Source organism: Neodiprion lecontei, chromosome 1 (genome assembly GCF_021901455.1).
Source record: "Neodiprion lecontei isolate iyNeoLeco1 chromosome 1, iyNeoLeco1.1, whole genome shotgun sequence".
Lineage (NCBI taxonomy): Eukaryota > Metazoa > Arthropoda > Insecta > Hymenoptera > Diprionidae > Neodiprion > Neodiprion lecontei.
Genome location: NC_060260.1, coordinates 15,543,898 through 15,676,912, shown reverse-complemented (window position 1 = coordinate 15,676,912; position 133,015 = coordinate 15,543,898). Strand labels below are relative to the sequence as shown.

The following is a 133,015-nucleotide window of genomic DNA, read 5'->3' as shown; positions in this document are numbered from 1 at the left end:
GCTTACACTGAGATATGTTATTATTTGACATGGTAACGTAGCCTTACATTGGTCTTTAAAAAGAATAGGATTACCAAATAAAATAGAACAGAAGTACGCAATTATGTTAGTATCGAAGTATACAGGATAATTAATTGTAAATTTTTTATTCCACTTACTATTACTTACAAAAATTTGCAAGAAATGTTTACAAAAATAGTTCAACACAATTATCATATATCATCAGAGTGGTCCTTAGAAAGCTTGTCTGAAAAAGATTTGAAGATTGGCTACAAAAAAAAAATTAGAAAATTCTTCGAATATTGGAGATGAACAGAAACACTCGATGACGATGATCGATCGCTAACTTCAAGTAAAGAATAATGAGTGCGAATTGGGAATAATGACTGATTGATTTGCAGTTGAATTATAAATGATTCATCTTTTTTTATCTTCAATATTCCAAGAATTTTTTTGCCATGGTTTGAATTGTTTCAGGAGTGTCAACGTACACAGCCATGATTTTTTCCTAATTTCCGCGCTACAATGGAAATACTAATCAATCATCCATGATTACCTTCTTTCGCCTATCAGCAAGTTGTAAAAATAAGGTTTCTGTTTGTCAATAGAAAGAATTCAATTAAACCGTCCTGAGGGTGACCCGAAATTAGGGTCAAAACGTTCGTGCAAACCATATCGTTGTTTCGATGACCTACATATTCAAGATCCTTCTTACATAAAATTTTCAGATCAAGACTACTTCTACATTATACAGAAAACCTTCAGCATGCCAACTAAGTTGTGAAGTCGCTTTGAAGATCCTGTTGTAGAATCCTAGCTCAATCACAACCGACATAATTTTTTCTGTCGCATTTCGGAATACTACTTCGCAAATATCGATTTGATCAATAATATTCATAAAATTAAAGTTTCTGATTAGATTTATAAACTATGACTGCAGTAACCTTGACCAGTGTTTCTTCCACTAGGTAACATATTTCACGATTCAAACTTTGTTTTCGTAATATTGGAGTTAAAATATGTAACATTCCATCTCAAGTCGAAAGCAGAATAAGGAATAATGTACCCGCCACTCGCGTTGGTTGTAACGATTGTTACCGGCTGGATCGTATTAGTCGGTAAGAAGGGAGCCTAGTATACGTAAACGTTGAGAAGAGGCGCTTATGTTGCGAAAAAGATAAGATGGCGATACCGCGTCAAGAGAGTGCACGCTGTATTGTAACTCTTCGTAAAAATGTATAAGTAAACAGTATTCAAAAACGGCTCAAGTGGTTTTACTTCTGTTCAACCGGACTAAACAAATGGTCCTTCGAGCTGGATACATGAAATCAAGTAGAGTTAAATGAACGTTTCAAAAAAGCAGAAAATTTATTAGCGGAATTCGACGCAGTTCAAGAAAAAAAACTTCATATTCTGCTTCTAATTCTTCAGTATGTGTTTCGTTTACATCGAGAACGCGTATTTTTTCTTGAACTGCGTCGAATTCCGCTAGTAAATTTTCTGCTTTTTTGAAACGTTTCTTTAACTCTACTTGATTTCCTGTATCCGGATTAAAGGCAGTTAGAAATGTATTGAATCTCATCAATTTTGTTTTTACGCTTGCTCGACTGCGTTTCAACGATGCCATGTCCGTCATTTTTTACTATTCTATGTTACTTAAGCCTACTAAATGAAATGGAACGTGTCTGAATTCCCAAAGGCGAACGAAAATGTGTGAGAAAAGGATGGACTTACAAATAAATATTCGTCGATTTATTTGTCTCGAATATCCTCGAAGAAACGTAGCGTTAATTTTCGGACGTCAAAAATATGCTGCCGGCGAGAATCCTTACTGCTGCTGAGACTCTGCGCTGCCGTTGAAAACTCCGTCGAGTTTGTTTACATTTTCCGTTAGAGAACGCTGAGGATCCAAGTCGTTGGGAAACGTCGATTCGATGCTTCGAGAGCGTCTGATGCCGTTCTACGTTGTAGCTATAGCAATGCTATGCCGTGAGTCGAGCCGCCGAATATTAATCCGGTCAATTTAGACATAAAAATAGTGATCGAAACACAATAATTCCGACAGAGCTGAATTTTGGTACAGACCTTGGGTTTACCATTATAAAGAAAAAGAAAAAAGTCCCCATCGATACCATGTGTGCTAAAAAAGTTGTTCAAGGTCAAAGGTCAAAATTTTCGGTTTTTTCGATTTTTCTCGTTAACTGTTAATTTTATCATAAAAATAGCTAAGACCAAAATTGTAGACCATAAAATTATCCACAAAAATGGTTTCCATATTTTTTTTCCTAAGAATTATCATTTCTGAGATATCGCGATTCTAAAAGTCGAACGAGTTACATTCTTACATTACATTCAATATGCACGCATATTATATATGTCACGGATATACATAGTATATGTATAGTATATATAGATAGTGTATATATAGTATATATTATAGTATATATTATAGTATATATTACAGTATATATATAGTATATATACTGACATACATAGTATATATACTGATATACATAGTATATATGTCGCATCACAATATTGTGTCATTGTTACATTTTGATCACCGGTTGCATGACGTTGATGGATCTTCGAGTATCTAACATACACGTATACAGGGTGTCCCAATTTAAAGCACGCATTACGTTTTCAGCCGAACTAACTCTTCAATTGGAAAATGTGTCCTACAAAAGTTGTTCGGTTCAGAGGGGGACACATGAAGATTTTTTTTTTTTTTTGGTCCAGCATCGTAATTGGTGATACTGTGGAGGATGCACCAGTTTTTTTAAATGGAATCATGCATTTTTCTCTCAACTAAAATATTCTTTATTTAAAAATCTACAATCTTCTAAGAACATGTTTGTTTTCTAAATGAATAGTTCGTGAGATAAAACAGAAAAAAAAATATTTTATTACTCCAAACTTTCTCTGTGATATATGTGATATGTCGGAGCATCAGTAGGGTGACTACAGATGTTCAAAAATACCACCATCAAGAGCAATACATGCTCTCACTTGCTTTTCGAAGCTCTGCACCGTTTTCAAAAGGATTGCCCTTGGAATGACTCGGCACGCATTAGTAATTCTATTCATCATGTCAACCCTAGTCGTTGGAGGCTCCCGGTAAACAACATCTTTAAGGAATCCCCACAGGAAAAAAACAGGCGATGTGAGATCCGGCGATCTTGGTGGCCACTCAACTGGACCTCCTCGACCGATCCAATTACCACCGTAGGTAGCCTGCAGATAATTCCTCACAATTCGGTGATAATGAGGAGGTGCTCCATCTTGTTGGAACCACATTCGTGCTCTTGTATCCACGTCAACTTCTTCCAAAAGCTCTGATAATGCGTTCTGCAAAAAGTCGAGATATCTTTGCCCGTTCACCGGTCCGTCGAAGTAATATGGCCCTACAAGATGTCCGTTGACGATCCCACACCAAACATTCAATTTCCACTGATGCTGGTGATTAATCTCTCTCATTCAATGTGGATTATCAACAGACCAATATCGAGAATTCCAATGGTTAAGGTGACCATCGCTCTGAAATGTCGCCTCGTCACTCATCAGGAGGTAGCGGGAAAATTGCGGGTTTCGCCCGATTCGCCCAGTTCCTCACCGACAAAATGCAACGCGACGCACATGGTCTTGATCGGAAAGTTGTTGGTGCAAGGAAATTCGGTAAGGTCGAAGATGCGACGCTTTCAAGATTCTTTGCGCCGTGCTCTTTGATACCCCTAAATGTGTTTGGACTTTTCGGAAACTCAAATGAGGATTCATAGCAAACATCGTCAAAACAGCGATATTTACGGCAGCTGCGCGACCCTCGGCTTCGGGATTCAAATTTCGGACGATTCTTTGGCGTTTTAAGCGTCCTTGTCGAGCCTGGCGTTCCAGTTTTGCAATAGCCTTATCATTTGGAAATCGATGTCGGAGATGACCGTATCGATCTCCATACATTCTAGCTGCTCGTCGGTAGTTCCCTCGACATTCTCCTAAGACGAGAAGAATATCAGCGACTTCAGGAGGAGTGTAATCAAGCATTTTAAATTGCTGCGAAATATTGTGAAAGTAGCGAGCTGTCGAGACCGTATCGTGTCGTACTTGTACGTATTCTTGCCTGTTATAAGAAAGCAAGCACGATACATTGTAAGTCGAGTTATGAAAAGGTAAGATCCAGCACATTCTATTTGTATCATGTTATTAGAAGGTCAGATACGACACAATATGGTAATACTCTTGAAAACGGCCCAGAACTTCGAAAAGCGAGTGAGAGCATGTCTTGCTGTTGATAGTGGTATTTTGTTTTTTTTTTGCTCTATCTCATGAACTATTGATTTTGAAAAAAAAATGTTCTGAGAAAATTGTAGATTTTTGAATAAAGAATATTTTAGTTGAAAGAAAAATGCATGTTTTCATTTAAAAAAACTGGTGCATCCTCCACAGAATCATCAATTATGGTGCTGGACCAAAAAAAAAAAAAATCTTCATGTGTCCCCTCTGAACCGAACAACTTTTGTAGGACACATTTTCGAATTGAAACGTTAGTTCGGCTAAAAACGTAATGCGTACTTTAAATTGGGACACCCTGTATAGTATGTATTGGACTGCCTCAAAAAAAAAACTATTTTTTTTTTCGATCTCCAGCTTCATGAAATCACAATTTATAACATAATATTAGACCTCGTGGGAGGAAATTGCCGTGCGATTTTTTTAAGAGGTGCCGCATTGAGATTTTGTGATTCCCATTTGATTAACACATAAGAAATATAATTCTGACCGTTGGAGGGGGATATTAATTTTTCTATGCAACAAACGGAACTCTATATAGTAGCGCTTGACAGTTTATATATTTTCTTTGAATCACCGTGTCGGAGAAATTTTTTAATCGCACGATATTCGAGTGATTCAACATTGCGTAAAACGTGGTTTTTCGCCTCTTCGAAAAATGGGTACCTAGGATAAACTTCCAGCTTCCTCGACTGGGTCATATTACAATGTTGAATAATATCCGTCAAATATATTCGAAGAAAACATATAAACTGTCAAGCGCTACTATATGTATAGAGTTCCGTTCGTTGCATAGAAGAATTATTATCTCCCTCCAACCGTCAGAATTGGATTTCTTACGTGTTAATCACATGGGAATTACAAAATCTCGATGCGGCACCTCTTAAAAAAATCGCGCGGCGATTTCCTTTCACTAGGTTCAATACTATGTTATAATATGTGATTTCCTGAAGCTGGAGATCGAAAAAAAAATAGTTGGTTTTTTTGAGGCAGTCTAATATATACTATATAATATATATATATATGTTAAATACTCGAAGATCCATCAAAGTCATACAACCGGTGATCAAAATGTAACAATGACACAATATGGTGATGCGACATATATACTATGTATATACTCGTACTACACTTCTCGCAAAAATTAAGGGAACAACAAAATTTTCGAAATTTTTAGGTGATTTTCAACAGGCTGTATTTCAGTGAAAAATGGTCGTACAAGAAATAAAAAAACAAAGCTTTTGAAGCTTGAAGACTCTAGTTTTTGAATTTTTTGGTTAAAAATTTTTCCAAGAACTATTAGCCATGCAATCCTTGGATAAAGCACGAAGAAAAAATTTTCAAAATTTTTTACATTTTTTTTTTCGCTCTACGGGCATGGAAAAATTTTTCCGAGCTAAACCAATGCATACGTCGCATAGCCTGTTTATTCAGCTTCAAGATGCTTTTTTTTAAACCTCGATACGACCATTTGTCTTCGAGATATCGAATTTTGAATGCCAAAGGATCCTTTTTCACTCAACTGCCGATATCTCTAGAACTACTGGTCGCACAGCGAGCCGAAGGGCAGTTTCTTTTTTTGCAGAAAATTTCCTACGAAAATCTGTCAAGGTTGATGTCAAAAAAAATTTTTTTCCACCTGTAGCGTTAACGTGAAAAAAGAGCAAAAAAATGCCATTTTGCCTTTTTTTGGATAATAGACTGTATCTTCGTCAATATTGGGGGGAAAGCTTAGGTTAGAAGAAAATTTTACAGCCTAATGTACCCCAAAGGTCCCCCTAAATCGGTAGATCGATCGGTTCAGCGGTTTTCCTGGACCGATTGATTGAAATTTTGAAAAAATTAAGAGAACAAGGTCCCTTAAGAAACAAAAACCTTGTTCCCTTGATTTTTTCAAAATTTCAATCAATCGGTCCAGGAAAACCGCTGAACCGATCGATCTACCGATTAAGGAAGACCTTTGGGGTACATTGGGCTGTGAAATTTTCTTCTAACCTAAGCTTTCCCCCCAATGTTGACGAAGATACAGTCGATTATCCAAAAATTCCTTAAGAAACAAAAACCTTGTTCCCTTAATTTTTTCAAAATTTCAATCAATCGGTCCAGGAAAACCGCTGAACCGATCGATCTACCGATTTAGGGGGACCTTTGGGGTACATTAGGCTGTAAAATTTTCTTCTAACCTAAGCTTTCCCCCCAATATTGACGAAGATACAGTCGATTATCCAAAAAAAGGCAAAATGGCAATTTTTTTGCTCTTTTTTCACGTTAACGCTACAGGTGGAAAAATTTTTTTTTTGACATCAACCTTGACAGATTTTCGTAGGAAATTTTCTGCAAAAAAAGAAACTGCCCTTCAGCTCGCTGTGCGACCAGTAGTTCTAGAGATATCGGCAGTTGAGTGAAAAAGGATCCTTTGGCATTCAAAATTCGATATCTCGAAGACAAATGGTCGTATCGAGGTTTAAAAAAAAGCATCTTGAAGCTGAATAAACAGGCTATGCGACGTATGCATTGGTTTAGCTCGGAAAAAATTTTCCATGCCCGTAGAGCGAAAAAAAAAATGTAAAAAATTTTGAAAATTTTTTCTTCGTGCTTTATCCAAGGATTGCATGGCTAATAGTTCTTTGAAAAATTTTTAACCAAAAAATTCAAAAACTAGAGTCTTCAAGCTTCAAAAGCTTTGTTTTTTTATTTCTTGTACGACCATTTTTCACTGAAATACAGCCTGTTGAAAATCACCAAAAAATTTCGAAAATTTTGTTGTTCCCTTAATTTTTGCGAGAAGTATATATACATACTATAATTAATATTATACATGCAATATGTATACATATATACTATACATATACTATGTACATCCGTGACATATAGAATATGCGTGCATATTATATAGAATTTAACTTGTTCGACTTTTAGAATCGCGATATCTCAGAAATGATAATTCTTAGGAAAACAAGTATAGGAACCATTTTTGTGGATAATTTTATGATCTACAATTTTGGTCTTAGCTATTTTTATGATAAAATTAACAGTTAACGAGAAAAATCGAAAAAACCGAAAATTTTGACCTTTGACCTTGAACAACTTTTTTAGCACACATGGTATCGATGGGGACTTTTTTCTTTTTCTTTATAATGGTAAACTCAAGGTCTGTACCAAAATTCAGCTCTGTCGGAATTATTGTGTTTCGAAATGTCTGAATTGACCAGACTACATCTACTTTTTCGGGCTTTGTTTCTGCTGCTCATCGATTTTTCCACGAGGCACGATGAATTTTTCGATTTTTATGCAATGTAACGAATCAGTTGTCACTGGTCACTGATGAATATTGTTACCAGAGGTTTGTGAACCAGTCTTCGTGAATCTCGAACTTGATTGACCGCACGCACAAAATTTTTTTTTTTTCGATGTGGGCTCTCTTCTTACCGACTAATATGATCCAGCCGGTAACAATCGTTACAACCGACGCGAGTGGCGCGTACAAATAATGTACTTCAGAATAATTTGTCAATGGATCTCATTGTCGCTATTCAATTATATGTCGGTGGAGATTTACATCAGAGGTAAGCAATGATAAGTTTTAGGTTATACGCGCAAATTACGTATCGTTATCCTCACGAGTTATTCAAAATTGTATTGCACTTCACATGGCCACTACGACGATTTGGCAAATCTATCTATCTAATAAAAAAGTTCTGAACAAATAAAGAGGTGAAAAAGATTATAATAACAATAGTATAAAAAATATTATAATAACAATAGTATTAAGAAGATTATAATAACAATAGTATACGCATGAAGTTGCCGGTAGGGTGAGATGCCGAAAACAAAACAAAAAGCATCTAGCAAACAAAACTTCCTTTGACAGCTGTCACCGGCTGTTTATGACAGTCTTTGACAAACATCTTTATAGGTATCTGTTTCTGATACACAAAAAATGAACATGCAAACAAAAATTATCAAGATGATTCCCGACGGGAATTGTCTTTTTCGCGCGCTGGCGTATTGTGTGTACGGCACTCAAGATCGACACGCAGAGGTGAGACTGAGTATCGTTTCAAATATAGTGGATAATTGGTTTACATTTATGAGTTTTATTACAGGTAATGAGTCAAACGGTGCTGTGATTAGGTCACCTGGTGATTACAAATCGCATACTTATGAATAAAAATGGAATATACGGTGGAGAAGCAGAATTAGCTGCAGCTGCAGACATTTTTAAGATATGTTTAATCATGTATCGCGGAGAACATATTCAACCATACCGAATCGGATCCCAAGATGAAAGACAATTCTCGCTACTCTTCACCGGCGACGGTGACAGTGGACACTTTGATGTCTTGCAGAACCAAAATAGAATTCAGATAGTGAGTAATAAGTATCAAAAGTAACAAGCAAATGATAGTAAATCTAAATATATCACCAAACAGTCAAAAGGACAGCCAGGATTTACGATGGCAATGGAGAAAGGAGAAGTTTCAAACAGCAGACAAGGCGATGAAGATGGTGGATGGTCGGAAGTATCACAAAAGAAAAAGGAAAATAAAATTGTAATTGCGAAGAACCAAATAAGCCATAGAATAATATCCAACAAATATTCGTATATCCAGGCAAGAGGACCGAAACCCGATTTCGTCCAAGCGTCACCCCACCTCGAACCTACAAAATGGAGACCAGCTGCACAAAATAATGATTGTAGGAAAGCAAATTTTGAAACATAATTTCATGTAATCTTTGTGTTATTCCAATAAAGAAAATCTATTTTACTTTTTTTTGTCTTTCACTTAATTAAGTTTATTCCTTCATAAAGCAAGTATAGCTCAACATCCGCATGTCAAGGAAGTACAAAAATCTTTAAAAACTTGATCAGCCGTAGCTTCTGCATTGATAACCAAGATGGGAGCTGATAAAGAAGAAAAGGTTTGTTTTATCAACCAATCCTCATGAACCTCATGAATAGTTCTGAGGAGCTCTAAAGAAATGTTCGATTCTTCCTCACGAGAACGGGAATTGACTCCGGCGAAAGAAGTTTATGAGGAAACTCGCAAATAGACAATTAAATCTACTCTAAGCTCAGACGAGCGAGGGAGAAGATCGAAATTTTTCATCAATCAATAAGATTCGAAGTCAACTTCGAACTAAATTTAAAGTGAAAAATGTAAAATAAATTTATTTGAAAAAAAAAGAATTGATATCAATTATTTGTACTTAGAAACCAGACGCAGTAGATTCTATATCTTTATATGTAGATATACGTAAAAAAATCTGAAAATAATAACTGTAGCAAAATAAGTCGCCGAATGCAATTGGAGTTGCATGGCAGCGGGAGTTTTGCACATGTGAGTGGATTCGTTCACTACAAAAATCTGAGCAGACCTGCATAGGGAGCCAATAGCAATGTCGGGTTGATCGAAAACAACCGATCAACAGTTGCAGATCTGTCATCAAATCAGCATAAATGAATTCACGTGTCTAATAGACAATGTATAAGGAAATAGTGAGGTGCGCAGCGCCGAGACCTCGGCAGCGAGCGAAGCGAGCGCCGAAGTGGGGTTGGCGCGCTAAGCGCGCAGGCCGCATGCTGCCGAAAAATGTTGATGGTAAAATCATTTGGTTCCCAAGTCTTGTTCGATCTGACGTATTCGCTTTGCTATTTGATATGTGATCAGTCATTCCCTTGTAACATTCTACACGCAGTTGCTTCTGATTATTTCTTGAAAACAATAAACGCTGCTTCGTGTTTCATATTTGCAATCACATAGTGTTGTGTTAATCGTCCGCTCCGCAACAACTGATTCTGTGCTTCACCTGGACGTAAGGCCAATCGATGTCCATAGTATTGAACAGGAGAGATTTTCTTGTTTGTTCCTACGTGTTTCATGTTATAGCTCCAACCTAAATCACCACACGGAAATAGTAATGGAAAAATCATTGGATCAACGTGATGCGAATATTTCGGCACATATCCAACTGCACGGTCTTGTTTTGGAAATACTTGTACTTCTATATTTTCAGATACTGCCCCGTCATCTGAAACGATCAAAGCTGCTAGCTCACCACAGGTTGGCGCATTGTACCGCCGTCTATCGTCTTCCTTGAGTGCAATAAAGTTTAATCTCTAAGTTTTAAAATTTGCTGCATAAGGATTGATATCTATTATCAGTCTACCAATAATTTCTGACAGATTTACTCTTCTTGCGTCATTTTCTCTCAGCGCTAGCTGAGTTTGTGCATCGTAGATGTAAATTTGTCCATATCTCGGTCGGTTATTGTTTGCGGTATCTAAATTTGTAGATATTTTGTAACTCACATCCCACTGATATATATAATTATACACTGGATTGGATTAAGCGTGGTGCCGTCACGCCAATTGAACGGTAGCCATTTTGTACAGATTCTTGTCACTTCAGATATACGAGTACATATATATATATATTAGGGTGCTCCTTATTTGGGGTGTTGATGAATTTCGACAAGTGCGCCCCCTAGACACGTTCGAAATAAATGAACAAAAAATGTGTGCGAAAACGGAGCGCTGTAGTCCAATTAGAAGACGTGCCTCTAAGCTCGTTTTGTTTTTCGTTTGAATAACATGGGATTTTTAGACTACTTCAATCATTATGTTTTAAAAAATTCTCTTTTCACATAAATCTGTTGTTCATGGGTACAACTACGCGTATATTTTTCCACAAGTCGTTATCACAACCTTTACGCCCCCCATCCCCCTGATATTATACACGACGGCAAATTGATCAACGTGAGAATACTTCTTTTTAGCCGCTTGGTGCTTGACAGTATTTCACCAATTAAAAGGCAGTCTTATTTACGTCATAAGTTTGTAAAAAAAAATAATTGTACCTGTGGGAAAAAATATGTATTTCAATTAGTGTATTTAAAAACACATCGTTTATACTTTATACTTTTTTAAAAAGTAATAATTAAAATTAAAATGTTTTGATCGCCGTCTGTTTTTCTGGATCGGGAAAGATTTTACGATATTCCGAGATCCATGAACAACAGATTTATGTGAAAAAAGAATTTTTTGCGTTCATGGGGACAACTCAAAAACATAATGACTGAAGTAGTCTGAAAATCCCATGTTATTCAAATGAAAAACAAAACGAGCTTATAGGCACGTCTTCTAATTGGACTACAGCGCTCCGTTTTCGCACACATTTTTTTAAATTTATTTCAAACGTGTCTAGGGGGCGCACTTATCGGAATTCGTCAACACCCCAAATAAGGACCACCCTAATATATATATATATACGTGATATATGTATGTGTATATAATCGATTGCGATGGAAAATTACAGTAACAATTATTGAGGTAACAATGAGTACCTGCGTTTTTTGCAAAACAAAGCAATCAAAATATTGTGGGCGATCATTTCACAAGTGAGTATACAACGCTGAAGCGTTCTGCAAATGATAACTTGCAGAGGTTATGTCAGCATACAAAGTATTTATCAATTATATTTAACGAGTATCATAACGTACGAATCGTGTCAGTAAAAATTCACAATATTTGAATTATGAACCGATCTTATTATAATTGAAATTAAAAACTCGGGTATTATTGACTCAGGGATTAAATTATAATTCAATATGTAGATTTCCCGTGAAAGATGTGTTGCGCCTTCAGCAGTGGTTAAAAGAAATGAAGAGGAAGGACTGGAAGCCAAACCGAAATAGCACATTGTGTTCAGCTCATTTTACAAATGACTGCTTTGATAGGACAGGATTCCTAATTACATTGAAAAAGAACAGTGTACCAACTATATTCGACAACCCAAAATCAGAGTGTTCATCTTGTCACCGATTAAGGGAATATGGACGTGGCTATTCATTCTTCAAGTAAGTACCGTTACTCAGTGCAACATAACGTGCGAATTAATAAATTTAAACTTTGCTTGTTATGTAAGTTCCCATTGGATGAACCTGATATTATGAAGCAGTGGATCGCAAATATAAACATTGGACCGTGGTCTCCATCAAGTGATAGCTTTCTGTGTTCCGACCACTTTGAACCCTGTTGCTTCCAGAAGAAAAGTCAAAAATTATATAACTTTACAAAAAGGCAGTATCCCAACGTTATTTGGTAAGATCTGAAACTATTAATCCCTTTTAGGTCAGAGAAAACTCAGTGTGCATAAAGACACGTTAATGTGATGCACTATTGCGTCAATGCCATCGAAGCGGTTAATTACCTACAGATTATAAAGTGCTCTGTAACAGAAAAATCGTGTGTGACACATTTCTGTGTATTTCCGTTGTCGTTATTTATTAGTAACTTATCTGTAGGTGAAAACTTGCAGCAGACCGAATTTCAGGATGAATCCGATTGGCCCACCACAGTGAATGTAACCAAATTACATGATCACCTACACATTTGTACCTGATTTGCATGCTCAGATATGTACATCTTTTTTATTTTCTTTTGATTGTGCTTGTAACTTTTTCTTCATGTGAATGGATTGTGGATTGATACTACTAATTGTATTACGGTTGTGGTTTATCGCACGCAACTCTAAAAAAATGCCTTAACGTTTGCAAAGAATGTTTTATTCTCCATATTTTTGAATACAGTTTTTACTCACCCAATTCGATATAATTTAATTCAAAACTTTTTTTACATGTCTTAAGCTCCACTTTGATGATCAATGGATGGTAAATGGATTCCCTAACGGTTGAATTAGTATTATACAAATTTTTGAATAATCCGCATGGAATTCAGCCCACCATAGAATAAAGGATAATGGACGAAAACTTCTCAGAATTGAGGACTTCTTTTGAACATAAAGAAAAATCACGCTTAAATACAAGTTTTTCGTCATATTATTTAATGATCTTTTACATCATATAATTGTAAATAATAATATACTTTCGAAAAAATAATTTGTTCTTCATTTAATGTATCAAACATTATTTTACTCGTCAAAAACTTTTTTGTGTGACGAATATATCGTTAGATCTAAATAGCATATATTACGCAGTTCAAATCTAGCGCGCATATTGTGACAACTTTCTGTACAAGATGGCGGAAATTCAATTGTTCAATTGGACGCACGAGCTTACACGTAGAGTATACGGTAATATCCAATCCAGTGTATATATATATCAGTGTCACATCCCCGATTATTTTCATCACATATGGTCCTGGATTCCCCAGATCTGCCACGGTACAATTGAATGACGCAAACGCAAACGCGTCATTATATCATCGTATATGTTGTCTGAAGTGTCTTGATACTTCATCATTCCCTTCTCGCAGACGTTGAAGTACATCAGGATATTCCGTTAATGGTGGTAATGTTATTTTTCCTCCATGACAGCAATTATTTGCCGCCCTTCCTGTTTCATATTTGAACCTTTCTGCATTGCAATGTTTACATTTTACGTTCGTTTCACCCATGTCTAGTTGCTCCACAGTTTTGAAAATGCCTTTTTCAATATCCCCGTTGTAACGATGCTCAGCAATGATTGATTCACTATTCATTGCTTCCACTCGTTCTCTGTTTTTGTCTAATTCCAACCTGTCTCTGCTATCTTCTATTGTTTGGCTGAATACAGACAGTTCCTTCTCCATCGATGTCAACGTATCACTGTCACTCAATATTTCATCACAAACATGAATTTCAGATACGTTATTCTTGCTCATAAGTCGTTGATACAATTCTTTTTCGTCTGTCGTTTCATCTACTCGTTGTCTCTTGCCGTCCAGTTCAATTCCTTCTGTGCTTACTTTTCTTTTTTTCATCAATCTAAGCTTCTGTTCGTTGGTTGAAAATTGGTGTTCCTTCTCCATTGATATCGATCTATCTCCTTAACTTGCTGAATTATTTTTGCTGCCGCTCTACCTGTTATCCTCCAAAATCACCTTCTTTATATTATTTTTTTCTCTATATTTGGGTTGCTGTTCACTCCGCAAAACACCTCTTTCTCTTGTGGTCAACATAGATCGTGGTCGTCCTCTTGCCTGGTTATAGGAATATTTGTTTGACATTATTCTATGGCTTATTTGGTTATTCGCACTTAGAATTTTATTTTCCTTTTTCTTTTGTGATACGTCCGACCATCCACCGTCTCCATCGCCTTGTCTGTGGTTGAAACTCCTCCTTTCTGTTCGTTGGTTGAAAAGCCAGTATGATATTTTTTGTTCGCTTCCCTATATTTTCGCTGCTGTTCTCGTCGTCTCATTTTTCGCTCTTCTATGTCCATCATATTGGTTGGTCGTCCTCTTGATTTATTTTCCAAATCAATAATCACAATCGATTCTTCTAATTCTTCGACACCCTTCGTTGAATTATTTTTACTATCGCTCTGCCGGTTATTCTCCAAAATCACCTTCTATATATTATTTTTTTCTTTATATTTGCGTAGCTGTTCACTCCGCAAAACACCTCTTTCTCTTGTGGTCAATATCGATCCTGGTCGTCCTCTTGCCTGGTTATACGAATATTTGTTGGATATTATTCTATGGCTTATTTAGTTCTTCGCACTTACAATTTTATTTTCCTCTTTCTTTTGTGATACTTCCGACCATCCACCATCTTCATCGCCTTGTCTGCTGCTTGAAACTTCTCCTTTCTCCATTACTTTCGTAAATCCTGGCTGTCCTTTTGACTGTTTGGTGATATATTTAGATTTACTATCATTTGCTTGTTACATTTGATACTTATTACTTACTATCTGAATTCTATTTCGGCTTGCTCTTTTTACAGATTTTTCATCGCGAATCAATTTTAGAAAGAAAAAAAAATGCCATCTCATTCAAGTGATGATGACGATGAGTGGTCGATCGTTGATTGGGGCGAGGATGAGGAGGCTGAGGAAGAGATAATTATAGGCTTTTCCGAAGCAACACGTGAGTTTTCGTTGGAGGAGCTTCGGGATCTCGTTGAGGATGCGCGAGCTGCTCGAGTGAGACCAAACAGCCGACATTATATAAATTACGGTGATATATGTATGGAAATAATTGTAGAAAAATGGGCGAATGAAACTATCGTAATAATTATAGATGTCAAAAATAGCGATGATGATGATGATGATGATAATGTTAGCAAACAGGATAACGATAATGATTTTATGGATTATTTTGAGGAATAAACCACGCTAAATTCGTAATTATTGATTATATATTTTTCACAAGTAAAAATTCATAACATTTACATTTTGTATGACGAGAATGGGTGAAAGTTATAAATATATATATTTGTAATGTATCCTATTTCTAGATTATAATTTTATCGAATAGTAAATTTTTTTAATTCTATTTAAAAGCTATGATATAATTGAGATGATTTCTATTGAATATTCTACATATAAACCCGAATATAATTGTATATATTGTAATAAATTCTATTGTTATTTTGGTAAATATTGTCCATATTATCTATACACACGATTGCAACCTAGACAGTCTTTAATTAGAGGATTCGGTCCATCCACGATATCGCCATCGGGTCCTGGTGTGTAATGTACGCTACATCTGCGGAAACTTGCGATGACGTAGTCCATTTTCATATTCTCTGGTAGTTTATCCCACGCATCATTGATGGAGTTTGATGCGAACGTGCGAATAAATTCTTCTGGTAAAAAAGCTATATCCTCCGACATCATTCCCCTTAAACCGTCCAATTCTTTTTACAGACGGAAGGATTTCTCGAGGGAGCTGGTACACTCCTTCGAATACCAACTCCTCAGTCACTGCACATTTTCAAAGGCGCAATTGTATGCCGGGATGTATTCAGAGTTGTCATCATACCAAATTGAGCCTGGCGCTGCTGCTTGCTGGAGGTTATTCGCTGGAGAGTATCTATGGTTCACGTCATGCCACGGTGCCGCTTCCATATACCTCAATTTTTCCATTGCAGGGGGTATGATATGCAAATCTTCCATGTTAATAACCCTTGTTGTACCATCGATGATCTCCGACAGCCATGCTTTTTTCTCCGCCCCTTTGACGTATACGTAACACGCATTTCCAACCATTTTTCTCACAATCTTCGTCACATCCTCGTGAGATTTGTTTCCCGCATTCCATGATATTCCGTGGTGATTGCGTGTCAACCATACATTGGTAGCTCTACATTCAAGTGGTAAGCTTGCCAAATCATAGGGCGGCTTAAAATGATGTAATCCAGACCCGACCCGTTTACATTCATGACTGCGACTTCCTTGGGTACAAACTTCATGTGATGACCGATAAAACATTGCATGTCTGGGATCATCGCCATGTTGAGGAGTGGGAATGTTGCGCTCGATTATATACTGACGGATGGTATGTGGAAGGCTGACGAGTCTGCATCGGATGCGTTGAGCTTATATAGGCCAATAGATCGCAAGAATTTGGGAACGGTGCGCACTGCGTTCTGCGCATATCGGAGGGAAAAATGACGTCAGAGATGCGGTGCGCACTGCGTTCTGCGCATCTCGGAGGGAAAAATGGCGTCAGAGACGAGTGGGCCCAGCCTTTACCCATCCCCCCATCCCCAAATTTTTGGGTTTGATTGCTCGTTTGAAGTGACCCGCTTCCGCAGCTGCATCTTGCCTAAAAGCGTGTTGGAGCAGGTTTTCACCCTCTCCCCCTCACCTTCTCCACGAACCCAACGCCGCCTACGATGGACGCCCACCTAAGTATAAAAATCTGCGCAAATGCTGTGAGTAAAGTAGCAATGTATAGTTTCCCAAGCATGTAATGGAAATCGGTCAACAAAAAGCAGGTAGTGGCCGGTGCAGGTATAAAAAATCGGGGCCCACAGCCCTTGCCCCGAATACCTACGTTTATGACGTTCGGCAGAAAACAAGCCTCGACAGGAATTATTTTGTGTGTGTGTGTGTGTGTGTGTGTGTCAAATCCCTTGAAAATAGCCATCTTGCGGCTAACCGCGAAAAATGATCAGCAGGGGGGGGGTACCGCCGCGGGTTGGCGGGGGCCGCCGCGGATGGGGGGGGGCGGCTAGGGGGGAACGGGGGGGGTACCGCCGCGGATTGGGCGGTCGGGCTAGGGGGGAACTGGGGGGGGTACCACCGCGGACGGGGGGTGGGGGGAAGGGGGGAGGGGAGCGTTGTCCAGAACCGGCGTATATACACTACTCCCATGGAGCAATCATCGAGGGGAAAAAACATAAATTTCGAGTTGAGGCGATAATCTGTGATTCACCAGCTCGATCATGGATAAGATGCTCCAAAAGTCACGGTGGGTTTCATGCCTGTGAACGGTGCACGGTAGAATGTCTCAACATCAATAAAAGAAGAGTCTACCCTGAGCTTGATTGTGCAAAAAGAACTCAGCGCTCATTCCGCCTGAAAGAAGATCCTAATCATCATTTGCCTGGTTTGTGTTCTCCACTGCTTTTACTGCCAAGATTTAACATTATTAAATCTATGCCACTAGACTCCATGCATCTTTTATATTTGAGCATCATGAAATTACTTCTTGATAAGTGGATTCGTCGAAGTAGCCCTTACCGGATAAGAAAATCACAACTGCATCGTCTTAAAGATTTGATGGCTTCGCTTGAGAAAAATATCCCTTCAGAATTTCAGCGTAAAGTATATAATACAGACGAAGTGGCGCGGTGGAAAGCTACGCAGTATCGTTGCTGCCTTTTGTACTGTGGAGCTGTAGTTTTTTCGAATATTCTCCCAGAAAACCAGTACAATCATTTTCTTCTTCTGGTGGTCTTATGCAGAATACTCTGTAACGAAGAATGTGCTGTCAAATTTGCAGACTACGTAAACACGCTTCTACAACAATTTACACAATTCATGCCCACACTGTATGGCATTGACTCTCAGATTATGAATATTCATAATCTGATTCATATAGCAGAGGATGTAAAGAATTTCAAATCACCCCTCACCGATATTTCAGCTTTCTGGGCAGAAAACTACTTGGGAAGGCTGAAAAAACTTGTTCGCACCCCCAAGAATCCCTTGGCACAAGTTGTCAACAGACTGGCAGAAATAGATTCGCTGGAAAAAGTACATCCTCATTCAAAAAAAATCGTAAACAAAGTTGTAAAAAAACGTGACCAGATTAAAGCAATACATGGACGAAATTGGATAATTACCTGTTCGTCACCCGATAATGTTTTCCTCCTCAGTAATGGCGAAATCATTTTTATAAATGTTTTACACGCTCACAACGATGAATACTTTGCCACCGGTTATTTGACCAAAGAAACGGGAGATTTCTTTGAGGAGCCCGATTTATCTAGAAAGTTTGGATTATTCCAAATTATCGAGGTGCAGAAGGATACTTTGACAAAGTATTTTTTTCAAAGTTCGCGGTAACGATTACGCAGTAACCTTTCTGCACGCCGGCGAAGCATAGTTGTGCACCCACCGGTGATGTCCAGTACTACACATGCGTGAGTCGTTCCAGTTGCATGTGTGTACCGGTAAACGCGAAGAGTCCGCGTCAATTTTGCGAAAGACAGTGCCGGAAGTTTCCGACAAGAATAAAACGCGTGCGAGAGCGAAAAAAATAATAACTAATAAAAAATATAAACAATCTTAAGAACAATAAGTGTACGCGCGTAATGATAAATATTCCATAATCACCACGCCGGCGTGCCGGGAGGTAATTTGAGGTTCTACACGGACGCGAAGAGCCCGCGCGAATTCCCAAACACGTGCAAATTCGTCACAGGGCGAGAAATAATTACATTTTTTCAATAAAATCCATAAAAAATCGAAAGTAAATAATAACTAATAAAAAATAAAAAGAATCTTGAAAATAATAAGTGTACGCGCGTAATATAATCATTCCATAATCACCACGCCGCGCCGCCAGAAACAGAGTTTGACAGCTGAAACTCGGAGTGGCCAGCCTTACCCGAGGAGCCGATAAAACTCGCGCATGCGCATTGTATGTTTAGTTCCAAGAGATTGTCCCGGTATGTATGTATTACCTGCTCCTGCGAACGCCGTAAGCAGAATGTTATAATATGTGTATTTCGGACGGATACACCATTCCGTAAAAATGCGACAGAATGAACTTACCGGAACGCCGATTCTGGTGACTTTTCCGTCTAATCTGTTCCGCTATTACAGATATCGGCGATCCGACCTTACATGAGACTGCATCATGAGGCTTCGGTATTCATTTGGGAAATAATAGTCTGAAGGTTGGAAATATTATCTAGTCATCGATATAAAACGGCGTTAGAACTTGCGATCGAAAGTAGCTGCTAGTGACAATCGATACACTAGTTCAACTTGTGAGGAATATATTATCTTTCAGAAAAATATGGCCAAAGACTTGAAAACTAACGTTAAATCGGAAATGTTCTTCCAGACTGATTACAAATTACATGTATGTGGAAAAAATCATCTTGAGGTCGTGCCCATAACAGAATGAAAAATATCGGTTTTTAATTTTTTTTACGATGACACGCTTTTAGGAAAAATCTGAAACAATTTCAGAGAATTACAAAAAACCAGGCGTTCAAACTGTCGAAAAGAGAAAGTGGCCACTTGCTAGAACCCACTGGAAAACAGCAATCTAAATGATCAAGAATTTTTAGACGCTCGAGTTTGCTATCGAAAAATCTGAAAAAAATCCTTGACATCTGTACAAATGTCTGCTAGATTTGTGATGTTTTTCATAACTTTCGGAGTTAAAATAACGAATTTAACGCGAAAAGACTGAAAATCGCGTTTTCTTGCGATAACTTTGAGGAAAATGGAGTAGAAGGCTAGATTGGGATGGGTCAATCATTCATCAATAGCAAGCAGGTCACTTGCAGAATCCATTCCGAGCAGGGGGATTTTTGGCATGCTTATTCGGCTATGCCCTTTCCGACAACTTTTAGACTAGATGTTCTTAATTTGCCATTATGTGAGGAAGTGTCTTATTTTTCGGAAGTGCGATTTTAATTGAGTGTCGAGAGTATAAATCTTGGCGTTGTGATTAGATAAGAAAAACCTCGAGAAAACAAGATAGAGTCATAGTCGTTTAGTGTGTTAAGACCGCGTAATTTTAAATGTCAGAATATAGATGGCTAAAGATGTGTACATCAGTACGTTTTTTACACGCAATGTCAATGTTTTTAGAAATATGAACCATTTCTTTCCAGATTCTCTTATGCCAGTTTTTTTCACAAGTTAAAACGGAAGCATTGTCACAATCAAAAATGTGGCCTTTTGTTAAGCTATGCTGAGCCAATGCACATTTGTCAGGACCTCTTAATTTACTGTTTGATTTGTGACCTCGGATTCTGTTTTTGAGGTGTTGTGACGATTTTCCGACGTATATTTGTTGGCAATCGTTGCAGTTTATTTTGTATATGGTATTAATTTGATCCATAGTTGCAGTTTTTGTTTTAATTTTTGAGAAAAGGCTCCTAGAGTCATTGGTGATTTTATAAGCTACGTTTATACCTTCTCGTGCCAATGTTTTCTTAATTTGATGTGATAAATCTTGCACATGAGGAATGGAAGTTATAATTTTGTTCTGTTGTTGTTGACCTCAGGTTTACTTTCTGTATTGTTGTGGAATTTACGTATTCTATCACTTTCGAAATTTTGGATTAAGGTTAGAGGATAACCATTATTAATGAGTGTGTCGTCTACAACTTTTAAATTATTTTTCCTGTTAATGGGATCAGAAATTTTTATGCATCTATCATAAAGGCCTATAGCTACGGATCTTCTATATACTATTGGGTCTCGAGAATCGAAATTAAGGTAACGTCCAGACCAGGTGCTTTGTCTGTACCAGTCTAGCTTTATTCTATCGTTAACATTTATGACTATGGTGTCCAAGAAACAAATTTTGTTATCTTTCTCCACTTCACACGTGAATTGGATGCGTGGATGGAAGTTGTTGAATTTGTCCAACAAGAACTGTAATTGGTCTCTGTGTATACAAGGAATAATGTCGACCACGTATCTGTAGTAAAAGCGAATTTTGAAAGCTAATTAACTGATGACTTTTTGTTTAATGTATTCTAAAACAATATTGGCGAGTATGGGACTGATAGGACAGCACATTGCTTAAAGATAAACACTACAGCCAAAATCCAAATCTTATAGAAGATAGATCTGGCCTGGCATACAGGATTCCGTGCTCGTGTGGGAAATGGTACGTTGGACAGACCAGGCAAAAATTAAAAGCCAGAGTGAGACAACACAAACTTGACTGCAGACCTGAGAAGTCCATAAAAAACAACAAAACAGCATTAGCGGAACATCACTTTGTTGAGGATGGTCATAACTTTCAGTTCGAGGATGTTGAGATTTTAGATCTGGAGAAAAATTACATGAAGAGAAACCTAAGTGAAATGATTTTTATTAAGGCGATGAATTGTGTCAATTTTAGATCCGACACGCAAAACCTCAGTACAATTTACAGTGACCTGATAAATGATGTTAAGGATTTAGTGAAGTCATAGTAATTATTTTTATTTTACTCAGAGGTTGAACTTTCGCGCACAACATGAATAGTACTAGTCATGGACAACAGAGTCATGTTGACAATACAGATAATGCGACCTCCACACGTACTATCACACTGTGTGAGAGTAGTACAGTCTGTGATTTAAGAGTCACTACGTTTGACATGTGTATTTGCCCATCATTATATTTGTCCATTTTATTTTATTTAAATTGATTTATTGGCACAATGAATTTATAATTTTATTAAAAAAAAATGTATATATCTGTCTAGTCTTATTTAAACATATTTTTGACTTGATGTTATGGACCAGAGGATTTTAACGATGATTTAACCTCAAAAGTAAATATTTTGTAATTTTGTTTAGTTTATTATTTCTGAATTTGTAACTTACATGTATCATGTCTATTGTTTTATGCAACTTAATTTTAAAGTTTATGTACATCTGTTACAGCTTGCCTGATGAAGTTGGAAAATAAATGAAACCAACGAAACGTTGCAAATTTTGATAAGTTGAATCTGATCAATTCTGTCCAAGTTCCCAAGAAAATTTAGTATTTACTACAGCCAAATTTTTGGTTGTAATTAAAACATCATATAATTTATTATTAGGAACCGCACCACCTTATTTCGGTTTCTGACAAACAAGCTCAGTATAAGGGAGAAATTATGCACTGCTATTTTTCTTTTTTTGCTTCTTTTCAATTCTGTAGCCTGACGACAGCCAGCCGTACCCGGCAGAAATGTCGTGATAAATAAATATTCAACCATTGACTATCTACGACGAAATTCATTTATTCAAAAATATATAATGATCCTGGTAAGTTTAAGGGGTTAGGTGGGTTTCAAAATTTCAAAAAACCGAATTTTTTTTTTTTCTTATCTTATAATTGAATATGTTGAAAATATTCCTTTAAAATTTTAAAACGATCCGAGTCATATTCTAAAAGATAAAGCCTTTGGATGTTTCACCCATCAGGCTATAACCGAGCGTGACGCAGGTATATAGAGGCAGATATATCGAGGCAGCTGCTTAGCTATTGTTCGTTTATTTTTGTGACGCGAATACTAGGCTTAGGACTTGCCGGATGTAAAAAATTCTGTGGTTTGATGGATATAAGTTCCTCATTCTTGAATGCATCAACGTACAATTTTTATGTTCATAAAATACATGAGTGCGTCATAACTGTTGCCGAATCAATTTTGTTGTCTGTTGCAAATCAAGAAAAAAAATTAACGTGTGATGAAAATGATGTTGAAGATACGACAGATGTTACCGTGTCAGGTGATGGCACGTGGAAAAAACATGGGTTTGCATCATTATACGGTGTAAGTACGATTATTTACATGTTATTTGAATGTAAATCTTCAATCGCGTTTTTCTCGAAACTACATTTTTGAAATCGGTAGTCACGATTTCTCGAAAGTTATGAACCGATCTCTTTCAAATTTTGCACACTTCTTTAAAATAACATTATCTCGTACTTGAACGAAAGAATTTTTTTTTTTTATTCCAAGTAATTTTTCAAGGCCATGAAGGGTGCAAATTTTACTCAAAATAAGGGTTTTTTGTTTTCAACGCCGCCAAAAATGTAATTTTTGTTTTTTTTTTTTCCTTCGTCCAAGTACGAGTTTTAAACATCTACTAACAGAAAATTTTTGGTTTTTGCATTTCAGATGAATCTGTCATGAGTTATCCTGACTACGCCGAGAGAACTTTTTTTTGAAGGGTCATAGCAGACGACGTGTCCACGCCTTAATTTTCAATATTTTTCAATGAAAATTTCACAAACTACTTATAAAATATGTATCTTTTATGTGTTAAATTGATGGAATGAAATATTCTGTTGATTAAGTGAAAAAAAATTCATAAAAATGTACCTATTTTGAGCTTTTGAAACCCACCTAACCCCTTAAACAGTAGCGTGGAAAGACGGAAACTTGTATAAAATGAAATGCGAATTAAAAAACATTGAGTCTAAAGCAAAATGCAACTCAAAGTATTAGTATGAGTCAAAAGCAGAAATGGCATCGTATCTCAGGAAATATAAATTTCAACTACCTACACAAATTGAGTAAAGATAAACTAGTAGATGGTATTCCAAACGATTTGAGATCAGAGGTTATAAAATGCAAAATATGTATTCAAAATAAAATGCATAATATACTGTTTGAAAACAATAGAGATCGAGCAAGAGAAGTCTTAGAGATTATTCATACAGATATATAGTTGTGGCAGTTTCATATAGCTGGGTTAAAAGTGGAAAGATACTTTGTATCTTTTATAGATGACTATAGCAAAATAGCGAAAGTATATTCAATTACATCCATAGCAGAAGGTTTTGACTGTTCAGTAGAATTCCTGAACGAATGTGAAAATTTAACGGGAAAAAGAATCAAGATATAAAGATGCGATGACTGAAAGGAGTACTTGCGTAATAAAACGTACAATTTTACAAAAGAAAGAGGTATAATTATCAACACGTGTCCAACTTATGTACACGAACTGAATGCGACAGCGGAACGATTCAATAGAAGTATCATGAATATGGCTGAATGCCTATCGAACGAAGCGAAGATAAATAAAAAATATTGGCCAGAAATAATTTGCGCAGTTACCTATCTAAAAAATCGTAGCTTGGCAAACACGATTGAAAAAATAACACCGTATGAAATATTCTCCGATAAAAAGCCAAATGTAAAATACCTACGCTTGTATGGAAGTAAAGTGTTCGTAAGAATTCCGGAACAGAAAAGAAAGTCCAAATGGGACAAAAAGGCAGAACTAGGAGTCTTACTTGGTTACAGCGAAGTAGGGTATAGGATACTGATAAATAATAAAATCATTATCGCAAGACATGTAGATATCGTAGAAGAAGGTACAAAATGAAGAAGGTTCAGATGAAAATAAGCCTAGTGGTGCTAGGAACACTGGTGGGGGAGAAGGTGAATCTTTTGAAGAAAGAACAGTAAAGTCAAGCTTGAATATAAAATCGACGAAAACCATAAATGTATGTAGAGAAGATCAAAGTATAGGAGAAGAAAGCGAATCTGAAATCGAATTGAGGAGGTTTAAACGCGAATGGAAAATAGTATTACAATGAATATCAAGAATATAGTAACTGTATGTATGCAACCTATTGTAGTGCTGAAACTCTCAATACGTTTGAGGAGGCGATTGGAAGCAGTGACAGGCTAAAATAGAAACAAGCAATGGATAGGTAAATAAAAAGTTTGGAGAAACACGAGACCTGGACTTTAGTCAACAAAATATCAGAGATAAAGGTAATAAATGTAAAATGGGTGTAAACATCGAAATCCACTGGAATTCACAACGCTAGGTCAGTGATTAGAGGATTCCAAGAGACTAAAAAAATCGAGGATATATACTCGCCAGTAGCGAGAATGCGAACCTCAAAAATTCTGTTAGCATACTGTTGTCAAGCAAGTTTAATTATTAAACAAATGGAAACAAATGGAAACAGCATTCTTAAATGGTAAAGTTAGCTCAAAATTTTATGTAAATCAGACAAAAGGGTACGAAGATGGAACAAATAAAGTATGCCGACTAAATAAGGCCTTATATAGACTGAAAGAAAGTCATAGAAAGTGGTACAAGCGTTTTGATGACATTATGACAAAGATAGGATTTAAGATTAGCATTATTGAAAAGCTGTTATTTTTACACGATTTGGAAAAGAAAAGATTTGTTTAAAGTTAATTAAGGGGGGGGGGGAGGGCGGTGTTACGCCCCGACGTACCGCCTTGGCGTACCTTTTTCAAAATTCCATTTCATTTCATTTCTTTAAATTCTTCACTGCACAGATATCATTTTATCAAAATCTCATATTCTAATAACGGCGAGTTCCACCCCTCCTGGCAAAAGTCACGTAGAGACCAACAATGATCCCTAGTATAAGGTTCAACTTTCTTCTATTTAACTGGTACCAAGAACTGAGATAGGAGACGGCTGAATTAGCATCAGTAGCGCTCAGCCGGGAAATATCCCTCTTTTTAAGTTAAAACTATAATCAATAACTAGAATAAACCACTACCTTTAGAACCACCAAATTAAAATAGATTACTTATTGGAATGTATGAATGAATGTGTGAACATTGCATGCAAATATCTTTTGTTCATATTTTCAATGTGTCACCGACGAGATTGAGAATCGTCGGAACACCGTCGAAGAGCGAGAAGTAACGCTGACCATGTGGATTTGGGAGCCAGGAGGTCGCCCTCGCACCTCATTGGCTAATTACCGTTGTAACTTATTACAACTGCAGCTCCTTGGACCCTCGGGCCCAAGAAGCCGCGTCTTTCGTCTGTCAAGTCGCGAAGTGCGTGGACGTCAACCCGGATTAGCCCTCTCGAGCAAGAGTAGCGTTTGGAAAATCTTAGTTGTGACCGAACTAAAGTCTCGCGCTAATTCGTCAAATTCGAGCATTCAGTTATTCTGTTAGCTGCAAGAGACTCACTATCTTCTACGTTTCCATCTTTTCTGTGCTTTACTAAATCTCATCATTTCGCGAATAGACATTTTTATGCCATTCCATTTTCCATAATCAAATTGAGTTCGGCCCTGATTCAACCGAATCAGGTAATTTTAAGCGATAATAATAATAATTATACTATAGTTTTTAATAAATAATCGTTCCAATCATTTTTAACTTACATCAAAATCAGAAAATAGACACTTTCAAGTTTTCGATAAAAAGACTAAGCGACCGACGTTCAACATCGTTCGATTGATCAACTCTTCCAAACTTGAGGTGACGCCCTGGTCCAGAATTCTACCGACGCAGACCGACACGATCCGACGGCTCTCAATCTCGTCAACCGATTCACCTAAAGCTAAGTCAATCCGAGTGTTAATCTACGAAATTGAACGAATTCTTGTTTCACCTTTATAATCAAAATCTACTTCAGTAATTTTCATTCAAAAGCAAGTCTAGAATTGGTGGCTAGCTTCACTACCCCCAATTAAATCATACTTATTGTTTCCAAGAATTAATCAATAAGACTTAACAATAGAATATAAAATTGATTTAAGATAATCTAAAAAGAGAGATACAATACAATAATCACGACCAGCTAGTTATAACCATCGTTCAGAGTAGATGTTCCTGGTACCAAATAATAATATCCTTTAGAATAGAACAACACACGATTTTTATAAACTTGAACACTTTATAAATTGTTACTTTTGGCTCTTATATCATTATCACCATTGATTGTTACCAGACATTTCAATCACCAAATCGAAACAGAATATACTTCATCTTTTACCAGTTAAATCATATTGAACCATTTATTTTGAATGACCTTTTTCCCACTTTCTTTATTATAAAATTGCCTCAACAATTTAAACAAACCTCACAGACCTGTACAGGACTATAGCAACACGGTCCTACAAATTACCGGCTTATCGAAAGGTAGGTCTTTTCTTAGTTTTAATAATTATTCATTGTCGTTACGTGGCAGCTTGATTATTCAATTAATCATTAACTACCACCGCTCAGTACACCCTCACCCCCACGTAACAGGGGGAGATAGTTTTTTTTTCTAGAATTATTGCAGCTGCTCTTTTAAACATAGAGAGCTAAAATTTGGGTACAGTATAAAAAAAGACTCTTACTAGCCAGCATAAAATTTTCGAAGAATTTACTCGTGAATGGACTGTTCATTTTTGCGGTCAATTCACGGCCAAGATTTGAGGCTGCGTATGGCGACGGAGTGGGGGAAATCCATCTCAGTCTGGGAGGCGTGCGCGCTGAAAGTGGATTCGCGGGTTCAAATTCGACGATCTTGGAATATCTCTCGAAGAAATGAACGTATCGAGATGTTTTTTTTTATCTTGGCTAAATTTTTCCGCTGATCGTGGATTTGCTATCATCATTTCAAAAAAAAAAAAAATATTGTTTAAGCTCGTAATTTGTTTATTAATTTTTTTTTTACTCATATTTACTCAATTTTCGGATTAAGTGTGAATTTCCTTTCATCGCTGTGAAGTTCCTCAATGACTTTAGAGAAAAACATCGGCTCAATGAAAAATAGATTGTTTCCGGAGCACGGGTCATTACGTTTTGAGGACAAATCGGAAAATAAGGGATAGAACTTCTGGAATACATACGAAACGTATTTACGTTTGAACATAGCATATTTATTACAACAAGCGGTTATAAAAAATACCGAAGCAAGAAATACAACCGTAAAATGAAATAGTTAACTCAAGATTTCGATTTAAAAATATCTTCCGTACTCTTGGTTGTACTGGACATCGTGTAGTCAGTTGATAGTGAAATTTGCAAAATTGTGTTGTGTTTGAAGTTTCTAGTATGATAAAAATGATTTTTGTTGAGTACAACTAAGAGTACGGAAAATATTTTGAAATCGAAAACTTAAGTCAACTATTTCTTTTTACGTTTGTATTTTTTGTTTCGGTATTTTTTATAATCGTTTGTTGTAATAAATATGCTATATGCAAACGTTAATACGTTTCGTATGTATTCCAGATGATCTGTCCCTTATTTTCCGATTTTTCCTAAAAACGTAATGACCCGTGCTCCGGAAACAATCTATTTTTCATTGGGCCGATTTTTTTCTCTAAATTCATTGAGGAACTTCACAACAATGAAAGGTAATTCACATTAAATCCGAAAATTGAGTAAATATAAGTAAAAAAAAAAAATCAATAGACAAATTACGAGCTTAAAAAATATTTCTTTTGAGATGTTGATAGCAAATTCACGATCAGCGGAAAAAGTTAGCCAAGATTGACAAAAAACAACATCTCGTTACGCTCATTTCTTCAAAATATCTTGCAAGATCGTGGAATTTGAACCCGCGAATCCACTTTCAGCGCGAGTACCCCCCAGGCGGAGATGGATTTCCCCCGCTCCGTCGCTATATGCGGCCTCACATCTTGTCCCCGAATTGACTGCACAAATGAACAGTCCATTCATGAGTAATGTCTTCGAAAATTTTATGCCGGTTAGTAAGAGTCTTTGTCTATACTGTCCCCAAATTTTAGCTCTCTATGTTTAAAAAAGGAGCTGCAATAATTGTTGGGAAAAAAAATGATCTCCTTCCCACATTAGCTTTGAAGAAATTTTTTTTTTATGAATTCGTGTAAAAATAACAACTTTTTAATAATGCTAATCCTGATTCTGTAACATGAAAATTGGCGGAATAATTGCATTTGTTTGCGAGTAAAAAATGTACTCCCTTTTTGGAGTTATTTTACAACCACTAAATTATAAGAAATCGTTTTGCTTCATAGTGTTCATGATAGTGGGACTCTTCGGGATTAATATGTTTCCAGTTTTGTTGGTCTTCAATAATATTCCAGCCCAGAAATTCCGTGCAAAAAAAGTCGCTTTTTCAATAACAAATAGCTTTTCTCAAAAAGTGTTAATCTGATCGAGCCCCGGTTTTGCATACTTTTTCAGGATACTGTAACAGTTGAATTTAGCCGCCAAAGCAGTGACTACGGGACTCAGTAATAGGTAGGTCCGTAGGGAGGGGGGCTTTCACCTAAGCGGTTATAGAACATATGTATTAGCAATCGATCGAGAAGTGTAAGCGACAGACGACGGATGAGCGGTCGATCGTCAACAGAGTGCGCTCTAAAATAAAGAAATCATAACGAACGAATAATACAACCGACGAAAAATGAAGTAAAACGCATACGGATTCTATTGCGAGAACGAAGGACTCGTAGCAGCGGCCCATCTTTTACGGATTCCCGATCAAGGAAAAACCACCTAGATATGACGGACGAGGGGATTCAAATTGGCCGGGCACGGAATTAGCGAGCGCAACTGAGGAAATGGAAACTGGGATTTGAAGAATATCCCCAAAGACACGCTTATGATAAGTTTTATATTCTGACCTGTACTATTTTATCTGTAATTTTACGAGTATGCCGTTTATGGAATTGTTATTGTCCTAGATGTCCGCCGTGCCCATTTTATTTATACAATTTATTTATTATTTTCTCTCATATTTATACTTTTCTTTTATTCGGTTTCCGTATAGATTCATGTCATTCGGTCATACCGACATCCGAAATTCCGTTTTAAATAAAAACAATAAAAAACAATAAAAAGTAAATTGATAGCGGATGATTTTCGTTAATTGCGAGAGGCTCCGCAGTTGGAGTTAATCCTGGTCGAAGCAAACCGCGAAAATGAAAAGTCCGTTACAATACCAAGAGACATGTATTACGAGACTTTCAAATATGTACATGCATTATTCGATAAATTATTCGTCATTGTAGAAATGGCCGTTTTACCAGGTTTTTATTATTTTGCAAAAGTACAAATTAATTAATTTCAATTTGCGACCGGCCAAATTGTTTGTCTTTTTGGTACCTATAAATTCTTACCAGTCATTTTTTCCTCTCAGATCAATTGTTTCCTCGCTATCGCTCAAAAACATCGTTTCACCAACTTTGAACGCTCCGCATTTGTTTTTGCCAACAAAACTGTGGTTGGAAACACATAAGCCTTCATCACGGGTATCAGCTCTATCAGAATATATTGTAACGATTTAGGCGTTACGTTAATAAAATATGGATCCGCGAGTTTACCCATTATCAAATCAAAGGCGTGAACAAAAATATCGTGATAAATGCTTTTAATGCAATATACGTGTTTCTTGTTTAAAGTCTGAAACAAGACTGTTTTTACAATAATGTTGGTTGACGCAGCAACCTTATTCTTTTTAAAGACATAAGAGGTTTATAAACGTCTTTTATCTATGCCGACTACTAGATCATTAAAGAGGGGCAAAGGGGTGATTTCACCCTTTGTAACACTACTCCCCCCCGAGGAAAAGAGTCGTCCCGACTCGGGAAAGATAAAACAATTATAAAAGTATTCTAGTAGTCAGTGCTCAAAGGTGAGTTTGAGCTGTGGCTCTAAAAATTTAAGAACTCCCTTTTTTACTATCTGGCATTTGCCCACAGTCTCAAGGTAAACCACAGAAAACCTTGAGCAGATAGTTGAGCGTTAAATAATCTCAAAAATTTATGTGCCATGTTTTATAAAAGTTAGTGTTATTAAGTGTTATGTGGCTTCATGAATACAAAGTTTTCCGCAACGGCCCAGATTGACGTCGGGAAGAAATTCGATTTTCTTCATGAAGGATCCCTCCGAAACAGGTTCGGATGAAAACACCGAAACGGGAACCGACAACTCCAGGTCCAAATAAGACGAAAACAGACTTCTCTTCATATAAAATAAGGAAATCGTGGGGTGACTTCTTTAGAAATAGTTCACCCTAGAGTTTTGGAAGGACAAATGTGAGTGATGGTATAACAATTCAAATTCACTAAGTGAATTTGGGAGAATACTTGAATAAAATAAATTGAATATGTATTCAAAAGAAAAGAAACGATCTTATCTGAATTATTTCTGCGTCCTTCTTCAAAATAAAACCACCAGTCATCCTCAGGAATCGGGGAAGATTGGAAGGAAAGGGCTGTGTCAAATAACCTGAAAAAGTGCTCACAAAAACTGACACTTAAGGTTAATAAAATGTGAAAATCAAGCAATCGCTCATCGACCTCGAAAAATAATCGTGGCTCATTTCACATTATTCCTTAAACCAAAGCCTATCCGACACAAAACTCGATTCCAGAGAAGAAGTTTCTAGAAAGAAACAACCGAAGAAAACAAATTTCAAATTGATTAGCAACGCAGAAATAACAAATCATTACAAGAAAAATCTTCGTCGAAGACAGACTCAACTAGTTCCTCCTTTTCAAAAAAAAAAAAAAAAAATGTCAATCATAAAAACTCCGCCCGTTTCCGCCCTCATCAATGCGGGCGTAATTACTTCCAGTTTTCCGTGGGAGGACATAAAAAAATGTCACAAGAGGAATTTAAGATCTATTTTGAAAATCAGTGGAAGACCCTGAAATGTGGTCGGGGTGAGACCGTAAGGGAAAAACTTAAGATGGGACTAATATGCCTAAACTGCTGGATTACTCGGTAAGTTCTCATGCAAATTTTAATCAAAAAAAAAAAAAAAAATATATAAGTTCCCCGTGTCTGATTTATTTCAGCGCGGACATAAAGAACTTCTACGAGCTCAAGGAAACCCATCTTACCTTCGCGGGAGAGGGCAAAACTTGTCGCGAATGTCGGAAGAATTTACTCGCAACAAACTCCACCGAAGACTGCAACGACTGTGCAGAGGTCAAGTCCGCCTTAAAGATTATGGCGGAACAAATTTTTGAAACTTAATTTTTTTTTTTTTTTTTTTTTTTTAAATATGTAACCTCTTATTGCACCATTCGTTTTTTTTTTTTTTTATCTTGTTTTAATAAAGAAAATTAAACTTTATTTTTTCGTTTTTCTCTTAATTAAGAATACTTCTTCATTATTCATATCTGAATTAACCCCCGCACATCATAGACGTACAAAAATCTTTAAAAAACTTGATCGGCTGTAGCTTCTGCATTGATAACTAAAACAGGAGCCGATAAAGAAGAAAAGGTTTGTTTTATTAGCCAATCTTCATGAACCTCATGAATAGTTCTGAGTAGCTCTAAAGAAATACTCGATTCTTCCTCACGAGAACGGGAACTAACTCGAGCAAAAGAAGTTTCTGGGGAAACTCGCAAATGAACAATCAAATCTACTCTGAGCTCAGACGAGCGAATGAGAAGATCAAAATATTTTGTCAATAAATGAGATTCGAAGTCGCGAAAATTACCTAACCTTCGACGAGCTTCTACAAAACAATTGCTACCGAATATCGATTTTTCCATCACCTTTACAGGCAATGAAGTCGTCTGCAGATGTCTATATAACATAACCATTTGAGCGAAATGCTGAAAATAATAGCAATAACGATCTGGGTTCTGATACATCAAATCTAAAAGATTAATTCCAGCTACATTTCGATATTCTTCAAGAGGTTCTAAAAGTGTACAGACCTGGCGATCTGCTAAAAACCTCTTGGTGAAAGTTGTTTTTCCGCATCCGATATTTCCTTCAATAATAATCGTAAGCGGTCGAGTTTTACTTAAACGAATTCCAAAAGGTAAATTCTTCTCCCAATCGATGACCGACTGTAAAGAAGGTCAAGTCGATCACAGTCGTCAAGGGTGTTCGTTTGAAGATCTAACCTCGAAGGATGTTCCTGGTCTTGGAGAGACTGTTCCAGGTTGATCCTCTTCAAAAGGAGCAAGACGATCCAAGTGAACCACTTTTTGACGCGAATGAGATCTTCGGATTCTATAAACAACATCATTTATCCGGTTAACCACTAAGTAAGGGCCTTCCCAATTTCTTTGTAGCTTTGGACATCGTCCTTTCTGTCTTCGTGGTTGAAAAAGCCAAACAGAATCTCCAGGATTAAATTTTCAATCTCTGGCTCGAATATCATAGCGAGTTTTTAATTTATCTGAAGCCATAGAAATTCTATTCCTAGCAAAGTGATGAATTTCTTCTAAACGTTGTTGTAATAAAAAGGCATAATCTGTTTGATGCTGTCTTTGCACAGGAACAGGGCCTTTCTCTAAATCTGACGGAAGTCGAAGATTTCTTCCAGTAAGCATGAGGGCTGGCGTCTGCTTCGTCGTCTCATGAATCGCAGATCTGTAAGATAAAAGGAAGAAAGGGATCCAGGAGTCCCAGTCTCTCTAATTCTGTTCTACAAAGGACGACAAATATTGTAGCAAAGTCCGATTCAGACGCTCTATCATGCCGTCAGACTGCAGATGCAAAGGAGTTGTACGAGTTTTTCTAACCCCTAAAATCTGAATAACCTCTTTCATTAAGGTTGACTCAAAATTTCGGCCTTGATCAGTATGAAGTTCTAGAGGAACTCCGTGTCTACAAATAAATTCTTTAACGAATGCCTGTGCTACAGTAGAGGCTTCTTGATCAGCGAGAGGAACCACTTCTGGCCACTTAGTAAAATAATCAGCAATAACCAAAGCATATTTATTTCCAGAATGGGTTATCGGAAGAGGTCCAAGAATATCCATCGCTATTCTTTCAAGTGGAGCTCCCACGTTGTAAATTTGAAGAGAGCTTTGTCCCTTCGCTCGAGGTCCTTTCTTTGCCGTGCAGATTCGACATCTTCGACACCAATCTTCAATGTCCATCCGGCAACGGGGCCAAAAGTAGAAGTTGCGAATTCTGCCTAGAGTTTTATTTGAAGCGAAGTGTCCGCCTGCAGGAGAATCATGATAAAGAGCAAGAATCTCCGGAACTCGTGACCTGGGAACCAAAAGTTGCCACCTGATTTCTTTCAAGTCTGCAGATTCCCATTTTCGGTATAAAATTCCATCAATTAAAAGGATAGAGTCCCATTGAGCCCAATAAATTTTCAAATCTGGCTCGGCTAAAGATATATCCTGCCAGTCTGGGCGAGTTTCTGCTTCTTTCCAAGACTTCACTTGATTCAAAGTGTCGTCCTCTTGTTGCGATTTTCTCCATTCCTCCTGGTTATTTTCGAAAGAAATCTTCCGTATTATAAGAGAGGGGTCACGATTTTTCTCTAATCGTGCACACTGTTTACACTCTGGCATTTCCTCGCAGGGTCTTCGAGAGAGAGCATCGGCGTTTCCATGATGAATTCCTGCTCGATGACGAATATCAAAATCGTACTGACCGAGCCTTTCTAACCATCTAGCTACCTGACCTTCGGGAGATTTAAATGAAAGTAGCCACCTGAGAGAAGCATGATCTGTACGTATCAAAAATCTCCTGCCGTACAAATAATGGTGAAAATGTACTACGGTCTTAACAACAGCTAAAAGCTCTCTACGAGTGACACAATAATTCCTCTCGGTTTTTCTCAAAACTCTGCTGAAATAGCTTATCACTCTCTCTTGACCTCCCTGAATTTGTGACAGAACCCCGCCTATTCCTGAAAGAGATGCATCCGTATCTAAAATAAAAGGAATTTCGACCTCTGGATAAGCTAAAATCGGCGAAGAAATAAGATTTTTCTTTAATTTCTTGAAAGCCTCTTCGCATTCCGGGGTCCAGTCAAAAAGAATCTTGATTCCGGTCAAATGATGGAGAGGTTTAGCTATACTAGCGAAACCTTTTACAAATCTTCTGTAATACGTACAAAGGCCTAAAAAGCTTTGAACTTGTTCTTTATTCTTAGGTGTCGGCCAAGAAGAAACCTTCTCTATTTTGGATGGGTCTGTCTTCACACCTTGTGCTGAAACGATATGTCCGAGGAAGCCTACTTCTTTCTGGAACAGATGACATTTTTTCGGGCTCATTTTCAGACCTGCTTGCTTCAGCATAGCGAAAACTTGTCTGAGATTTTGAACTTCTTCTTCAAAGTTCTTGCCAAAAACGATTATATCGTCTAAATAAACGAGGCATATTTTGCCCGTGAGCCCATGGAGAACAGCCTCCATCATTCGTTCAAAGGTAGCCGGGGCATTACTCAAACCAAACGGCATAACCTTGAACTGCCATAATCCTCCTAAACCCGTAACAAAAGCTGTTTTTTCTTTATCTAGAGGATCCATTTCGACCTGCCAGTATCCGCTCTGAAGATCTATGGTGCTGAACCAAGTTGCACCAGCTATCAGGTCGAGTGTCTCGTCGATTCTGGGTAGAGGGTAAGAATCTTTCTTCGTTATATCGTTCAGCTTCCTGTAATCGATACAAAATCGTTTGGATCCGTCCTTTTTGTTAACAAGGACGATTGGTGAGGCCCAGGGACTAGACGATGGTTCAATAACATCGTTCTTTAACATGTCTTCCACCAGCTTCTTCACCTCTTCTCGGGCGTTGAGAGCGAGTCTTCGAGGAGCTTGTTTAATTGGCGAACTCTCTCCGACATCGATCTTGTGCTTGACAGAAGTACATCGGCCCTTATCACTACTATCTTTCGCAAAAGAATCTTTAAATTCTAGTAAAAGAGATTTAAACGATTCTTCCTGAGCTAAATTTAACGAAATCGAAGATTTCTCAACAAGGCTCCGTAAATGAAGAGGAAAATGTTGTTGCAAATCATCTTCCGACAGTTCTATTTCTCGAATTCTAGGAGGAGTCCAATAAATTCCATTCCTATTTGTACAAAGAGTTATTTCGCGATTGTTTGAAGCTAGTGAATTTCTCTTAGTCGAGATAACACAGTTATGAGCTGTAAGAAAGTCTATTCCCAAAATACCTTCATCCTCTATATCTGCTATAAAAACCTTATGTGGAGAGTCGATACACCCAAAAAGGTTATTTTGGACAGTAGCCTGTCTCAAAACCGGGGTCGTCTCTCCAGTGGCTGTTCGCAGAGAAAAAGAGGGAACAATCCGGTCATCGGATTTAAAGAGATCCGATCGAACTACGGTTACTTCTGCGCCCGTGTCTATTACCCACAGACAATCGACGCCATTCACAGTACCGCGCGCGTAAAGACCAGACTGTCGTAGACTTCTAATTAAAAACTGTTCTCTAAGAGGGCTTTCACTATTAACAATCTGCGATGATTTTCGCCCTGACAAATCATCTGAAACTAGTTTTTTGAGTGAGTTCCTGTTGAAGAACTCGATTGAGGATCTGCTTCCCCTTTTTCTATATTTTTCTTACGCCAATTATAAGAATTTGGATTCGAGCCTTGCATCGGCTTTCCACTAATTTTTTTAATTAAAAAACAATGATTGGCGTCGTGGCCTGTTTTTTTACAAAATATACAAGTCAAGCTAGTTTGACTTGTCACGACCACGTTTTTATTTATACGCTCGTTTCGACGGTTTTGAAAAGAACCTCGATTTCTTGATTTAAAATTGTTACCGTTATTTCTATTTTTATAATTTTGAGGTTTTGGCTCCTCCGAGTATTCAAAACTCTGTCTTCCTGAGGTGTTTTCAGACACCTCAATCCGACGAAGTTTGCTTAACCCAAAATATTGCTTTCTCATTGCCTCCACCTCGAGGGCTTTGGCGGTTGCCTCCCGCAGAGAAGTGAGGCCCGACGTTCCAACGGCCATTTTAATTTCCGGATCATTAATCGCATTCAAAAAAGCTTGCGTTGCTAATAAGTTTCGAGACGGTTCGTGGTCTGGCAAAGCTATACGAGAAAGCCGTTCAATGTCCTGACTAAGAGACGCGAGGTCTTCGTCTCGTCCTTGTCTTCTTGTCTGTAATTGTGCTGTGTACAGTTTTGTTAAGTGGTCATTTCCGTACCTCAACTTTAATGCAGAACTAAGTTTTTCATAATCAGAGATTTCTTCCTCAGACAACGCCGTTAAAACGTTCAAAGCCGGCGTTCGAAGACAGGAGGCAAGACTGTGGGCCCTCATGGCGGAGTCCCACTGATTATGTTTAGCAATTGTATTAAACTGGCGTTCGTAATCTGCCCATGGAACTTTTCCGTCAAAAATTGGCGGTTTTAAAGGATAAAGAGGCTTCTCATTAATCTGAGAAGCAACCTCAGGAAATCCTGAATTATTTAATTGATTAAAATGAGAATATTGAGGTCGAACTTGAGGCAAAGACTCGGAAAAACCAACCTCATTATTTACTCTCCTTCTACTAATTGGAGATTCAACTACTTCCCTAGTAAAAGGCACAGACCTTGAATCTCGAACATCCTGGATTCGTCCTGGATGTCGGACCTGTCGAACAGCGGAAACGGGAACAGGAGAAGGAACAGGAGAGAGAAGCGGCGTAACGACTCCGGAACCTCGTGGAGTGACAGCCGGTTCTCCTGAGCCATTCACCTGATGAACAGCCTGAAGAGCTGCCACAGTCGTCCGGAACAGTTCGTGTAGACTAGTTTCGGATCGTTCTTGTGCTTCTCTATCAAGCCTGCGCTGTTCCAGCTGTTGTTCCTGTTCTCTTCTTCGCTGTTCCAACTGTTGTTCTTGTTCTCTTTTTCGCTGTTCCAACTGTTGTTCTTGTTCTCTTTTTCGCTGCTCTTGTTGATCAAGAAGCAGCTGAAGAAGTTGCTGTTGTTGGCGCTCAGCAGCCTCTTGCTGTTGAGACATGATCTTCAGCAGATCAATTTGAGAGATTGTCGAAGGAATTGGAAGAGGGTCCACTGAAGGCGATGGAATTGTTTCAGGGACCCGCGGATTCTCCATAACAAAAGGTTCTTCTCCGCTACTTTCTCTTCTTCGTGAGCGCGTCAAACGACTGCTACTCATAATTAAAGTTCGCGCACTGAGTTGATTCAATTAATAAGAACTCAAGATCCCGCTTCTGACACCAATTGTAACGATTTAGGCGTTACGTTAATAAAATATGGATCCGCGAGTTTACCCATTATCAAATCAAAGGCGTGAACAAAAATATCGTGATAAATGCTTTTAATGCAATATACGTGTTTCTTGTTTAAAGTCTGAAACAAGACTGTTTTTACAATAATGTTGGTTGACGCAGCAACCTTATTCTTTTTAAAGACATAAGAGGTTTATAAACGTCTTTTATCTATGCCGACTACTAGATCATTAAAGAGGGGCAAAGGGGTGATTTCACCCTTTGTAACAATATTATAGGTCTCATTCGTCCTAAATTTTTGTCATAAAAAGACCTTTTTTCGGCTTCATTTCCTGGACTACTACTGTCAAAAAGGTTTATAATGAAGGATCTGGAAGACGTCAAAAAATATTGAGGAATACCGATTGACTATGATCACTGTAAACAGGAAATGAAACTAACTAACTCAAAAGAATCATATCGAGTCATGAGCGAGAACGTATGATTTACAAAATAGTAAGCTCTATAATATACCTATGGTAACGAATTTAAAACTAGAAAAAGCGGATGAGTGTGTAGAAAATATTGAGTACAGCAATCTAATTGGTGCACTACTGTATATAAGCTCAGGCACAAAGCCCGACATAAGCTTTACCGTAAACTACTTACGTAGATACTAAAACGACTATAATGAGACTTATTTCAAATATGCGATGCGAGTATTGAAATACTTATATTCAACAAAAAATTTGAGCTTAAATTATAAGAAAGGCGAAAACTGTCCAGTACAGATTGCCATGTAGATACAGACTGGGCAGGAGACAACTTAGGTAGGAAATCAACGTCAGGGTATACTATCAGATTTTGGAAATATAGTCAGATGGAAATCCAGAAAATAAAAAAGCGTAACCAAAGCATCCACATTCGCAGAATACATAGCACTGTCTGAGGCTGTGAGTGAAGTGAAATTCATAATGGAAGTTATAATAACGTTTGAGGTGAAACTAGTAGATAGCCAATAAGTATCATCTCAGGTGCAATAGATATAGCAAATTATAGAAATTTAACTAAAAACTTTAAACATATAGAAGTTCACTATCACTACGTAAATGAATTTTTAAAACAAGGTATTGTTAAAGTAATTAAGGTAAGCACCAGACAAAGTAGAGCTTACATTTTTACAAAGCCGTTATGTAAGCAAACATTCGAGAAATTTAGATCTATGATGAATATTAAATAAAACTATGTAAAATCTAAGGTGGCACACAATATACATGTAAGGAGGTGTGCTGTGTGAGTGCTACAATTATATTCTATACCGCAGCGTACCGTAGTGTAGCAACGCCAACTAGTGCTTATTGTGATTAGAGTCCGTGAGGACAACCTTCTGTATTTATGTAAGACTAGTACCTTTCCATGCGTCCACCATGTGAGATTAAACCTAATATATGTTATGTGCAGACGATGATCTGAAGGATCTCTTCCAACGGGATCTAAGAGAATATGTACATAATGTATTCTCGAGCGGTTAGAAATAGATTACTCTGGGTTTCGCTTGTATAAAGTGTAAACACACTTGCTGCGATAAAAGTAAAGTATTCTGGGTGACAGGATCTCAGTGGTATAGACAGGACGGATAGATGGAACTCGTATTGTCCACAATGGTTCATATTTTGTATACTAAAATATATTAAGTACACAATTGCAAATGACAAAGAGAGATTTAGGACGGGTAGGGTAATCAATTAGACTATTAAATATGAAAAAACAGAATTAGGACAACTAAGTCCTACGTTACGGTTGAGGAACAGGTGAGCCGAGGAATGGGCCACCTTAAGTAGCGCGAGGGTGACTCTTAGGACACACCAGCGATTCACCGACCCGTTCCGTTAAGAAAGCCTGAGTCTCCACGTTGCCTTTCTGCCTGATGGAAGGTCCTTTCCAGAGGCTGGTTCGATCGATGGGTTGCAGCACTCACTTATATCCAGGCTAAGATCTCGTTGATCTCAGACTCCTCAATTTCGACTGATTGAAAGGTGTCGATGGGTTAAAAATTACGGCTCGGTTTCGTCGGTGGTGGAGCGTATAAGTGGCGAGATGGAATTTAAATATTCGCGGCCTTATTAGGCCACTAAAATGTCATATGTGAGCAGACAGGTGAAGTGGCGCCCAGTGGCGCTAATTGCCGATACAGTCGCGGTACTCGCTCGGCCAGCGAAGGGGGGAAGATCTTCGGTGACAATAGGATCTCGCTCTCTTTCTCTCCGGGGACGTTGAATAGACCAGTTGGGTGATCATCCATAACAACCTGAGAAGCAGGAAGGAAGGGAAACGTGGACTGTATACCTTCGGCATATCCCGATCGATTCGACCACCTGACGAGTCCAAAAATTTAATTCTCCGCCAACTCACCACCCGAGAGTCCCCGGAATTAAAGGTAAAGAGCCAACAATCAACAACGCACGTCGGATGAGACCGAGAAGATATTGTTACAAATGGTGAAATCACCCGTTTTGCCCCCATTTTAATGATCAAGTAGTCATCATAGATGAAAGACCTTTATAAACCTCTTATGTCTTTCAAAAGAATAAGGTTGCTGCGTCAACCAACATTATTGTAAAAACAGTCTTGTTTCAGACTTAAAACCAGAAACACGTATCCTGCAATTGAACCTTTTTCACGACATTTATTTACGCCTTTGATTTTGGCTTGATAATCAAACTCACGAATCCATATTTATTTCCGTAACGTCTAAGAACGTTACAATATTATTCATATATTTTATTAAAGGAAAAATTAGACGTCGGTTGATTGGATCCATATCCACAAAATTGAATATCTTTTTAGTTTGTATAATCTCTTAAGCGCTATTCTGCAGAGTAGCCATTGCGCCAATTTTTCGGTGTTAATGCACTCCCTGACTCATCCAGTTGTGTGCGGGAAAGCGACCCTCGCAGAAATGCGCTGGGCCAGCAGTTTCACGTTTAGCGTGTGTTGCGTGTTTCAAAAGGGCCGTTCGTAACATATAGTATAAATGGAGATGTTCATTTAAAGTAACTTTTTACTGGTCAATCGTCAAACCGCAACCTCTTCACATTTGCTGATTTTCACGATTGCGTAATACTTTCTCCACAAGGTAGCCGTCGGGGTATTTTCCTTCCTTCTGGTAATCTTGATAATCTGTAAGTTTGTATTACGGTAGATAGGTATTTTTCACCTTACTCACGGTGAATATTTCTGTCGTCCAATTGGGTGAATAGCCCTTTTCGAATACATTCTTGTATTTGCTGATTCGAACTCGATCGTCGACATTGAATTTCCGCTTCTGCTTACTTCGTTTGATTCACTGAAGCCTGCAAATGCTTCGATACAATTGTTTTCCGTTGACCGTGCTGACAACCACGGGTTTTATCTTAATGATGCGATGCTTGATGTTTTTGTAGGACTTTATTAAATCTTACAAAATATTAATCGACTTGTGAAATCCTTGGAGAGTAAACCGCTTCCACATTTTATTTTTCAATGTTCGATTAAAACGCTTGAATATCGATGCCTTTGAATTGCTGAATATCGAAGTTGACCTAATATGCGGCTAGATCGTGAAAATTTGGGGGTGAGGGAGTGGGGGTAAAAGTTCTGTGCCATCTCCCAACGAGGAATAAAAATAAATAAATGTATGGCAAACAGATATGAGCCAGCACGCCCCCAACCGTAATAAGCGTGGGACATGTAATGGGAAAAATTGGCTAATGAAAAGCAAGTAGCGGGCGATGTCTGATAGGAGAAAAAAATCTAGTCTTTCCGACTCTTGGCCGCGTGATTTGTGTTTATGACGTTTCAGGAAAGGTCACACTCGCATAATCTGGAGTCAAAAACTAGTCATTTGGGTAAACTCGAACCCTTGAACACTTGCTAATGTTTACAATAGTTTATGGCATTTGGGGGCAAACGAAGCAATGGTGGTTGTCAGGATGTTGCGTCTGATGGGAAAAATACCCTCTCGGGAAAAATTTTCTCTGGTTACACTGTTCCCGCGTTTTATTGTGGTCGCATTTTATGTAATGTACCACCTCATCGCTGATTGGCTGGTTGGTTTGCACATGGGGGGTAGACGTAGCGTCATGTCTCATTCCGTCTAATTTCGAATAGCAGTTTAGATCTTCTCTGCCATTTGAAAAATCGCTGGTGCAGGAAAAGTGTTTGACGAAGTGCCTAGTGAAAAGTGACTTCAAAGAGTTTACTTTTGTAAGTACTTTATTGAATATATATAAATATACATACAGCGATACACCAATCATCTTACGATAATGCAAATGCTAATTTAAATCCACGATGATTATCACATTTGATCAGCACGCTAACAAAGTTTTTTCCGACTTGTTCTAGCTTTTTTGTATTCACCATCGCCGTATTAATAAAAAAATGAGCCATCACGGGACGCCTGGCAGATGTGAAACATCGACATTATTTTGTAAAGTTAAAATTAATTATAATTAATAATCAATTCAAAAAAATTAAAATTAATTAAAATTAATAATCCATTAAAATAAAAATCAGTATAATTTTACATTTACTGGCGTTAAAACACACCAAATATACGCGTGCTTAATGCACAGATAAATGCACACTTTAATTATAAAAATATAATTAACTTACTGATGACTTGATAGTGTGTCATCGGGTGATTTTGCTTTTTTTGCAGGAGGCTGATCACTTTCACTCTCTAAATTATTACTGTCAGACATTTTATTATCAGAATAATTTGTTTTCAAGTTAAACACAGGTTATGTGTACTGTAGTAAACAAAAACAAAACACGCGCGGCGACGCGTCGCCACGGCTTGGGTCGCCACGCCTGAAATCTGTTTTACGTGCGGCTATAGATGTTTCACATCAAAATTCGGGAAAAAATTTAGAAATATTTTCAAAGTATAAATGGATTGAAAAGAGGACCGTCAGACTCCCCGCCTTCTTCACTGCAATTGGAATCTACATTCAAATGGTTGCACGTGGAGGAGGACTATATGGGTGATAAGGAGGAGGAGGAGGGGATCGATAGCGACGCTAATACGTTGATTATCGATCACGAACAATGTTTTCACGATAGGGAGGACGCAGTGACGAGGATGCAGTTATTATTAATCTTGAGATTGAAAATAATATGGCTCGCTAGTATCTCCTCGAATTCTCATCGTCGGATAAGGACAATGCTGAGAATGATGCTGATGGGGGATGGGTGGAGGAGGATGTTGCGGGAGCGGAGGAGAATACGGACGATGAAACGGGTTTTGATGACTACGAAGCCGCCTACAGGCGCGTTGCCATGTTCCTCAACGATGTTAACCGCATCCGCCAACAGTTGGCAAACATCGGCAGAGCTAATGATGAGGGATATTTTTCAAAGCAGGATTGGTGTGTGGCACTACATTAAAAAAAAAATCTAGTTTCTTTCTCACTTTCACTGTATCCATCATTTGAATTGGTGAAAACTTTTTTTCTGGTTACAGATTTATCAAGTATATAAATGCTGGCTGTAACAGCATCATCTTTTTTTCTATTTCAGTTTGATCTTTTTACAGATTTTTTACCGCTGACATAGCAACATGTTTATACAAATTTTGAAAAATGCCATCAAATTCTCTCCGAAACTTTGGATTTTTCTCAGCTCCAATTGAGGACGATGGTTGGTCCACCGATAATTGTGGTGAGGACAAGGAGATGGAGGAGGAAATAATTATTGGATTTTCCGAAGCGACATCTGAGTTCTCGCTGGAGGAGCTTCGGGAACTCGTTGAGGACGCGCGGGTGGCTTGAGTGAGGCCAAACAGCCTATATTACATAAATTGTAATCATATGTGTATAGAAATTATTTTCGAAAAATAGGAGAATGAGACTGTAGTAATAATGTTGGATATTGAAAATAATAAAGTTGATGATGATGATGATGTTGACAAAAGTGATCAAGATAATAAAGATTTTATGTATTATTTTAAGAAACGAAACTATAAAATTCACAATTATTCATCACGTATTTTACTGCAAACAAAATTCATGATATTTTTACATTTTCCCCCCAAATAAATTTATTTTACAAAATCCTCCTATTTTAAAGAATAAAACTATGAATTCTTAGGTCTACAAATTAATTCGGTGCCTTTTTTTTGTCGAATTTCAAAGTTTAATATAAAACGAATGAATCAGTATTCAATCGTCGACGTAATCGCCGTCGCTTTCGACACCTTTCTGCCATTTCTGAGGTAGTATGCGAATTCCTTCACGGTAAAATGATGGTGGTTTTGATTGGATGAAATCTGCGATGCTTTCTTCGAATTCCTCCACTGACTTAAAGCGCGTATCCGAAAGGTGATGTTGAAGGTACGGGAACGTGTGGTAGTGTGTAGGAGCTATGTCTGGCGAATAAGCCGGATGAGGGAAAACTTCCCAGCGCAGCGCAATAAATTTATAGCGTCTTTGTTCGATCTTGCGGTGTGTGGCTTTGAATTGTCATGCAACTGCTGCGCCGCTGCACTTTTGTTGTACCACGAACTGTTTTGTGAAATGAATAATTATGAATTTAATAATGATTTTAAAGCTATGCTCCCTCGTCTCTAAAGCGATATTAATAGTCATTGAAATGGTTATAATGATTTATTCGGGTATGAATATGCGGCGTTTGTGACACAGTCTCAAATGCTACTTGACGGATGCCATTGTTTTCACTACTGCTGTTTGAGGTCTAGTTCACAGGGCCGCCACCTTTCATAGTATGTTTCACAGATTAAGGTTTGCTCTTTAAAACTACCTCAGGGCAAGGAGAAAATTCAAATTCAAACCAGAGATACAAGTTACCAAAGTAAAGGCACCGAATTAATTTGTAGACCTAATACATAAAATTCATATTTATTGATCATATATTTTACCGCAAATCAAACTTGTAGTATATTTACATATTCCCTCAAGTAAATTAATATTACAAATACTGATAAAAGTTACGAAGATAGATGTATAATTGTATCAAATTCTATTTCTTCTACATATGTGAATAATTTCATTAAATACTTCATCTTCAATTTCATGTATAAGCTGGGATATATTTGTAATAAATACTGTTTTTTAGATAAGTAGACAATTTTATTCAATATTTCATTCTAATTCTACGTATAAGTCAGGATATAAATGTACTAAATTCTATTTTCTAGATAGGTGAATAAATTCTATTTTCTGGAAAAGTAAATAATTTTATTGAATATTATATTGTAATTGTATGTATGAACTAAAATATAATTTTAATAATTCTCATGAATTCTATTTGTATTTTTGTACATATTGCCGTTATTTTGTGGGTAAACGGTTGCACCCAGACAGTCCGTCACTATACGATTTGGTCCATCCGCTATATCACCACCGGGTCGTGGTATATAATGCAGAAGGCATCTGCGGTAACTGGCAATATTGTCGTCCACTGTTATACTCTCTGGCAGTTTATCTCATACCTCACTGACGGTATTTGATACGAATCTGTAGATAAATTCTTTTACCAAAAAAGCGATATCCTCAGACCTCATTGCCTTTAAACCATCCAATTCTTTGTACAGACGAAACGATTTCTCAAGAGAGTCGGTACACTCCTTCAAATACCAACTCCTCAGCCTCTGCACGTTTTCAAAGGCGCAGTTGTATGTTGGGACGTATTCAGGGTTGTCATCATACCAAAATAATCCTTCCTCCGCATGCTTCCAGATATTATCCGATAGGAAGTATTTACGCTTAAAGTCATCCCGGGGTGCTGCTTCCATAAATTTCAACTTTTCCAGTGCAGGGGGTGTGATGTGCAAATCTTCCTTATGAATAACTCCCATTGTACCATCGAAGATCTCCGTCAGCCATGCTTTCTTCTCCTTCCTTTTGACGTGTACGTAACAAGCATTTCTTACTTTTTTTCTCGCAATTTTCAGTACATCCTCGTGAGATTTGTTCCCAGCATACCATAGTATTCCCTGATAATTGCGTGTTAAGGAAGCATAAGTAACTCTACATTCAAGTAGTAAGCTAGCCAAATCACAGGATTGGTAAAGATGTAATCCAGGCCTGGTCCGTTTACGGTAATGACTGCAACTTCCTTGGGTACAAACATCATGTTATGGCCTATAAAACATTGCACGTCTAGGATCATCGCCACGTTGAGGAGTAGGAATGTTGCGCTCGATTTTACCATCAGATAGCAGGTAGAAGACTGACTATTCTATCTCCAGCACACCTGCTTTTATCGCCTCGCGGATGAATTTTGTAGAAGTAGAGGGGATCGCACAGTTTATTTACGGCACATAACTGTATGAAAATTCACACTTGTTGAATTCTTCGCCACGATATTTCAATTGCAGAAGATTTTCCCCAACCATGTTACACATTTCGGCCAGCTGATCAGAATTTTCTTGTAAAACCATCGCGATTCTCAGTGGTAAGAAGACGTTGTATTTTCTCTCGATCGTCGTCAGAACACGAACTTTAAATTTCGTTTCGACCAGTCTTAGCCCAGTGACTTTCTTCGAGTTTCGACATCTTTTTGGTCGGTAGATTTTCCTGGCGGCTGACGTAGTTGACTAATGTCAGATCCATTGTGTTTCGATAAAAGATGCTTCTTTCACAACTTAGAACAGTTCACGATGAGAAGAGACGATGAGAACAGAAAGACTATTGTAACAAGCTCACGTTTTATACATCACCCACCTCCGCTACAATTTTCTACCAGACAAGTCACGACATGCATTGACTCTCTAGAAAAGTGATCGGTAAAATAGCGACTGGTGGCGCCATCTATGTTAATGCTCTTATTAGTAACACTTCCGTCAGTAAAATTTCTGCCATCTAATGGCGAAAATTAGAAATGTCCGCTGATCTGACGACAAAAATTCGAAAATGGTTTCTCATCTGACCGCACAGAAATCTTGTTATCGAACTGTCTGTTGATACAATCGAGCAAAAATACAGGTGGTGCCATCCACGATGACGCTTCTGTCGATAACACTACCGTAGATAAGGTTTACGATCGCGGGGTGACATACCGACTGTCGGTAAAGCAGGAATCGCGGTTGACTCTGCCAGTAGGCCGCCATTGTATCCAAGAACTCTCTTATTATATCTCATCTACGAGAAGAATGTTGTCAATTACATCTTCGAAATTTGTGTCGAGCGAAGAAGAATAAAGCGCCGCTGATTCAGACCAGGAATTTGTCACTTCGCGTCTTGTTATAAGAATTCATAAGTGAGTCAAAATACACAATCACAAAAATCGTTATAATTTGTCGTCTGTAATGACATACAGCCGTTGCCCTCACAATTCTGATTTTTACTCAATTTTACAACAAAAAACAAAATAAGAATGTTACTCCTACCTTGTTATGAACATCATTTAAGGATACTGGATCGACAAGCCCCAGTTTTTTCCAGACCGGTTTCTCGACGTCACCTTCGCTGCTACTGCAATTCAAACTCTCACTTTCATCCAGAGTAGATTTATCACAGCCATCACCGACTGCCAATTCCCGAAAACTTTGATTTTTATGAAGTACAATATTTGGGGCATAGACATTATTTTCACTTTTTTTGTTACAAGCAGAACTAGTCGATGTTGCGTCAACGTCTCTTAGCAACTGACCAAAATTTCTTTCGGAACTCTTCTTTGCCGCGAAAGGTATTACTGATTTTTCACTATGTAAATCCTGCGAACTTCTGGATGTGATATTGCGTGACTCTGACCAATTCACATGTAAGCCTGCGGATCTCTGATTTGTGCCTGTCTGTGCGCTATCAATCCTATGATTTAGAAACTGATCAAGAGCTAGGATTTCTGTTCGCGGTGTTGAAATATTCATGCCAAATAACGCGTCGGTTACGACCTGAGTAAATCGCGAGAAATCAGCACTCGACTCGTTCGTCGAGGCATTTTTTTCAACGTCAGTTTTTCGTTCCGAACTTGAGAGCTCCATTAATATGTAATTTCTCTCCTGCTTCGGAAATACGTCAAAGTTGATACGGCTGGATGGCTGGCATGGACACTTTGAAGATTTCCGAGGCGTACTTGCTCGTATTGATATTTGACCCGATTGCAATATGCCACGTGCATCCCGACTTTTCACACCAAAATTGTTATTAATCAGGCCTTGTTTTTGACTGCAACTAACACTTTGCACGATTTTCTTCATTTCCTTTTTCTCGTCGTTAGAGTGATATGTCTGCTCTTCGTTCTTGCTCATTACTTTTCCACCATTTTCCACAATACTTACACTCTGTTTCGGGACTTCACCATCCTTGATCTGCTCCGAATGTATTAGATTTATTTGAATATCATCAGCAGCTGAGGATGTCTTATCGTGGTAATCCCATTTGTGTTCTTTCCTTGGTTCCACTGGCTGAACAACGTAGAGCGGGCTGTTTGCTTTCATCAGGATGCTTTTTTGCGGTCTCAGGAGTGCATTATGTGTGTAGACTTTTCTTTTTGAACTGCTCGAAGGCGACCGTTTCCTTGGGTGTTTAAAGCGATTAGGACTAATGTCACTGGAGTGAGACCGCCGGCGATCCAAGGGCATTTTGGTAGCTGGATGCACCGGAACAGGTATCCTCGTCTTGGGCACTTCTGGTGTACGACCTATGATTTCATCGTCGGTATCCGGTGTTCGGAGCTTGACGACTTCTCCGCCGAAATGCACCCGCCTCCGAATATTCCGCTTCTCGGGAATAATGTCTTCTAGGATTTGAACTATTCCCACGTCTTCATCGCTGAAATTACTTTCACTTACAGAATCAGACTCGGTGTCCGCCTCGTTTTTCTTATTCTTTTCTTCCTCTAATATTGTCATTGAGATCGCCGTTTCCGAGTAAAATTTTATCTCAGTTTCTACAACAACGCGAGCCGGTGGAATTAATTCAACAAGGACATCATTGTGTTCGTCGTATTGGTTACGACCATCGTTTGTTGCACCGCAAGTATCACTATCACTACCCCACTTCTCCATCAGTGGTACGATTTCTTCAACTTCCTCATACTTTTGATGGTCATTCAACCCCACATTCTTATCTTTGGAAATCTTTACGTTATGGACTTCGCAAAGAACTTCAAAGTCACGTTTCAAGTTTGCATTATAATCCAACAGGTTGGAATCGAAATCGCCAGTTCCAATCTTCTCGCGTATTTGCGCCAGAGATCTCAACACAGCTTCCTGGTGAGTAACTTGAACCATACGTGAAGCCAGTGCGTTTATAGTGAACTTCAACATTTCTTTTGAGGGTTTCAAGTTACCAGCCGATGAGAAGAGCAGTGAAGGAATGCCGACGATCACCCCCACGCCGATGTTACTTTGAAGATTATCCAGAGCATCGGGACGGTTGAAACCGTTGTCTAATATCTAGATAGAATTGACTGAAATTAGATTTTGAGCGCACTAAAGAAATAATGAACAAACCATAATGAAGTTCGTACCTTTTGAAACATCTTCATCGTGTCTTGGCTGCAGCAAAGATAAACTTGGAGAGTATCCAGTGCGCCTTTTCTCACAGCTGGTGCTGGATGGCCTAAATTTGTCACTAGTTCTGGGAACACTGGGACCATCAACTTGTCGACAGAGTTCTGTTCGACAGCAGGCAGAGCATCGACGAGGACGCGGAGAGCATGCTGACGAACTTCCCACTCAGGATCTCGTAGTCTTTGCGATATTTCATGAAAAGTATATTCCGGGTCGATAGTAGGTGGAAATTGCCTGGTGCGGACCTGAGAATTGAAATAAGTAATATAACGTGCGACAAAAATTTATTGAGTCTATGAATCTACTTATGAAATAGGAGCTTACATTTGTTATATTTTATAATCTTGTGGTGCTTAACTTTAGAACGCATGGGAGAATTTACAGCAGCCTTTGTGAAGAACGTGCGACGACGAGGTTGCGTCAGAGTAGACGGCCAAAGAAATGGATGAATTTCAGTAATTTTTGTACAAATTACTAACTCTGTGGTGAATTTTTTTTCCATGTAACGTTGGATTTACTGAGATACATTAAACAAATTTTGCATAAACATTTATTTACATGAAGTGTTGTTATTTCAGTTAACGTTGACTGTGACTCTCTCTGTGACATTTTACAAGCATCAATTCGAACGTAAATATCCGCGCAGCACACAATATTGCATAAACATTGCAACAACATTGCTATATTGCAATTACGGTTGCCAGTATTCAGACAAATTGTAGCAATACTACAATTTGCAGCATCTGTATGAAATATTGCTGATAGGCTGCTGCAATATTGTAATTCCCGCAACCTGCGCATCATAATTGCTCTAAGATTGCAGCAACATGAAACTGATATATTGTAACGTGTGCGGTTTTCTCGAAGCTGGTGGTTTATGAGAAGACCCCGTTAGTATAAGTGTATTTGCTTTTTAACAGAGAGTATGGTGAAAATGATAAAATTGAAGGACTTCCTCTTGGATGTGGAAAAGTAAAATCGCTCTAATTTCGGTGCACAGACTTGGGTTGTTAGCTAGAACCTCGTTGTCGAAGACATGGGTTTTTGAACCGATGCTTCCTTCTAACGTCCCGGATTCGGTTGTTAATCCAGGCAGCTGTTCTCGTGAGACTAGCGTAAGAACCGTAGCTGATAGTGTCTATCTTAATTTGATTACGACAGCTGAAAATACAGACCAGGGTGATTAATCGTGGCTGTCTGTCAAGCTAAAAGATGTCAAAGTATCGTATCGTTCCTGGATACAGAATACACAGTGCCGTATAACTACAAGGTTTCACTCATCGCTGTCTGTAAACTTACCGATACCGATGGAAAGATTGACAATATCGATCAAGAAAACAGATGCGCTGAATAATAAAGATTTTAATAAAGGAAATCGAAATACAAAGAAGGTATTAATAAAAAAAAATTATGTGGATTCAACATACAAATCATATAACGGAAATAATTGAACAGAACATCAGTTCTGCTCCTATTGTTGAATAAATATAATTCAAACTTTTCAAATTTCTAATCCATGCTTTATAGATGCCTCTTTTTATTCTACGTCTCATGAGTCTATCATCTAGTGCGTTACGCAAATGAAATTCTAATACATTATTCGACAGATTTATAGAATTTCTCTGAGTTTAGAAAGATCGAAGCACTTTTAGTCCAGTCGGAATATCCATGAATTTAGACGACTTCTATTCAACAGCCGTGCCCAACCGCCAATTTTTTTTTAAGTAGTTTGAACCTAAAAGAATACAGTGTAAAATTTGCGGGATCACAAAATGACGACTTTTGGCCGAAAATATTATTTAAATAAACAAGTGTTACTATTTTGATGTTATTATATTTAGAATGAGATTTATCGAAAAATGTTTTTTACGAAAAATGTACGCCGTAATGAAATCTACAAAATGAGTCCTATGCAAAAATCACGTAGAACTATTAGCTTGGCGGTTGAACACTGTTGAACAACAATTTTTCAGAAAATTTATTATTGTGTTTAAGAGAGACTTGACCAATTTCCAGAAAGTCCCCATATAACACTTCCCGAGAAGACGCCTAGGCGATGAGTCGCAATCGATAAATACCTCGTGGCAATGTGCCTTGTTTTAATTTTTCAAATTCAATTTACGTACTAAGATTAAATTATCGTTGTCGATGTGACCACGAATTACTTAACTGAGAAACAAATCTTCATATAACATCTGCGAAGTCGGTAGACACACCAAATATCAACGACGACAATAGAAAATCTACGGAACCTGTGGCCAATCATCGAGGATCTCCATCTGCCTCTTACGAACGGTAGTCGTACTGTGCCACCGTTCGTAATAATTATCAGCGTTTTGACGTTAAGTAAACCATTGTGAAATAACTTGACATTTCATTTTAATATACTGGAAACTTCTGTAAGTTTCGCTTCACACCTTTTGTTTAATTCAGAATCATTTCAACAGAGTTTCCACCTAGTAGTTTTTTTCGAGTCACCTATTTCATACCATTTATGTTAAACAACACGAGCGACGTAATCAACTTGGGAGCCTTTTGGCGTATTTTAACGTGTTTGTATGAATGGATGAGTGAATGAGTGTTTAAGATAGGTATCCGGCATTGTTAAGAGATCCTCTTTTTGGATCGTGAAACATGATCAAAATAAAGAAAATTGTGACACTCGGTAAAATGTGCCTGGTATTCTTTTTGTTAAAATAAATTGCATCTTCACTTGTAGTGTAAATTTCCAGTTATTCGCTATTCAATTATTAAAATATTAACATGGCCACTTGGCACTAACGAAACCGTTACAATACTAGCCACGCCTGCTATCTTTGGTCGATTGTCCTTGATCCATGTGAGCCGTCCAGATGACCATTAGAGTATATTATATGCTTCACAAGACTTAATGTTTTAATTATGTGTAGGTGATAGAATGGTATTCGGAAATAGGGGGCTGGGTGAACCGAGACGGGATAAGTTAATCTTATGGTGGATTTCAAAATGTTCAGTATGTCTGACAAAAAACTGTTTACATCATCAAAATAAAGTCGTTCAAGTAAATTTTGTACCTTTCTACAAAATTTTAAAACGCCGTAAAAAAATGCTGTAGTTTATTTATAGTTATTTTAGCACGTATTATACGATACTATTGATTGGAGAAAAATTACAAATGCTGATTTGCTTGCTGGCAAGGCTCAAAAATTACCGCTATTTGCACTTCGTGTTTGCTTTCACCTCACGCGTCACACTGGTATTTTCGCAAGCTCCCTGATGTTACCACGGCTGCATCCATGTAGACCCAAATAATTCGCATTAACGGGATGACGATCGCGAGGTTGAAAGAGTTAGAGTTAACAGGTAAGTATTTAAAAATTTCCATACCTATGTATAAATATCTGCTTTTATCATTTTGAATCATCTGAATTCGCATCTACATTTACCTTGCTTACAATTTGTGGTCTTTGATTTATATTAAATCACTATCAATTATTTCAATTTTATCGATGCACCGTCTTGTACTTCGAATAATGAAGGATTGATATTCTCGACCTCGTATGTAATGTATTGGTGAATCTTGGTGAACGGTCAATGAAAGTGAACCTATATTTTCGTTAACGTTTTTTGATACGTGATACCATGATTTCAAAAAAAAACAACCCGAACATTTATAAAAGCGGATAAAGGTAATACGTCAGTGGCTATGCACAGAGAGATTTACAATAACAAAATGCGACAATAGCTTTCGGACACTAATACCTATAGAATTGCAAGATATGACCTCAGCAACACTCTACAGTCTAGGGTCAACAAACTCTCCTTTGGTTGGTTTAATTCTAAATTAATCAACAAAAGCATACATAGAAGTATCACTACCTATAACAGTGTACCCCCACGCGCATATGGCCTCCCTAAAATTTATAAAGAAGGGATTCCAGTACGAATCATGTCACGTCTCCTTTGTTGATAGCCCGACTTACGCCGTATCTAAATTAATTAATTCAAGGTTCACCACAAATATCACCCCCCTGCCTCCAGAGTCAAAGACAGTTTTACATTGGTGGAAAAAATAAGTAAACCGATTATTCCTGACAATTACATTTCAATATCACTAGATGTAATATCGTTATTCACCTATGCACCTATAGACCTCGCTATGCTCGCTGTGAAGAACCGTTGGGCCTTTCTGGATAAAAAGATTCCAATCCCACTTACTGAACTTGTTAATGCCTTAAACATCTGTTTTGATTCGGCAATCTTCAAATTTAACAAGGACACATACGCACGGCAGTTTGGGTTGCCCATGGGATCCCCACTCTCTCCAATCTTGTCAGACCTTGTAATAGAGGACCTTGAGTTGTCATGCATCAGCAAACTTGATTTTGATATACCCTTCTATGTGAGATATGTTGACGATATTTTAACTGCTGTCCCTAAAGAAAAAATAGACTACATAGTGAACATTTTCAACCAATATCATCCCCGATTACAATTCACTATTGAAATAGACGTTAATAATACTATCAATTTCCTGGATTTATTGCTGATAAACAACAACTCTAATATCCAAACAGATTGGTTCCACAAAAAAACTTGGTCTCATAGATACCTGAATATTAATTCCCAATACCCGATGTCCTACAAGATAGGTACCCTCTTTAATCTTGTTGACCGAGTATCAAGTACCGAATTCTATGGAAAAAATCTATCACTTATATACGATATTTTAAGATGGAATGATTATGCACACGGTCTTTTGCACAAATATATAGATAAGAGACTCATCCATATCAATAACAACAATATTGACACTGCTTCCGCAGACGACAACAACAGACGAGCGACTACATTCATCCCCATCCCATATGTGTCAGGTCTCTTTGAGTCACTGAATAGCTTATTTACTAAACACAATGTCAGGTTTGTAGGAAAAAACTCAAAAGATTTACAAATGGTCTTTGATAAAGGAAAAGATGGGATTCCTATGGGCAAACGATCTAATGTTGTTTATAAAATACCTTGCAATGACTGCAATCAAGTTTACATTGGACAAACCGGCTGCCATCTAGATACTAGACTCAAAGAACACCAACGTAATGTACAAGAGAATGATGATCGACATACTGTACTAACTAAACATGTGATCAACGAAGAACATTCCTTCAACTACGATAAGGCAAACATCCTTTATGAAGAACCCAATTATAACAAACGTCTACTATTGGAAATGTGCAATATTGTAGGGCATCCAAATTCAGTTAACCTTAGACAAGACGTCGAACAACTTAGCAATACATACAAACCGCTGATCACCGCCCACATACCACACCTTGTTTAACCTTAACTATAAGTTGTACATAATTTTGATTTCCCTATGATGCCTGTTTTCACATTTGTTTATACTTACTAGGGGCTTCGCCCCTGCGCGCTTCGCGCGCCAACCCCATCTCGGCGCTACGCGCCTCACTATTTCCTTACGCATTGTCTAGTAGACAGGCGAATTCCTTCATGTTGATTTAATGACAGGTCCTGCACTTGCTGTCCACTTCAATTCCTTCTGTGCTTACTTTTCTTTTTTTCATCAATCTAAGCTTCCATTCGTTGGTTGAAAATTGGTGTTCCTTCTCTATTGATATCTATCTATCTCCTTGACTTGCTGAATTATTTTTGCTACCGCTCTGCCCGTTATTCTCCAAAATCACCTTCTTTACATTATTTTTTTCTCTATATTTATATTGCTGTTCACTCCGTAAAACACCTCTTTCTCTTGTGGTCAACATCGATCATGGTCGTCCTCTTGCCTGGTTATAGGAATATTTGTTTATTATTATTCTCCGGCTTATTTGGTTCTTCGCACTTGAAATTTTATTTTCCTTTTTCCTTTGTGATACTTCCGACCATCTACCATCTTCATCGCCTTGTCTGCTGGTTGAAACTCCTCCTTTCTGTTCGTTGGTTGAAAAGCCAGTATGATATTTTTTGTTCGCTTCCCTATATTTTCGCTGCTGTTCCCGTCGTCTATTTTTTCGCTCTTCTATGTACATCACATTGGTTGGTCGTCCTCTCGATTTATTTTCCGAATCAATCATCGCAATCGATTCTTCTAATTCTTCGACACCCTTCGTTGAATTATTTTTACTGCCGCTCTGCCGGTTATTCTCCAAAATCACCTTCTTTATATTATTTTTTTCTCTATATTTGCGTTGATGTTCATTCCGCAAAACACCTCTTTCTCTTGTGGTCAACATCGATCCTGGTCGCCCTCTTTCCTGGTTATACGAATATTTGATGGATATTATTCTATGGCTCATTTGGTTCTTCGCACTTACAATTTTATTTTCCTCTTTCTTTTGTGATACTTCCGACCATCCACCATCTTCATCGCCTTGTCTGCTGCTTGAAACTCCTCCTTTCTCCATTGTCATCGTAAATCCTGGCTGTCCTTTTGACTGTTTGGTGATATATTTGGATTTACTATTATTTGATTGTTACTTTTCATACTTATTACTCACTATCTGAATTTTATTTTGGTTCTGCAAGACATCAAAGTGTCCACTGTCTCCGTCGCCGGTGAAGAGTAGTGAGAATTGTGTTCCATTTTGTGATCCGATCCGGTGTGGATGAATTTGTTCTTCGCGATACACGATTAAACATATCTTAAAAATATCCGCAGCTGCATATATTGCATTTTTATTCATATGTGATTTGTAATCACCAGGTCACCTAATCACAGCACCGTTTGACTCATTACCTGTAATAAAACCCGCAAATGTAGACCAATTATCCACTATATTTGAAACGATACTCAGTCTCACCTCTGCGTGTCGATCTTGAGTGCCGTATACACAATACGCCAACGCGCGAATAAACTTGATAATTTTCGTTTGCATGTTCATTTTTTGCGCGTCAGAAACAGATACCTATAAAGATATTTGTCAAAGACTGTCATAAACAGCCGATGACAGCTGTCAAAGGGTTTGCTAGATGCTTTTTGTTCTGTTTTCGGGATCTCACCCCACCGCCAACTTCATGCGTATACTATTGTTATTATAATCTTTTTTTACTATTGTTATTATAATCTTTTTCTACGTTCATTTGTTTGAAACTTTTTTATTAGATAGAGAGATTCGCCTTCACTCTGGGTCACAATTGTTTCTCCTAACAGTCGTTGTTTACTAGTTGGTTCAAACGCTCCAATAATATTGTTCAGACATGGACAATAGGGAGATAATGACACCATTATCATTGTGTCGACATCGTTTTAACTATTTTAACTATACTAAACCCTTTCTTAAACCTTCTTCATCTCTTGACTTGTGCATAGTGAATATATACAGTTTTTTATTTATGAACTTTCAAATCTTTTACACCCAACCTTTCTAATAATTGGAGAAGACGCCAATGTCTATTGTCATCCAATTGAAGAACCATCGCTCTCCATTTTGTATTTTATGATTATGACCAGTGTCTTAATCTCCCTTCTTATACAAAGTAAACTACTCCTTAATTTCGATAATCTTTCTAATCATAATAGATATACGATATGTTCGCTCTAATCTACAATAGATAATAACTTTCAATATTATTATATCCATAGAAGTTTATGTCTTACTGAGAAAATTTATGTTCTTGACAGTCAAATAAAAAATTGATCGTTCTGAGGAGGGCCCCTATCCGGGCCGAAACGTTAACGAAAATTCACGTTTACTTTCATTCATCGTTCACCAAGATTTACCAATATATTTCGAATAATGTTCATTTTCCTCCTCAGTGAAGAAATTTAACGTAAGATATGACACCATTCTCATATTTGCATGTATGATTACCTTCCAAATAGCGATCTTTACAAATAGTAATTAAAGGTTAGTACTAAAACATGTTTCTTAAATAACATTGTAGATAGGATATTTATAGAGCGTTTCCAAACTATTCATAAATCAAACAAACTATTTAATACGGGAAGTGACATATTGCAAAGAAAAACGTTGGAAACAAGAATAAATAAATAAATAAGTACATAACTTACCACTGAAAATGATCTGCTCGTTGATGGGTCGCATTTACGCATAGTTCCTGGGCGGGACTAAGGATAATTTTTTGAAATCGTCACTCGAATTGATATAAAAAAATCTCTGATTAAGTTTTTAGATCATGGTGTTATATGTCTTGAAATAAACTTTAAACCCATTGCTGTAAAAGTGTACGCGCAAAGAATTATTGGTCGTGGTAAGCAGAATATTCTTTGAAAGGTTTCTTGAGTATACATTTTGAACACAAGGAGTCAAAATTGTCTTTCAATGCATGTAATATCATGACTAAAAAATAAGTAAAATTTTTCTACACAACTATTCTTCATTGTATCAAAATTAAAGAAACAATTTTTTCAATCATTTCGCCGAAGTTTTTAAGGAAAGATCGGTTGTCGAATAATTGTTTCGGCAAGGTAGCGACGCATAAGTTGAAACAAAAGTATGTCGCAATCATCACATATGTACTCACACTCGCGTGCAATGTTTACCCGTCCGTCCCTGCTTCAAATCTAGCCGCTTGCCCGTGTCGCGACTCAAAACAAATCTGCTTTGCATCTATGTCCTATTCTCTATACTGTCGCGAAATCATATCTATATATCATCTATGTGTATTCTCGCTTGTAAATCGTCAGTTATCGTTCTCTTCTCTCGCTATACACATCGCATCACCTGTGTATCTTTCTCAAATAAAGAATCTGTACTGAACAATCAATTATTACAAGCATCCCGCTTCTTCGCTATAGCCATCTATCAATAATTCACGGATACCACGTCAACGATCCAGTATCTATTGTCATCTCTCCAAACACTAATTTATATGAAATAATAAATATGAAATAATACAAGTTGAACTGTGCATTATTCTATTTAAAAAACATTCAGTGTATCAATAACAGAATATTAGTGAAATGTGAGATTGAGCGATTGCAGGAATCTTGCACTGCAATAAAGTTGCAGGACGTTTCAACATTGTTGCAATATATCTGCAACATCGCTAGCAATATTACAAATGTTGCATGCTGCATTGCTACGATGATGCTGCAATATTAAGTGCTGTGTAGGTATCCACTCTTCGAAGGCCTGTCGAACCATTAGGCTTACCACATATTGCCATAGCGGTGTTAGCTGCATTGGCTGTCCAAATTGTGGTCCAAGTATAAATTGTCCTCGTTTGGAGTGCTGCTCGGTTTCACAATTCGCTGTCACATTTTCCATGACTGTGGCTGCTAGGAAGTGGCGAGCCCCGTCGTATTCACTGCCGAACTTGAGCTGCCAGACATGATAAGCTACATCGTGTTGTTCAGTACCTTCAATTTTTTCATCCTTCAAGAATTGTATTATAGTTTTCAAAAATAGTCCAAGATCTCCAAAAACTTTGACGAATTCGGACACTAGAACAATAATTAACCATATCATAGAATAATATACCCATATAAAATAATCATGACATTGATTGTACATAAGATCAATATTTTGATGGTTTCCGTAATAATTTGGGTTAATAGTTAATGGTTCATGGTTTATTTCATCCTTCCCATGACAATATTGGGAAACAATCATACAAAAGTAAAAATAAACAAAGTCTTAAGTCCAAAACCTTAGCCTAGTTCTATATTTCTATTTAATTGAAGATGAAATTAGTCGAAAATTCCGGTCAGGAGAAGAAGTTTAATTATTTGGAAAACGTAAACATAATAATCGACGTTTCGGCCGGACCCTGCCGACCATCCTCAGGAAAATTTCTATAATAATTAACAAAAAAAGAATGCTTCAAAACACAATTCTGAATTGAAAGCATGGAGATACGTTCATAAGAATGTTTGTTGTTGTAAAAATAAGTGATAAATTAAACAATTGTACACATGTTTGAGTGACAGTTTGAGGTTAAGCGTAAAAAATTTTTACGGATGGCGAAAGAGAGGAAAAATACGTTTATAAGAGTTAAATTTTGGCGACTCGAGTACTTAATAAGAATGTGGAATTTGAAATGAAAAAGAGATCAACTAAATTTGGACAGATTACTCACAAAATTTGATGACCAGTTCATGCTTAGGTGTTGCTAGTTCAGCATTTTGGACGGAAGTGAAGGTTAGCGGAAATCGATCCGTAAATCTATGGTAATGAAGTGTGATATTGATCTATGTTCGAATATCATAGATTTCAAGGCAGATGACCAATCGGAGCAAAGGGCGCCAATATTTGAATGCTAGAGAATGTTTGAGTATAAATGGCTGAGATGTTGGATATCAGTACGTTTGTTAACGGAGTTCCTTTTGTTTTTAAAGATATGAATCATTTCCTTAATGATACGTTTATACCAGTTCGGTTCTGTAGTTAGGGTTATAGAGTTGTTGAAGTCAAAATTGTGTCCAAGACTTAAGGAGTGTTCTGCTAAAGCGCATCTATCAGTATCATGGCATTTAATATTAGAGCGATGGCCAGAAATTCTATTTTTTAGATGTTGTAACGTTTGTCCAATATAACTCTTGCTACAGTCTCGACATGGTATTTTGTATACACAATTAATTTTATCTAAATTAGGAGTTACAGATTTAAGATGAGAAAACAGAGGAAGTTTGGTAGTATTAGAGATTCTAAAAGTAATTTCAATACCCTCGTCATTCAAAATTTTTTTGATTTGGCTGGACAGATTTTCAATGTAGGGTATAGAGATGGAGTTTTTAAATTTGTCCTTAACATTAGTTTGATTGTTGGAGTCTGAATTCCAATCAATCGAGTTGTACATTTTATCCACTCTATACTTTTTGATATCTTCAATGAATTTTAAAGGGTAGCCATTAGAGATGAGAGTTGTTTCGACAAGTTTTAAATTTTTTTTAAGAAATTGAGGGTTTGAAATTTTAAGGCAGCGATCGAATAAGGCTATGGCGACAGATTTTTTATGTTTTATGGGATGATTAGAATTAAAGTGAATGTATCTCCCAGACCAGGTTGGTTTGTGATGCCAATCTAAAATTATAGTATCATTATGGTTAATCACCATAGTGTCAAAAAAACTGATTTTACCATCTTTTTCCAACTCAAAGGTGAACTGTATACGTGGGTGAAAATTGTTAAACTTATTCAGAAGGAATTGTAGGTTTTCATTCTTTACACAAGTTATAATATCGTCTACGTAACGATAGTAGAAGGGGAGACTAAAAGGAGGATGTGAAATTATTTTTTTTTTCAAAATGTTCAAGTACTAAATTCGCTACTACTGGGCTAATTGGTGAGCCCATTGCTACGCCAAAAATTTGTTGGTAGAATTTATCTTTGTAGGCGAAATAGCATGAATCTAGACAAAGTTTGGTGGCTGCGAGGAATTCTTTTTTATTTATGTTAGTGTGAGATTTTAAGTTGGGCCAGTTTTTACTGATAATAGATATTGCTAAATTGGTTGGAATGTTGGTAAACAGTGATTTGACATCTAAGGACACCAACAGGTGTTCAAGAGGGATTGGTGTATTCCTGATTTTGTTTACAAAAGACCAAGTGTCCTTGATGTGATAGTTGGATGTACCTGTTATGTTAGAGAGTACACTAGAAAAAAATCTTGAAATTTTGTAAGTAGGAGAATTGATGTTACAAACAATTGGTCTGAGAGGTACATTGTCCTTATGAATTTTAGGTAGAAAATATATTTTAGGAGGAATTCTCTAACATAACAGGTACATCCAACTATCACATCAAGGACACTTGGTCTTTTGTAAACAAAATCAGGAATACACCAATCCCTCTTGAACACCTGTTGGTGTCCTTAGATGTCAAATCACTGTTTACCAACATTCCAACCAATTTAGCAATATCTATTATCAGTAAAAACTGGCCCAACTTAAAATCTCACACTAACATAAATAAAAAAGAATTCCTCGCAGCCACCAAACTTTGTCTAGATTCATGCTATTTCGCCTACAAAGATAAATTCTACCAACAAATTTTTGGCGTAGCAATGGGCTCACCAATTAGCCCAGTAGTAGCGAATTTAGTACTTGAACATTTTGAAAAAAAAAATAATTTCACATCCTCCTTTTAGTCTCCCCTTCTACTATCGTTACGTAGACGATATTATAACTTGTGTAAAGAATGAAAACCTACAATTCCTTCTGAATAAGTTTAACAATTTTCACCCACGTATACAGTTCACCTTTGAGTTGGAAAAAGATGGTAAAATCAGTTTTTTTGACACTATGGTGATTAACCATAATGATACTATAATTTTAGATTGGCATCACAAACCAACCTGGTCTGGGAGATACATTCACTTTAATTCTAATCATCCCATAAAACATAAAAAATCTGTCGCCATAGCCTTATTCGATCGCTGCCTTAAAATTTCAAACCCTCAATTTCTTAAAAAAAATTTAAAACTTGTCGAAACAACTCTCATCTCTAATGGCTACCCTTTAAAATTCATTGAAGATATCAAAAAGTATAGAGTGGATAAAATGTACAACTCGATTGATTGGAATTCAGACTCCAACAATCAAACTAATGTTAAGGACAAATTTAAAAACTCCATCTCTATACCCTACATTGAAAATCTGTCCAGCCAAATCAAAAAAATTTTGAATGACGAGGGTATTGAAATTACTTTTAGAATCTCTAATACTACCAAACTTCCTCTGTTTTCTCATCTTAAATCTGTAACTCCTAATTTAGATAAAATTAATTGTGTATACAAAATACCATGTCGAGACTGTAGCAAGAGTTATATTGGACAAACGTTACAACATCTAAAAAATAGAATTTCTGGCCATCGCTCTAATATTAAATGCCATGATACTGATAGATGCGCTTTAGCAGAACACTCCTTAAGTCTTGGACACAATTTTGACTTCAACAACTCTATAACCCTAACTACAGAACCGAACTGGTATAAACGTATCATTAAGGAAATGATTCATATCTTTAAAAACAAAAGGAACTCTGTTAACAAACGTACTGATATCCAACATCTCAGCCATTTATACTCAAACATTCTCTAGCATTCAAATATTGGCGCCCTTTGCTCCGATTGGTCATCTGCCTTGAAATCTATGATATTCGAACATAGATCAATATCACACTTCATTACCATAGATTTACGGATCGATTTCCGCTAACCTTCACTTCCGTCCAAAATGCTGAACTAGCAACACCTAAGCATGAACTGGTCATCAAATTTTGTGAGTAATCTGTCCAAATTTAGTTGATCTCTTTTTCATTTCAAATTCCACATTCTTATTAAGTACTCGAGTCGCCAAAATTTAACTCTTATAAACGTATTTTTCCTCTCTTTCGCCATCCGTAAAAATTTTTTACGCTTAACCTCAAACTGTCACTCAAACATGTGTACAATTGTTTAATTTATCACTTATTTTTACAACAACAAACATTCTTATGAACGTATCTCCATGCTTTCAATTCAGAATTGTGTTTTGAAGCATTCTTTTTTTGTTAATTATTATAGAAATTTTCCTGAGGATGGTCGGCAGGGTCCGGCCGAAACGTCGATTATTATGTTTACGTTTTCCAAATAATTAAACTTCTTCTCCTGACCGGAATTTTCGACTAATTTCATCTTCAATCAACCTCCTGGTCACGAACTTCTTTCACAAATATTTCTATTTAAGTTCTAGGGATACAAAAATTAGAAGAGAGAATTAGAAGAGAGAAGGACGGCGAAAACAATGTCAGAAAAAAAGAGAAAACGAAAAGAAAAAAATAAAGCAGAAGAAAGCAAAGAAAGCAGCAACATAGAAACGTGGGAAGCAGGAAGTGGAGAAGACTAGATGACGAGTCGCCATCAAGAGCGAGTCTCTTCTGTCCGGAAAAGATGCTGATAAAGATCGCGTTTAAAAACAGCAAGCGTTGGGACAGACCTGAGTTCGGTAGGTAGAGAGTACCAGTGTCAAGCGCCTCTGACCGTCAGGGAGTGACGATAAGCCTCAGAACGCGGAAGGGGCAGAACAAGTTCACCTGGATTTTGCAACGTGGAGGTAGAAGCTGCAGGTGCACGAATCGAGAATAATGCGGAGAAGTATGCGGGTTGCCCCGTGCGTAAGATATTAAACACCGCAATCAAGAGGAGGTACAATCGTCGGTCGCTAATTGTAAGCCAGCCTAAAGGTGAGGATTGAAACGTCTCGTGCAACGTCATCAACAAAGCGGACACAATTGTTCAGAAGGCGCTGCAACTTGAGGTTAAGGCTGGATGAAAGATCGAGGAAGACCAGGCAGCAATAGTCGAACAAAGGAAAGACCACGCAGCAATAGTCGAACAAAAGAAAGACCAGAGCGACAACGAGGCGCCTGCGCAACGAGCGAGAGAGTAGGCGGCGCGAAGTAGAAAGCTGACGCAGAGTGGTGTGCACTCGATTTGAAATCAGATTGATTTGGGCAGTCCAAGAAAGCTTGCTGTCAAGAATAAGCCCAAGATCACGTACAGAGTGAGAGTAAGGTAGCGAAAACCCATCAAGAAGGACTGGAGAGAGTGCGGCAGATACAGGGCAAGGCCTTGTCAGAAGATTGCCACTGCCGAGGACCAGAGCATGGAACTTCGACACATGAAGTTTAAGCAAGGCGCGTCGCGACCAACCTAGCACTGCTTTCACATCTTCATTCATGCGAGCAACGGCATACGCGAATTGATCCGCGGTGCACTGTCAATAGATCTGAAGATCGTCAGCATAAATCAGATGAGAGCAGTTTTTCAAGACAGATGAAATGTCGTGAATGAAAAGAGAAAACAAGAGTGGCCCCAGGACAGAACCCTGGGGCACACCCAAATCCAGAGGAGCCCATGAGGACAATGGTTGATCCGTCATCGAGACTGCTTGCAGTCTGCCCTGCAAGTAGGAAGAGATCCAGCGGAGTGCATGATGAGAGAACCCGATTTTGCAGAACTGGTCAAAAAGGACAGAATGCGGAATGGTGGCAAAGGGTTTACTGTAGTCGAAGAGGACTAGTAGAGTAAGCCTGCGACTGTCCATGCCAAGTCGAACGTCCTCAGTGAAGCGAAGCAAAGCTGTCTGGGTGCTGAAGCCACAATGAAAGCCGGATTGACGGTGGTCGAGCAAGTCGTTCTGTACCAAGAAGGAGGAAATTTGTGCCAAGACTATGCGTTCAAACACCTTGGAAAGGAAGCAAAGATTGGTAATGGGCCACACCTGTTCAAGAGTGGTGGGGAGCTTCACCTTACCTAAGGGGGTGACGCGCGCGCACTTCCAAACCACGGGAAACACCCCAGAGTTCAAGGAGCGATTAAGTAGCTCAAGTATGAGTGGCAAAACAACAGGTAGAGAGAGAGTTTTAGATCGGTGATGGATAAGTCATCAACCCCACGAGACTTGGAGCTAAAATGACTAAGAGCGCATAAGAAATCATCTAGTGAGATGTCACGGAAGTGAAATAGCTTGTCGTTGAGTTCAGCCTCAGGCAGATCGGCGAAAAAAGCCGTGACCTCTGCAGAGGACGTAGGGCGCTGTGACACAGCACTGAAATGGCGATTACCGAAGTTACCGCAACTGTTCAAACGCGAGGCTGCAATTCCAAGTTGTTTAAGCTCCCTCCAAAGGTCGCGGAAATGGTGGATGGTAGACAACCACCCAGAGTAATACTCGGCGCGCGCGGTGGAAATGCACCTGTACAAGTCATCGCGAGCCTCTCGGTAGCACTGCTGCGCGCCCTCCGTTCTACGACCGACGCCTATAAGCACGGTAGAGATTGTCCCTGGCCCGCAAAAGAAAATGGAGCTCAGGGTTAACCCAAGGGTGTGTTTTGGATTTGAGTTTGCGCGTGACATAGGGGGCGTGAGCATCAAGGGCGCGTGTGATGTTGCCCTGGAGACAAGAAACGAGGTCATCAACAGAGACTGAAGTGCCAAAAGAAGTCCCAAAGGAAGTCCAATCGCAACGAGCAAGGAAATCGGAGAAAGCATCCTGCGAGAGATTACGATGGGTGCGTGATCTGAGGCTTTTGCGGAGGGTCAGAGGAGCAGTCAGTTCGACAAGATTTCTACAAGTCCTGATTGAAAAAAATCTAATTCAATCTACAGAAAAAAAATATTGAAATTCAGAAGAAAAAATTTGCTCTTAAATTGAATCAAAATAAATTAATGCTAGCTTTGAAAACCCCGCTCGCTAAAGCTCGCTCGGGGTCGGATGTCTAGTGTAGGCGGTATTTGTGATCGTGCTCTCGCTGCGCTCGCTTACTCATGTCAGTGTTTTGCCATATGATCAAGATTCGCGGCAGCGAATCATCGCCAATTACCGCAGGCCGGCGAGCACTAGCCGAGAATCTTTACCCGAACCAACTAAAGCCCGAAATCAGGGTGTCATATTTCCGGAACGTGTAAATGATTTCCAACGAAACTTACAGAACCTGAAGATCTTGTCCATCTGACCTTGCACTATACATTTGATTGAAACCTGTTCGGCAGTTATAAAGTTAATATCAGTCAAAGTCGATGTAAAATGAAAAATTTTCTTCTTCTTCTCCGCCCCTAGGCTTGGAACCTCAGTGAGTGACGAGCGACTACACGGATTGAGTTCAAATTTAAACGAGAAGTCACTGCCATTGAAATGTCACCTCCTATTGATTTGGAAGTAAATCCGAACATGCACTCGAACGACAAAAATTGTTGAAATCTTGAGGCATGAACGCTGCTTGGAACCTCACTATGTATCGAACTGGTATGCATATATTGAACTTTGAATTTGAAACAATAGTGAAAGACATTAAAATCTTGAAGCCTATTGATTTTGATGTGAATCAGAACACGTAATCAGATGTTATTACCGTCTTTCAGAAGACTTATTAAGAGTGAACCATCGTGGCCGTCATCTTTGTAGTCGACGGCCGAGTTGACTGGTGATCAACGTAGGAACTTCCGCGGTCAGGAGCGTACACATATGCAAAATCATATACCTATGGTGCCTTCGCGTTCCCAAATTTCTAAAATTTTCTTTGACGAGAACATATGCAGAACATTAATTCTTCGGTATCAAAGATTGATTCAGTTGTAATGATGTATAGTTTTTTTTTTGCTTTTATTTTTGTATTGTGTTCCGGAACAGAAAACTACTTCATTTCCAATCAACGTATGTGACAGCTTGTTCAATTGAAAAGAATGAGTCTATAACAAACTTGTGATGATTGATGGTAATAATTGCCTACACTGAGATGAATCATTGTTTGACACAATAACGCAGCCTTACACTGGTCATTAAAAATAGTAGGATTACCAAATAGATTCATGAATAGTTGTAAATAGAACAGAAGTATGCATTTATGTTAATATCGAAGTATACAGGATAATTACTTGGACATTTTCTCATTCCACTTACTATTAGTTGCAAAAATTTGCAAAAGATGTTTTCAAAAATAGTTCAACACAAATAGTGTATATAGTTAGAAAGGTCCTTAGAAAGCTTATCTGAAAAAGATGTGAAGATTGGCTACAAAAAAAAATTAGAAAATTCTTCGCTAAGATCTGTACAGTGACTCCATATCATCTTCGTTGCATTTCCAGACTGCAGAGTATCACCTTTAGGGTTGTAATATTTCCACATTACACCATTTTCGAGCTGTTACCGTACACATACCAGACTCCCTCAAAGTTGTCTTGCAGTATTCGCTTCGTAGAATGTTGTACATTTTCAACTCAGTGCTTTCTTGAAGCCCTTGCTGAATTCATTCTGTATCTCTCGATCTTCCAGGCTATGTTCAGTCATCGAGCGAATAAGCTGCAAATCTCAACGATGTTCAATATAAATCTGGCACAACAGTCTTTTGAAGATCAAGTTACTTCGTCTAGAAAATTGAAAATCTTGACTACGCTTCCGAGGAAGCACGGCTGTTATGCGCTAGTGTAATATTACGTGGCGCATAATATTTTTTAGTGAAAACATATAAAGTATGCAAATAAGTAGTATAACAAGGAGAGTTCTGAATAGAAACACCTTCTTTACCGACCAAGCCGACCAATGCGCCTATACGTGCATCCCAGACGCAAACCCTTGAAAGTTACCCCCCACTCTCGTAAGATAAAACGTGCTCTGCCGACCGTTCGTCGGTAAGAAAATCTCCCAAATGACCATGATCGGCGGTAAAAAATCCTTCAAATGACCATGATTGTCGGTGAAAAATCCTCCAACTGACCCTGATCGTCGGTAAAAAATGCCTGAAATTGCCGTGGTGTTAGCCCTTGTGGGATAAGTTGTGTTCTTTGTCGGTGAAGAAGATCATGCTCATAGAGCGGGATCGATAACTGCATTACCGAGCGCACTCCGTAAATCCTCAGGCGTTCGAGTGGACCCCGTGGATCCTCGGACGTTCGACCGGGAATCCTGGCGTGTGTCAGGTTTTGCGAGCTTCCAGAAGGTTCGAGAAGATTCTCACGACCTTGAATGAATCTAGACTGACAAACAATTCGTCCGACGTGTTTTGACTCGACGGTGAGCGGCATGCGGTCAAAGGATTTCGGTGCGACGTTGAATTTTGGACAAACAATTCTCGGAATCGTCCGACGTGTTTCGACTTGACGGTGAGCGGCATGCGGTCAAAGGATTTCGGTGCGACATTCAATTCTGAAAGACCCGCTCTGGCCTTGAACGAATTTTAAACAAACAATTCTCGGAATCGTCCGACGAGTTTCGACTTGACGGCGAGCGGCCTGCCGACAACGGATTGCGGTGCGACGTCGAATTCTGAAAGGTTCTAAAATTTTTATGCGGCTGCTTCGACCCTGAACGAACGTAGACTGACAAACAATGTCAGAAAGAGCTTCTTCGAGAAGGACTTTGGAACAACAAGGTGAATTGAAGAAACGACTAGAACTGCTCATCAAGAATATTGTAGAAGTAAAACATCTGCTGAAAATCAGATCTGACCTCAATCAACTCACAAGAGATTTTGAGCACATACCACTCGACAGTAACGATCATAGACTTTTCAAAATTGAACGAAGTCGCTCGCCTGGAGACACTTCTGCCCTTGAAAAAGCTTTCGGACCTCGAAGTATACTTCGAATATCGAGTCAGTGGCGTTCGTCGGGTTAAAACGAAATTTGGTGATAAAATCGTTCTGGACTTGGAGGACTCTTTCACGATTTTTCTACCGAACCGACCGACCAAGGCCCTCCAAGAAGATGAAGATTTGTCCCAGGAGTTGACGACAGCCAGTAAGGAGATACGTTTACATCTACGCTATCTTGGCGGACCGTACGGTCAACTTGAATTCGTATACGTTTAATCTGAGTATCACATTCAAATATACAGTGTCCTGCGGATGTTTTACGTTCAATGAACAAAAGAAAAAAAAAAAAAAGATTGAAATTATGAATATTTTTTCATTTATCGCCTAACCATCTTGTATACCTTCAGTCCTACGTACGTTTTGTACCTTGTGATTGCATCTAGAATTAAGTCTTAAAATCTAAGAAAATGCTACTTTGAACACCACTAAGCAACGATGGAGGGTTTCGAGCTGCGTTTGCGTCTTGTAACTGTAATGTGGACTCTACTATGAATTTTGGACCAGTTCAGACAAGACCAGAGTGCAAGGTCGACCGATAGCTGCGGTAGTATACATTCAGAACCAAGGATCTGCGGTGTTGGGTTATTATCGCTCTAGGAATGCAAAACATAACTCGGTTTGAGTACAGCTCGGTTAAGGATGGAGAGCAAGGTTGAATCATGCATAAGCTTTGCATTGAAAAAAAATTCTCTCTTAACAGCTAAGGTGAAGGTGAAGGTGTAAAATTATGTCATGAATATTTTGTTAAAAACAGTTTTATTGAGTACAATTTTTAGGATACAGTTGGCAATTTCTTCACAACAATAGTACAATAATTCTATTCAACAGTATCATGACGAGGATGATATATTCGCCAGGAATGCGGGACCGCTCTTGTAGACGCTTCTGCGCAGTAACACAAATCGTACACCCTCGCCATCCGAACAGTACGATGATTATGTAGCCAATTTTGAAGTATCAAAACGTTCTGTGCTGCACAGATTGCGTTGGGTATTGTATAAACGTCGCATCTTAGAGACACAGCTGAAGTTTTTTGCAAGGTTTGAAGCGACGGACAGTCAAAGTCCGGCATATCGATGATTCGAACTTTCGGGACAATTTTGAGCAACCGATCTCGTTTTTCTTCTCCTTTTACGTACACGGTTTCAGCTTTGCACAGCCTGTCTTCAATGGTCCATTCAACTTCCTCAAACGGTATGGTTCCACAGCTCCAACGTAAACCGTGAAAATCACGTTCTCACCAAGAATTTTGGTTTTTGTATTTGACGTCCAGAGAACCCCATTCGTGAGGTGGCTTGAAGAATTTCGTCGGACGATTTCGAGAATTGTTTGTCTAAAATTAGTTCAAGACCAGAGCGGGTCTTTTAGGATTCAACGTCGCGTCGCACCGAAATCCGCTTTTTATTTCAGACTATTCAATAGTACGACGTTCAATATTGAATACAAAAATATCACCGAAAAAAAATATATGTATTTGTCACTTAGCCCCAAACCATCCTGTCCACCTTAAACTCAACAAATTTTTGGTAACAGCAATTCGGACTTTTTATTTTATACCATTCGAGAGTACGACGTTCAATATTGAATAAAAAATATCAAAAAAAAAAAAAATATATGTATTTATCACTCAGCGCTAAACCATCCAATCCACCTTAAACTCAACAAATTGTTAGTAACAGCAACTCGAATCAACTTTTACGATCTAAGAAAGTGCTATTTTGCACACCGATGAGCAAAGACGAAGGTTTTCTAAGCTACGTTTTGAACCTCGTAACTGTAACGTGAACTGTACGATGAGATTTCAGCGGACTCAGTCAAGGATACAGTGCAAGATTGATCAACATCTGAGTTAGCGTACGTTTAAAGCCGCAGGTCTTACGGAGTTGGGTGACTATCGCTCTTGGAGAGCAAAACATAATGACTTTGGTGTACAGATTAGTCCAGAATGAGATGCAAGGTTGAGGCGCAGTTGAGATTTCGTTTGACAAGTTTTTATTAATTTTATAAAAAAAGGTATTAAATATATAGATGTATATTCAGTTTCTCAACAAAATTTTGCGAAAAGTTTCAACGATTGAAGAAAAGACGAGAATTATCACAACGATCGGACTCTTGAAAGCGCTCGCGTAAAAATTCAAACGTCTTTAGAGAACGGATGGAGGTACGCGGTCGACGAAAATAATACTTGGAATCGTCGAGTTTCGACTTGACGTTAGGCGACCCGCGGTCAATGGATTTCGGTGCAACGTCAAATTCTGGAAGTTTCTGAAATTCGGAATTAAAAACGGTTGGTATTGATGATAAAAAAATATTTTATTGGAAAAAAGTTGAGCTAGTGAGTACGAGAGAGGATCAAAATACGATGTCGTCAAGAATCTGTTCTGTACGACGTTGAATTCTAGAAGTTTCTGAAATAAACTCTTAACTAACAGGATAGAGATTCTGAATTAAAAACGGATCGTGAAACAATGACTACAAGATCTGATATTTATTTAATGAAATTAAGAATCGGTTTCGTGGAGTCAGATATCCTCTGATTTGTCGTAACTTAAACGTATCAAAATAATAACGAAGACAAAAAAAGGTCTGTACATTGCGAACTACAGCATAAAGTCGTGAAACAATGACTAAATGATCTGGTTCTTATTTATTTAATGAAATTAAGAATCTGTTTCGTGGAGCCAGGTATCCCCTGATTCGTCGTAACTTAAACGTATCAAAATAATAACGAAGACAAAAAAGGTCTGTACATTGCGAACTATAGCATAAAGTCGTGAAACAATGACTAGATGATCTGGTACTTATTTATTTAATGAAATTAAGAATCTATTTTGTGGAGCCAGATATCCTCTGATTCGTCGTAACTTAAACGTATCAAAATAATAACGAAGACAAAAAAGGTCTGTACATTGCGAACTACAGCATAAAGGCGTGAAACAATGACTAAATGATCTGGTACTTATTCATTTAATGAAATTAAGAATCTGTTTCGTGGAGCCAGATATCCCCTGGTTTGTCGTAACTTGAACGTATTAAAATAATAACGAAGACAAAAAAGGTTTGTACATTGCGAACTACAGCATCAAGTCATGAAACTACGACTATGAGATCATGCAGTTGTTCCTCCTGGAGCCATGTCTCGATATGACGATGTATATATATACGACGTATGTTCGGTAGATCAGGTTCCGGAAACATCACATCGTGTGGCGCCGGCTCCGGACTTAGCGGCAAGTTGAATACATTGGGAACCATGATCTGAGAAAAAAAAAAAAAATTGAATTTAAAAGATGAGTATGTTGAAACAAAACGTTCACCAAAAAAAGGGTATATTCAGAAAATTTGAAGATGTTTTAGTAGTCGAAAAAATGTTAAGGTGAGAAACGAATTCGAAGGCTATTAAGCTGAGTTTGGAGATTTATGAGTAGTTGAGAATGTTTTTAAAATCACTTGAAGTTTCCTAAGTAGTTTGAAATATATCTAATTTTTCGAACAAAAGAAGTGAAGGAGTGTGATAAATTGAAAAAATTTACGTCAGGTAACAATTGGTATAAGGACTTACCGTTTCTTCTCTGGCAAAGTATATATTCGAAGACACAAGACACTTCACACCACTTGAGTTTGACTGCCAATGAGCTGGTCCAGGACTTGCAGTCTTATACAGGGTGTCCCTAAATTGCCTCCCACGGACTAGCCAGCATAATACCTCGTTAAAATCCAACCGAGAATTTCTTTTCCGGAAGATCGTCCGACGCATAGTTTTTGAATTATAAGCGATAGCGCTAGGCCAATCAGAGTGCACCATTTCATCCAGATTTGCCGCCACGGAAATTGCTGTTTTGTTCGTCTGGGTGAATTATTATTATTTGTTTACGAATTAAATATCGGCACCTCCCCTCTTTCGCTGCTGTACCCCTTATGCTTGAGGATGCGCTTCTGTTTACACACACAAGTGTGCGCCCATGGATCTGCGGCCGGCAGCGTATGCCGCGGCAACAATACCGAGGTCAGCGCTCGAGAAGGGGTACAACAGGGAGAGAGGGGAGGTGCCGATATTTAATTAGTAAACAAATAATAATGATTCACCCAGCGAATAAAACAGCAATATCCGTGGCGGCAAATCTAGATGAAATGGTGCACTGTGATTGGCCTAGCGCTATCGCTTATAATTCAAAAACTATGCGTCGGACGAGCTTCCGGAAAAAAAATTCTCGGTTGGATTTTAACGAGGTATCATGCTGGCTAGTCCGTGGGAGGCAATTTAGGGACACCCTGTATAATGAACCCTTGTGTTTATGTTTAGCAAACGTAAAAATGTGATATCGTAGGGTGGTCCCCATGTTCACCGAATGTCGTTATCTCGATTCATGTAATTGGTCTGGTGCGTACCACTCCACGCACACGGACAGCCTCGCGCGTTGGACAAATCATCATCATCAACAGCAGAAATTGTAAAATGGATAAAAGTCGGAAGTCAAAATATTCGGCTTCTTAACAAAATTTTCCGTAATGGTCGTACTTGGTTATATGATAGATGTTTGACTAACTTTCAGATCAGAACTCACATACGATCCTGGTGATATTCCATAATCTGTCAGGTTACGATTCGCATTTTCTGATTGAAGCATGGGAACCCAAATTGACGGTCAAATTACTTACCAAACAAAACTATGCTATTCATTATTGCGTTTTAAAGCAATGTTTAGAGTTAGGTTTAAAATTAGTAAAAATTCATCGAGTTCTCAAGTTCAGACAAACAGTGTGGCTTAGAAAAATACATAGATTCAAATACAGATTTGAGAAAAAATCAAACATTGAATTCGAGAAAAATTTTTATAAATCAATGAACAACGCTGTTTTTTGGTGAGATAATGGAGAACGTTCGGAAATATAGAGATGTTAGATTGATCACGAAATGGGGTGGAAGGTACGGTGCTAGAGCTACTATAGCCAAAACAAATTTCCACAGCTGTACCATCTTCAATGAAAATATGATAACGGTTGAAATGCGTAAAAACGAGAGTAAAACTCAACAAACCAATGTATGTAGGTTTCACCATTTTAGATCTTTCAAAATCCTTTATTCACAATTTCCATTATAATTACATTGAAGCGAAATTTGTACATCAGGCAAAATTAATGTATACCGACACGGATAGTTTAATATACCACTTCACCGCCCCCGATATTTACGAATTTTGATCTATAGACATAGGAAACTTCATACCATCATACCGTAGCACTGGGCTGAAATGCGAGTACGAGCTGGTCGCGTTAAGATTGTTGTTGTCGGTTGGGAACAGAGCTGCGGTGACCGACCAAAGAAAGCAGTAAGAGTCGTTGTTTGTCATGTTTACCACAGCCTTCTTATCACTGATATGCTTAGGTAACGGGGTGTACGTGAACACACCTCGTCTTACTAGTACATACTTGTTAATATTCACAATCAAATTGATTATTTCGATCAACGGTCAACCAGAGTCTTTTTCTTGGAAATTTACCACTTTGGACAATAATTCTGGTATTTTAAGTTCCAAATCGAAGCCACTTTTGAATTTCTGTCGGTGAAGATTTCTTAGATAAAATCTTGAGCGCCGTCTCCATGATTTTTATTAATTTTCAAACACTTTTCAGAATCCTTGTTTGTTTCTTCTTCTTTCAATCGCACATACTTGACAAAGCTATAGTTGCAAGACTTGCTTCAGAAGAACTGCTTTACGCTGGCACGGTCCCTTTTGTGAGCAAGCAGCAACAGCTTGACTCACACATTGTCGAAAATTCGCGGACAACCGTATGCAATATTCTTTGATAGAAATTTCTAGGTATTTCACGAACGAAAGTGCAGCTCGTAAAATGGTGAGACAGTTCTTGAAGAAGAATTTTCACACGTCTCACGGACGATAGAACTGTGGTAGTGAGCTATTCACTAGAAACTCGAGTGGGTAGTGTTCTCTAAGAGCGTTAAAGGGGATGGTTTACTTTGCCTGTGGTGTTGAGTTCAAGTGGCCTAAACATAGGAAGATGCTCATCGAAAAGTGGTGCCGAGAAAAAATCAGTTGCTCTCAATCCAGCGAGGAGTGCAGGTGGATGACAAAAAAAATCAGTGCAGTTGAAAAGTTCTTTAGTTTTATCATACAACTTGTAGATTATACTTTTATGGTTGAAACAATTGTCTAACTTGTCTGTGTGTGTGTTTTCCATTTTTTTATCAGCAGAACCAACTGGAAAAGACAAAAACCTGAAGTCATCATCATCATCGAAATGGCAGAACAATTGGATGAAAGTAAGATTGATTATTTTTTGAAAAAAATATATATATGCGCATATCAGATCACATGGCTCAGAAAGTTATTTTTTCAGCTTGCATGGCTGGTTTATTCAACAACACCGATCCAGCAAATTTTGATATCATCCGGATTGCTGGATCGGTGGTTCCGCTACGGATCCGCTGGGCGGATTGTGAACGCGACATCCAAAATCGGTTCTATACCACCACTGTCTGCCGTAGGGTCTTGTACTCGAGGGGGCCACAGGGTGTGTATTGCGTAAACTGCGCGCGGGAGGAGGGTCTCGATGAGAGAGCATCGTTTTCGAAACACGAAAGAATAACGTTCTCTCGCATCGAGAGTTTACCATCCTGCGTGCGATGTCGTCGTGTCCAAGGAGAATTGCAAACGCATCGATGTGGCCTCTGCAGACATCTTCTGGAATTGTACTGTCAGAAGGAAAAGATGGTTTACTACCCAGAAGATGTCTTACGCAACTCGCCTACATGAGAGCATGTAAATATGCAATTTGTAAATTTTCAGAATTCTAGGTTTCTCAAATTTATTAGAAAGTACATCAAATATGTGTTTTCTTTGTTTCAGATCTACTTAAGACTCAAGCAACGGCAGACAGTGGTGGTCTATTACCCAGACGATGTCTTACGTAATTCGCGTCCATGAGAGCATGTAATTTTACAATTTGTAAATTTTCAGAATTCTAGGTTTCTGAAATTTTTTCTAGAAAGCACATTAAATATGTCTTTTGTTTGTTTCAGATCTCTTTGATGATCAACCAACGACAAACAGTTCAATAGTGGTAGTAGTAGTGGTGTATCATACAGTAATACACGAATAATGTCACAGTAGTGCGATAAACAGGGTTTTTGAAAAAAAATTTCACAATGGAACGCGTGTCGCTGCGAGATGCTTCAACGTCAAGAGTTTAGAAAATTCTGAGTGAAAAAGTTAAAGTCGTTGATTTGATGGATTTCGGTTGACCATCGTGGTAGAAATTGAACAAAATGTCGGATACTAATTCAAACTGTGCGCATCTAGTCATAGTTTCACGACTTTATGCTGTAGTTCGCAATGTACAAACCTTTTTTGTCTTCGTTATTATTTTGATACGTTTAAGTTACGACGAATCAGGGGATATCTCGCTCCACGAAACAGATTCTTAATTTCATTGAATAAATAAGTACCAGATCATTTAGTCATTGTTTCACGACTTTATGCTGTAGTTCGCAATGTACAGACCTTTTTTGTCTTCGTTATTATTTTGATACGTTTAAGTTACGACGAATCAGGGGATATCTGGCTCCACGAAACAGATTCTTAATTTCATCAAATAAATATCAGATCTTGCAGTCATTGTTTCACGATCCGTTTTTAATTCAGAACCTCTATCCTGTTAGTTAAGAGTTTATTTCAGAAACTTCCAGAATTCAACGTCGTACAGAACAGATTCTTGAACGACATCGTATTTTGATCCTCTCTCGTACTCACTAGCTCAACTTTTTCCCAATAAAATATTTTTTTATCATCAATACCAACCGTTTTTAAATCCAAATTTCAGAAACTTCCATAATTCGACGTTGCACCGAAATCCTTTGACCGCGGGCCGCTCAACGTCAAGTCGAAACTCGACGATTCCAAGTATTATTTTTGTCAACCGCGTACCTCCATCCGTTTTCTGAAGACGTTAGAATTTTTCCGCGAGCGCTTTCAAGAGTCCGATCGTTGTGATAATCCTCGTCTTTTCTCCAATCGTTGAAACCTTTCGTAAAATTTTGTTGAGAAACCGAATATATATCTATATATTTAATACTTTTTTTCATAAAATTAATAAAAACTTGTCAAACGAAATCTCAACTGCGCCTCAATCTTACATCTCATTCTGTACTAATCTGTACACCAACGTCATCATGTTTTGCATTCCTAGAGTGATAGTAACCCAACACCTCAGATCCTTGGCTCTGAATGTATACTACCGCAGCTATCGGTCGACCCTGCACTCTGGTCTTGTCTGAACCCGTCCAAACTTCATCGTAGAGTTCCCATTACAGTTACAAGACGCAAACGCAGCTCGATACTCTCCATCGTTGCTTAGTGGTGTTCGAAGTAGCATTTTCTTAGATTTTAAGACTTAATTCTAGATGCAATCACAAGGTACAAAACGTACGTAGGACTGAAGGTATACAAGATGGTTAGGGGATAAATAAAAAAATATTCATAATTTCAATCTTTTTTTTTTTCTTTTGTTCATTGAACGTAAGTCATCCGCAGGACACTGGATATTTGAATGTGATACTCAGATTATACGTATACGAATTCAAGTTGACCGTACGGTCCGCCAAGATAGCGTAGATGCAAGCGTATCTCCTCACTGGCTGTCGTCACCTTCTGGGATAAATCCTCATCTTCTTGGAGGGCCTTGGTCAGTCGGTTCGGTAGAAAAATCGTGAAAGAGTCCTCCAAGTCCAGAACGATTTTATCACCAAATTTCGTTTTAACCCGACGAACGCCACTGACTCGGTATCCGAAGTATACTTCGAGGTCCGAAAGCTTTTTCAAGGGCAGAAGTGTCTCCAGGCGAGCGACTTCGTTCAATTTTAAAAAGTCCACGATCGTTACTGTCGAGTGGTATGCGCTCAAGATCTCTTGTGAGTTGATTGAGGTCAGATCTGATTTTCAGCAGATGTTTTACTTCTCCAATATTCTTGATGAGCAGTTCCAGTCGTTTCTTCAATTCACCTTGTTGTTCCAAAGCACTTCTCATTCGCGAGAAGAAAATTTAGTTCTGCTGTATTTGGAGTTCTCTTCATGAGAGCTGAAGGTGCAAGACTGTCTTTCGGACCTGAATTTCAACCTTTTATAACCGTATTCCTCTCACCAGGCACACAGAATCCTTGAAAAACTTCTAGAAGCTATCGAAATGATGTGTCTTCGATTGTACGTTAGAACCTTCCAGAATCCAACGTCGCACCGCAATCCGTTGTCCGCAGGCCGCTCGCCGTCAAGTCGAAACTCGTCGGACGATTCCTAGTATTGTTTTCGTCGGACGATTCCGAGAATCTTTCAGGGTCAAAGAAGCTCTTTCTCACGGTCCCGGACCGCTCGTCGTCAAGTCGAAACTTGTCGAACGCATTGTTTGTCAGCCTACATTCGTTCAGGGTCGAAGCAGCTGCATACAAATTTCAGAACCTTCCAGAATTCGACGTCGCACCGCAATCCGTTGTCGGCAGGCCGCTCGCCGTCAAGTCGAAACTCGTTGGACGATTCCGAGAATTGTTTGTCTAAAATTCGTCTATCCGAATTTGAGGAAAAATAATAATTATTATTTGGAATAGAAAAATGAAGTCGAATTACATGAATAAATTCAATTAATTCAACTCGAAAAAATATGGTGTCATTCAAATTCCCAGTTATTTCCTCGTCGATTCAATGTGGGTCTGGAGTGGCAAGTAACGTTGAAATTGTTGAGATCAATGCTAGTGATGGCCACTTATCTGAGAATAATCGATGTATCCATTAATCGATTTCAACAAAATAATCGGACACGGCTCGATTGAATTGATAAAAATTAATCAATTTGGTAAACTTTTGCGTGTAGTCTTGATATCAGAAGAATTATTTTGATAATTCATAGTCTTATTCAAAATATTTTTAAGTTTGATAAATTTTGAGCAATTGATACTCAAATCACATACATCGATACTGTATTGCATCGTTCGTGTGAGTAAACAAGCGGCTCCAGACCCACATTGAATCGACGAGGAAATAACTAGGAATTTGAATGACACCATATTTTTTCGAGTTGAATTAATTGAATTTATTCATGTAATTCGACTTCATTTTTGTGGTCCAAATAATAATAATTATTTTTCCTCAAATTCGGATAGATTTATTAAATTGAAATTGCTTCATTTGAATTCAGGTATTTGGAAATTTTCTTCTTCTTGATTTAAAATTACTTTTTTATTTGAATTTAATTATTTTTCTCTCTAAACATAAAATTTTGGCACGAATCTAAAGTTATTCAAAGTAACTTGACTTATTACAACTCTTCCTAATTCAGTTATATCTCAAATAATTCTCATGATTTCGGTTATCATTTTTAGTGATTCAGTGAATTCTCATTTATTCAGTTATTTTGTGTTAACTCAGGTGAATTGTAATTGATTTACAAACCTATTGACCCGTCAATTCAGCGAGTTGTTGTTCCCTCGCATTATTGAAAAATCGAAAGTCAATGATGAATTTCAAACTAGTGGAAAAATTATGTTGCAAAGACACAAAAAATGTTTGGAAACCATAATTCAGATTGATTGAATGAATAATTATGAACCCTAACGGCATATTAATCATCTAAAATCTCTAGTTTTATGCATACATCGATGATTGGAAGTGTTTTATAACATTAAATCTTAAATCCGCTGATTTATTTGGAGATTCATTTTTATTTTCACTCGTAGATGTGTGTTTCGTAGCATTGTCAAGCTGAGGATGCGCTTCTGTTTGCACAAACAAGTGTGCGCCCATGGATGTGCGGCCGGCAGCGTGTGCCGCGGCAACAATACCGAGGTCAGCGCCCGAGAAGCGGTACAGCAGCGAGAGAGGGGAGGTGCCGATATTTAATTCGTAAACGAATAATAATAATTCACCCAGACGAACAAAACAGCAATTTCCGTGGCGGCAAATCCAGATGAAATGGTGCACTCTGATTGGCCTAACGCTATCGCTCATAATTCAAAAACTATGCGTCGGACGAGCTTGCGGCAAAGAAATTCTCGGTTGGATTTGAGTCAGGTATAACGCTGGCTGGTCCGTGTCCCCCAATTTAGGGACATCCTGTATAATATATTTTTTTTTCTTTAGATTCACGAATAAACAATAACACTTCTAAATCGGCAATTGACGCAAAAGGACCTTAAGGTATCTGTTGAAAAATGAGATTTTAAGGGTGTCTGTTAAGGGTTGTGGTGAAATCGATATTGTTATAAAAGCATGTTTTTCTGATACTAGAGAGCCAACAATCAATAGAGATTCGTCGAACTTAACAAAAGTCATTTTCCGATCTAAACTAATGTTTTTCTTATAGCACCATGTGTGATGATAATTTGAAAAATTATAGTTAATTGAATCGCATCGTTTTCTATCGCAGAGGCGTCTAGACAATGATGTAGTCAAGCAATTAATAACAAACGACAATCGCAAAAATTATATTTGATGTCGACGTAATCAAATCTGCATTATATTGTTGTCATGACGAAAAGAGCTACCAGAAAACAAACTGTCAGAAATATCACTGCATATAAAAGCCTGCCAGGGGCACTGCGTGCCGAGTAACCAGTAAACTGGACAAATAGGCTGTACGTTATAAGCATGGGCATCTTACTGTACATCCGCAGTCTATGTTTAAACGCGCTCGTCCGGTGAGTGCTTGGGTCGCGGCGTCGTTTTGTTTTAAACTGTATCGTGTGAACTAATTCTTATTAAATAACAGTCTATCTGTATTATTCCAATACCCATATTGCGTGACCTTATTTGAAAACTAACACAAACAAGAATAATTAAAGCTACTGCCGCAAAGCGAAGTTGCGTTAATTGGTATTTTGAACTCTTGAATAGGTCTTTCCGTTGTAATAGTTTGTACATCAAGCGTCGCGGTCACGGCTCGAGACAAGTACATTTTCTCGACGGCCGGCGACGCTCTTACTCCGCACAACTTGCTTACACACAGGACTATATCTATATACAAAAATTCATTTTCCTCATAACCAACGAATTATAGAGTCTCGGAGAAAATCGATTAGTGTATATTTCTTCTTTTTTTTGTCTTTTCATTGAGACTATAACGAAGGCTGTAGCTATAAGAATATCGCCGATATCGCTTTATAATATGATCGACTTCGTTTCATTCATTATTATGGAATTTCGTCGTCGTCATCACACACTTTTTATTATTATGATTATTTACGCATGGAAGTCGCCATGACACCCGGCAACGAGACTGAAGTCAGCCGCACACGGTGTCTGTTTTTGTGATATTTACGTGCTGGATTGCTTGCTTGATGTGTTTTGTCCACGGTTTTGTCAATAGTATGCAAGCAATTACGTGCACAATCAAATTCGATTAATCGACTTCCTTGCGCTATCGCTCTGCCGTTTATCACGGTTTATGCTTGTTAGTCATAGGCGAATACTATATGGGCTCTAAAAGAATTGCATACAAAGATGGGACTGCATGTTGTCGCTTGTCGATATCGAATTCGATTTTGTACGTAATTCGCCTCCTGCACGTAAAAAACAAGTACCGTGTGCGACGGGCTTAACCTAACTCCATGTCAGCCGTTAATATGGGATCTTTTTCCGTCTAGAGCGTAGTGCGACATATTTTACACAATTCTGGGGGCTTAAGCTGCTTTTTCACGTGAAGTAGACAGCTGGATGCAGCATGTTCTGATTGGTCGATTCACCAAATTCACCAAGTGTGAGACATCGCCATGTGGTGATTTTGGTGAATTGACCAATCAGAGCATGCTGCATCCAGGTGTTTGCTGCACGTGAAAAAGCAGCCAAATGCTGCTTTGTATGTATAAAAAGAAAAAAAAATAGATGAATAAATAAAGAAAAGATAAATAAAAAAAAACCGCGAAAGGCGTTTTTATTCTAACAACATATTGAAAAGTAACTCGTCCAATAATGAGATATTTGAAAAGAATTGAAGACGTGGAGATGAAAAAAAGACAAAGAATGCGTACATAGTTCTTTCTGCTCTGCATTTTTTTTCTGTACAGGGACCTGATTTTCTACTTAGTCCACAGACTTCGCCGTCTAACGATAACACAATCCACTATGCACAAGGTTCGTTGCTAGAAACTCCGCCGTTTGCCGGTTCCAAGCCCGGATGAGAAAGGAGGAGGGCTTTATTACAACCTTAACTATACAACATTATAATAGAATCAAAGTGAGGCTACTCTCAGTAATTCAAAATAAAAAAATAGCAATACTTTGCAAAAAGTCGTGAAATAAACCCCAAAACACCAAAAATGGTGTAAAAAACTGGAGACAAGTACATTTACATACGTAGCTTCATCTATATCCCCACAAAAAGAAATGTATAATGAAACTCAAAAATATACAAAAAAATTATGTACAAAAATTTGAATCAAGTCCGCTCTCATATAATAAAGTATATAGTCTTCTACATATCCTTTGCAAAAAGTTGTGAAATAAATTGATAACATCTGAAGCATGTGCCGCCAAGCACATATGGTTTGCTGATTTAACGTCATTCATTTTTTCAATCATATAGTGATTATTGAGCTGAGGTGCTTCAATTCAAAAACGCAAACATCTTATTCAATGTAAAAAATGTAAAAAATGTAATCAAAAAAATAAAAAGTACTTAGCGAGTTCAGCTTTTTCTCTAAACCACAAAATAATAGATATAAAATGTATAATAGAAAATAAAATGAAACAAAAATAAAAATTGTAATACTGAATTAATTTAAAAAAATTATAACAAAACAAAACAAAAACAAAAAAAAGTACTTGGCGCGACTGTTAGTTTATACATTAATTTATAAACTTCACTTCATATTCAGGCAGTCGTACACTGAATTTTACGACATGAGTGTCCCGAAGTATTCAAACCAGCAGAGGAAAGACCAATGATAGGAAGATATTGCTAAAGGAATGAAAAGACAGGTGAGTCCAAAAAAAATAATTACAATTTGTCTTAACATACACATTCATCGAAATCCGTGATTGTGTGTTTATGTTTTAAAAATAAAATTTATTCAACGAAACACATAATATAGATATGTAATAAAATAATGTATTTTATTAGCACGTTATAATGATTCGATAAGACAGAACAGGAGCAGGGGCAGTGGGCCAAGTAACATGAGAGAGGGAAAGGTTCTCAAAAGAGATCCCGCAAATTATTAAAACTTTGTTGGAGAAACTTAACAGTGAATATATAGCTTAATTGTCGTTTCTTGGTCTTACAGGTAATACTCGTAATAATGGGAATTGAACTTCATGTAAATAATGTACATAATTCTAATAAAACACTTGTTCTGATAGAAACGAAATGGTTGGATTATTTACGAGAGAGTGTGGGTACAGGGAATGAATTAACCATCACATATATATTGGATAAAACATGCGCAAGCTGCTGGGTAACCCTGATTATGTCGGAAACGATATTAATTTTTGTCGTAGATAGGATATTTCAGTGCTAAGGCACGGCAATTTAGAGTATGTCCAAAAATGTACAAGCATTGAAACTCAAATAAATACCTGTATTTTTTTTTTTTTTTAGACTGTGCAAATGATTAAAAATTTGCCTAACCAACAATTTATGTAACTTTACACATAGAAAAAGCCTGCTTATGGTAAATCGGCCACGGAAAGATATTAAAATAATACTTGGAGAATATGTAGGTAGTGATAAAATAATAAGGTCCTGAAAGTTTCAGATCCCTGACACAATTGATTTTTGAAAACAAGCAAAATATGTAAAAAACAAAGAAAATATTTTTTATGACATGATTAAACCGATTTTTATAGATTTTTAATACGTTTTGGTAGCTGATAATAGATAGTATGAAAGAAAATTAAAAACTGAGTAGCTTCATGAGATCGTATTACAAAAAAAATTTTCTATAAATTTGATTTTTTCACCGTGATACAATTTTGGTATAACTTTCAATCTTTTTCTTAAAGTATTACATATCACCTCACAACGTTATGATATTTTCAGATTTATAAAAACGGTATACCATAGTGGCAAAAAATAAAAACCACTTTTTGGCAAGAATAATAGATTTATATGTTTGAAGTTCAATTTTTTTTATTTCAACGCATATTCACTTAAACTGTGTCTATTACAAATAATATTTCATATTAAAATAACAACAATCATTTATTTTTTCATTTTCATTAATTAAAACAGTTTAATATCAATAACGAATTTCCTATTAATTTTAACAAATATTTCAAGGAACAACTTTCTACTATAATACTATATTATTCATATTTTTAAAAACTTTAGGTATAGACATAACCAAAAATTATAGAATTATTGAAAGACAAGAACATTTGTTCTTATTTTTACATTACTATTGAGAATTTTATGAAAAATTCATCTGTTTTAAAATTATTCCAAAGGTTGTTGCAAGAGGGCATCTCGTGTAAAATTTGTATGTGGTGGGCACGGAGTAGTAGGAAGGAGACAACATTCGAGTAGCACTTGGCTCAAAAGCTGGCCCAGTTTTTGGGGCAACATAAGAAGAATTGTCAAAGTGCGATTTAAGCGCCGCTTGCGGTGTAAGCCCGTACAACGCTCTCCCCCTTCTCCCTATGTTACAATCACGTTACGATTCGCTGTTTGCTGAGACCTTTTCTTCGAATTTAATATCGGTTGAGGTGAGGGTGGTTTGCTTACGCAATGTTTGACAAGGGCTCATCCCATTAATGCCCGAAATGACACTTTTCATATAGTCATGTTTGACCGATTGCCAACAACGCTAGGACAATGGGATTTTAATAAAAATTGGTACCCGACTATTTTCAAGGGTCCTCTTTCAGAATATCGAGGTTAGAAGCCATGAAAATTAGATTTTCTATGTAAAATTTTCAATTAAAAAAAAAACAGCAAAATTTCGGTGTAGTTTTTTTGAAAAACTATTTATATCGAACCTTTATAATACTCAAATCAGACTTAGTCCGGTCAATTTAGACATTTCGAAACACAAAAATTCCGACAGAGCTGAATTTTGGTAGAGACCTTGGGTTTACCATTATAAAGAAAAAGAAAACAGTCCCCATCGATCCCATGTGTGCTAAAATTTATTCAAGGTCAAATGTCAAAGTTTTCGGTTCTTTCGATTTTTCTCGTTAACGGTTAATTTTATGAAAAAATAATTCCAACCAAAAATGTAGATCATAAAATCGTCCACAAAAATGGTCTTAATACTTTTTTTCCTAAGAATTATCATTTCTGAGATATCGCGATTCTAAAAGTCGAACGAGTTACATTCTATATAGTATGCACGCATATTATACATGTCACGGATATACATAGTATATGTTGTAACCAATATATTTTTGCGAGGGTAAAAACGATAGAACGATAATTGGTTACCCTACGGCGCAGTCGCTAACCTAAGTAATTAGATAGAGAGAGATACTAAGGGAGAAAGATACGATTGTTGGGCGCCAGACGCACATGCGTCAAAAATAGATAATTAGAGAAAAAGACAAAGGTAAAGGTAAAGGTAATAGATAAAGGTAAGGTCAGGTTCTACGACGGTTTTGCACAGTTCGCTCAGAGAGACAAGATAATGGTAGAGGGGCGGAGTCGAATCCAATAGATAAAATAAGAAACAGGTGAAGCAGGAATAATATCAAATATATTAAACAAGAAGCGATAAGTTTAATGACAAGCAAGTAGCTGAAGAGGTTGCGATACAATTACGATAAATGCGATAATTAACAATATTTACAGCCAGAGAAAGGTTAAACGAGAGAGTTAACAAATAACGGAACGTTTTCCGAAGAAGCGGGAAATATGCGCAAGCTCGCGGTATTAAAGGTGTTCAGTCAACACCCAAATTGCCCGGGCGAAGCGAAGTTCGGCTTACTCGCAGCAAGAAGGCAGCACTAAGCAGAGCATAGATCACCCGCCAATCGATAGCCAATCAATGAATTTTTAGTTCAAATTCATTGTCTCTTGCGCATTTCGCTATTCTCTGACGTCATTCGCTATGAATTTTCTTATTGGCTCTTAGCTTTGGGACATGTTGAGTCTTCCTCACGGGGAAGAAGACGCGATTTCTAACGGTTTTCGCCATTATTGTACTTCGGCTACCTCTAGTTCACCTCGTGTTCTTTTCCTGTCGCTAATTCTACTAATTATTTGGCTATTGATAACAATTATTAATGTGTGAGAATTCGCTTTAAAGCAGTTATTGAACTAATTGTGAATTTGGGTGCATTCGCTACCACGTGTTGCTCTTGGCATCGTATATATCGGGTAATTCGCTAACTGTATATAGTGTGTCCAATAAATCAAATTATAATTTTTTTTACTAAATTTAGTGCGCGCAGTTTTTTATTGTGACGACCTGTACCAAACCAGATCCCGAGTCTCCTCTACTGTTACTCGCTAAAACATTGGTCCTTCGAGCCGGATCGGTGCTGGTTTGGTCACAATAGAATTGTGCTTGGCTTATTCTCCGGGTTATTTCTCACGTTAACAATTCGTGTTCAGCATTTGGTGTATTCGCTGTGCAGTGCCAATCTGGTGAACAGCTAAGTGTCAGAGGCATCGCTGGACACATCGGGTGTCGCCTTTGGCGGTCAGTGTACACCGGTACATAGAACTTTTCCGTATCATTTGACCGAAAACTTAGTTCCGGGTCACCAGCACTGTTATTCGCATCATGTCTCTCAACAACAAGGCTGCGCTGCAGCAGGACCGGGTTAATGCTCTGGCCAACATTGATCAGAGACTCACGCCTGAGGCACTTCAGGTAATGTCTCTCGAGCAGGCCATGGCCCAGTTGGCTTTAGTCAATAGAACCGTCGACCGTATTGAGGCCTTGCACGAACGCATTTACGAGGAGCACGAAGAAGTGCTCGAACATGAGTACCACACCTCTCAGGTCTATCAACGTGGTGCAACGCTGTACGGGAGCCTTCAGACCCGCTTGGAGGCCAAAGTGAACTCCCTGAAGGCAGAGGCGACACCTAGGCATGCAGATGGTACGCAATTTTTCGCGACTGGGCCATCCTCTACTAAATTGCCACACATAAAACTACCGACATTCGCTGGGGATTATACAAAATGGCGTGGGTTTAGGGACTTATTCACCACCCTCATTATTGATGCTGAATAACTCACTGGGGCACAGCGCATGTCCTACCTCAAGACACAACTCAAGGACGATGCACTGGCACTCATCGCAAACGTGCCGCTCACAGACGAGGCATTCCCTGCTGCTTGGGATCTCCTCGTCGCGCGCTGTGATAACCCTCATCGGCTTCTAAACACCTACTTGGAGGAACTCCTCACCACAGAGCCAGTGCCTAATCACTCGGCACCTCAGCTAAACGTGCTAGTATTACAGACACAGAAAATTATCGATGCGATGGGAACCTTGCGAGTCTCCATTGCGGACTGGGACCCTATCCTGGTTTTCGTCACCCTCAGACGTCTGGTACCAGAACTTAGGGAGGAGTGGGAGAGTACCCTGGGCATCTCGAATGAGCTGCCAGCGTACCAGAAATTGCAAGACTTCCTCATCGGAAAGGTACGCGCTTGGGAGATCAGCGCCATCGGAGTCACCTCAAGACCAACCTCACCCTAGGAGGACAAGGCTTTAACCTCCAAGCTGCCAAAAACCTCTGGCAAGCCCCCTATCACACGGTCACCCTCACATTCCAGCAAGACTGCAAGTACTCCCTCTGGTTCCACCGCTCAAGTGTACTATACACCTAAAGAGGCTACAGATGAACCTGGCATCTGCCAACTGTGTAGGCAAAAGCACTTTATTTTGTACTGTCAGCAATTCAAGGATGCCTCTGTCGCACAGCGCCGTAGTATGGTTTAAGATCACCGATTGTGCTGGAATTGTTTGGGACGCCACCGCTCACAGGACTGCCGCACGACTACAAGATGTCGCCACTGTGGCAACAAGCACCACACAGCCATCCACGAAGAATCTCGGGCTAATCCTCAACCGACTGCTGCTACGAGCAGCTCAGGTACAGAATAGTCCTATTAGGTCATTCGCTATGGACAGAATTCGCTAACTGCAATTGTTTTTAGGGTTCAATTCTCTGGAAACAATAGCCTTACTTGCTACAGCAACTTGCAGGGTATATTCGACAACGGGAGCTCTTCTGACAGCCAGACTTCTGATAGATCAAGGCTCTGAGCTGTCATTCATGACGAATTCGCTACACAAGAAACTGGGACTTCCTCTGAAATCCGCAAACGTGGGCCTACGGGCCATCGGCAACTCATCTGCTGGCCGCACATTGGGCTCATGCACTGTTGAGCTGCATTCGCTATATGGGAAAAATTCGCTAAAGATACAGGCCCACATTCTCTCTGTGTTGGCGGTAGACTTGCCGTCATACACCCTTATCGACAAGAAATGGTCGCATCTACTGGGACTGCAATTGTCTGACCCGCAATTTTTGCAGTCCAGACCAATTGACATCATTTTGGGAGCAGCACCTGCAGCCTTCATCATGAATGAGAAGATTCGCAAAGGGCCTGTTGATTCGCCAATTGCTCAGTCAACCCTCTTGGGCTGGATTGTCTACGGCTCAGTCAATCCAACTGCTACGAAATATTCGGCCAATTCTCTGCACGTGTCAGCCGACGAACAACTACCGGATCTGATCACCAGATTCTGGGACCAGGAAGAACCGCATGATGAGCACATTCGCTATAGTGAGCAGGAAGACGAATGTGAAGCTCACTTTAGATCCACACATTATCGTCACCCAAATGGGCGTTACGTGGTGCACTTGCCACTCAAGGACAAAGTAGAAGCACTTGGGAATTCACTGAGATCCGCACAATTTTCACTGCGTCGGGTTTTGAAGCGGATGAGCACGGACACTACTTACAGTGACCTCTACCACAACTTCATGTCTGAGTACGAGAACATGGGTCACATGAAACACACTTCTATGGCAGATCTACCGGAACAACATTGCTTCCTACCTCATCACGGTGTCCTCAAGGAACAGAGCACTACTACAAAGCTCAGAGTAGTGTTCAATGGATCATGCAACACCTCATCAGGAGTTTCGCTGAATGGGATCTTACACGTTGGGCCAAAAATACAAATAGACATCTGTGATGTACTACTCCGCATTCGTCGGTTTCCAATTCTTTTTGGATCCGACATCACAAAGATGTTTCGGCAAATTGACAAAGATCCAAAGGACTGGCCGTTACAGTCCATCCTCTGGAAGACCAAGGACAATTCTCAGCAAGCGTACACCCTCACTACGGTCACATACGGCACAACTTGTGCTCCTTATCTTGCTGTAAGGACTCTACTGCAACTAGTGGAGGACGAAGGATCCAAATACCCGCTGGCAGTCGCTCCAATGACTGAAACCCGCTACATAGATGACATCTACGGAGGAGCTGACACAGAGACGGAAGCGATTGCAATCGCTAAACAAACCAGGGAACTCTGTGCAACTGGATGCTTCCCATTAACAAAATGGTCAAGCAACAGTGCTCGGTTACTCGCTACAATATCACCAAAAAATCACCCACTCGCCAAGCTGACCCCCTTTATCGACTATCACGGAATTTTGAGAGTCGGTGGCCGCTTGAAAAATTCGCTATTGGACAATCAGCAGAAGAATCCAGCGATTTTGCCTAAATACTCACTGCTGACGTCACTCCTCATCGATCATGCCCACAAACGGAACTTTCACGGGGGAACGCAATTGACTCCGGCTGCGTTACGCCAATCCTACTGGATTATTGGTGGCCGCGTACCAGTCAGATCTCACATCTTACGCTGCGTAGTCTGTGCTAGACACCGAGGTGTTCGAGCACAGCAATTGATGGGACAACTGCCCCCCTCTAGAGTGACTCCCGCCCGGGCGTTTCTACATACTGGTTTAGACTACGCTGGGCCAGTCACTCTGAAAACTTTCCAGGGTCGTGGAGCGAAAACTTACAAGGGGTGGATTGCAGTTTTCGTGTGCTTCACGACTTCCGCTATACATCTGGAACTTGTTACGGACTACTCTACAGGCGCATTCATCGCAGCGTATCGGAGGTTCGCAAGTCGCCGGGGCATCTGCCACACCATATATTCGGACTGTGGTACAAACTTTGTGGGTGCAGATGCAACTCTAAGGGCTGAATTCGCATCAGGATCAAGATCACTGGGAGAACTTTCACATCTACTGGCTACAGATGGCACAACCTGGAAGTTCAATCCGCCTGGAGCTCCGCACTTTGGAGGTAAATGCGAAGCTGCCGTCAAGTCTATCAAATTCCATCTCACTAGAACTATCGGAGAGCATCTGATGACTTACGAGCAGCTCACTACGGTTTTGACACAAATCGAAGCCGTGGTAAATTCTCGGCCTCTCGCCCCACTCTCGGAAGATCCTGCCGACCTGGAACCACTAACTCCAGGTCACTTCCTCATTGGAGAACCACTCACCGCTGTACCGGAACCCTCGCTACCTTCAACAACGGAATCGACGCTAACTGGGTACAAATTGCTACAACAACTGTTCCAACAGTTTTGGAGACGTTGGAGCAACGAAGTGCTACAACGTCATCAGGGCATCTCCAAATGGCATCGGGCGTCCAACGACGTCAAAGTTGGCTCTCTGGTGCTCCTCACAGACGAGCGGTTCCCACCGACAAAATGGCTACTCGCTAGGGTAATCGCTATCCACCCAGGGAAGGACGGACATACCCGCGTAGTAACACTGAAGACAGCTACCACGGAACTGATCCGACCAATTGCAAAACTGTGTGTTCTGCCCATTGAAGATCTTGACGTCTCAGCCGTCAACCCGGGGGAGAATTTTCAGTCAACACCCAAATTGCCCGGGCGAAGCGAAGTTCGGCTTACTCGCAGCAAGAAGGCAGCACTAAGCAGAGCATAGATCACCCGCCAATCGATAGCCAATCAATGAATTTTTAGTTCAAATTCATTGTCTCTTGCGCATTTCGCTATTCTCTGACGTCATTCGCTATGAATTTTCTTATTGGCTCTTAGCTTTGGGACATGTTGAGTCTTCCTCACGGGGAAGAAGACGCGATTTCTAACGGTTTTCGCCATTATTGTACTTCGGCTACCTCTAGTTCACCTCGTGTTCTTTTCTTGTCGCTCATTCTACTAATTATTTGACTATTGATAACAATTATTAATGTGTGAGAATTCGCTTTAAAGCAGTTATTGAACTAATTGTGAATTCGGGTGCATTCGCTACCACGTGTTGCTCTTGGCATCGTATATATCGGGTAATTCGCTAACTGCATATAGTGTGTCCAATAAATCAAATTATAATTTTGTTTACTAAATTTAGTGCGCGCAGTTTTTTATTGTGACGACCTGTACCAAACCAGATCCCGAGTCTCCTCTACTGTTACTCGCTAAAACAAAAGGTAATGATTAACACGGTTTTAAGATAGATAGGCAGAACAGAAAAGATATACTGTACTTAAATTAAGCGGTAAGCAAATAAATCATAAAATAGGATAAGCGATTATAAACACATGCGAAATACAACAATTGTAATAGTTATCACATTACCAGAATGATCAGAAATAGGCAGACAGGGAGTTATGAATTACAAGGTAAATTCAAGCGACAGGTCAAATAGAAAATTAGCATAAAATATAGAGAATAACAGATAATACGTAGTCTACAGTTTGCGGTAAGTGCGAGAGAAAGAGAGATAATATTCGGTACGATAAAAGGCAATTCAAGATAAGACAAACAAGAATCAAGATAATTAATATGCAACGTACGGCAAACCAAATAGACTACGGACAACTACGATCAGCGATATTAGCGAAGAAAATAATGAAAAGGATGTTATGCGATACGGCACAATACTCCAATGTCAAATGAACGACGAGCGGGACCGCGCAGCGATATAAGATCGCTCCCGCGGTACATTCACTAAGATACGATAATCAACGATAATAGGTAAAGAGACAGATAGAAACTAATCAGAGAAAATATAACAAAATAGAAATGCTCAGTAGCTAAGATAAAAATTGATCCTCCAACGGAACGCGCTGCTAGACAGCGATATTAGACATTCAAATATTCTAGAAGAGAAAGATAATAAGATAAAGCGATAGTCACTACAATGCGTGAGTAATAGTCAACCAGTCGCGAAGTTACTTGCAATAAGACAGAGAAAGGGACAAGATAAGAGATAAGAGAGAATAAGGTACGAGCCCAGGTGGCTCAAGCAGACCAACTGCAAGATAAAGAGAAAAGATACGAGCCCAATTGGCTCAAGCAGACCAACTGCAAGGTAAAGAGAGAAAGAGATAAAGGTAAAGGTACGATATATTGCAAGTAATCTCGTGGCTTCACAAAATAGAAAAGGAACCTCACTTACTTAAACGAAGATATAACAGGTACTAGAGAATGCGATGCGATACAATAGCGGTACGACGAACTTTGGTAGCGATAATAAGAACACGTCTGTTAGTATCAGTAACTGAACGTAGAGTGACGAGATGAGCGATGATCCTGATTTTCGTCGAGCTGCTGTCACGTGATTCTTTCTAAAATTTGCGGTATTTTAATTGGACCAGCAGGTCGCGTGGCCTGGTCCACGGATAGGCGGCGATAATCCCTCGCCGCTTGTTTTTCTTTTCCCTCGACGACAGGTATCGAGGTATCGGGACGTCGGAAGGTGGTTAGAGATGTTTTCCTTCAGCTATGCGGTATCGTTGGTGAGAGGGGGGGGGTCGTACTGCTCAGGTATTGCGATATTGAGGTGTGCGGCAATGTTACGTTACCGGTCTCCTGGACTTGCGACAGACTGTAACTCACTCCTTGCTTTACTGGTACTCCCCGTTGTAGCTATTTCGTCGGCGCTGCATCCCGGCCCTCGCTCATTGAAGCCCTAATGCCGGAACGATCTGGTGGTGATGGCCCTCAACCCGGATCCCCACACTAGATCCACCAGATCCACGTGGTCAGCATATCATTAGCCTATTCCACGCCGCAGTCCTTCGATGAGACGGTTCGTGAAGAGAAAACCGTCTTCTATTGGATAGTCAACGACTTAGTAGATGTTAGGGTCGGTTCAGCTCCAGGCTGATAAGTATCGTCGACGGGAGGCTTTGTTGTGTTTTTAACGCACAGCCCTGTACGCCGCCTGACGATGCATCCGAGCGGTAGAAGCATTCGTTCGTGGTTCGGCTCCTGGCCGATAAGTCTCAAATAGTTGGAGGTGCTGTTTGTGCATCACGCACGACCCTTTTCGACAACTAGATAGGCATCCATCGGGAGTGGTTTCAGCGGTATTCGTTCGTCTGTAGTCGGTGGTGTTGATGTTGAGCTGGTACGTGACCCCTGTCAGGCAGTGTCCTGGTATCTTGACGCGAAGGTCTCGCAGATGGTTCTCGTAGAGCATTACAGAATTAGAAAATAGCATACAATTAGCTTAGTAAAGAGAATTCAACTTAAAGATAATTAGTCGTTCATTTTTGGAGTATTGGCCTCAGACGTGCTTTCGTTATTTTTAGCGATATCTGCACCTAGGGGAATGCGATAATTAAACAAAGTGACGGGGTACGAAATACCACGTCACAATGTATAGTATATATAGTAGTTGGGCCAAAAAAATTCATAATTTTTTTTTTTGAAAAATATATTGAGAATATCATTCAGAGAATTAATCGAGAATTAATCGAGAAATTATATCAATTTATTAAGCTTAATTACTCGGAAACGGCTTGTCTGACAAAAATCTATAATCAGACTTTTTTCGTAGGGAATTTAATTTTATAAAGGGATAAGTGAACATAAATTTTTTTCACTTCAATATTTCGACAGTTCTGACGTAAAACATCAAATTATTACTAAAAATCAAAAATAGCGATGATAGACCTCTTAAAGTTAATATTAAGGTCTTAAAATTTCATGAAATTTTTTTTTTGCTATACTGAATGATATTCTCAATATATTTTTCAAAAAAAAAAATAGTCAATTTTTTTGGCCTAGTCTAATATATAGTATATATGTATATGGATGTCGATATTTTATCCAGTTTTTGATGCGATCCAATTCTCAGTTCATCTAATTTCTTTCGATTTAATCTATTTCCGTTTTCAACATACACCCAGTCTCCTACATTGAATTCATGTTCCTTTCTGTCTTTGTTGAATCGTTCCTTGTTATAATTGTGTGATTTTTTTTGTGTTTTCCAACGCTGTTCTTCTATCCGATATTAGATAGTTGATCTTCTCTTTTTTAGTCCTTTTGTTAAAATCCTGATATCACCACCTTCCAAAAGGTATTTCGGAGCCAATCCGGTCACAGTGTGTTCAGTTTCATTGTATATTTCTGTACAATTCCGTGCTATGGTTGTCCATGCTAATGTCTTTTTACTTTTCTCATTAATTTTGCATCTGATTTTGTTGACTAATGTTTGGTTCAGTCTTTCATTCAAGTCATTGGAGAAAGAGAAATTTACGGCTGTAAAGATAACCGGTATGTTTTTGTCGTGTAGAAACTCCTTAAATTCCTTAGAAATAATGCCCGGGTATTCGTCTGTTAGAATCATACCAATTTCATTGCTGTCGGATATACTTTTTACAAATTTGATGAAGTCGTTTGAACTTTGCGTCTTCGACGTTGAAATATATGTTTACCCTGTAAAATGGTCGACCGATAGGTGTAAATATTTTTTTGTTGATCGGGTTCCTCCAAATCCCCCTATCGTGTCTATGGACATTATTTCAAAAGGATTTGTGGCCGGACCTAAATGAGACATCAAACCTATTTTACCCTGTCCTCTGGATTTGTTCTTTGTGTAGGTTTCATAGTTTCTGCACATTTTTTTATATTATTCGTCAGATTCTTTGCTGTATATATTGGATTAATTTTGTTCTGCATTTGTTTTATGCCTGTATGGCAGTAGCGTTCGTGAACGTCTCTGATAAGCTTCAAGCTAAAGTGTTCTGTGAGTACAATTTTTTCTTTTTTTCTTACTTTTTTGTAGTATATATTATGTTTTTGTATTAATTTATTCTTTTTGTTTGTTTGTATTTCTTCATTATTTCTCTGGTCATTTATGATATTTTCTAGGTTTATCATGTTCACCACTCTCAATTCTATTACGAGTCTCGTTTTCGAGATTACATCGTAGTACCGTCTACTTTTATACGCTATTGTCACGAATATTCAGTGCTTAACAAAAAAGCACTGCCGGGTCCCCATGGCGATGCGGTTGTTTCCTCTCCAAGTCATAACGTTTTTCGTGCGTAAAAGTGTAACACGTTCAGAGCTTTGTTCAAAGTTTTTCATCGAGAAAAATCATGGGAAATCGCACAAGAGGAAAAAGAGCAAGGAGTATAAAAACGAGAAGTTTTTTAAAAAATTGAAGAAGATGATCGATGCGATGCCTGACAGCTCTTCAGATACGGACTCGAGAAGTTCGGGGGCTACCTCGGGCGTAGCTACAAAAAAAGTAACGTTCAACCGTCAGGGTGCATCGACAAGTCGTCAATTTATTGCTTTTGTTCTTTATAGTTATTTCCGTAGACCGGACGGCATTGCCGTACGGAGACAATTTCGTAGAAATTGTCTCGGGTCGTACATAACCTGAGAAGAGTCGGCCTCAGAGTCGGCGGCTTAGTCCGTACGAAGGAAATCTCGCAGAGCATTTCCTTAGGGTCGAACTGTACGACACCGCATGTATTGTGAAATCGGTTGATGTGTCTACAGGCTTGTCGCCAGCAAACGGTGACAATATGGAAAATATTTCGCCTATCGCAGAGGATGATCAATCTCGAGACATCGAAGGACAATCTCTAGTGGATGCTGCGAGTCAGTGCACAGACACAACAGCGGGCCAGCCTACGGAGGACTCAGTACAGGTTTTCGATAAGGAGCCGCTGCGTATTCTGGGTGTCGATGAAAAATCTCGCACAACAGAATTACAGCTCAACCCAACTTTGGCACAAAATTGGGAAAAATGGATGGCAGAGGGACTCAAAAAAGAACATCAAGAAGAGTTGGCAAAGTATGCTCGGACAGGCAACTGTCGTTTGGAAGCGCCCTCATTAAACGCGGAGGTAGCGTCGTCACTCTTTGTGTCTGCCACGAAGCGAGATAAGTACTTCAAAAATGCACAAAATATTCGCGGTTCAGCTATGGCTGCATTGAGCACTGGAATTTCTTTGCTGTTGAGCCCCAAGGAAGACGGCATCGATGAGTACCAGTTATTGGAGTGTCTTGCCGCTGCCGGTAGACTGCTGGCACATGTTTTTAGTTTGGACACGATTACACGGAGATTGTGTATTACGCCATCTCTCGAAAAGAAGACTAAGGGAATTCTGGACAAAACTAAGCCAGACGCGTTTTTATTCGGCGAGGATTTATCAGGAAAAATAAAAACGGCAAAATCAATTGAAAAGTTGGCTTGGAGTTGAAGTCTCAGCCATCGGTGTCGAACATGTCTCTTCGTAACTCAAATTCGGGAAACTGGAGAGGCCCGCTATAGTCGAGGAAATAAAGCACTAAAAACGGCCCAACTGTCGATTTTTTGAGCAGTAAGACGGATTTTAATGCGGTTTTTTGCATTCGCTTCGTAAGAGCGTCTATAAACTTTGTGAACTAAATTGATTAATTAATTTTTTGAAAATGCATTATGGCATTAATAATATGCATTTTGCAAGTGCACTTCCAAGAGACACTAAATAAAAAATTTGCTACTCGGGGGTTTTTGGGGTCGCTGAACACGAATATCGCCACGGCAACCGTCTCCGAGGTACGTGGTGCCCAGGGTGAACGTTTCAACGTCTTTTTCTGGAATTATCTTGAGTATTATCATTTTTACCTCAATTAAAGTATATTGTTCTTAATTCAATCACAAATTCGATCACAATTTTCGCCAAAACTCTAGGAGAAGACGTTGATACTGTCCACCCTGGGCACCAGGTACCTCGGAGACGGTTGCCGTGGCGATATTCGTGTTCAGCGACCCCAAAAACCCCCGAGTAGCAAATTTTTTATTTAGTGTCTCTTGGAAGTGCACTTGCAAAATGCATATTATTAATGCCATAATGCATTTTCAAAAAATTAATTAATCAATTTAGTTCACAAAGTTTGTAGGCGCTCTTACGAAGCGAATGCAAAAAACCGCATTAAAATCCGTCTTACTGCTCAAAAAATCGACAGTCCATTGCTTTATTTCCTCGACTACTAGCCAACTCGAATCGAGGGGGATGTCATCGACGACGTCATTTGGACCGATAAGAACCTTTCGGTTTGTCAAAGAAATTTACTCGGACGCATAAAAAACAGGCTGGGGCGCGTATTGTGATAGCGAAGGTACACATGGGTTTTGGAGTAACACGGAGAGGGAGTTGTACATTCACCAGCTCGAACTTATCGCCGTCTTGATAGCTCTTAAATGTTTTGCAAGCGATTTATATGATTGTGAAATCTTACTACGAATCGATAACACGACGGCTATTGCCTATGTTAATCAAATGGGAGGCGTACAATATGCCGCACTTCACGGGATAGCCAAAAAGATTTGGCAATGGTGTGAATGTAGGAAGATATGGATTTTCGCGTCATATATAGCGTCCAAGGAAAACATTGAGGTGGATAGGGAGTCGAGGATAAAAAATATAGATACAGAATGGGAACTGTCGAGTTGGGCTTACGAAAAAATAATATCGGAGTTCGGTAAACCAAATTTGGATTTGTTCGCATCCAGACTTAACACGAAATGTCAAACTTACTGTTCGTGGCACAGAGATCTTGATGCCTTAGCTATTGATGCATTCACGATCAACTGGAAATCCGATTATTTTTATGCATTTCCACCGTTTGCATTGGTGCTCAGGTTTCTTCGAAAGGTTATAGCAGATCGCGCCTGTGGTATTGCGGTAGTGCCAAATTGGCCTTCGCAACCATGGTTCCCTATATTTATGGACCTTCTAGTAGGGAAACCTCGATACGACGAAACATGGGATGTCGGCATGGTACTTACGTTTATTGCGACCTTATAACCCCTTGACTCATTGAAGGTACGCTGCTAGCCTTAGGTACGACTCATCGAGTGCAAACCTTATTGTCTGACGAATGCTGTTTTGTGTCTGTCTGTAATTCGGAGGATTATAGACTAAAAAGTCGAGTTTATGTCCAAAGTAGAGAAGGGTTTGCAGTTTCTTGTTTTTACCATTAAGTCCTCAATTAAGAGAAAAGGTTGAGATTGTGGAACAACAATTTTATTAAGATCCCGGAAATCTATGCACAATCTCGATCTTTTATTCTCATCTCTCTGATATGCCAATGTTACAGGGGCAGCAAATGGGCTGTATGAGTCCTCTATTAGATTTCTCTCTAATAATTTCGAGATTTGTTTTTCAATTTCTTTTTTGTCTTCGATTGTACATCGGCCTTTTGCTGCAATATTTGTCTATAATCAAATCAATATGTGCTTCGTAATCGGTCACTGTTCCAATATCATATTTATCTTTGGCAAAAATTGATTTATGGTTGCTCATTAATCCGTATATTTTTTACTTTGGTTCATATTCTAGGTGTTATGTGCACAGATTAAAGCTCTTATCGTCCACATGTTCATTGAAGTTTACTGAATATTTTCTTTGAATTTCGTTAGTATTTTTAATGGTATTGTCCAAACAATCAGAAGTTTCCTCTTCATTTTTAGGGTCTACTGTTTTTTTTACAAAGCTTCTTTTCATAATTTAAATCTTCATTTCCAATGTTTATCATTGTTGAATTAGAGAAATCCCTTTTTATTTCCTTAGAGATATTTTTATGTTCACCTAATTTAGGCTTTATAAAGTTTCCCTTATTAAGTTTTTCTGTTAGAGGAATTTTTTGTGTGATCTTTAGATTCTCATCTTGAGCTAAACTGAACTTCGTTATGCAGTCTAGGCCAATTAGAAAATCATAACCAAAGTTTTCGTTATCTATTACAAAAACGTTGACTGATCTTTCTATGTCAAAAATTTTTACTTTTAATTCTACTAGTCCATTTGTTTTTTTCACGCCATTAATTGTCCTCAAATTAGAATTTTTGGTTTCAATTATTTTCTTATTTTTCAGTTTTGGTAGTCTTGAATTTATTAGAGAAACGTTTGATCCTGAGACGTAGATTCCGGATATTTCTAGGTTATCATTCAAGACTGCCTTGATTCTGATTAATGGCTGCGTAATTAGTTTTTTTAGTCTTCATTCTTCAGTTCACATTCCAATTCTGAATTATCAACAATTTTAATCTGATTCTTATCTTCACTTTCATCGTATCTTGTCTTGAACCAGCTTGAAGACTTTAGGTGATAACGAATACCCTTTTTTAGTTTCTCACAGATGCTACATTTTTGTATCTTTGTTGTGTTTGTTCTTGGGTCATTATTTTTCTCTACGAACTTTTTCTTGCTGACCAAGTGCTCCAGTTTTCCGATTTCATTGAATAGGCGTTTTGTTTCCATTACTACTTCTTTATTGAGTCTATCGGTTATAAAGTTTGGCAGGCCAGCTGCGATAATATCAATCAAAGTGTCTTGATCTATTGTTTTTCTCATTTCAAATAACAGTTTTTCTTTTTTTTTATTGCGTAATCTAATAAAGAACCTGCTTGGTATTTGAATGATAATGCATATCTGCTAGTAGACCAGCCTTTGTTTGGATAGGTTTCGCAGAAATTCTGCTTCCATTCTGACCATTGTGATTGTAAAGTGAGTTTAACCATCATCGATGTGTACGAGTACAAGCATGATTTTTCTAGGAACAGTCTAAATATCTCGATTTCAATTACATCTTCTATCGCATTGAATCTAGCAGATTCTTTTTCAAAAATTTATATGCATTAACACGCATAAACATTTTTTCCATCGAATTTTTTTACCACAAATGTTTCTGCTAATTTTTTGACACTTTGTTGTTCATTGTTTTGTTGATTTTCAACTAGTTTTTCTAGGATTTTCACAATCGGGTCCTCTGAATATCTTGTACCCGCAGGTTTTTGTTCTTGAATCTCCTCTTCTAAATATTGGCCTCCAAAAACCATGTTTCCCTCGTTGTCAAAGTATGTTTTGTAAGTTTCATCTGTCACTGCTATCAATACGTTTATGGTTTGGTGCCCTTTTTTTAATGTGGTTTCGATATTTGCATAACCTTTTTTATTACTGACCGCTCTGTGTAGCATTGCAGATTGTAGTTCTTCAGGTAACAGAAATGCTTTGTCATCTTGAGTGATGATTGAGGTTATGGCGATGTAATTTGATTTTCCATCTGATGTCGCCTTCCCTTTAAATCCGAATTTTAGCTTTTCCATTTTCCAAGAAATGTCGTTTTATAATGTGTTTATTATTCGTTCAGGAGAGGACTTCCGTTTCCGTTTTGAATGTGAGTGACAGGTGTGCGAAAGAGTGCGAGAGAAAAGGCGAGAATTTAGCAGAATAGCAAAGGTGAGGAGAAAAGGAAATAGGGCAGAGAAGGAGCGGGGAAGACATAGACGGGAGGTCGGGTGAAGGGAATAGGGAGGCAGGGATAGGAGGGAAGGGCGGGTGAAAAAGAAAGAAGGGGGAGAGTTTTGAGGTTAGGCAGAAAGAGCAGGCGGACGGCAACGATTCGGATAAGATAGGAATAGGCAGTGACACCTAGGGAGTAAGAAGGGGGATAGAGTAGACAGGTAAGCGGCGGATAGATAAGGTAGGGAGCGGTGAAGGAGAGAGAGAGTATGAGTAACGCGGGTGGCCAAAAAGAAGGGAACAGGGAAGAGGAGGAGAAAAAGAAAGGTAGGCCGGGGGCAGTAGCAGCGTTAGGGAGAGATAGGAGGCATAGCCTGGGATCGGCGACGGTGCTAGACTTATGGAAGAGAAAGCGGGAGGAGGAAGGGGAAAAAGGGGAGGAGGAGGTAGACGAGTTGCAGGAAAGAGAAAGAGTATTTGGGAAAAGCAGGAAAGTGCACCGGTCGCCGGAGGGTAAGACAGGGGGGGAAAGGAAGGCAGAGGGAGGGGGTATACAAGATATGCTAAGGTTCATTAGGGAAGAGCTAAAGATAGGTCTAGAGGAGGTCAAAGGGCAGGGAAGGGGGATCAGGGAAGAAATGGAAAAGATTAAAGGCGAAATGACTAGAAGGGAAGAGCAGTGGGAAGTAGAGAGGGGGGAGATGAAGGAAATAATAAGGGATCTAGGTAAAAGACTAGAAGAGGTAGAAGAGCGGAGAGGGGGGGAGATGGAAAGGGTAAAGGAGAGGCTGTTAGAATTAGAAAAGAAGAGTGCAGAAGGAGGGGGAGAAAGGCAGGTACAGGGGAATGCGGAAGTGGCGCAGGTAACAATAGATAGATTAAAAGAGATGGAGTGGGCCATAGAGAGCAAAGAAAGGGAAGAAAGAAGGGGAAATATAGTAGTGAGAGGAGCGAGACTTGAGAAGGGAAGAGAAAAGGAAGAGTTGAAAAAGATTTTGCAGCTGATAGGGGTAGAGGTCGAGGTAAAGGATATGTGGGAGGTAGGCGCGAAAAAGGGGGGAGAAAAGGGGATATGGATAGCAAGACTAGGAAATAGGGAGCAAAAGAGGCAGGTAATGGGAAGAAAAAGCCTACTCAAAGGGAGGGAGGAGAGAATAGACGAGGATCTCACCTGGGCAGAGAGAAGAATGAAATGGAAGTTGAGGGAGATAGCAGCTATTGAGGAGAGAAGGGGAAACAGAGTAAGAATAGGGTATGCAAAGATCTGGATAGAAGGGAAAATGTGGAAGTGGGATGAGATAGGAGAGGTTCTTAGGGACGGTACAGGGAGAGCGAGGGAAGGGGGGCAAAGGGAGGGGAGGGGAAAAGTAGGGGAAAGCGATAGGGAAAGGTCAGCAAGCGAGGAAAGACAAGAGGGAAGTATAGAAGCACAGGGAAGGGTACGTAGGGAAAGGCAGTCGGGGGAATGGGTAGTGGGGGGGGACAGAGGCAGGTGGGGAGGGAGATAAGGAGGAGAGAGAGGGGAGTAGGCGAGACAGAAAGGGAGGGGTGGAAAGTAGCTTTTTGGAATGTGGCGGGGCTCGCGAGAAAGGATGAAGATTTCTGGAGGGGGCTAGGGGAGTGGGATGTAATATTTCTAATGGAGAGATGGATAGAAAAGAAGGGGTGGAAAAGGATTAGAAATAAGTTGCCAGTAGGGTATAAATGGGAAGTGCAGTATGCGGTTCAAAAAAATAGGAAGGGAAGAGCAATAGGCGGAATGCTGTCAGGGGTAAGAAGGGAGATAGTAAGTGGGGAGGGAGGGAGGGAAGAGGTAAAAGAGGGCATGATAGCAAGGAAAATAAGTGTAGGGGGGGAAAAATGGGTAGTAGTAGGAATACTCGTATATGTAAATAGGGACCTAAAAGAGAAGATAGGGGAATTGAAGGAGCGGGCAGAAGAGATAGAGGGAGAGGTAAAAGTGTTAGTGGGGGGTGATTTTAATGCCAGGACAGGGCAGGAGGGGGGAGGATGCTGGGGAGAAGGAAAGGAGGAGAGTAGGAGTAGGAAATCAAAGGACAGGAAAATAAACTCGGAAGGTAGGCAGCTGGTGCAATTTTTAGAGGAGACAGGATGGGCAATAATGAACGGGAACATAGAGGGGGATGAGGAGGGGGAATTTACGTATGTAGGAGGGGCAGGGGTGACAGTGATAGACTACGCTATAGGAGACATCGAGGTGAGGGATAGGGTCAAAAGGATAGAGATTGGGGATAGGGTTGACTCGGATCATCACCCGGTAATAGTGTGGTTGAGGGGGGCAGTGGCTAGGACAAGGAAGGGAAAAAGAGTAGGGGGAACTAGTAGAGGAGACTGGACGGAGGAGGGTAGGATGAGGTTTAGAACAGAAGTCAAATGGGAGGGGATAGGAGAAGTGGATGTAGGGAAAGAGATAGAGAAAAGAATAAGGGAGTTTAGACGAGCCTTAGATGTAGGAGGGAGGGGGAGGGAAGCGAAAAAGGGATGGTGGGATGAGGAATGTAGGCGAAAAAAAGCGGAAGTTGGGCAGAGTCTAAGGAAATGGAGAAAGGGGGAGGGGGAAGGGGACGCGTATAGAAAGGGAAGAAGGGAATATAATAGGCTATGCGAGGAGAGAAAAAAGAAAGAAAATGAGGGATTCATAAAAAAAGCAGCGGAAGCAAAGACAGAAAGCAAGGTATGGGAGATAGTTAATAGGGAAAGAAAGAAGTGGAAGAGGGTGAATGAAGAAATAGGAGATCAGGAGTGGAGGGAGTATTTCATGGGATTATTAGGCGGGGTAGAAAGCAAGGTAACAGAAGGCGGGAAGTCGGTAAATAGGAAGGGGGACGGGGAAGGGGAGCTGCAGAGGGAAGAGATTAAAAAGGTGATAGGAAAGCTGAGGGATGGAAAGGCACCAGGGGGGGATGGAATAGTTAGCGAGGTATGGAGGTATGGGGGGGAAGAAATGGAGCAGTGGATATGGAAAACATGTAACAGAGTTTGGGTGGGGGAGGGCTGGCCAGAGGATTGGAGGGAGGGATTGATAGCGCCGATAGTTAAGAAGGGGGAGGGGAAAAGGGTAGAAGAGTATAGGGGGGTGACTTTGATGCCAACTCTATATAAGGTGTATGCGATGGCATTAGCGGATAGGTTAGAAAGAGAGGTAGAAGAAAAGGGCTTGATACCACAAAACCAAACGGGTTTCAGAAAAGGCATGGGCACCATTGACAATATATATGTACTTAATTATTTAATCAATAGGCAGGTGGGAAAGGATAAGGGAAAGATGGTGGCGTTTTTTGTGGACCTGAAAGCTGCTTTTGATTCAGTGAACAGGAAGGTGCTGTGGGAGACTATGGAAAGGAGAGGGGTGAGGGAAGGGCTAAGGGTAAGGATAGAGGAAATTTACAAGGAAACAAAGAGTCGAGTAAGGAGCGGGGGAAAGCTAGGAGAGGCGTTTTGGACAGCGAGGGGGGTAAGGCAGGGATGTCCGCTCAGTCCGCATGTGTTCAACCTGCTGCTGGCGGACTTGGAAGAGGAAATGGGGAGAGGGAGAGGGGTTGGGGGGGGTGGAGTTAGCCGGCGGCAGGGTATGCACTTTAGCTTATGCGGATGATATAGTGTTACTAGCGGAAAGTGAAGAGGAAATGGAGGTAATGATTAGGAAGTTAGAAAGGTATATGGATAGGAAAAGGCTGACGGTAAATGTAGGGAAATCAAAGATTATGAGATTTAGGAAAGGAGGCGGTAGAAGGAAAAACATAGATTGGAGATGGAAAGGGAAAAAGATAGAGGAGGTGAAAGAGTTCAGCTATCTAAGGTATAGAGTAAAGTGCAACGGGGGACAGGAAGCACAGGTGAAAGAGAGAGTACGGAAGGCAGGGGTAGTAATGAGGCAGGTATGGGGAATAGGAAAAAGAAGGTTTGGGAGGGATTGGGAAAAAAGGATTTGGTTATTTGACAGGCTAGTATGGACGGTAATAGAGTATGCATCGGAGATATGGGGGTGGAGGGAGTGGAGGGCGGTCGAGGCGGTACAGGATAGATTTTTGAGATGGACATTAGGAGTGGATGGGAGAACACCGGGATATCTAGTAAGGGAGGAACTACAGAGGGAGAAACTAAGGATTAGGGCAGGGAGAAGGGTATGGAATTTTGAAAGGAAGCTGGAGAGAGGGGAGGGTAGCGAGTTAGCTAGGAGATGCTGGGAAGAGATAAGGGACAAGGCAGAAGCTGGGAGGCAGGGATCGAGGTGGGAAAGAGAAAGGGAAAGTTTCTTTGCGGAAAGGGGAGCAGAGAGTAGAGAGGTAGTCGCGAGAAGGGAGAGGGGCGAGATGGAGTTTAGGGAAATAGAGGAGAGAGAGAGGGAAGAACAGAGAAAAGAGAGGTGGGAGAAAATAAGGGAATCGAGGTACAACAGATGGTACAGGCTAGTGAAAGGAGAAGGGTTACCAGGATATCTGGGAAAGGGATGGGGAGAAAGCAGGTGGATAAGGGTGGCAAGATTTAGGTTAGGAAGCGAGATGAAGGAGGCAAGGTACTGGGAAGAAGAGGAAAAGAGAAGGTGTAGGGTGTGCGGGGGGGAGGAGGAAACATGGGAGCACGTATGGGAAACGTGCGTAGGCTGGGATAGAAGGGAGGAAAGCTGGCAGGAGGTGGTGAGGGAGATGTTAGGTGAGGAGGGGGGGGGGAGAAGTCTGGATGAGAGAATTGGAAAGGATCAGGGATGTACAAGAGAATGAAAGAGTGAGAGATGAATGGGAAATGGAAGTCGATTAGGATAAGGACGAATTAGGGAATAGAATAAGGTAAAATAGGATAAGGTTAAGTAAAGATAAGGATAAAAAGTAAAAAAAGGATAAGAGGGAAAGTAAGGGAATGGCAAGGCAATGGCACAGGACACAGGCAATCAGAAATTAAGTAAGGATAAGGTAGGAAGTAAGAATTAGGGTAAGAATAGGTTAAGAAAACATGTAAAAAAATATTGTAAAGGAAGAGGAAAAGGGAAGTCCTTGTAACCCCAAGGGGAACAATAAAGATTACATACATACATACATTATTCGTTCAGGAAATTTGACTCCAATTAATTAGACAGAAGCTGAGTTTCTCTATAATGAAGTAATGTAATTTTTTATTTACATGTTACTTGTTAACATATTTACAAGTTTTCCTACCTGTAACAAAGAAACGACATTTAATGTCATTAATTACGATGTTAACTCCTGACTACGAACTCTTACTAATAAATTCCTTAGTTAATTATTATGTGTAACGTTTCACGTTTATCACGTTAATTATGTATCCCGTTTATCCTTTGATTCTGTGGTATGTATCGCGATCTACGTTAATGACGCTCGAGAGAGCGCGGCAATATTTAAATGACGGGAATACATTTCCTTTACATATAAAAAAAAAATATTCCATATTGAAAACAATAACTATCATTGCTTTATCAAATTAAAAAATTACAACAGTTGAATATCTGTAATCAATTTGACGTTAATTTTAAATAATATTTTTAGGAACAACTTCTTGATGTAAAACCCGATTATTTATAAATTTTTATAAACTTGAGACATAGACGTAAACAAAAATTATAGAATTAATGAAAGACAAGAACATTGGTTTTTATTTTTGCGTTATTATTGAGAATTTTTTGAGAGAAATCAAAATTTTTAAAGATTATTCAAAAATTTGTCACTAGATGGAATCTGTCATGTAAAATTCTTATGCTGCACCCAGGGTCTCACGTACAGGTCTGGACAGTCAACCGACCAACCGACGAGCCCGATAGTCGGAGAGTACAAACAGATTGTAGGTACCTACCACCATGGAGTAGAAGGAAGGAGACAACACTCTGTGATAAAATTTGTCCCCAGTTTTGGGGTAACGTAAGAGGAATTGTCTAAATGCGATTTGAACGCCTCTCACGGAAAAAAGTGAAATTTTCGCTAGAAAATATAAAAATAAAAAGAAGGGTAGTGATCATAACCTATATATATATATATATACTCCGTAAATTCGTAACATACGCACTTGGTGTAAGTGAAAACCAGGAAAATCGAGTAAATGCCTTTCGGAAACCGAATGACTCAAAACTTATCAAAAGGTGAATATCAAGGTGCAAGAAAAGATGTAAGTATCATTGCAAAGAATTGTTCTAATATATGTATAATGTAAAAGTAATAGTAATGTCAATTATAGGTTATATTGTGTGCAAAGCTTATTACCTGTTCAATAAAATGATGCTTGTGCACCATCCACGACTTCATGTTACTCTTACGACTATAAAAAAATACTATTTCCATTAAATCTAAAAACATAAACATGTGTAAGCTATGTTTTGTTGGAGGTTATGTTTGCATAGATAGCAGTCTAAGTAACGTCTCACTCCACAAGACCAAGTTCCCGGGATCTTCAGTCTTCACCAAGCCCATTCATAGGACAAGGACGGTTTTTTATCAAACAGCGTGGGTATACATTAAAAAATTGACAGAAATGCAATGGAAAGATGCTTCTAATGTGCCATACCAATTTAATGTGAGTTCAGTAAATACAATTCTGTTTACACCGACTGCTTGAACCCTATCCCTTATCTACTATTTTTCTTAAATATTTGTTCCAGCTTAATGGGGTCCTTTCCCTTTTACAGTCTTCGTCTCGTTTTTCCCTAATTCATTCCTTCCATTTTCACTATTCCATTTCCTCAAGAGCCCCCGCCAGAGTGTTATTCGCAGCCACTCGTTCCTAATGCTCTACTGTATCGCATTTACACGAGGGCACACGGAAACTGCGGAAAACTTGGCCGATACAGTCGGCTATATTTTTACCGAGTATCAGGTTTGCACCTGCCAGGAACTCATAAATAAACACTGTCTCCCACTGGTGAAAATGAGGTAGAAGAGCTCTGAATATTCAAAGTGGATTTGCCAAATTCACCTACAATGGTATTAGTAACAATGAGAAATTGTGAAAATACATTTAGCTTCAAATACTTACAAAACAATATAGAATCAGTGAGCTTGCGATCTGAAAGATGGTGTTATACCAGAGGTAATGAATCTTTTCTTGGTTTTCAGAAAATAGAACACGATGCGACGATCAGAAAAAAAGTCGCTGTTCGCGCTGACTCAAGTGTACAGATTTTTATTGCAGATGAAATTATGCCATTTTCAAAATATATTAAAATCAATAGTATTCAAGAATTGGGTAATTTTTTAAAATCTGTGGATGAATCTCCATAAGATACTGCGTTTGGCGAATAACTTTAATCGAATTATAATAATTTTCAATGAATTTCCAAGATTAAGTGCTACTATTATAGTCATTTTTTAAACGCTTGAATATTGTAAAAAATTTGTACTGTTTTGAGCCCTGCTTTGCTTTTTTCATCGGCTATCATGAAATTAATTCCAACTGTAAACATACTCATTCACGCTGCTTCGTCAACTTGGCAGAAATAATGTACCCTCTGGTATATTTAACATTATATAGAACGCTTCATAAAATTCGATAATCAGTCTATGTATTTATTATTCAAGAATCATTTGTTTAATAATAAAGATCTTACACAGGTATATGTCTTTTGCTTATTGTTATCACAATTTATTACTCAAACGGTGGCACTGTACATGAGTTGGAGTGTTGATATATTCTTCAGTCAATTTGACAGCTCGCTCTGCAGAATCTACAAGTAGTCAATGATTCTGCAGAGCAAGCTGTCAAATTGACTGAAAAATACATCAACACTCTAACTAAGCACGAAGATCAAAAACAGTATGTAATTCAAATTGTAAGTGAATATAAAAGAAATTTCCAAATGTCACTAAGAAATGTTCAATAAAATAAATTGTGTTCATTAATATGTTAAAAATTTATAAATCCTGTCACATTTTTTTTAAATAAATTGCAAAATTTTAAGAGTAACTCAGATTCTAAATTAAATTTTCTAGTTATCGGAATATTTAACACTAATTTTACTTACAATACAGTTGATTAATACAGGCGTTTTTTTTAGGACCATAAAAGGGTTTGTAACATTTTTTAAAAAAGAACGGTTAGAACAAAAATTCTGAAAAAAATGGTGAATGCTTTTTTAGGTTGTAGAATCATATAAAAAATAATGAAGCAAATTGGCGGGGGTCATAGAAAATGTCCTCTCAGTTGGCATGGAATACCTCATATATACTATATATATACTATAATATATACTATATATACACTATGTATACATATGGAGTAGATACAGGACACCGAAAACCCAAATCGAATCTGTTCCATATCACGAAACTTATTCCGGCTCTCTCTCTGGTTAATGAAGAAGAAAACGATAAGCCAGAGAAGTCATGATACTGTGTGATCATTGTCTTCCCCAGGGGGGGTGATGTAAAGGAAATGTATTCCCATCATTCGAATATTGCCGCGCTCTCTCGAGCGTCACTAACGTAGATCGCGATACATACCACAGAATCAAAGGATAAATGGGATACGTAATTAACGTGATAAACGTGAAACGTTACACATAATAATTAACCAACGAATTTATTAGTAAGAGTTCGTAGTCAGGAGTTGGCATCGTAATTAATGAAATGTCGTTTCTTTATTACAGGTAGGAAAACTTGTAAATATGTCAATAAGTAATATGTAAATAAAAAATTACATTACTTCATTACAGAGAAACTCAGTTTCTGTCTAATTAATTGGAGTCAAATTTCCTGAACGAATAATAAACACATTATATATACATACATATATATAATATATACATACATATGTATATATGTATATATATATATATTTCCATATATATATACAGTTTATGTAGAGCTGCGTAAAAATCAAAACAAAAAGAGTAAAACATATAAATAAATTCATTATTTTTGCCAAAACGTGGTTCTTATTTTTTAGTTCTATGGCGTACCGTTATCAATAATCTTCAAACTTCATGACGATGTAGGGTAATATAAAATGGTTTCAAAAAAGTTTCATAGTTTTGCGAAAATTGTATCGTGGTGAAAAAATTAAATTTAAACACATACAATTTTTTTTCAAGAATCTCATAAAGCTATATAGCTCTTAAACTTTTTTTAATAATATTATCAGTTCAGTATCACATAAATAGTATCACATTTTTTTCCGCTAAATAATTGATATGACTCTTTCATGTCGTCTCATGGCCGGGTCCGTCTAATTGGGCTAAAAAAAAGTAGTGTACTATACACTCTTAAATATGCTACATACCTATACGTAGTCTCTAATGTGCCTCTGCGACGAAATCTGTAACGAACATTATCAATGTGAAACATATTAAAAATAGTATCAAAACATATTAAAAATTTAGAATAATCAGTTCAGTCAATCTTGTGAACATTTTCTTTTTTCTTTTATTTTAATATTTTGCTATTTTTCGAATACCAATTGTGTTAACGATGAGGGCGTTGAGGATCTTGTTATATTATTAGTACTTACATATCTACTAAGAATAATTTAAATATGTTTCCAGGGCCAATTGCATGACCATGCTTATACCCCTAGGACCTTCGTTAGAAAGTTATTCAGCTCCGAAAATATGTCAGAAACCGATATTCAAAAAAATTAATATCAAAGTCATTGAATTGCCACAATAATCATGACAAACCATACATCAGATCCAAAATTACCAGGGTTTCAATTAGTATTTTGGTATTAGTTTCTTAAATTAATGTGGTTGAAACGACAGTTGACTGCTAACATGCTATCAAATATTTCTTCTTCCTAGCCGAACCATTTGAGTCTGCCATTCAACCGATCCTTCTTCAGATGCAAAATAGTTTTTGAATGTTTCCCTCACATCTATATCCTCGTTCGTTGCATTACCCTCCACATTTCGGATTTCTTGTAATGCTGAGTGTCACCTTCCACATGATGAAGATGAGTTCCGAAGACATCTTTTCGTAGAAAATTATGTAGGCAACATGTTGCCAATACGACATTGTCCACGTGTTCCGGTGTCATTTTTATCCGTCTTTGATAAATTCTAAATTTTTGTGTTAAAATTCCGAATGCATTTTCGGATATTCTTCATGCGCGGGACAATCTTTAATTGAAGATCCTTTTAACTTCGTCATCTTCGAGTTGATACCCTGGATACGGACGCATAATATATTTTTTCAAAGGAAATGCCTCGTCACCCACAATTACATGAGGTACTGGCTCATTAGTGCCGGACAGAAGCTTAGCAGGTGGTATATTTAGTCTGCCATCATATATTGCTTTTCCAAAAGCGTAGTTAGCAAAAATCCCCCCATCACTGTTTTCACCGTATGCACCGACATCAATTGCAATAAATCGGTAGTCGGCATCCACAAGTGCCATCAGCGCAATGCTGAAAGTTTTCTTGTAATTGAAGAATAAGGAACCATTGTTATCGGGCGGCTCTATCACAACATGCTTTCCGTCCATGGCACCGATACAGTTTGGGAAATTCCATCATTCGTATAATCGCATAGGTGTAATGATTGCTCTACTTGCAGATAACTATAAGCTCGCACGTGTCGCTTAAGGGATCGTCTCAGTGTGACACTCCGAAAAATCACTGATTTTCGCGAATTTTTTTTTTAATGTTCACATGAACTAATCGGTCCGGTTTTTTTTTCATAAATAAATACGTTTATGAAGAATACAAAATGATTTTTTTAAAGTTTATTTATTGAGTGCATCATTGTTGTATAAATTGTTGTAATTTCACGTGAAAAAAAAAGGTGCTGCACGGTTTCCACGATGACGGCCGCAATTTTGATCTGAAAAAAAAATTTCAAAAAGATTATTGATCTGTAGGAAAGTCGCTATCGCGCTATGAAGGGTTTTTTTTTTCAAATTTGACAAAATGGCGGCGGTTTGAACAAAAAGTGTCGAATGTGGCCCTTTTTTTCGACAGTTTTTCGTAAAAAAAATAGGAAGTTTTCAAAAAAAAAAAAAAAAAGCTTCCATAGCGCGATAAAGAATGACGTTTAAAATGTTCTCCCGAAATTGGAACTGGATATCTTTAAAACTCTTCCTTTGAGAGTGGAAACCGTTTTGAAAAACACCATTCTGAGAAAAACGCGTTTAAAGATTGAAGTTGGAAAAGTTTATATAAATCGTTTACTTACGATCAATCGGCGATGCCAGGTCTTGATTTTTTTCTTGGGGGTTTCTCTCGTACGTCTATCCGTGGTGGATGTCAAAAACGAACTGAAATGCTTGGACAGTTTATTCTGCAAGGTTATAGAACCTAAGCACCTTAGTACTCGCGCAGGTGGAAAACCCGTTCCCTTTCTACAAGAAACGCTGTAGCGACCGTAATAATTTGAATTTCGATTTAAAAATTTGAGAGAATGTTTAGAACAGTGTATACTATACGATAATGCAAAAAAAAAAAAAAAATTTTTTGAAAATTTCACACTGAGACGATCCCTTAACGTTTGAGGTTTCCCCCAAGACCACTGCATGGTTTGATTCTGCAAATACTATTCCGAGAACTCAAAAGCTGCACGCCTTTATTTCATCAACCAAAGGACTTCTTGTAAAAAAAAAAACTGGTTCTAGCGTTAATGCTCACCGTAAAATTGTCAATATTATGAAATGAAATTTTTTTTCCTTCATTAAAATTTTCCATCATTTAGTTGAAGATTATTATTAAAAATATGGATACAATTATACAAAAATACTATTCAATTTGAAAGTACTTATGCGTACGTAAGTGATATTGAAGCAATTTTACTGAGTACGTTTTTTTTTGTGCAAACCAATCGACCCCGGCGATCTCAGCAAGCTCCCGGTACCACGCTCAGTGCGTCACGTATGCACTTCAATTCATCCATCTCCTAAGCTAATATAGATCTCATTTTGAAACTTTTATTATATTATCTACAAACTTGAAGCTACTATAGAGATTTTTTGAAAAAAAAAAAAAAAAAAATGGCTGAAGCTATCAAAATTCTGATTTCAAATGTTTACTTCCAGTTTTTCACAAGAGAAAAAATCAAATTTCGAATCTGATTTCATAATTGAAAAGAACAGTCAATTTTCTATAGAGGCCACCATGTTTAATAATTCATTTTGAGTTTGTTCAATTTGAAAAACTGCTAATAACAGTCTACATTTAATTACGTAAATTCTTTAGAAGCCCCGTAACTTTACAACTATAGCTCACAGAAAAAAAAAGTGTGTGTTTCAACTCCGACGCACGACTGGAGTTTACTTCTTACGAACGATAATTATGATATATATCGAACAGAAAAAGAGAGTAAATGAACGCATCTTCCAAAATGATAAGAGAAACAAACATATATCTGTAATTACTCGGATCATTTTAACTTTAATCACTTGATGATTTGTTTAATAGTACATAAAAATACACGTATCAATGCATAGAGGTACAAGAAAACTTTAAAATCAAAACATTAAAAGTTGATAATTACGTTGTTGTTTGTGTACGTTGTATCAACACAATAAATGCCACTATATGTATTTATTATACAGCATGCATACCCTGTACTCGGCAGCAGCATACAAGTTGCGGCAGAACTTCGTAATACGCAGGCACACAACACACACGTACAAACATCACACATTCAACTCTCAGACCAGAGGTAGTGAACTATACAGTGAGACTACGAAGCATCGCACCAAGAGGAGACCCCGAGTATAGGATACGCTGTGTAATGTATTCCATCTCATTCTTTTGCACATTCAATCCTACAGATATATATGTTTGCCTCTTTCTATAACGCCTGAAGTTTTCGTGTTACACTAGTGAAATGCCTCATATTCCAATAATATATTATTCATTGAATATACTGTGCCGTAAAAAAATCAGGCAATTTATCAACATAGATGAGCTTCATTACTGCTTTGATAGAAATGATACAGGGATAACTTGGAAGAAGCGGTAGTATAGCGTAGTGGTCAGGACATGCAACTAGTATTGCGAAGATTCCGGTTCGAATATCGACTCGGACATAACAATCCGAAGTATCACAACGGACTTTAAATAGGCATCTTAATCAACGTTAGGGAAGAAAAATAGGTTACAGTAATCTAAAAATCCTGCTTTTACTTCAAAATTAGGTTTTTCTATCTAGCATATCAACTACACACATGGTACAAAATACGTCAGAAATGTTTCAGACATGTTTCTGATACATTTTTCAAATGTTGCAATGAAATACGAAATGCTTCATACGAAACAGTTCAGGAACGTCATGGAAATATTTCTAATATGTCACCGAAATGTTTCTGACATAGTTTAGACATATGTCAGCTATATAACGTAAGTTATAAATTCAGGCATGGACATGTTTTGAAAATATTTCTGTTATGTTGCAATGAAATGTAACATGTTTCGAAAGAAATATTTCCGAAACGTTTCTGAAATGTTTCCTGCTGTGTGGGATATATGGGGCATTTAATGACATCTCGATCAAGAATTTTAGTCCATGTCTCAGTCTGGCTTGATAATTTTTTGCATTTTTGTCATAATTTTTTGACTCAGCGCATCTGAAATATAAATTAAAAACTTGAAAAAAAAAAAACACTTTCTAAGAATAGGAAAAATTCAGAAAAATCTTATGAAATGTAGTAAAATTTTTGTCGCCTATCAAAAGATAGAGATTTCATAACTTCAGAAGATAAATAAGTAAAATGGAAAAAAAATCATTTTTATTATTGCTTTGCATTTAATTGACATAAGAATATATATAAAAGCTCGTTATGATATGGATCGAAAAATTCTTCTTCAGATAAATATTATGATGAGACTTTACATTAATTTTCATGTCAATTAAATGCAATCCAATAATGATAATTTTTTTTTTTTTATTCATCTCTTGACGCTACCGAATCTCTATATTCCAATAGGTGTTAAAAATTTAGTTATATTTTATAAGATTTTTCTGAATTTTTTCAGATTTCAGAAAGTGGGCTTTTTTCCAAGTTTTTAAACGTACTCCGGATACGCTGGGTCGAAAAATTCTGAAAAATTGAGATTATTTTTTTGATGTGAAACATCTATAGCCGCACGTAAAACAGATTTCTGGCGTGGCGACGCAAGCCGTGGCGACGCAAGCCGTGGCGACGCGTCGCCACGCTATATGATGGTAGTACGGTGTGGCGACGCGTCGCCGTGCGCAATCGACTGTCCATTGTATACTCCCGGAGTGTATACAGTGTTTTGTTTTTGTTTACTACAGTACACATAACCTGTGTTTTACTTGAAAACAAATTTTTATAATTAAAGTGTGCATTTATCTGTGCATTAAGCACGTGTATATTTGGTGTGTTTTAACGCCAGTAAATGTAAAATCTACTTTCTTAGTAGATTAAAATTCACATAAATTTCATTGCATACAATGTTTTTAAATTGATTATTAATTTTAATTAATTTTAATTTCATTCTAATTAAAATTAATGCATCAGAACAATTGCTTAAAGAATAAATTTTATAAAGACTGATAAAATTGTATTTCAAAATCATCTGATGGCGTGTAGCGCACGAATGTTTTTCTTATTACAAAATAATGTCGATGTTTCACATCTGCCAGGCGTCCCGTGACGGCTCACATTTTTTTCGTCATGTCTCTCTATCTAATAAAAAAGTTTCAAACAAATGAACGTAGAAAAAGATTATAATAACAATAGTAAAAAAAGATTATAATAACAATAGTATACGCATGAAGTTGGCGGTGGGGTGAGATACCGAAAACAGAACAAAAAGCATCTAGCAAACCCTTTGACAGCTGTCATCGGCTGTTTATGACAGTCTTTGACAAATATCTTTATAGGTATCTGTTTCTGACGCGCAAAAAATGAACATGCAAACGAAAATTATAACGATGATTCCCGACAGGAATTGTCTTTTTCGCGCGTTGGCGTATTGTGTATACGGCACTCAAGATCGACACGCAGAGGTGAGACTGAGTATCGTTTCAAATATAGTGGATAATTGGTCTACATTTGCGGGTTTTATTACAGGTAATGAGTCAAACGGTGCTGTGATTAGGTGACCTGGTGATTACAAATCACATATGAATAAAAATGCAATATATGCAGCTGCGGAAATTTTTAAGATATGTTAAATCGAGTATCGCGAAGAACAAATTCATCCACACCGGATCGGATCACAAAATGGAACACAATTCTCGCTACTCTTCACCGGTGACGGAGAGAGTGGACACTTTGATGTCTTGCAGAACCAAAATAAAATTCAGATAGTGAGTAATAAGTATGAAAAGTAACAATCAAATAATAGTAAATCTAAATATATCACCGAACAGTCAAAAGGACAGCCAGGATTTACGATGACAATGGAGAAAGGAGGAGTTTCAAGCAGCAGACAAGGCGATGAAGATGGTGGATGGTCGGAAGTATCACAAAAGAAAGAGGAAAATAAAATTGTAAGTGCGAAGAACCAAATAAGCCATAGAATAATATCCACCAAATATTCGTATAACCAGGAAAGAGAACGACCAGGATCGATGTTGACCACAAGAGAAAGAGGTGTTTTGCGGAATGAACATCAACGCAAATATAGAGAAAAAAATAATATAAAGAAGGTGATTTTGGAGAATAACCGGCAGAGCGGCAGTAAAAATAATTCAACGAAGGGTGTCGAAGAATTAGAAGAATCGATTGCGATGATTGATTCGGAAAATAAATCGAGAGGACGACCAACCAATGTGATGTACATAGAAGAGCGAAAAATTAGACGACGGGAACAGCAGCGAAAATATAGGGAAGCGAACAAAAAATATCATACTGGCTTTTCAAACAACGAACAGAAAGGAGGAGTTTCAACCAGAAGACAAGGCGATGAAGATGGTGGATGGTCGGAAGTATCACAAAGGAAAAAGGAAAATAAAATTTTAAGTGCGAAGAACCAAATAAGCCAGAGAATAATAATAAACAAATATTTCTATAACCAGGCAAGAGGACGACCATGATAGATGTTGACCACAAGAAAAAGAGGTGTTTTACGGAGTGAACAGCAACATAAATACAGAGAAAAAAAAAATATAAAGAAGGTGATTTTGGAGAATAACGGGCAGAGCGGTAGCAAAAATAATTCAGCAAGTCAAGGAGATAGACAGATATCAATAGAGAAGGAACACCAATTTTCAACCAACGAATGGAAGCTTAGATTGATGAAAAAAAGAAAAGTAAGCACAGAAGGAATTGAAGTGGACAGCAAGTGCAGGACCTGTCATTAAATCAACATGAAGGAATTCGCCTGTCTACTAGACAATGAGTAAGGAAATAGTGAGGCGCGCAGCGCCGAGTGCCCGAGGCGCGTAGCGCCGAGATGGGGTTGGCGCGCGAAGCGCGCAGGGGCGAAGCCCCTAGTACTTCTATACAAAAAATTATTACACCAATCGGAGACATCGACTTAGAATCTTGATCGAGGTGTCATGGAATATCCCGTATACATGAATTCCATTATTAGGGCGTTTGTGTTGCAGATTGTACGTGGATTTGCGTCATTTTTTATGATTCCAATGTTATTATTTTTTTATGATCACAACTTTACTTTTATGTGTGACGCTATCTTTATCTTGACTTGGAAATAGTCTACGATATTCCGAGAGATTCATGTAGGTACTAACAGGGCTTAGTTTGCGAGAAATTATCGTGTACGTTTGTATTGATTTTTGTGAGAAATTATTTTGTCTTATTGTTAGTAAATCCGTCATTTGTATCAATGAATAAATAAGAATAATTACATACATCGTGTGCGTTTTTGATACACTCCAACGTCGTCATTTATGTTAACAAGTTAAAAAAATTAATATGATGTACGCGTTTTATTTTGAGAGTACACAGACTTACGTGATTCGCGATATACATATAGAGTATGTTGCACAGTTATATGTTCTGAAGTATATTGAGACATTGTACGATCCGAATATTTGAAAACCTTCCGACACGCTTACCCATTCGAATTAACGATCGAAGCAAGAGCAAGACCATTAATTATGTATTCGTACATATTTTGTGATAATATATTTTTTCAATATTTAATATCCATCAACAACGTTATTACCTGCATGTGGAGATTAACCACGTAGACTCATTTTCATACTATATATATATATATATATATATATATATATATATATAGAAAAACAATCAGTTATACTCGGCATATCGACCATTTCAAAGCTTGTAAAAGTTTTATCGGTATTCATACCTTTGACAAGATTAATATACACAGTGATGGTTCAAGATTTTCCTTGTATTCGTTAGATTCTTCCAATTCCTCGAAAAGCGGCAAAACGCTGTCGTAGATAGAACCTTACGAGGAGCGGAGCTGCACCGACAGTCAGCGGCAACGGGCATGTGACTGCCACTCTTCCATACGCAAGGTGGCAACGGCTACTTTGCTCTATGTATGCACATATATTGAGAATATCGACCTACCCATCCCACTAAGAGACGGTTGAAGAATGGGGGTGTGACCACGCAAGACTATTGGCTTTCCTGACTTCAGGTGCTAGTGAAAGAAGCGATATGTATAAAAGTCACCAAAAGTCGCGACTTGGAGAAATCCTACGTTTATCAGTTGCAGCTCTTAACCCTTTACTAGCCGTGTCAGGTTTTTTTAACGCCAGTAGGCGCGTAGCGTCTTCGGAGACCCTATTTTGTTAATATTATATTTTCATGTGCAATACAAACAAAAAGATGAAACCTTTTACTGCAAATTGTGGTTGCCTATATGCGTCTGGCAGTAAGGATTTACGAGTTGCAAACTTTCAATTGATTGCTTGGCATAAATAAACAATATTCCATATCAGAAGTCGAGAAATCTGAAAATTTGACCACCGTGGACGATATTGCATAAAAAAGCTATTTATTTGAATAGAATTCTTTTTGAGCATAGTTGCTAAGACAAAGACACGTACAAACAAAATAGTCAATGGCGCGAAATCTTTGTATAACTGAGTACAGTTTTGTCTGACTTGAAAAAAGTACCTGTAATGAAAAAAAATAACTAAAAAAGTATAAATAAATTCCCAACATTATGTCATTAATGTGACCCTCAACTTTTGTTAAAATTTCAACTGATCCAAAGAAAGATATAGCTTTACGTTCAGTTTTGTAGTACAAATAATATTTGTTCCCGCTATGCACTACGATCAGTAAAGCCAGAACGTGCGTGGGGTCCGTGAAGACCATAACAAAGTTTATCGACTTATGGTTGCGTAATGAACAGCGAAAAAAGCGCGTCAACATGAGTAGTCATACTATGCGGATTCTGGGTCAGTTGGTGTTAGTGCGTGTACGTGTGAGCTATGGTAGAGTGTCCGTTTGACTCGCCGCCCGCACCGTGGTGGGGATTTCGTGTACGTGTAAGTTGGTAAGTAAATCCCGCAAAGCGATTCAAATGTATACAAATCGTGAAGTCGTTATTGAGAAAATTTTTTTCTGATTTTCAATTTCTTTTGATTTATTCAAAAACCAAAATAGATAAATATCTGAAACTTGCAGGATCAACGTATCTTGTTAGTACCAACATACCCTCAAATGATGACCCAGATATCCTTCTGGGCCCGATTTTCTATGCTTAGCGTCCTATGGCCTTTGTATACTAAGGTTTTTGAGGTCGCTGATTACGAATGCAAAATCAAAATTTCAAAAAAACAAAATGGCGGCTTCAATATGGCCGGATAAATCAAAAATTTCCAAATAAATTCGATCGAAATTCTACTTTCTTTATGTTTTTGGAGTCGCTGCTAACGAATCCAATATCTAAACTCAAAAAAAAAAAAAAAAATATATAAATTATACGTACGGGACTCAATATAGGTTCGTGGAGCGGCTGCTATAATACATTAAAAATTTATTGGGAAATTTATGAAAAGTAATTGTCCCTTCGTGATATGATAAATAAAGTATTTGTTTAAAACAATTGCAAAAATAAGGATTTTGTTGTGACTCAGGCGTATTTGTTCCAGCTGGCAGCGCATTAGCTTCTGGGGATATCTGTTTACATTTCTTTGGAGGTAGTTGCCTTAGGTTTGTGATGAATGGGTCAGATGACACTAGCAGCCAATTCAAAACATCATGCATGGTATTTTCACGCGATTGTTCATGAGAAAATCCTTGCCGAAATTTCTTAACGTCCTTGTTTCTTGTTTCTTGAGCCTCCTCTGATAATTTTCCAATAGCTAAAACAGCCGAAGCTATCATCAAAGGACGACGGATTAATATTTTGTGGACGGTTGTTGGCATATAATTAATACCATGAATAATCACGCACGTACAGTCTCGCAGTTTCCAAAGCATATTCTGCAAAGTTGTCCAAGTTGATTTCGTACCCACTCGAGATAACTTGTAGAATAACATCACACACATCTTTTTATAAGACCTTAGTCCAAGCCAGTTACCACTGACGTTGTTTAGCAGTTTTCAAAAAAACGCTGTGCTGTGTCCCCATCGTTGCTACTCCCATACCCAGGCTTTGGACGATCCACTATCAACCCCAGTTCAGACTTCAGAGATTTTTGAATCTGTACTTTTCGATCGCTAACCAACTTTTTTTCATCTCCGGTTCGTGCCTGCTACTTTTTCAGGGCAAGTTTGTAAGAAAGATGCAAAAGTGACTAGGAAAATCGGATCCATCAATGTAATGTAGACATTTCGAATTTCAAGTTCTCTTCATTCACCTCTTTTTTCAGGATTGCATCAATGTCGTTGAATTCTTTTGAAGTAACTCCACATAAATAGCATCTCTGTGCAGATTTTGTAGATGTTACAGCATTGCAGACATTTCCATCTATCATAGTAAACAGTATTGTATGAGTAACTGTTACTTCTGTTACGTAGGGGTGAGAGTATACTGAACAGTGGTAGTTAATGATTAATGAATAATTATTTAAAGTAAATGGCAATTTGGTGAAAAGTTTCACAAAACCTAACAGGAGAAAAGGCGAGTACGGGTGGCTGAATGCAGTTGAAAAGCTGTTTGGATCCAGAATGCACTACTCCAAAGGAACCCAGGGATGCAGCACAACACCTGAGAGGACGGAGACCTGCAAGCGAATAAGAAAGAAACTGTCATTGCGAATGCCGAAACAAGTACTTAAGAGTACTGCCAGGATTCCTGTTCGTCAACCTATCAATGAGTATCCGCTGCAAGGGTACACATACGGAAGTGGACTACGACTGTCAGTGGGTCACATAATACTGGGCCCACCACAAAGATCTGAATGCACGGAATCCGGCCTCTAGGAAGGCGTAACGCTCTTCAGCCAGCCGAGCATCCAGATCTCGTTCACCAATCAGAGGACACGGTACACCTGATGTCCAGCAACGCCTCAGCCAAATGTAAACCAATGCAGAACATACTAGCCGGTCCACCAACGTTTCACATAAGTAATTTTTGCTATGAAGAGTAATTCCATTCCATGACACCTACTTATAATCTTAATCAGCCCCATATACCTTTTCATTGAGTCACTTCCGTCACAAACGCCTGAATCATGCTCATATATCAATTGGTATACAGTAAAATCCTGAAGTAAGATCTTAAAAAAAAAAAAAATTAGATCTGTAAAATTCACAACAATTTTTTTTGAGTAATCCTCAAGTTCTTCTCAAAGACGTTATAATGGTACTTCCTTATGTTAACCTGAGATATGATTGTTTCTAATGTAAAGGCCGGCTGACCAGTTTTACTGATCATAGAGAGCTACTCTTCTGCCGACCTCAAATCTGCAAAATTTTTTTATATAGTACCTTAGCATTTTCATTATGATTACTCTCAATTTTCATATATACACTAGTCACTGACTGTTCATCAACGGGGACGTTGATGGTTTCTAAGTGGGGAGAGATGTTACGCCCAGATGTACCGCCTTGGCGTACCTTTTTCAAAATTCCATTTCATTTAATTTCTTTAATTTCTTCAATTATTTCATCACAATCTCATATTCTAATAAGGTCACCTACAGTCCTTGGCATCCGCTGACATTGTATCTTATTTGCTGACACCAAGAACTGCGTTATAGAATTACTGACCTTGTAACAGCGGCGCTCAGCCCGGGAATATTTCTCTTTTTAAGTCAAAATTTTTATCAATAATCAGGATAAACCACCACCTTTGGAACCACCAAATTGAAGTAGATTATCTGTGGAGATGTGTGAATGAATGCGTGAGAATTATCTTAAGATATCTTTTGTCAACATCTTATACGTGTAAGTGACGAGATTGAGAACCGTCGGAACACCGTCGAAAAGCGCGAACTAACGCTGACCGTGTAGATTTGGGCACCGGGAGGTCGCCCTCGCACTTCATTGGCTAATTACCGTTACAACTTATTGCAACTGCAGATGCCAGCAACCACGTCTTTCGTCTGTCAAGTCGTGAAGTGCGTGGATGTCAACCCGGATTAGCCCTCTCGAGCAAGAGTAGCTTTGGAAAATCTTAATTGTGACCGGCCCAAAGTCTCGCGCTAATTCGTCAAAACCGAGCATTCAGTTATTTTGTTAGCTGCCAAAGACTCACGATCTCCTACCTTCCAAATTCTTTCCTGTTCTTGACTATTTCTTATATCTTCGAGAATAGACATTTTTATGATATTCCATTATCCTTAAATGAACCAAGTTCAGCCCAGATTCAATCCAGATCTGGTAATATTAAGCATTTACTCTAATAATCAAGAACTTCATTACTTCCGTAAAATAATCATTTTGATAATAATAATACAAATCATTACATAGCAAGCCGAGAGTAAAACATTTTGCCATTTATTGTGAAAAGTGACTCATTGATAATCAACCGATCGAAATTAATCAAAACTGAGGGACCGAGTTCATCGTTTCCAATATCATCCATCCACCCTTAAGGTGCCGCTGACCTGGCATGTCCTATACATATTTCGTGACTTCAGAAGCGGGGAAATCGCCTGCAAAAATCCTGATAAAACGGGGGTACGAATCTGACTGGGAAAATTTTCAAAACAAAGCTTGAATAAAATTGTACGTCTGTATCTCAGTCACTACTATCGCAGATCACTGATAACGTCTGATAAAAATAATGATAAACTCACTAGAATCACCTCGCGTCAAACATGGCCGATCAGGCTAGCGACTTGTTGAATATTCACCGCTTGTACGATATCAGAATTTCTTTCACTTTTGCCAGGGAGATACAGACGTACGAAAACACACACGTAATCCGGGAAAACCTATAGCACCAGTTAGTTTGCCGTAAATATGGCACGATTTATGCAAGCGATTTTCAGGAGACAGGAGCCCGTTCTGATGCACCAGAAGTCTGTAATTTAGTTAAACGTTGAACCTCCAGAAGCGCTGTAGTCGACCAAAGCTGTACCAGATGGTAACACCACATGGTAATACGCACACGTCCTATGCTTCACAAGCCTTCTGCTAAAGCAACAATCTGCAGTGCCGACGTGAGCATGAGCTTTTAGGTGGATACGGAAAAATGTACAACTCACTCAGAATAACCGATAGATTTTGAAATTCGTGCATATTATAAGGTATCGTTTGGAAATGGTAGCATCAGTTCGCAATCGCAGTAACTATTCGTAATCGCACGTAGCCCGACTGTATGTGGACGGGCCATTCCATGCGAAACCGACCAACCCATGACCCCGACCAATTTTGATTCTACTGAAAATTTTACACTTTCTTGTACCTGCCAAAAGCAGTCTTTCTGAAATATTTTAGATGTTTGTCGCAACCCAGCCAAACACCATAAATTTATCAAAATTTCGCACAATTATTTTTTAAATGCTAATGACTTTTCCAAAACCCGATATTAAAATAACATACTGTTTCTTGACTCGTTTTGAGTCGTAGTTCCGCAAAGAAAATTATTCTTTTTCATTTCTGTAATGTATTGATATACATTCCTAGTTGCATATGTATGTGTGATACCGTAGCGCCTCTACTCTCACGTTCAGAGAGCGAGTCAGTTGTGTGCATGGCTCCGACAAGCACATATGTACTCCGGCATGCTCGTTGCATAGCCGTATCTTTATACATAATAAATCCATACGTTAAATATCATCCCGCTGTGTTGTGAGTAATCATTTATACCCTTACGTTACACCATTGATATATAATAACTGGCGACGAGGATGGGATGCATAAACGACACTCAGATCAATTAATAAAACCAATGCCACGACGCTCTCCGAGGCTTCTTATTAAACAAGAGGGAAAGTTGTAATGTATTGATATACATTCCTAGTTGCATATGTATGTGTGATACCGTAGCGCCTCTACTCTCACGTTCAGAGAGCGAGTCAGTTGTGTGCATGGCTCCGACAAGCACATATGTACTCCGGCATGCTCGTTGCATAGCCGTATCTTTATACATAATAAATCCATACGTTAAATATCATCCCGCTGTGTTGTGAGTAATCATTTATACCCTTACGTTACACCATTGATATATAATAATTTCATTGAAGGGTTTTGGGGCATTCTACATCGAGTACGCACCACTTAAATCTGCCTTTTTTTCATTGATTTGATAGAAAATCATTAACAAAAACGAAAATACCTATCCATTAATTCCTGTTCGTCGAAAAGGCAGCTATAAATAGCGAATAATTGACATAGAATGCCCCATATACGCTCCGGATATCCTCATCTAATAGTAGCATCAATGTCCGCAAAATTGTCATACTGACAGATGATTGACCGAAAGATTAGATGCGGCAGTAAAATAAATACTGAAATTGCAGGAAACACGCATGTATAGGCGTGATGGTTTAGGGTTGAGATAAAAAATTGTGCTCTTGAACAGACCATTATTTATTTATTTATAGCAAATTTGGGGGGGGGGGCGGTTTACAATCGTCCAAGCCTGTTTAAAAGATTACCCTAATATATACGAAATTGTTTCTGAGTCGAGTGTGTTTAACAATACTAGAAATACATCCCGCAAAAAATCTATGTCATTGTACGTACTGTGACGTGGTGTTTCGTACCCCTTCACATAGTTTAATTATCGCACTTCCCTACGTACGAATATCGCTAAAAATAACGAAAGCACGTCTGAGGCCAATACTCCAAAACGAACGACTAGTTATCTTTAAGTGAAACTCTCTTTATTGAGCTGATTCTATTCTATTTTCTAATTTTGTAACGCTCTACGAGAAACATCTACGAGACTTCCGCTTCAAGATACCAGGACAATGCCTGACAGGGGTCACGTACCAGCTCAACACCGACCACCACGGACTACAGAAGAACGAATACCGCTGAAACCACTCCCAATGGATGCCTATCTAAGTTGTGAACAGGGTCGTGGGTGATGCACAAAGAGTACCTCCAACTATTCAAGACTTATCGGCCAGGAGCCGAACCACGAATTAATGCTTCTACCGCTCGGATGCATCGCCTGACGGCGTACAGGGCTGTGTGTCAAAAACACAACAAAGCCTCCCGTCGACGATACTTATCAGCCTGGAGCTGAACCGACCACGACATCTACTAAGTCGTGGTCTATCAAATAGAGGACGGTTTTCTCTTAATGAACCGTCCTATCGAAGGGCTGTGGCGTGGAATAGGCTTGACTATGCTGACCACGTGGATCTGGTGGATATAGTGTGGGGATCCGGGTTGAGGGCCATCACCACCAGATCGTTCCGACATGAGGGCTCCGATGAGCGAGGGCCGGAATACAGCGCCAACAAAATAGCTACAACGGGGAGTACGAGTAAAGCAAGGAGTGAAGTACAATCGGTCGCAAGTCCAAGAGACCGGTGACGCAATATTATCGCATACCTCAATATCGCAACACATGAGCGGTACGACCTCCCCTCTCACCAACGACGCAGCACAGCTGAGGGTAAACATCTCTGACCACCTTCCGACGTCCCTATACCTCGATACCTGTCGTCGAGGAAGAAGAAGAACAAGCGCCGAGGGATTATCACCGCCTACCTGTAGACCAGACCTACGCGACCTGCTGGCCCAATTAGAATAACGTAAATTTGAGGAAGAATCACGTGACAGCAGCACGACGAAAATCAGGATCATCGCTCGTCTCGACACTCTACATTCAGTTTTCACCTAAGCCAGACGTGTCTTCGCTATCACTATCAAAAGTTTCTATCGCTATCGTATCGCATTCTCTAGTACCTGTTATATCTTCTTTTCACGTAAGTGAGGTTCCTTTTCTATTTTGTGAAGCCACGAAATTACTTGCAATATATCGTATCTTTATCTCTCTCTCTCTCTCTCTCTTGCAGTTGGTCTGCGTGAGCCACCTGGGCTCGTACCTCATTCTTTACTATTTCTTATCTTATCACTTTCTATTTCTTATTGCAAGTAACTTCGCGACTGGTTGACTCTTACTTACGCATTGTTAGTGACTATTGCTTTATTTCACTATCTCTCTCTTCTAGAATACCTGAATATCTAATATCGCTGTATAGCAGCGTGTTCTGTTAAATTGTCAATTCTTATCTTAGCTATTGAGCATTACTATTTCGTTATACTTCTTCTGATTAATTCATAACTGTTTCTTTACCTATTACCTTTGATTAATTTATCTTAGTGAGTGTACCGCGTGAGCGATCTTACATCGCCGCGCGGTCCCGGTCGTCGTTCTTTTGACTTTGGAGTATTGCGCCGTATCGAATAACATCTTTTTCATTATTTTCTTCGCTACTACCGCTGATCGTAGTTGTCCGTAGTCTCTTTGGTTTGTCGTATGTTGCGTATTAATTCTCTTGAGTATTATTTGTCTTAATCCCGAAATCATCTTTTACCGTACCGAATATTATCTCTCTTTCTTCTCGCACTTACCGCAAACTAGAGACTACTCTTATCTGTTAGTTTCTATATTTTATAATAATTCTCTACTTGACCTGTTTCCTTGAATTTACCTCGTAATTAATAATTCCCTGCCTCTGTTATATCTCTGATAATTCTGGTAATGTGATAACTATTACAATTTTTGTATTTCGCATGTTTCTTATAATCGCTTCTCATATTTTATGGTTTGCTTGATCAATGCTTAATTTAAGTACCGTATATCTTTTTCTGTTCTGCCTATGCATTATAAAACCGTGGTAATTATTACCTCGAATCATAGTATCGCGAGCCTACGCATATTTCTCGTTTATTCTGAAAACGTTCTGTTATTTGTTAAATCTCTCGCTCAACTTTTCTCTGGCTGTAAATTAATTATCTCACCTATCTTAATTGTATCTCAATCTCTTCAGTTGTTTGTTTGTTATTAAGATTTATCGCTTCTTAGCCAATATATTCGATACTATTTCTGCTTCACCTGTTTCTTATTTCATCTATTGGATTCAACTCCTCCCCTCTACCATCATCTTGTCTATACTGAGCAAGCTGTGCAAAACCGTCGTCGAACCTGATCTTGTCTTTATCTATATCTTTTTCTCTAATTATCTATTATTTGACGCATGTGCGTCTGGCGCCCAACAATCATATCTTTGATTAATGTTATTCTTGGATATGAAGGTCACGACTCAAAACACTTTTTCATAGTGTTAACGTTTCGGCCCTGATGGGGGCCCTCCTCAGAACCGATTTATTTAAACATCTGTCACGAACAGAAATAATAAAATAATGTACAACTCCGTTATAACAAAATTGAACATAGGTGGCTTAAATAATAAGCAAGGATGTTTATGCGGATATAGATGAGAGGAATTACCTAGTGTGGGATGACACTTTCAATTACCGCAGACAGAGCACACTCTTAAGTAGTGAATACGTGTTGGTAGATAAATAATAAATAGAAACAATAAAAAACAAAAACCGAAACACACTACGATCGCGATACGTAGTTCCCAAGACTTCATCCTTGTAGTTGATTTGATAAAATAAAACACACAACAGTTATAGGTTCAAATCCAGAGCACATTTGCACTTGTGGAACGTCCAGTGTGTAGTGGGGGGAGATCGATATCGATAGTTATCAGAGCAAACGCAGAGTCAACGGGTTAAAAGGAAACCAAAATTTTGTTAAGAAGGTAAAATCGAGAGCAAGCTCAGTCGGTAATGCATAATTACATTGGTTGTATCACAGAGGTGTAAATGGTACTCAGATGTTCGACGTCTTGTCTTCGGTTGACAGAATTGGGATGTGCAACAATATTGCACATTTCTAACAATAGCCTATTGTAATACAATGGTTCAACGTCAATAATGCTGGCTTGAGAATAATTGAAAGAATGGTCGAAATCGATGGCATGCCTCGTCAGTGCAGTATAATTATCCTCGGGTTCATGGATATTGCGTTTATGCTCGGTTATCCTAGTGTGTAGTTACCTACCTGTTTGGCCTATGTAGGACATGTTGCATTGATTGCAGGGAATTTTGTAAACTACACCAGAACGCATACCCGGGGGTAAGGGGTCATTACCCGAATCAAACATAGAGGATAGATCATGTGCACATTTACCCACAAATTGAATTTTGTACTTAAAGAATGTTCTGTTGAGTGACTCAAACAACCCGGCAACGTATGGGGTGGAAATATAGTTTTTTTGATTAGCTTGTGCAGCAGATGCATCGATATTATTGTTGGAGCTAGTCGATGACAAGATGAAATCGTATTTGAACTGTATATGTTTGTTGAGCAGACGAGATGGATAGTCATTTTTACTTAGTACCTGCTGAATCAAGGACATATTTTTGTTATGAAATTCCATACTTGAGAGTCGGATCGCTCTGTCAACCAAGCAATGAATCGTTCCGATGTTGTAAGATTTGGGATGGTGAGACTGGAAATTTAAATACCTTTGTGACCAGGTAGCCTTATGAAACCAATCTGTTTTGATGAGTTGGTTATCGTTAATGATCAAGACATCTAAAAAGCTAATTCGATGATTACACTCTATTTCAGAGGTAAATTGTAATCTCGGATGGAATTGGTTGAAGACCGATAGCATTTCTTCAACTTTATCCGAAGGGACAGCTGTGATTATGTCATCTACATATCTGAAATAGAATGAAGGCTTGAAGTCCAGTTTGGGCTCGCCGCTGGGCCGATGGGCTCGCCGCTCTCTCCAATTTTGTCGGATTTGGTTTTGGATGATCTTGTACAATGTTGTCTCAACAAACTGGACTTCAAGCCTTCATTCTATTTCAGATATGTAGATGACATAATCACAGCTGTCCCTTCGGATAAAGTTGAAGAAATGCTATCGGTCTTCAACCAATTCCATCCGAGATTACAATTTACCTCTGAAATAGAGTGTAATCATCGAATTAGTTTTTTAGATGTCTTGATCATTAACGATAACCAACTCATCAAAACAGATTGGTTTCATAAGGCTACCTGGTCACAAAGGTATTTAAATTTCCAGTCTCACCATCCCAGATCTTACAAAATCGGAACGATTCATTGCTTGGTTGACAGAGCGATCCGACTCTCAAGTATGGAGTTTCATAACAAAAATATGTCCTTGATTCAGCAGGTACTAAGTAAAAATGACTATCCATCTCGTCTGCTCAACAAACATATACAGTTCAAATACGATTTCATCTTGTCATCGACTAGCTCCAACAATAATATCGATGCATCTGCTGCACAAGCTAATCAAAAAAACTATATTTCCACCCCATACGTTGCCGGGTTGTTTGAGTCACTCAACAGAACATTCTTTAAGTACAAAATTCAATTTGTGGGTAAATGTGCACATGATCTATCCTCTATGTTTGATTCGGGTAATGACCCCTTACCCCCGGGTATGCGTTCTGGTGTAGTTTACAAAATTCCCTGCAATCAATGCAACATGTCCTACATAGGCCAAACAGGTAGGTAACTACACACTAGGATAACCGAGCATAAACGCAATATCCATGAACCCGAGGATAATTATACTGCACTGACGAGGCATGCCATCGATTTCGACCATTCTTTCAATTATTCTCAAGCCAGCATTATTGACGTTGAACCATTGTATTACAATAGGCTATTGTTAGAAATGTGCAATATTGTTGCACATCCCAATTCTGTCAACCGAAGACAAGACGTCGAACATCTGAGTACCATTTACACCTCTGTGATACAACCAATGTAATTATGCATTACCGACTGAGCTTGCTCTCGATTTTACCTTCTTAACAAAATTTTGGTTTCCTTTTAACCCGTTGACTCTGCGTTTGCTCTGATAACTATCGATATCGATCTCCCCCCACTACACACTGGACGTTCCACAAGTGCAAATGTGCTCTGGATTTGAACCTATAACTGTTGTGTGTTTTATTTTATCAAATCAACTACAAGGATGAAGTCTTGGGAACTACGTATCGCGATCGTAGTGTGTTTCGGTTTTTGTTTTTTATTGTTTCTATTTATTATTTATCTACCAACACGCATTCACTACTTAAGAGTGTGCTCTGTCTGCGGTAATTGAAAGTGTCATCCCACACTAGGTAATTCCTCTCATCTATATCCGCATAAACATCCTTGCTTATTATTTAAACCACCTATGTTTAATTTTGTTATAACGGAGTTGTACATTATTTTATTATTTCTGTTCGTGACAGATGTTTAAATAAATCGGTTCTGAGGAGGGCTCCCATCAGGGCCGAAACGTTAACACTATAAAAAAGTGTTTTGAGTCGTGACCTTCATATTCAAGAATAACATTTATCAACAAGTCATCAAGGTCAAGAAAAATCGTCTTAATCATATCTTTCTCTTTTATTATCTCTCAATATCTAATTATTCAGGTTAGTAACTGCGCCGTAGGATAACCAATCTCATCTCACTTATTCTTTAACCCTCACACACAAAGATAATATTGGTTACAGTACATACAATCACTGCATACAATGGTTCAAGATTCGTGGCAAATATTTTACAGGGCCGATCCTTGTCAAAATTCTGATGAAGATTTGATTGCCAATTTTTTTAGTTTTTAATTCTCAACAAATAAGGATTTCATACTTTATTTGCTTCGTTTTATTTGTCAATTACGCCTAGATCTGAATGATGCTACCAAATATTTTTTTTTACATTCGACGAATTACCCGAAAGTTACTCATTAGGTGGAAATCGTTATGAAACTATATACCGTGACTTCTCGTAGATGGTATACGCTACGGATACGCTAGCGAGTTTAGGGTTGGTTTCTGCATCGTATACGACCTACGAAAAGTCAGGGTATGTGTTACTGCTGTACCTCAAAGTCCGGCACAATCCTATAAGATTTCATAGAAATTTGGAACGCTCGAAATAATCAACTTCTTTGGATTCCAAGTACTATCCCTCCTGTTTTGAAATTCAATACCACTCGTTTATATTATAATCCTCCCTTTAGTTTATTGAATGTGAAACAATAACAGTTTTCCGTGAATTTCTATCAAATGAGGAACTTTCATGAAGCAATTTTTCTAATGACGAAATAACTTATGTAACATCTATCATGTTCGGTGAAATCGCCAAACAATACACAAATAAAACATTTATCAATAAGTGAAATTGATTCCCTCAACCATCGCACGAGAGATTTTGTCATGAATATAGGTCTCTTTACGTGTGTATCAATAAATGCTATAAATGAAAAATTACTAATATTTTAAAGATTATTACAGTAGTGTATATATGCCGGTTCTAACTCAAAGATGGCGGCGCTCCCCCCTAGTTCCCCCCTAGCTCCCCCCTAGCTCCCCCCCCCCCCCCCTCCCCGCCGCACGGCGCACCCGCCCCCCCCCCCCCCCCCCCCGGTCATTTTCGGTGGCTGTTCCCATAGGATTTTGACACACACACACACACACACACACACACACACACACACACACACACACACACACACACACACACACACACACACACACACACACACAAAATAATTCCTGTCGAGACTTGTTTGGCGCCGGGAAGCCGCACATAAATCAGATAAGGTAAGAACCCGCTAGATCTATTGAAAAAATTCCAGGAAATGACCCCTGAAGGAAGGTTTAAAATGGCGTTTTGAATGCTTTTAACAATTTTTTTATTTAACACCAATTACATTTAGTTTTCTTATTATATTCTCAATTATCTTATTCTAAATTTTAACGAGTAAAATTATACATATTATTTTCAATATCCATATTCATTAAACATATTGTTATTCCAAAATTGACTTAAACCAATTTTTTAACAGTACCACTGATCGGATTATATTCAACAATGCGATCATGCAAGATCATGCAGTAGGCAGAAGTGTGTGGTGGAAACGTAGTGCTGGAGTCAAATTCCAATCGAATGTCCACAGGTCCAGTTTTCAATGTTTCGTTCTGCTTGGAGCAATCGATGACGATAAGGGGAGCTTGGTTTATAAAGTCACGCCTCGATAGCAAAGGCTCAGCTTCTTTGTTATAGTAGCTCATTTGAAACCGAACATACATATCATAGAGAATGGCGTATTGATTATTGTATATATCTATATTCATATTTCCGTAGGGATAGCACTGTGAGTTGAGGAAGAGTTTTACATCTCTGATCCGACAATGATCAAATACGCCAGCATTTTTCAGCGGCTCGTTTCTCCTTGCAGTTTGAAATCCTAGAACGACATATCTCGGCTTCTCAAGCTGCGTCGATGTCTTGACTGACCATATATGCCGCGTTGTTGATGGGAGCATCGGATACACGTACGTTTCCCAAGAACGAAAACTCATGGATATGGCCGGATCCTTGGCGATGTAGTTGAGTAGCTGGATTTTCGGTTTATCAGCCAGTTTGATGTAGGGTAACAACCACTCGATTTTATTCAGGGTGATTTTAAAGTTTTCCGTCGCCGAGCTCTGAATCACGGCATTCAAATCAGTGTTGGAACGTGTGAGAATTAACTCATGTTTAGCGTTGACGATGACTCGACGATAATCTTCGGCGAAGCCTAGCACATAATTTAACGGCAAGACAACATCGAAATTTCCAGCCGCATCGGTTGGGTCCTTGACCCCACTCAACCACCCGGTATTCTCCAGACTATATTGCTGGCCTGGAGTCAAGGATACGTAACCCTTCATGGTGCTGGTGATGCCGACATTTTTATTCCGATCAATCTCTACACCGTTCAACTCGTAGCGAATTTCCTCAAACAAATGACAAACGGCCATATTGATCAATTTCGTAACCGTCACCGCAGCCACACCATCATCCTTTGTGATTTTTCCGTGAATGTGTAGAGAGCTTTTACTGGGCAGTAGACACAAGTCTTGATGTTGAACAACAATATGGATTTCATCGTTGTTCTGGAAGGTGGATGATGCAAACGGTTGATGAGCATGAATCTCAGAGTGCGCGATCGATTCATCGAATACCACAGGTTTCTGTATTCTTATTATTTCTTCCATGGTAACACGCACAGGATGCAGCGAACACGAATTTTTATTTTCCAAAATTTCCACGTAATCGAAGACCTAGGCTCTGGAGAAACCGAGCGTTCAGAGGTGTCAGTCTCGTAGGCGGTGTAAACGTTGTCAGAGGTGTCGGGCGACTGACGATTTTTGGCCATGACGTTTGAGTTTTATAACTTTTGCCCAACTTTCTCGTCTCAAACACGATTCCCATTATTTGAGTGATTTCAAGTGTAAACGTACAGTAATCGTTTCGCCGCGAAAATTAATCAGCTCGTCGTCTTGATCGACTATTCTCAGCTGTAAATGATGTATCGACTGTACGGCGATTGGTAGGTAAATGACGTTGGTAGGCACTTCGACAATCTTATATCCGGATGGAACGGTTGGGAAAAATTCGTGAATCGTGTGAACTCGACGCCCGTTTATGTACGCCCCTGTGGTTATGCTACACTCAACGCGTAAAGTATTAACCTTCAGTATGGCTACGGGTAGTTCAGATTTATGAGTAACGTTTCGTGATAGCTCAACCGCCTTAAATCCCAATAATCGGCCAATCGAATCTTTGGGCTTAAAGTCTACCACATGATTGCATGTGACTTCACTGTTCAGCTCGTTGTTGTTAGCTGTCAGACTGAGGGTGATGTCGGAGGGTAGCTCTTTATGTAGAAAATTTTTAATATCCTCAATTTCATAGCATCCCGTGGGTATCACGATGCTCTCTCTGCTGTTGTCCGCTCGTTTCAGGTAAAATTTATTACACCTC

At 38.6% G+C, this 133,015-nt stretch overlaps 2 protein-coding genes and 1 long non-coding RNA gene across 3 annotated transcripts; 1 reads left to right on the top strand and 2 right to left on the bottom strand.

Moving 5' to 3' along the window:
• Positions 1 to 11,551: 11,551 nt before the first annotated feature.
• Positions 11,552 to 12,395, top strand: LOC124294606. Its single transcript, XM_046740579.1, has 3 exons — positions 11,552 to 11,688; positions 11,905 to 12,147; positions 12,215 to 12,395. The coding sequence occupies exons 1-3, from the start codon at positions 11,627 to 11,629 to the stop codon at positions 12,393 to 12,395; spliced, it is 486 nt and encodes a 161-aa protein (XP_046596535.1). The 5' UTR covers positions 11,552 to 11,626.
• Positions 12,396 to 45,891: 33,496 nt separating this feature from the next.
• Positions 45,892 to 117,148, bottom strand: LOC124294604. The gene is made up of 6 exons (XM_046740548.1): positions 117,125 to 117,148; positions 58,513 to 58,802; positions 49,357 to 49,644; positions 47,273 to 49,282; positions 46,943 to 47,024; positions 45,892 to 46,025 (listed from the first exon to the last, which is right to left on the bottom strand). Exons 2-6 carry the CDS (start codon positions 58,624 to 58,626, stop codon positions 45,892 to 45,894), a joined length of 2,628 nt encoding a protein of 875 aa, XP_046596504.1. The 5' UTR covers positions 58,627 to 58,802; positions 117,125 to 117,148.
• On the bottom strand, positions 89,142 to 101,374 carry LOC124294702. Its single transcript, XR_006904628.1, has 3 exons — positions 101,365 to 101,374; positions 91,135 to 91,139; positions 89,142 to 89,868 (listed from the first exon to the last, which is right to left on the bottom strand). It is a non-coding gene; the product is annotated as an uncharacterized LOC124294702 (long non-coding RNA).
• Positions 117,149 to 133,015: the final 15,867 nt, after the last annotated feature.

Coding starts and splice junctions, on each gene's coding strand:
- LOC124294604 (XM_046740548.1), bottom strand. CDS start 58,626: ATGGAAAATGTGACAGCGAATTGTGAAACCGAGCAGCACTCCAAACGA. Junction 49,283..49,356: donor CGATGAAGATGTTTCAAAAG/GTACGAACTTCA, acceptor AATTCTATCTAG/ATATTAGACAACGGTTTCAA. Junction 46,026..46,942: donor TCCTGCTTTACCGACAGTCG/GTATGTCACCCC, acceptor AATGTTTTATAG/GCCATAACATGATGTTTGTA.
- LOC124294606 (XM_046740579.1), top strand. CDS start 11,627: ATGAGTACCTGCGTTTTTTGCAAAACAAAGCAATCAAAATATTGTGGG. Junction 11,689..11,904: donor TGTGGGCGATCATTTCACAA/GTGAGTATACAA, acceptor TTCAATATGTAG/ATTTCCCGTGAAAGATGTGT. Junction 12,148..12,214: donor CGTGGCTATTCATTCTTCAA/GTAAGTACCGTT, acceptor CTTGTTATGTAA/GTTCCCATTGGATGAACCTG.